Source organism: Crinia signifera, chromosome 3 (assembly GCF_055691185.1).
Source record: "Crinia signifera chromosome 3, ASM5569118v1, whole genome shotgun sequence".
NCBI lineage: Eukaryota > Metazoa > Chordata > Amphibia > Anura > Myobatrachidae > Crinia > Crinia signifera.
In genome coordinates this window covers 97,781,525-97,925,703 of record NC_139219.1, presented here as the reverse complement: position 1 = coordinate 97,925,703, position 144,179 = coordinate 97,781,525, and the positions used below count along the sequence as shown (strand labels likewise).

Below are 144,179 nucleotides of genomic sequence, written 5' to 3'. Positions count from 1 at the left end.
GTGTCATGGCATAATGCAATGACACCAGAGGCTGCTCCCGCTGTATAATAATAATGCAATGACACCACTGGCTGCTCCCTCTGTATAATAATAATGCAATGACACCACAGGCTGCTCCCGCTGTATAATAATAATGCAATGACACCACAGGCTGCTCCCGCTGTATAATAATAATGCAAAGACACCACAGGCTGCTCCCGCTGTATAATATAACAATTGTAATGCCATGACACAAATTATTATACAGGGGGAGCAGCCTGTGGCGTCATTGCATTATTATTATACAGAGGGAGCAGCCTGTGGTGTCATGGCATTACTTTTATATTATACAGGGGGAGCAGCCTGTGGTGTCATGGCATTATTATGCAGAGGGAGCAGCCTGTGGTGTCATGGCATAATGCCATGACACCACAGGCTGCTCCCCCTGTACAATAATAATTATGACACCACAGGTTGCTCCCCCTGTGTAATATAAAAGTAATGACATGACACCACTGGCTGCTCCCTCTGTATAATAATAATGCAATGACACCACATGTTGCTCCCGCTGTATGATAATAATGCAATGACACCACAGGCTGCTCCTGCTGTATAATAATAATGCAATGACACCACAGGCTGCTCCCGCTGTATAATATAATAATAGTAATGCCATGACACAAATTATTATACAGGGGGAGCAGCCTGTGGCGTCATTGCATTATTATTATACAGAGGGAGCAGCCTGTGGTGTCATGGCATTACTTTTATATTATACAGGGGGAGCAGCCTGTGGTGTCATGGCATAATGCCATGACACCACAGGCTGCTCCCCCTGTACAATAATAATGACACCACAGGCTGCTCCCCCTGTATAATATAAAAGTAATGCCATGACACCACAGGCTGCTCCCCCTGTATAATAATTTGTGTCATGGCATTACTATTATTAATAGCAATGCCATGACACAAATTATTATACAGGTGGAGCAGCCTGTGGTGTCATTGCATTATTATTAATATACATGAAACAGCACAGCAGATATGTCATTTTAGATGTTAACTTACTACTGTGTTTTATCCTCGACCAGGCTTCTCCTGTCCTGCTGCGGCTCCACAAATTTCAGTTCCCCTCTCTGCGGCCTCCTGAAGCGTCCCCCACGAGTTGTTCTGCGGGCGGCCCCAGCCTTCCTCCAGTCTCTGAGTGCAGACGTGTGGGTGGGAGGCGTCAACGTCATGACGTCCCCACCGCACCCAGCGTCTGCCGACTGCCACTGCCGCTGGGGATAAGGGAACAGGCTGCCGGCCGGAGCCCTCCTCCACGTAGCCGTGGAGGCCGGCGGCCATGTTCCTGTGGCCGCAGACATCATTTAAAAAAAACACAGGAACATGGGCGCCGGCAGTAAAACAAAAAAAAACAGCAATGCGGCATCGGACACGGCCGCGGCGGCGCGGCCCGCAGCACACCTGCCAGAGCGGCCTGGGGGGCAGATGGCACCCTGCCCCCCGGCCCAGCCCGCCCCTGCCCAGTGGTGTTTTATGAGAGGAGGCCCTTGTGCAGCCTCCTACGTCCGAGTCCCCTCCTCTCTGGGAGTAGCAGAGTATGCATGCTCTAGTGCTCAGATCTCCAGAAAAATGGTGTAGCAACCATTTTTCAGGGGATTTCAACACCAGCAGCAGTGAAGAGTCTGAGCACTAGAGCGTGCAGACTCCACTGAGCATGCGCAAATCGTCGGAACAATGGTACAGCCATTTTTCGGCGATTTGGGCATTGCTGCTGTCTCCATTGCAAGCTTCCAGAGGGTATGTATTTAAAAAAATGGGTGCAGTGACTTCCGGTTCCGGTCCCGATGTGAGCGGCCGCGGCGTGCGAGTCCTCCGCTGCATCCCCGGTTCCAGCCGCCCTCCTGAACCCCCAGGTGGCCCCAGAGACCAGTGACTCGGTCCCCTGACATCCCGGCGCTGGCCCGGAGGCAGCTGCATCACGCGACCGCGGCATCTGAGAGCCGCGCCTCGTTCTATCACCAGACGCCAGGCTTCCCTTCAGCCCTGCCCGCAGGCACCAGACATAGTCACCGGGACCCGACGGCTCAGCTCACAGACCCCTCTAGACAGCTCCGGTGGCGGATGGAGAGATACCTCTCACCGCAGATGCCGAAGGGGTCCCAGAAAAACCGCTCCCACAAGTCACAGACCCGCTCCAAGATGGCCACTGACCCTGAGACCCAGAGAGACACAACATGGCACCCAGGCACTGTTCTCCCAATCCTCTGACAGCATTGAGGGGCCCCCTGTAACATACTCAGAGGTAGTCAAGGCTATACAGGAGACCCCATGGGACCCCATATGAAGGCGCAGGCTGGGCAGCCGAGAGGAATACCGGGCCCCGGTAAAATGTTGGGGGCGTGGCCTAAGTGTGGGTGTGGGCACCTCCCACACTTAGACCACACCCCCAAAATGTTTAGAGGAGGGTGAAAGAAAACTCTAAAAACTGTAATCTCAGCAGCAGCACAAACCTACAGCATGTGCTGTGCTGACAGCATGCTGAGCATGACCTCTCACGCTGTCAGTGAGACACTCATGCTGAGCCTGCTGTCAGCACAGCACATGCTGTAGAAGTGTGTTTTGCTGTCGCTACCCGGGAGGGACGGAGAGGAAATGGAGGGGTCAGACCAGGAAGCCTGGGCCCGGGTAATTAGTACCCCCCCCCCCCCCCTCGGCAGCTAAGTTTAACATAGCTATACAGGACATTACGACACAGCTGAAGCAGGTAGCTCACATGCAACACACTACTGAGTGCAGAGTGGGGGAGCTCTTTCATGATGTTTCTACACTTAATGTTTATTCTACTAGTCTCCAGAATACATGTTATGAGCTGCAATCATGAAGGAACAACCCGAAAATTGTTGGCTTGGGTGAATCCATTAGGGGCCCTGATTTATATAAATTCCTCCAAATTTCTTTGCCTGACATGCTTGAGATCTCAGACCAGTGCAGAGATATGGTGGTGGTGAGGGCTCATCGCCTGGGCCCAGCACGAGCTACACACGGGAACAGACCTCGAGTTGTAATATTTAGATGCCTTAACTTTTTACATAAAGAAGCTATATGGTCAGTCCAGGAGACATCGTGACCTAACTTGGGACATTGCCAAAATATACATTTTTCAGGATTACTCAGCCGAAGTTACCAGAGCCCGTAAGGAGTTTGCTCCTATATGTACGAAGCTGTTTCATTCTAAAACAACATTTGCGTTGCTATACCCTGCTCGACTGAGAGTGTTTGAAGGGACACCACTAAAGATTTCATATCTGCCACTGACAGATATCTTACGGAACAAGCTGGCAGGGTCGGTGCTGACCCGGATCGCTTGGACATACCTGAGGCTGATAACTGATCATTGTGGGTATTTCTACATATTAAAATGGAATGAAGGTGTCTGCAGTTCTTGAAAGACACTGTCTCACTTCTTGACCTTTATTGACCATTGACCATTTGAAGTATGACTTTAATTGATAGTCTACGGACATATGTAGAGTTTGGTTTACTGCAGTTTGGGAGGGAAGATTGATAGCTGACACCCAAGCTTTTTGATTTATATGATGTTCGCGGAGCTAGTGGTTGGCCCCAGCTGTATATTCTTCACAGCCCTATCAGGTTCATGTCTATATTTGACAGAATTTAGAATCAAGGTTTATTTTTGATATTCTTACTATATTTTGGATGTCTATATGGGATCGTTGGGGTTGGTGGGGTCAGGGGATTGCTAGGTGGGCCGTAGGCAAAGTTTATTGTCTGGAAGTTTCTCATTTGGATTTCTCTGGCTACTATGCTGGCTTGCGCCTTGCAGTGGTTGTCTAAATTATATGTTACATGTTTGTCCTTTGTTTCCCCTGGTCTGTCTTTTCTCTCCCCTTTGTGTTTTCCCCATTTACTTTTATGGTGCGAGATGTTGCTAAGCTTGGCCTCATAGAATTCCGGAATGTCGACTCTTAAATTAGGTACACTGAATGTGGGCGGATTCAATACTCCTGCAAAACGCAGAAAAATCTTAACGTATCTTAACAAAATGTCATTGGACATAGCCTTCCTCCAGGAGACCCACCTTGTTCCACGAGAAGTGCTGAAGCTAAATATGTTACGATGATCAGTAATGGCCTCGGCTTCATATAACTCTAAATCTCGGGGGGGGGGGGGGGGGGGGGGTGATCCTTATCAGGAACGCTATTGTTTGCAAAATGATATCAGTGGAGGCTGACGAGAAGGGCAGATATGTTATTGTAAATGCAACTATTCATGGTGTTCCATATGTTTTGTGCAATATCTATGCCCCCAATGCCAACCCTAGGGAGTTTTATACATCTCTGACTGCTAAGCTTGACCCCTTGGGGAATCAAACATTGATCATGGGTGGGGACTTCAATGTAGTGGCATCTAATATATTGTATAGAAATACCCCTACATCTAGATGCAATCGCACCTCAGATGATACTATCATGTACTTAATAACGGGTTCCTCTCCCAACCGTTCTACACACAATGGAGCACTAGACATGCCCACTGGGACAGTGGGCACTAGGTTGCCCACTGTCCCCATTACTTTTTGCTCTAGCCCTGGAGCCTCTGGCCATAGCCCTGAGGGCATCCACAATATATACTGGCATTAAGATTGGTGTAGAGGAGGCCAAATTGGCACTCTTCGCCGACGATATGATGCTCTTGCCAACTGTTGCTATCCCTGAAATAATATCTCTGATAGAGCAATTTGGCTCTTTTTCCGGTTTTAGAGTCAACCATATCAAATTTGAGTTAATGTTTCTCACAGGGTGCAATAGAGCACTCCCCATAGACTCCCCCCTATCTCAGTTTCCTAAAGTGAAACATTCAATGAAATATTTAGGCATTTGCATACCTCCATCTATAGCGGAAATCTATTCGGCAAATTTTCGCCCGGTGATAGCTGAGATTTCCGCCCTCCTCCATAGATGGACCACTCTTCCCCTTTCAACGTTGGGTCGGGCAGCAGTTATTAAAAGCATTGCGTTCCCTAAATAATCATATCTACTGCAAATGATCCCATTATCCCTTTCCAGGCATGACTGCTCCGTAGTCAACACTATCTTCTCAAAATTTCTATGGGCGAAGGTAGCATATGTAAAGTTACAACTCCCTAGATCCGAGGGAGGACTCAGCATCCCTGACGCTTCAATATTTAGCAGAGCAGTTAGCGTTCGGTACATAACAGATTGGTTTTGGAGACACTCTATATTCATGAATTGTGCTATAGAAGAAGCATTGTGTGCTTCCTATTCATTGGCGGCCTTAATACATAGGGAATGATTAAAGCAGACATTATTAATAATATTTTATTCAGAGATACATAAAAGGCCTGATATACACCAATAAAAAATCTCTCGCTTCATCACATTCTATGGTAATCCCTGGTTTGCCTCGTTATTAGATAACCCCCAATTTTTGCTTTGTAAGGAAATGGGCTTGTCGGCGATCAGAGATGTATATGACCCGGGAGGTCACCTCCAATCTTTTGCAGATCTGAAAGAAAAACATAAGTTATTGCACACTCATTATTATATGTTTTTGCAAATCAGACACACTTCCACCGGCTGGTCCGGAGGGCACGGAGACTGACACAATTAATACTATTATGACATTGGCTCATACTGGCATATATAGATTGTGTTACTATTATATGGAGGCAATGGTCACCTCTGTAGAGAAAAAGTGGGGTAAAGTGATGGCGGCCTGGAAGGCTGAGGTGCCCTCACTTCCGGAATGTTCTGTGGTCTTGAAATACTGTCAACAAACACTAAAATATCTCCACTCAGCCTCCCTTGAGGAGGAACACTGGAAGGTGCTGCACAGAGTGTATGTGGCTCCTGTACAGAGGGCTCACATGATCCCTGGGGAATCTGACACGTGTCAAATGCGGCCAGAGGAGAGCCACTTTCTTTCACAATCTTTGGCAGTGTGGCAGGATAGCAACGTACTGGAATAAACTTATCGCCTTTATAAATACCATTTTTAAATTAAAGGTGGCTAAGAACCCCACGGTATGTTTACTAATTGTAAAGGGAGAGTGGGATTGGCAAGGCAGGAAAAATATTTTACAACCAATTGTAACATCATACTCAATACTCTATATATATGGAAAGACAGGCCACGGTGCCTGACGTAGAAATGGGAGTGACGAGATTCTATAAAAAATATATATAGAGACCTTGCCTAGTATAACTCACAAATCCTACACCTATATGAGAATACACATATTTTTTATTTATAGAACTGCCCTCTATGTGAACAGATATACCAGGCAATGGGCTCATATGAGTTTATGTATAGCAGACAGCTGGGACTTGTAGTGCTGTCCAATTTAAATCACATACATGGGAGGAATGCTGGATGTGGACGTACGTTGAAAGAGTTGCACTTATGTTGATTGTAGTTTCCTTCAGTTTCTGTCCAGTTTAAGTCCAGGCTAAGTCTAGGCTGACCGTATTCAGTTGTATCATTCTACTTAGAATCTTCCTACTTTGAATTCGGACTAAATTTCTAAAGCCAATATACAAATCACAGTGAGTCTTAGGTAAAATACCATTACATGCAACAGTCATATTTGAAGTAGAATCACTGTGATTTGTATACTGCATTGTCTTAGGTAAATGTACAAATTTATTTTTAAAATTAGATAGTGATTTAAAATTGACTAGTAGGGACATGGTCTGTAACATCTCATCATTTGCTTATCTGCTTTTATTGCTCACTTTCTCTAGTGGGAGAGGGGCATTAGGGTGGGGTCTTAATTATTGAAGTTAGAAACAGCTTTTTTTTCAGACCTACTTATTAGAGTAAAGGAGGCTGACTAAGCCTTGGCTGGCTATATAAATCTGGCTTTAGAAATTTAGTCAGAATTCAAAGTAAGAAGTTTCGGTACATATGAGTTATCCGGGCGCCCGATTTCTAAATCGGGTCGGATCGGGCACATCGCATCGCATCGCATGCGACCATCGGATGCGATGCGATGCGATGCGATGACCCGATTTTTCCATAGGAATCAATGTTAAAATGGACTGAGACCTTTTTAACACGGAATTCAATGGGAAAAAGGGGTCCTTTTCATACCCCTACTATCCAAGTGGGCATGGAGTTGGATATAAACCTGTGGCGAGCGTAGCGAGCCACCGAGCCCGAAGCGTGGCGAGCGCAGCGAGCCCCGCGAGGGGACATAGAATACCGTCCGCTCGCCACGCTTCGGGCTCGGTGGCTCGCTACGCTCGCCACAGGTTTATATCCAACTCCATGCCCACTTGGATAGTAGGGGTATGAAAAGGACCCCTTTTTCCCATTGAATTCCATGTTAAAATGGACTCAGTCCATTTTAACATTGATTCCTATGGAAAAATCGGGTCATCGCATCCGATGGTCGCATGCGATGCGATGCGATATCGCATCGCATCGCATCTGATTGTATGCCTTAACTTAAGGCATACAATCAAAAAATCGGGCGCCCGGATAACTCATAAGTACCGAAGTTTCTAAGTAAGATGATACAACTGCATACTGTCAGCCTAGACTTAGCCTGGACTTATACTGGACAGAAACTGAAGGAAATTACAATCAACATAAGTGCAACTCTTTCAACGTACGTCCACATCCAGCATTCCTCCCATGTATGTGATTTAAATTGGACAGCACTACAAGTCCCAGCTGTCTGCTCTACATAAACTCATATGAGCCCATTGCCTGGTATATCTGTTCACATAGAGGGCAGTTCTATATATTAAAAATATACGAAGTAGAAATTAGAAAGTGGGAATTACTCATAAAGAACAATTGAACAACATCAAGCAAGGTAAATACAATACTTATTACAAATTATTTCCTTCCAAACTCTGGGCCTTATTCTGGTTTGTTTGCAAAAGCAAACTCCTTCTTTAATGGACAAAACCATGTGCACTGCAGGTGGGGCAGATGTAACATGTGCAGAGAGAGGATGGTAGTTATCTGGTAGAGGCGCAGAGTGTACAGCTGGTTTATCAAGCTGCAGTACAATGTAGGGGGGTGTCACTCCCCAGCAAAGGTACAAAAGAAGAAATGGATGACTGCGCTATACTGTAGATAAACAATTTGTACATGATGCTAGTACCAATTTTGCATAATTTAATAGAATAATCAAATAAAAATAACTGTAAACACACACACACACACACACACATATATATATATATATATATATATATATATATATATATATATATATATATATATATATATATATATATATATATATATATATAGCGTGGAAGATGGTGCTGGCGGCACTCAATGGGGACTTGGTACGAATGAAAATGAGCTGACACCACACACAGCTAAGGTGCTTACTAGTTTCGGATTTAATAATCCTTCGTCAGAGTTCTCTATAAGCACTAGTAAGCACCTTAGCTGTGTGTGGTGTCAGCTCATTTTCATTCGTACCAAGTCCCCATTGAGTGCCGCCAGCACCATCTTCCACGCTGTATCTCCTTCTTCCTTCGGAAGGCACCGGGGCCATTCATTACCCATATCGGAGTGCCGGATCTCTCTGTTTATATATATATATATATATATATATATATATATATATATATATATATATATATATATATATATATATATATATATATATACAAACCCAAAATCTCTTAAGACTACGCTATATGATATTTGGTGGTCGCTAAACAACACTCTATCCCCTACTAGCGGGATCCCCCAATTTGAATACTACCACAATAGTGTTATAGCACCCAAATAAAACAATTGTTCTTATTGTCTTTCACACCTTACATAAGTATCAAAAGAAATTTTGTACCATGTATAAAACATTTATTAAAATTCATAAAAAAAGACTTTCACATTTATTCTTGATTTCTGGAGTTTTCTTAAAACTTGTTACTAGAGATGAGCGGGTCCGGATCTCCGGGATCCGGTAGATCCGAAAATCGTGATCCGAGTCTGGAGCCGAGCCGGCTTGGGAGTTCCCGCCTAAATTCCGGACCGAAAACGAGGCAAAACGTCATCATCACGCTGTCGGATTCTCGCGGGATCTGGATTCTATATAAGACGCACGCGCGCCCCGCCATCTTTACTCCAGCATAGGAGAGGGAAGAGGGTGGTTGTGCCCTGTGCTGTGTGCTGTGCTATAATAATAATATATTATTTTTCTGCTGCTCACTCGATTAGGGTCTGCAGGAGCTGCTGTACACAAGTCCAGTGTACAGGGGCTGCAGTGGCCAGTGTACAAGGGGCTGTGTTCAGTGTGACAGGGCTTGTGTCCAGTGTGACAGGGCCTGTGTACAGTGTGACAGGGTCTGTGTCCAGTGTACAGGGGTTGTGTCCAGTGTACAGGGGATGTGTACAGGGGCTGTGTCCAGTGTACAGGGGTTGTGTCCAGTGTATAGGTGCTGTGTACAGGAGCTGTGTCCAGTGTCCAGGGGCTGTGTCCAGGGGCAGTGTCTAGTGTACAGGGGCTGTGTACAGGGGTTGTGTTCAGTGTGACAGGGGCTGTGTCCAGTGTACAGGGGCTGTGTACCGGGTTTGTGTCCAGTGTACAGGGGCTGTGTACAGGGGTTGTGTCCAGTGTACAGGGGTTGTGTCCAGTGTACAGGAGCTGTGTACAGGAGCTGTGTCCAGTGTACAGGGGCTGTGTCCAGGGGCAGTGTCCAGTGTACAGGAGCTGTGTCCCGGGGTGGTGTCCAGAGGCTGTGTCCATTGTCCAGGGGCTGTGTCCAGGGGCTGTGTCCAGGGTAACGGGCTGTGTCCATTGTCCAGGGGCTGTGTCCAGGGTGACGGGCTGTGTCCGGTGTCCAGGGGCAAGGTCCAGGGGCAGTGTCCAGTGTGACGGCTGTGTCCAGTGTACAGGAGCTGTGTCCAGGGGGGTGTCCAGAGGCTGTGTCCATTGTCCAGAGGCTGTGTCCAGAGGCTGTGTCCAGGGTAACGGGCTGTGTCCATTGTCCAGGGGCTGTGTCCAGGGTAACGGGCTGTGTCCAGTGTCCAGAGGCTGTGTCCAGTGTGACGGCTGTGTCCAGTGTACAGGAGCTGTGTCCAGAGGCTGTGTCCATTGTCCAGGGGCTGTGTCCAGTGTGACGGCTGTGTCCAGTGTACAGGAGCTGTGTCCAGAGGCTGTGTCCATTATCCAGGGGCTGTGTCCAGGGTGACGGGCTGTGTCCAGTGTCCAGGGGCAGTGTCCAGTGTCCAAGGGGCTATGTCCAGTGTGACAGGCTGTGTCCAGTGTAAAGTAAGAAAAATAAATAAACGTAATAAATAAAATAAAAACACATTTTTGGAGGATGATGGAGGAGGAAATAGTGGGAGATCAGCAACCTGATAGAAGTGCTGAAGCTGCTACCACAAGTCATGACAAGGCCGATACCTCTTTGTATTTTTTGCTCTTTGGAGCATTTCTCTTTTTTTGGGATAGTTTATTTAACTGCCACCCTGTCTGCCCCTGCAGTGCCGCTCTGCTTCCAAGATGTGCCAGGTTGGAAGTGTAAGGTCCACATGTATGTGATGCCCACTGCTGTCGCTTAGCTTAGTCACCCAGCTACCTCGGTATACCCTTTTGGCCCAACTACAGTAAATGAAAACCATTTTGTAAGCTGTGAAGTGATCAAAATTGACTAGAAATGAGTGGAAACTAATGTTATTGAGGTCAATAATACTTTAGGGGCAAAAACAGGCCCAAATTCTGTTGTTTTAGCCATTTTTAGCATTTTTTCATAAAAATCCAGATCCAAAACCCACAAGGGTGGTTTTGCCAAAACCAATCCAGATCCAAAACACGAAGGGAGATCCAGATCCAAAACCAAAACCCGAAAAAGTGGCCGCAGCACATCTCTACTTGTTACAGATATAAAACCGACACGTTTCGTCTCAACAAGACTTCATCAGGGGTATAATTTTTAAACAAATCTCATAGGTGTTTTGTTCATTTGAACCAGGGGAGACTTTCATTAAATAATTCTTGAAGGAATATTGATGGCGATAATTCTTTGGCCGGTATTACTACTTTTATTAGATCCTTCCTAAACTCTATCCATGTCCTCTCCGGACAAAAATCAATATAGTCTCTTCATGACAGGAAAAGATAAATATTAGATTGATTTTATAACGTCAGGTGAGACCAACAGGTTACCTATGAAAATGGAATTTCGATCCTTAGAGTATATCGTACAGAGAGCACTTGCAGTCTGGACACTTAGGAGAGCAAACACTGTGGATTAGGAGTATCCACTCTGTACGATATACCGTTGGCCAATCCAAATCAAGTATTTTATCTACTACTCTAAGGATAGGAGTTCCCTTTTAGGTGTGAAAGACAATAAGAACAATTGTTTTATTTGGGCGCTATAACACTATTGTGGTAATATATATATATATATATATATATATATATATATATATATATATATATATATATATATATATATATATATATATATATATAATCCTGTGTACCGGCTCTCCGTCTAAAGTCAGCTGGTGCGCCGGGTGTCAGCACATAACACTCGTCGGAGCGAGTGTAAAGACAAGGTAGCAGGGGAAGTGCTGCACTCACGGCGTCTTGTTCAAATAAATACAAGCAGTCTTGTTGAACTTACAACGTTTCAATGCCTTTATTCTGGCATTTTCGTCAGGTATGAATGCATAATACAAAACGTCTTACCTTATAAAGCACCCAGTGAGCGCGCCATCTCCTTAGAGCGGGAAGCGCTGTTCAGGATCAGGACGCAATAAGATGACCTCACAAGAGAGGAGGTAGTGTGTGAAGCCCATCACCAAGGTTACATGTCAACAATAACACTGCAGGAAACGGAGAACAGAAATGATTAATACAAAGCAAAGCATACTGCATCTACTATATCAGATGTAATTTATCATGCACAGGATGAAAAAATGGAAAACGGGAAGAAAGCATAATACAATAGTAATAACATGAGCGCATAATTACATATGTTACAATTTGTTAAGATTTAGAGGAACGCACCTAAGCCTAGGTGTTCATTCAGTCCTTTAGGGGACAGTGTACCTAAACGATAGATCCATTTAGTTTCTAGTTGGATCAATTTTTTGGATCTGTCACCTCCCCTAATAGAGGCTGGTTGGTGATCAATCATTCGGTACCTTAATGAAGCAAGGGGGTGTGGATGATTGCAAAAATGCCGGGCAACTGGCTGTTCGCTATGTCCTTTGACTATCGCAGTCCTGATAGCCGACCTATGTGCTGTCATACGATCCTTAAATTGGCAATCAGTTTTGCCAATGTATGACATACCGCAGGGACATAAAATTTGGTAGACAACGTATTTAGATGTACATGTGAGTCGATGTTTAATAAACATAGTTTTACCACTCAAAGGGTGTTGGAATGTATCTCCAGGCAGCATAAATTGGCATGTTGTACATGTACATCTTATACATCCCTTACGCGTGTTGGCATAAGGATCATAGGTATTGTCTAGGCTAGAGATATCTGATTTTACCAATATATCTCTAAGGTTGCGTCCTCTAGTATAGCAAGATAATAATCTAGTTTCCTCTAAGCCGAGGTCAAGGTCAGTTTTAATGATGAGCCAGAGGTTTTTGGAGATTTTATTAATACCCTCACTAGCTGGGTTATATTGGCATACCCAGGGGAGTATTTTCATGTTATTTTTGGCTTTACGTGGAGTTTTGATCAGCGTATCCCTATCCAGGGATAAAGCTCTACTTTTAGCTGCCAGCAATAATTCAAGTGGGTACCCTCTCTGTTTGAATTTTGCAATCATAGCATCCATTTCTTTATCAGCCAGTACGGGGTCAGATGTTATACGTCTGATGCGTATCAGCTGGGAGTAGGGTAATCCCTGTTTAAGTGGTTTAGGATGAAAACTATCAAACATTAACAAGTTGTTCCTATCAGTGGGTTTGGTATGCAGAGAAGTATGTACTTTACCCTCCTGAAGTGAGATTTTCACATCCAAATAATGGATGAATTCAGGACTGATAGTATACGTTAATTTGATAGGATGATCCCTACTGTTATGGGACTGTATGATAGCATCAAATTGCTCGGCTGACCCTTTCCAAAACACCAACAGGTCATCGATGTATCGGCAGTAATACAAGATGTCTGCCGATATATCGATATCATTGAAAAAAATCATATCCTCGACCTCAAACATGTATACATTAGAGTATGCTGGTGCCATGGCAGATCCCATGGCACACCCATGGCATTGCAGGAAAAAGCGATTATCATATAAAAAGTAATTTTTAGTTAGTGCAAACTCAAGTAATTTTACATGAAAGTCCAAGCAATCACCACTGAAAGTACCTGAAATTTCCAGCAGTCTTCTAACCGCAGCCAACCCTCCCTCATGGGGGATTGCGGTATAGAGACTCTGGACATCGATACTACACAAAAGCACATCACAATTGAAGGTAGGCAGCTCAGCTAATCGCTTAAGTAGCGTATTAGTGTCCAGAAGAAAGTGGGGATGAATTTGGATCAAGGGCTGTAATATAGAATCCAAATAAAGAGCAATCGGTTGGAATAGTGATTTTACAGCAGCAATTATGGGTCTCCCCGGTGGCTTTATTAAAGATTTATGAATCTTTGGAGTTGTGTAAAGCACCGGAGTCACTGGATAAGCGGGCAAAAGAGCTTTATGTAGTTTCTCTGACAGATGACCATTATCAAAGCCATATTTAAGTAGGAGTGCTACCTCTTTTTGGAAAGTTGGTGTAGGGTCTCCAGGTAAAAGTCTGTATGTAACAGGATCCTCCAGTTGTCTGCTGATCTCCTCTTTATAGTCTTGGAGGTTCTGGATGACCAGGGCACCTCCTTTATCAGCCGGACGAAAAATAAGGCCTTTATTGGATGCCAGATGTTTTAAAGCCATAGCTTCATCCTTAGATAGATTGTTGCGAACCACAGGAGTCTTTTTTGTAATTTCTGTAGTATGTTTATCCAGCATTCTTGTAAAGGTTCGGACTGATGCATTAGATGATAACGGATCAAACGTTGATCTTGGCATAATTTTGATTAATTTAGGCGGAATAGGGTCGGTATGATCCTCAATTACTGGAGTTTTTGCAAAGAATTCTTTGATTTTCAATTGGCGATGTAAACGATATTTCTCTACTTGCCATTGCAAGGGGTCCTGTTTATATGTGGGGATAAATGACAAGCCCTTTGTGAGAACTCTTTGTTCAGTAGAATTGAGTTCATAGTCGGACAGATTTATTACTAGGTCCTGTAATTTTTCGGTGGTCTCCCTAGTCGCCCTCTGCCTTTTACATTGTCCGCCACGGCGGGTAAACCAGCGGTGTCTACTTTTTTTCTGTCCCTGTTTCTGATGGCCACGGATAAAGGGCCCATCTGTGTTGAAGATGGTGCTGGTGCTGGTTCTGAATCGCTTGCCGTGGAGGTATTCTCATTAGATGAATCAAGCTGCCGGGGATTGCGCTGTCGGCGTCTGAAAAATGGCACCCTGGAATTGCCTTTATAAGTCGTATCTGTCCATCTGTATACCGTATAATTGGCATAATCACTTTCCACCTTGGCCTTTTTATCTGCTTTAAATTTTATAAGCTCCCGCTTATAAGTCTGGATTTGATTGTCCAGTTTGGTGTACCAATCTGTAGCAGTATCTTCCTCCAATAGTGGTCTGACTGTCTGTTCGAGTTCGGTGATTTTGGTTTTTATTATATTCATTTCTTTTGTGGATTGCTCAATTATAAGGAGTATAAGATCAAGTGAGCATTTGTTCATGATTCCTATCCATTTTTTACAAAATGCAGGATCATTACGGCCGATGGTAGGCGAGTTTTTTACCCGTAACCCACGGGGTATTTTTTTAGAACGGTAATAGTCACTTAAGGTTATACAATGATAATAGTAATCAATTTCTTTCCGCTTCAAATATAGTAGTTTGCGATAGGCATCCTCATTGGATTTAGCCTCAGCTTGCTCCTCAATAATCTCAGTGTAGAGAATGTCACTGGCTTCAGCTTCTGAATAGCTGTGAAGTATTCCCAGTGACTGGGTATTATGGATATATCCACTGGTTTCTGGCTCAGATGGTAACGCAGTATCCATGTTGAAATCACCCAGTCTGTATGAAGCTCTGTAGTTTAAAGTTCCATGCAACAGATGGTAGCGAGTACAGTGTCACAGCAAGAAGCATCCAGTATAATCTAGATGCGCAGGTCACGGAATAACACACTCACTGATGTTGTTAGAGTGGTAGAGGGAGCCTTGTAGATGTGATGCACAAACGTGGATCCTTTAGTACATAATCCTGTGTACCGGCTCTCCGTCTAAAGTCAGCTGGTGCGCCGGGTGTCAGCACATAACACTCGTCGGAGCGAGTGTAAAGACAAGGTAGCAGGGGAAGTGCTGCACTCACGGCGTCTTGTTCAAATAAATACAAGCAGTCTTGTTGAACTTACAACGTTTCAATGCCTTTATTCTGGCATTTTCGTCAGGTATGAATGCATAATACAAAACGTCTTACCTTATAAAGCACCCAGTGAGCGCGCCATCTCCTTAGAGCGGGAAGCGCTGTTCAGGATCAGGACGCAATAAGATGACCTCACAAGAGAGGAGGTAGTATGTGAAGCCCATCACCAAGGTTACATGTCAACAATAACACTGCAGGAAACGGAGAACAGAAATGATTAATACAAAGCAAAGCATACTGCATCTACTATATCAGATGTAATTTATCATGCACAGGATGAAAAAATGGAAAACGGGAAGAAAGCATAATACAATAGTAATAACATGAGCGCATAATTACATATGTTACAATTTGTTAAGATTTAGAGGAACGCACCTAAGCCTAGGTGTTCATTCAGTCCTTTAGGGGACAGTGTACCTAAACGATAGATCCATTTAGTTTCTAGTTGGATCAATTTTTTGGATCTGTCACCTCCCCTAATAGAGGCTGGTTGGTGATCAATCATTCGGTACCTTAATGAAGCAAGGGGGTGTGGATGATTGCAAAAATGCCGGGCAACCGGCTGTTCGCTATGTCCTTTGACTATCGCAGTCCTGATAGCCGACCTATGTGCTGTCATACCATCCTTAAATTGGCAATCAGTTTTGCCAATATATGACATACCGCAGGGACATAAAATTTGGTAGACAACGTATTTAGATGTACATGTGAGTCGATGTTTAATAAACATAGTTTTACCACTCATATATATATATATATAGAGAGAGAGAGAGAGAGAGAGAGAGAGAGAGAGAAAGCAAAAATAAGTATGACCAATTGGAATGAATATAATAATATTAATAAAAAAGTGGTGACTGATGATTTGAGTCCATATGGTACCGTATTTGTAGGATGGAAAAAAGTCCCAGCTGGGTTTGGTTTGTGGAGTTGTGTCCGTTCCTATTAGGCCTTACTGGTTTGTTGCTGTGGTGCTGATATGGTATTTCCCCAAATTGGAGGCTTGATGGAGGATGCAAACCTCCTGCTGTTCTTTAGGCAAGGTGGAAAAAGCATTTTGATCTTCAGAGGCTGGTTCGGTCACTCATTTGAGAAGATGGTGTGGCAGAGATGGAAAAGATCAGTCACCTACAAGTGGACCACCAACATGTTTCACTCCTCTAGGGAGCTTTTTCAAGGTGATCTACTGGGCAGACGGGGGGGGGGGGGGTTGACACGAGGTCATGCTCCTACAAACGTCACTCCAAAGATGCAAAAATGGGGCATGGCCTTGTGCCAGCTAGGCCACAACTCATTTACAAATAGGGTGTGGCCTTGTGGGAGCTAGGACATGCCCATTTTCTGCATGGTATTGTCTCTTTGTCTTACCATAACATATTTTTTGGCTCATTGCCTCTGATTGGTTGGCCACCCCTGGTGTAAAGGGTAGTTGTGGATCAATACCTATGGCCTTTACCTACAACTCTATATAATAACTCAGCATTGAGCATTCTAAAAGTCTGCTTGTCCCATTACCTATTATTGAAATTATGTTTTAAAGAATAGTAATGGGTTTGGTTGGTCCTCTAATAAAATACACCTGGGCCTATCAATATGTTTTGGTGATAATGGGTTATGCTACCAGATACCTAGAAGCAATAACATTGCTCAATACATCAACAAAAAAACACCTAAGGAAACCCTGACTGACCAAGGTAACTCATTTATGTAAAAAAATCATGAAAGAATTATGCCATGTTTTTTTTAAATTACGCAGAACCTCTTTGTATAACCCCCAAACTGATAGGTCACTGGAGAGGTTTATGATTATTTACTACCTTGTTTATTGCTGGCTATACCAGAGGTTCCCAAATCCTCCTGATGGTTTTAACCTTTTGATTTGTTGTACTGCATACACCCAAGGGGATTACTGGACAATTCCAAAGAGACATGAGAGGGACAATACAGTCTACAAAACTGTGATTGAGCGTGTTTCTCGGATAATGAGAAAGGATTTGTCACAGGTGATGGTTTTGATGGGGTTGTTTGTCTTACAGCAATCACACAAGAACTAGATATCAAGGGGTTAAATCAAACAGGTTTAATTATGGTCTTATTCATAAAGGGAGAAACAATAAGACAAGTCCCAAATAACATCTTTGAAAATTATGAAAATTAATTTTCAGAAGGGAACGCAAATACGTCTTTGCATTTTAGTCTCTGGCAGGCTTGGATAAACGAAGAGTTTGAAGACGAGGAGGCTGGTAAATTTGTACAAGTTTGGATCCAGAATGAAGAACTGGAAGATTCTGTACTCTGATGAGAGCCAAAGAAGAGGTGGGTACTGAAATGAAGTTCAGCAGACGCTGCGGCTAAACAGAGCTGATCGAGAATTGGTGATGAACCTGGAAGGTCAGGAGTCAGATTGAGTTATGCAACTGGATCTTAGTAAAGAGCAACCAAAGGCAGGCTGAGCAGAGTGAAAGCAACAGGCCAGATTACACCACGAGTCGCTAGGAGTATGCAGCTTAAGAGACTATTTATACAGACACTGAGCAGCCTAGGACGATACCTTAAATAGCTAGAAGGCGGCTGCCAATGGCTGTCAGTGTAGGACGATAGGCAGGAGCTCAGACTGGCCAATTACACTTTTGCCCATGACCAAGATGGTGGCACCACTCTCCCAGGACTACTTCACTCACTGCCCCAGGACCTGTCTCAAAATGTGGACACTCTGCCCGATCCCTGCCGCACAGTGCAACACACAGGCCGAATGAAGAGCTGGCATCGGGCACGGACAGGTGAGTAGCAGATCAAATGTGCATGGCCTTATGTGACAGTATTCCTGCAGTGGTGCTGATAGTAAAAGAGCACTTGGTACCGGCCCAACAGGCACAGGAACATGTGTACAATGGCAATGCCCAGTTATGAGTCTTTGATCCTGTGGACAAATCTACCATGTAAATCTTATAAAACTTTGGAAGTATAGAGCAGATATGTCTGCCATTCCAGTCCCTCCAGAAAATTCAGTGCCTTTGGCTCCTAAAGTAACAATTATTAAAACCCTCTTAACCGTTTAACTGCAGGAGACAAAATAATTTCTTGTAAGTTATGTTTTGTTTTCAGACATACTGGATAAGACAGCAGTTATTACACATGAGAAAATTACTGACCCCAGGGTTAAGGTTAAACCTAAGCTCTATAGAATACCAAAGCCAGCAGGGAATCAGTGTCTAAAGAACAGTAAACAAAATGTTGACTTTGAGTAAGATAGTGAGTGGTCAAGTTCCATTGTGTTTGTTCTGATGCCAGATGGAGTTTGCACTTCTGTAATGATTTCCATGAGTTGAATAATGTGTCAAAGTCTGATGCCTACCTAATGCCTTGGGTGGATGAATTTATTGAAAGATTAGGAACAGCACCATATTGGACTATTGTAGACTTAATGAAAGGGTATTGATGAGTGCTTTAACCAAGAAAGCCTAAGGAAAAGCAGCTTTTTCTGCACTAAAAGGGTTGTTCCAATACAAGATGTTGCCATTTGGTTTACACGGGACACCTGCCACCAAGTATGATGGATAGAATTCTAAGGCCCCATAGATAGTATGCTGCTGCTTATCCTGATGATATAATCTTCTATAGTTCTGACTAGCAGTCTCACTTACCCAGAGTACAAGTAATGTTGAACTCTATCCATGTGGCAGGATTGACAGTCAACCCGAAAAATATGTTGTGCTGGGATGGAAGAAATAAAGTATCTTGGGTACACCATTGGCATAGGTTTAATAAAACCCCAACTTAATAAAATTGAGGCAATACATAATTGTCCACATTCCCTAAATAAGAAACAGGTTAGAGTGTTCTTAGGAATCACGTGGTATTACAGAAGGTTTGCACCTAATTTTGCCACCATTGTAGTCCCAGGTCAGGCCTCAGTGTAATTGGCCCCCTTAAAAATATCCAGAGTTCAAAGATCCAGAAATGCATCCAGGGAAAAGTTGCGGGTTGAACACCGGTAATACCCATATTCAGGGGCAGTATAAATAGGTTACCCAGGACCTATTTACATCAATGGGAGAGCCCATTCCTCGAGACCGTAGCTCCCAGCGGTCAGTCCGGAGGTTGGGAGAGGGCAGGGCAGACAACAGTGGTGCCAGGGAGAAGGTGAATGGATGTTTGTGTGTAGCCGGAGGCAGGTATCATCCCAGCAGAAGCTTTCCAGAGTGCTGGGCTTGCTCCCAGTGTGACAAAAACTTATCCCAACAAATAATACCTTAATGCCTCCACTGCCCACTCAATTTACAGCTAAGGTAGTGGATGGGATTCTCCTCTCTATCTACCTCTTGAGAAAGGACTGCTCCTAATCCTGTCCCAGAGGCATCCGTCTGTAACACAAATTGTTTTTTTTTTAAGTCAGGATTTTGCAAGACAGACTATGTACACAAAGCTCATCTCAAATCCTGCGAAGCAGTTTCCACTGGTCTAGACCACGTTATCTTGTCTGGACAGTAGAGCCGATCTAGCAGTGAAATCTCGAATAAACCTTCGATAGTATCCCACCAGACTGAGAAATGTCCCAAATTGCGACTTACATTTAGACCAGGTGAGGACTGCTTGTACCTTATTAGGCTGAGGTTTAACCCGTACAAGAAAAAAAAAAATAGTAGCACTAGACACTATATAAAATTAAAAAGACATATAATTTAATAAAATTGACATTAATAAGCAGTATCACTGCATGCACTGAATAAATCACATACAATATATAAAAAGCACAGGCACCTAATAGCACTTTGCTAATTATAGGTATGGTGATAAGGATCCGTTCCTATTTGTACCACCAGAGGTTGTCTGGATAACCTAAGATATCTGGAGAATAGTCTCTCTAGAGTAGATATATATTTACCACAGTGGGTGTCCATTGGAGGAATTAATCTGAATTGGATTGCATAGCAGCGATATCCTTCAAATGGCAATGGAAGAGATGCTTTTGCTACAGAGTTTAAAAAGCATGATCTCAATTGGTACTTGGCATTCTGGAACCTTTTTAGCTACCAAAGAGGACTGACTGGCACTTTTCTTCCAAGGTTTTAACAGATTTACATGGTATATTTGTACCTCTCTCCTTCTACCCTCCTGTCAGACCTTGTAATTGTCCGTTCCCACTGCCTCTATGATCTCATAAGGGCCCTGCCATTGTGCATATGTCTTGCTTTCTGTGGTGGGTATCAACACTATTTCTCTTGGGTTAATGGACCAGTTGTTCTATTAGGCCCTTTCCATGTGTTCGTTCAGGAGTGGCGCAATCTGCCTTAGACGGACGTATAAATGGGCCACAAACTGAATGGTCCTGGCAAGGTTGTTCTTCCCACCCTTCTTCCAAGAGATCCAGGATCCCTCTGGACTGTCTCCCATAGAGGAGCTCAAAGGGACTAAACCCGGTAGAGGATAGGGGTACTTCTCTGATGGAAAACATCAAGTAAGGTAGAAGCAGATCCCAATCTCATTTTTCTTATGACACTGCCCTCTTTATCTTTTGTTTAAGGGTTTGATTTGAACCTTTCTACCAGGGCATCACTTGTACCAGGGCCTCACTTTATCCTGCTGCAACCAGGCTCCTGCCAGCTGTGCTAGTTTGGTCAGCTGAATCCTAGGAGGCTGAGAGCCCTCCAGCTGCCAGCCATGGATCTCCTGCACCCCTTCACTCCAATCCTTTCCAGTATAAAATGTTTCAGGCCAGGATAGGAGCGTGCCTCAGCCACAGTCATATCCACATACGTTTGCTTTGCCTCCCCTGTTAAATAGGGAGCAAGCCTGTCAGACCATCGTCCGCAGGCCATCCCAACCATGTGCGCTCAAATGTGTAAATAAGTAAGTTTAATTTATATAGCGCACTTTCTCCAACAGGACTCAAGGCACAAAGGAATACCTCTATATCATCCACTGGTTGTGTTGCACGCCGTCCGGGTGTCCCTGCACCCGGACGGGCGGCGAGCACAGTGTCATCTGACGCTGCAGACGCAGCGTCATCTGACGCGGCGGGGGACGCTGCCGAGCAGCGTCCCAAGCCTCGCTCGGAGGCTAAGCGTCGGGGCGTTGCTAGGCAACGTCCCCGAGCTTCCGCCCGGCAGCCAGCAACGCGCGCGCCTGACGTCAGTCAGGCGGCGCGAGATTTGAATAAATAGCCGGCGTCTGCTGGGCACAGACGCCGGTTATAGCTTTATGCACTCTGTGCTAATTGCTGTCTCTTTCCGGTCCCCTGGGTCCTTGGTCCCAGTTTTCCTGGCTGCAGATCTCCATCACAGCCTGCCTGGTCTCCTAGCCTGTCAGCTGTGTTTGCCTGTGGATCCCTTGATTCCAGTACTTCACCAGACTCCTCTGCTGTATTTCATCATCAGCCTGTGAGCCTGCAGCGGACCCACTATCTCCATCTTCCGTGGGTCACGTAAGTGCTCCAGTGGAGCTCTGGTATTTATCGCCTTTGGTTCTCTGGTCGTCCGTGGCTAAGCCCCTCCGTGGGACTGTCCTTGGTTATCTTCTTTTGTATTCTTGTCCCCGTCTTCTTGTATGTGTTCCCTGGCCCCCGTCTGTCATTAGTGTTCTGTTTAGGCAGGAGTGTCACCTTTGTTCCTGATCCCTGCTTTGGGAGTCACGGTCCCTTTGGAGTATTCTTGGGGACTCCCTTCTATCCACTGGTGTCTGCGACTAGGTCGCACTCCCTGTCTTGGCCTGGTGCCGGCAGTTAGGGGCCAGTTTCCAGTTAGGTCCAGTAGTCAGCTTGTCCTCTTGAGTGTTCCCTGTGGCGATCGCTTACCCCTTGTCACCACGTAATACCTGGCTGCATCGGGGTCGGAGCGGGCTTAACTCGCTCCTTCGAACGCGGCGGCCACAGGTGAAGCCTAGCTCCGCAGGGGTTTGCCATCTGCCTCGGGGACTCAACAGAGAGAGTGTAGGACCCGCTGTGGCCGTCCTAACCGGCGGTCCCGGCTGTGGGCTCACGCCTTATCATCTCACCGTCTGGAACCCGTATTGTCCCTGGTGCCCAGGCCAGGGCAACGTAACATTATAACCGGCCAGAATAAAGACAGGTCTCCCCTGTCAAATACTTGGAGGGGTAGTTATTTGTGTCATTTGATATTATGAGTACCCCTTCTCAGACGTTTTCTGATCAGCTTCAAGGGCTTACTCAGATGGTCCGGGAATTGTCCTTGAAGGTAGCGTCCCAAGAACAGAGGTCGCGACCTCCAGACTCAGGGGGTTCAGATCCCAAAATGAACTTGCCTGATCGGTTCTCTGGAGACCGCAAAACCTTCTTTAATTTTCGTGAGAGTTGCAAGTTGTATTTTCGGCTCAAAACACGCTCCTTCTCATCCGAGGCCCAGTGTATTGGACTAGTTATCTCGTTGCTCCAGGGTGACCCCCAGACCTAGGCCTTTGGATTGCCTTCGGACAGCCCAGCCCTGGCTTCCGTAGACAGCTTCTTTAGTTCCCTAGGGTTGTTGTATGATGATCCTGACCGCGAAGCCTCAGCAGAGACCCATCTTAGAGCCCTTAGGCAAGGGAAAGACCCAGCCGAGGTTTATTGTACCGAGTTCCGCCGATGGGCGAATGATTGCGGGTGGAACGACCCTGCATTACGCAGTCAGTTTTGTTGTGGTCTTTCCGATGAGATCAAGGATTGCCTCATCCAATACCCGGCACCTAAAACATTGGACAAGTTAATGGAATTAGCCATTAAAATTGACCGTCGCCTCCGTGAGCGGAGGTCGGAGCGGGGCTCGCTCACTCGGGTGGTGCCCTATGATCCGATGACCCCTGAGGAAAGTGAGGAGCCCATGCAACTTGGGGCAGCTCGCATTTCCCCGGAAGAAAGGGCTCGTCGATTAAGTTCAGGTCTGTGCTTATACTGTGGCTGTAAAGGTCACATCTTGAGAAATTGCCCCAATAGGCCAGTAAAAGGCCGGGCCAAGTGAACGAAGAGAGGGTTCACTTTGGCCTCCAGCTCTTTTCCTCTCTAGATTCATTACTTATCCCGGGGCATATTTCCTTTAAAGGGGGTAATTTTTCGGGGTCAGTATTTATTGACAGCGGAGCGGCTGGTAATTTCTTGGACTCTTCCCTCGCCCAGAGCTTGGGGATTCCGCAACTCCAGCTACCTATCCCCATTACCTTACGGGGCTTAGATGGTGGGGTTCTGTCCAATGGGGCCGTTACTTTTCAGACTCCACCCATACAGTTGACCATTGGTCTATTTCACCAGGAGGAGTTTCTGTTTAGGCAGGAGTGTCACCTTTGTTCCTGATCCCTGCTTTGGGAGTCACGGTCCCTTTGGAGTATTCTTGGGGACTCCCTTCTATCCACTGGTGTCTGCGACTAGGTCGCACTCCCTGTCTTGGCCTGGTACCGGCAGTTAGGGGCCAGTTTCCAGTAGTCAGCTTGTCCTCTTGAGTGTTCCCCGTGGCGATCGCTTACCCCTTGTCACCACATAAGACCTGGCTGCATCGGGGTCGGAGCGGGCTTAACTCGCTCCTTCGAACGCGGCGGCTACAGGTGAAGCCTAGCTCCGCAGGGGTTTGCCATCTGCCTCGGGGACTCAACAGAGAGAGTGTAGGACCCGCTGTGGCCGTCCTAACCGGCGGTCCCGGCTGTGGGCTCACGCCTTATCATCTCACCGTCTGGAACCCGTATTGTCCCTGGTGCCCAGGCCAGGGCAACGTAACAGGTTGTGAGCTTCAGTAGCCTTTCCCACTCTGGCTAACTTTTTTTTTAGCGCTTTAAACTCATCACACATTTGAATTTGGGTCTGCTGTCTTTCAGCCAGTTGCAGCTGACTGACAGCCATATGTTGCTGCCCCTCATACATCATCTGAAGCTGAGCCTGCTGGGTTTGTTGTGCAGCAGCTATATCCTGCTGCCCAGCGGCCAGTTCAGCAAACTATTTGAGTAATTCCTCCATTGTGCCCTGTGTTTCCCCTTTAAGGACCAACCTAGGAGGATTTATATAATGAGCCAGACTTATCAAACAGCCCAAGCCAACACCCACCTGCTTTTCTGGTTATTTAACACACAACAGCAAACTGTTGACAATAATGCCAGCAGCAGCAAGCACCAAAAGATGCCCCGGAGCCTATGCCCTTTCACCTAGTCTCGTCAGCCACTTCCCCCTCACGGTTCACGCTGCCGGAAGAGCAGCCAGCCAGCGGCTACAACTAGGTAGGAACTACAACTCCCAGAGTCAGGAGCCGGCTATCAAAAATCGGTACCGTTAAAAAGCTGTACTGTACCGGCAGAATCAGTACAGTTGGAGGGTATGCATACATTACCAGGGAAGTCCAGAAACAGAGCATGTTCTCCCTGAAGGAGAGGGTCAGGTAGGCAACCCTGGTTTATGGTAGGTATAGTGTCCTTTGCTCGCATTCTCCACCAATTGTGACAAGGATCACAAACACTGGGACACAGATGAAGACTTTGATGTTTATTTTCAACAGCAGGTCACAGCACACCAAGTGAATTCCATATGCAATCATTATTACAGGCAGTAGTATACAGGCAATATCAGCATAACAAACTTCTACAAAGGCTCCAATGGTCCCTACAATAGCCCCCACACCCCGGCATATCGCTTGGGGGGCTAATCCACGATCAAGAGCAAGGTGACTGCCCTGGAAACTTACATCAGGAAACCCCAGGTGCTGCTGATTAGACACCTGGGTTTGTTACTGCTCAAAATCCTGGTCTGGATCCTCCACATTGCTTTCATGTGAGGGAATGCTGACTGTCAGACTATAAACAAAGGTGCTGCAAACCCCAAAAGGTCTACGTGGATGTCTTTATCAGGTGGTTCTCTCAGATTGTCCTTTGAATACACTCCCTGTGTAACAGGTGGCAACTTCTCCTGGGAAGCTGTTGTTGTGTTGTCTCAAAATATAATTACTAGAAAGAAGCAAGAAACCGCACTCTCTAGTGTAGTAATTTGAATATCCAATAAGAGGAGATAGGTAACATGCTTACATAACGAAAGAAAAGAGTTCTCATTAATAAATGACTTTATGGAACATCCCTCTAGGCAGTGATGACATCATAGAACTACCAGGATGTTCCCAGATTCATCAATTAGGGCCTTTCAGTTCGCTTTTAGGTCTTAGTGGTCAATCACTGAGTAAGGTCATGTACACAAAAGAAGGCAATTGATCCCATATATAGTAATATTCTCCCTCCCACTGTTTTCTCTTTCACTCCTCTCGCCTTCATTTTCTCTTCCTTCCATTTCTCCCCATCTCTTCCTTCTCTCTCCACTCTCCAATTCTCTTCCTCCACCTTCTCCTCCTCTCTCCCGACTCTCTCTGATGTCACACACACAAACACACATATCTTTTACTCAGAGCTGCTCCCTAATCCTTCCATTAGCATTGTCTTTCATCAGCTGTCATGTTAAACCCCTTCCCTACTGAAACCTTTCAACCCAATTTACCCCCTTACCACCTTGACTCCCTCCAACGGAGATTTCACATACCCTCTACCTCTAACTGTAGCCACTGCCATTCCACCATCACCCGTTTCTGTCACTTGACTCTCTTACTCTGACAATGTCTCCCTGTCTCCTCTCTCTCCTGTCATCCAATGACTCTCCTAATCATTCGGTCATCCATCAACTCCCCCAACATAATCCACTTCCTCCCCATCACCCATTCACTGGTGTCAGCCACTGTTTCTCACTGTCACGATTTGTCTTTCTCTGTCACCGACTGCGTCTCTATCTCCCCCTATCAATCCCCGTCACTCACTACATCACCATCTATCTCTCCACTGTGTAACTATCTCCGAATCACTCTCAATCCTGCCACTCTCTGCTTCTGCAAAAGATCACTGTCTGTTTCTCCCTATCACCTTTTCACTGGCACCTACCGCCTCTCCTCGTCATTCCCTTTGAGGCCATACCCTTGTTGTGAGGCCACGCCCACTGTTCCAGGACCACACGCAGATAATGGCCACCCCTTTCCCTGTCATAGTACCCCCCCCCCCATCATTTTGTTCTGGAACCCCTGCCCTGGTTTGTTTGGTAAATTCCAATGTTGCTTACACAGGGCTGTAACTAGGGGTATGCGAATTAAGCCCCCATTCAACCAACCAAGAGGATAAGGCTGGAGGCTGGCCATTTCATTATTTTTATTATTCATCATGATCATCATTAATAATAATCATGTATTTTTATGAAATATGTGTGCCAATCCGCCCATGCTCAGCGAGAAGGATTACTAGTTTTGTGTCCCTGCCCCTGTGATGTTTATAATCTGTATCAAGATAATAAATGTACCAGTATGGTTTTGTATTGTGTGAGGGAACAGGAATTCTTATAGGAAACACATAAAAACAGGAGAACATACAAGCTCATAATTCTATGTTTGCATGGGCTTGGCATACTGTCAGTTGGAAGCTTAGTTTTAAGATCTCCCTCCCTAACTCTTCTCTTCATTTAGTTAGGTTGCTTGTACTTTAAATGTGCTCTTCATTTATTTATATATTTGGAGAGTTATTGAGAATATAAGTTTGCAGTACATTGTTGATAGCAGATCAGTAGCAGGGGTTTCTGTTTCGTAGTGTAGTATTTAAAGTGAATGGAGAGGTGGATGTGAGAACACTTCTGAATTCCTAAGAAGTCAAACACTGCTTGTGAGTCGTCATCCGACTGAATAATGCAATGCACCCAGAACCCGGACTTCTTCTTCAGTATTCTACTGATTCTGGTTGGTCTATTGTTTCTTTTAAAACAACTGACTGAGCCTGCTGGTTATGGGAAACATGTACAGAGAAAAGCTACTGTTCTTGTCCCAGCAAAGTATGGTTGGTTTATTCAGGAGTTACCATCATTTCTAGTGCCTTTAATGGTGACACTATACAATCAAGGTTGTGATACTGTGGGATGTCAGATGCTCTTCTTCATGTTTTGTGGACACTATTTTCAAAGGTAAGAAAAAAACTCACTAATTTAACAGACTTGATTTTACGAAATGAACAGTTTTCTCACAAAATTTCATTTTGATTTGCTCCACACACCATCACAATGAGACTCAAATAGAGCTCACGTAAGGTTTGTGAATGAAATGCACTGAACATACAAATATCCACTAGGACAGTGTGCGGTGAAGCTGCGTGACACTTTACACATCACACATTCATTTCTACTAGTCTTATTGTGTAACACTTTACTGTTTTTATTATTTGAGTTATCTATTAACATTTATGTATGTAGTGCCAGCATATTGCTTTGCACTTTACAACTGGGAATAAAACAGTAACAACACAAGATTGGGTAATAACAGATAGATTTGACCAGATTATTTGCATTATATATTTTTTTACTTTATGCTATATATTCAGAAAATTAACGGAACATGAGTTTTCAGAAAATGCAACTGCCCTCCATAATTTGGTTCCCCCTTCTTTGACTAAACAATGTTTCCACAATTGTACTGTACTATAACAGGTTTTCAAGGACAGCAAGTATGAATTAATTCACATTCTTTCCTTAACAATATCTTGGGGGAGGGGTAGAATCAACAGAAGACAGTATTTCATATATATGAATAGGATCATATAAAACAAATGTAACTGTTTATTTTACCCTAGATTTGAATCATTTTTGTTTGCGTTTCTATCTATCTATCTAAATGATTAGAGCAGTGATAGGAGAATTTTGCTTCCAATGCAATAGATCAGCAGTGGCCAAGTTGTGGCTCTTTCTTTCTTCCCCTGTGGCTCCCAACACTGACAGTCTCCACTGAGTATCTGGTGGTGTGAGCAGTGTACCGGATAGGTTTTTGACTGTCCGGTGCCAGCAGCACAACGCAACAGCGCGACCCATCTCTCCTGTCCATTGGGGCAGATGTATTAAGCCTTAACAAGACATAAATGCAGGGGTGATAAGGAGAGATAAACGTCCAGCCAATCAGCTCCTTACTGACTTTTTTCAAACACAGCCTATAACATGGCAGTTAGCAGGTGATTGGCTGGACATTTATCACCCTTGGATTTATCTCTTGTTAAAGCTTAATACATCTGCCCCATTGTGTGATAAAGGTAGCAATCATAAAAGTCAGCAGTACACGGAACGCAGCCATCTCCCATTTATCGCTCTTGGCTGCCTGCCAGTTGGACCAGGTATTAACTTGGTCCCTGTGACTAGTGCCTTTTCAAGAGGTTTCTGTGGTCCTAAGACGTATAGCATTGCAGTTATTCACATTGTCCATTACAATGTTTTATAGTGTACATAGGGATTCTATTATCTTTATTTGCATGTCAAACATTTATGCAGCATGTCAATGACAAACTTGGAACAGCTAGAAAGAGGTTTTGTTTTATGGCTGAATTGTTTGAACCAGAGATTTGTATTACATGCAACAATAAAAAAACAAACAATTGGAATGAATTCTACCCGTGAGCAGATGCTATCACTCAACCTATTCCTGAGCAACCTCTGACTGAAATACATTTTTCGTCATAAAGTAATTTATTATTTTGTGGCTAATATATTTTGAAAGCTTTAGATAAAATGTGAGAAATGAAGCAACTCCCAACTGTCCTTTTTGAGACAGTCCCTCTGTCTCACCTGTGGACAGCAGTGTCATGTGGTGGTGGTGTGTGTGGGGGAGATGGGTGGGAAATTGGGAGACCCCTGTCACTCGCTGCTTGGTGATTAGATGCTATGCACATTCTGTATGCAGGAGTATCGATACTATACTTTTAAAATCTGGGAGGTATAGATAAAGTACAAACCAATCAGCTCCTATTTTTCAAACACAGCGTCACGGATGGGTTTTGTGGACCCACTCCAGGTGGTTGTAGGGATCAATGTAGCAGGGAAGATATATTGTCTTAGCATAGACGAACCACAAGGCACAGAGTTTAACTAGGTTTAACTAAGTAGCAGTTTTCACCAGGGACCCCCGTAAGGAGGTTTGGACTCCACTGCGTCTACTGAGCAAGTCGAGACCCTCCAAAGAGAATACTTCTGTGGTTTTGGTAATATAAAGGAGGATTGCTGACCAATGGTGGAACCGAGGTCCGGAAGGAGTTCCGAAGGAGCAAGGTATGCCTGAAGGTAGCAAACTTAGTGAGGGCACTGAATTCAAACTAAACAACTGAAGAGCTTAAGGAAAACCAAGGATGCCTAACCGGCAACTGAAGATATGCTCTCTGGTGGGAACTACACAACTGAAGCTCTAAAGTATAACCAAAGGAACTGAATATATGCTCTCTAGGGGGAATAAAAAAACTGAAGCTCTGAAGGAGAAACCAAGGAAGGTCTGTCCGGCAACTGAAGATATGCACTCTGGCAGGAACTAAACAACTGAAGCTCTAAAGGAGAAACCAAGGATAGCCTAACCGACAACTTGAGATTACGCACTCTGGCAAAATAACTAGATGACGACTGAAGGCCCGAAGTTTTATGCCAGCAAGATGGGTTAACCGGAGGGTGAACTATATGGAGAATTCAGACTAAACAGCTGGAGGATGGCAGACACCTAAGCAGCCGGAACTGGGAGCAAACTGTAGCAACACTCCACAGATTTCCAGAAAGTTGCACCAGTGCTAGAAAATCCCTGTCAGTGGAATGTAACCCCCCTTGGCTGCTGTCATTGGTCCATTTCACAGCAGAGGTCAGAAAATGACCCCGAAGTCATCCAGACGGCAAGATGGTGGCGGCCATGCCAGGAGCCGGTGCCGAGCGCTTACTGGACCCACCGGAGGACAGCTGCCACTGCCTGACACCTGCTGGAGATCCCTGGCCACACGTAGGAGCAGCAGAGACGGAAGATGCCAAACAGGTCTGCCTTTGGCGGCAGACCGTGGCACACAGCTTGTGAAATATAAATTAGAAGTTGGTTAGTATTTTATCTTTCACAATTTTATCTCTTGCCAAGGAATAAAAATAAATGTTTGTCCTTATTTTAATAGAATGATCTTTATGCACTTGTTTTGATCATAGCACTGGTTACGCTGAAGAATACATAAAGTAACTGTCTGACAGACCACAAACAGATTTAAGTTTTTAGTAATGTAGCTTGGTGCACAGAGCAATTACCTCAAATACAGTACATACAGTATACAGACCATGGGCCAAAGTTGTAACATTTTATGATAAGTTGACAACATACTGTATATTTTCCTCCTTCTTTACAACATCCGTTATAACCATCATTATATGGGATACATCGATCAGATGACAGAAACAAGATGGCAGCACCCATCTCCAGCAGCCGATGGAGAGGACCCTGCCAGAACCACCGAGGGATGGACGCACACTTCCAAACTCCATCCACGGGACACCAGCTAGGGGCCGGTCAAAGGAGCGAACTGGCCTGCTTGGACGGGTAAGAATCAAGGCTTCTGCTGAGCATTCTGCATGGACTTGACAGTCCATCCCCCCCTTTAGGAGTGGTCTCTGGACACTTACATGGGTTTTCTCTATGAAATTTTCAAATGAGAGCAGGAGCATGGACGTCAGCTGCTTTGATCCAAGTTCTCTCTTCAAGACCATATCCCTTCCAATTATAAGATACTGGAGATGACCCCGATGAAAGAGTCCAAAATCTTTTTAATCTCAAGTTTAACTTCACGCTTGGGTTGAATCTCGGGGAGTTTGGAAACTGTCTGGAATCGGTTCAAGATTAATTGCTTAAGAAAGGAGATGTGGAAGGCATTAGGAATCGGTAGTGATGAAGCTAGAGGATTAATTACTTCCATTACCGGAAATGGGTAGTAATAAAACAAGGAGCTATTGTCATAGTACGGAACACGAAGGCAAAGATTCCGGATAGATAGCCACACTCAATCTCCCACCTTTAGTGCAGGAGTAGCTCTCCTTTTCCGATCTGCGAATTTCTTATAGGTGGAATCTTTCTGAAGTGCAGTTTGATAATTTTTGAGACCATGTATACATTACTGCAAACATGTCGCAGCTAATGAAGTGCTACTTAAAAAAATATTTCAGCATAGATCAAAAGGAAAGTTTGAGTCAAACAGGCTACCGGCACAATTATATGTGTCTCAACTATTGGGTGACAACCTTGTTTTGCATTGTTTAAGGGTTATATTTAGATACAGACAGCTTAAATACAGACAATACATTGCAGGTGATGCTGAGCTAAAAGTTAATACATCTGTGGCGCCGTGCATAGAATGCGTATTTACACACTACTTTTACAAGATGTGCTGACACCAGTGATGTGCAGGCAGGGGCGGCTGAGCCACACTTGTCATTCTCCAGTATACTCCAGAGTTTTATCAGAGTATGTTTTAATAGTTTATTAGCCAGCACCTTTGCGGTATCCAAGTCGATAGGTTGTCAGTAAATAAAAGGCAACAAGGTTCACATAGACAAAAAGTTGACACAAGCAAAAGGTCAACATGCGTTTTGGGAAATTATTTAAATTTCTTACTTACCATCCACGTGGACTCTTATAGGGTACTATAAAGTGTGCCAGCCAGAGCCGTAGCAGAGAGAGGCACATTGAAGCATGGGGAGGGCATCAAGCCATGCAAGAGGACACGGCACACTAATTTGAAATACATGTGATGAAATCTACAGATCTACAAAAAACATGAAAAGCTCATGTTGACCTTTTTCAAGTGTCAACCTTTTTCATGTTGACATTTTGTCTGTGTCAACCTTTTGTCTATGTTGACCTTGTGCATGCAAACCATTTGGGGTCAACCTATTAAATGTCGACCTTAAATACCATGGTACTCGTTTCCTAGCACGGCACCCAGATTTGCTATGTACGGCACCGTAGGGAAATCGCATCGCATCACATGGGCCATTATAACGGCATGCGATGCGATGCGATTTTTTCATGTAATTTTTTCATGTAATCTGCTTCAGGCTCGCTGCACTCGCCACACTATATAAAATCAACTCCACGCCGACGTGGATAGTGGGGGTATGAAAAGGTCGGAGGACGCGTACCGCCGCCCCTCGCGGGCTCTCTGCGCTCGCCACGCTTCAGGTTGGCGTTGATAGTGGGGGTGGCAAGGGGGTGTATATAACATTGTAAGCACCCATTAGGGGCTTATACAATTTAAAATCGCATCACATGCGGGCATATGGCATGTGATGCAATGCGATGCGATGTCATACAACTTAATATCGTGGGCGCCATGCTAGGAAACAAGTACCAAGCTTTCTTTATCGATAAATTTGCTTTACCACACGTGATAATACAAACCGTATTTACTGCATCTATGATTTTATGGTTTAAAGATTCTTTAACACAGCCAGATTCCAAACATGTTACCTCACACTGGACGTGGCTTACAAAAAAGGTGGATTGGCTACAGTCACCACCAGTTGGAAAACTTTCTGGCCATTACAGAGAGGTGACACATAAGGGTACTGGTGTGTTCCCCCAAAGAAGCCGCTATAGAAGTGAAGCATCCTTATTTTAAGTTTATTGTATTGTGACAATTGATGTCTGCCATTTGGTCTGAATACCATTTATGATCTCACCATACAAGATGCCTTGAGTAATACATACGAGCCTGTCAGCTTCATTATGCAGGTGCTAGGACCCAGCCAGCGGTGACAGCTGCAGGGGCTCTCTTGCTACAGTGACCTTGTAGCAGCAGAGCCCTACTCAGCACCACTCCACTGCAGCTTCCAGTGATTTAAAAAAAAAATCCCTTTCTTGACTTGTGGGAACACAAAGAAGTCACATGGGGCCAAGTCTGGAATGGTCAGGTCTGTACCAGAATGGCAGGCAGGTAAGGCAGAGCTAATATAGGGGAAATGGGGGAAGGCCTAACAATATTATTGATAAATAGGCCCATATGAGACTATAAACGTGATTAATTTGAAAGCACTTTTGATATAAGCTACTCACGATCTATCTGTTGACAGTTGCAGAATGCAATAAAATACATTTACTTACTATTTCATATACTGTTTTTCTTGCCAACCATCAATTCTCTCTAGGACATTTATCTATTCTTCTCTCACAAGAGGAGGACCTCTGCCCTTGCGCATAGTGCTTTTGGCTGTGGTATTTTGTACCTACAATGGTTTCTTACAAAGCCACTGCATGATTTATGTTGCTGCATACCCCCAACATTGGTACAAGGACATCAGATTTACATCAGGTAAGTAGTTGTAACTTATTTGAAATACATTTCATTTGAACCATTTAGAAACTCCATAATACTGTCAGAAGATCCCCTCAGTGATCATATGTAGCAATATTTTAAAATGTTTTTTACCACCACAAGTGCTGGAGGTGTTTCAAGCATGTAAAAGAGTAGAGAGATTGCCCCTTAGCAATACCTGCTACCTTGAAGCTGATTGGTTACTATGATAACTCTTTCATTGATAGCACTCGCCAGAATGTCCCCGCTGGCGAGCACTGGCAGAGAGGGACTCCATCAGACTGGGATGCGTGTGCGTCTCACATGCAGGTGATTCCCAGTCACTCGGCTGCGTGACCCTGCCAGTCTCCACTTCAGGGGCATGGTTAGGGGGGATGTTCAGGGCAGCGGTGGTCACCGGTGATGGGGTCCAGGGAGGCGGTGGTCAGCTCCGTCAGAATGGGGCATTGTGTGCGTGCGCAGCCTTCCGATGGCTGGAGCTCCATCTGTAAAGGCCGCCATACACTATGCGATTTGGCTCAGATTTCACCCGATGGATCGGGCAGTGAAATCGGACCAAATCGCAGGTTTTGACACCCGGTCCAACCCGATGCGCATCGGGTCAGAGTCGGGACGTCGGAACGGCTGCACATAAGATAAATCTTATGTGCAGCCGTGGGGACTCTGAGGACGCCCCCGGCGAGGGAGGGGGGCGGCAGGGGGAGCCGGAGCGGGGAGCTGTCATGCTCCGTCCGGGTAGGGGGGGGACACACGCCGCTAGTAGTGCGGACGCTGCGGGGGACACAGGCGGCAGTGACATAAAGCCGGGCTGGGGGAGCCGGGAGCTGTCAGCACTGGAAAAAAAAAAGCCCATACAATGAATGGGCAGCCTGTGATTGGCTGAGCGCTCTCTCAGCATGTCAGCAATTGGCTGAGAGAGCGCTCAGCCAATCACAGGCTGCCCATTCATTGTATGGGCTTTTTTTTTTCAGTACTGACAGCTCCCGGCTCCCCCCGCCCGGCTCTATGTCACTGTGTCCCCTGCAGCGTCCGCACTACTAGCAGCGTGCGTCCGTGTCCCCAGCCGCCTTGCAGCATCCCCCGCCCGCCACCTCAATGTCCCCGGCCCCCCTGCTCGCTCCACATTGCAGCTCCCCGGGAGTTGCAAATGATACATCGCATGCGATGTATCATTTGCAAAACTTGGCACATCAAGTGCCAAATCGTGTGTCCCCCTCCCGGGGAGCTGCAGGGGGAAATCAGGTCCGACTTGTCCTTAGGACAAGTCGGACTAATGTATGGGGGCCTTAAGTCTGGTAAAGAGATAAAGCGGAAGGTGTTAACCCACCAGCCAATCAATTGTGTTTGAAAATGATAGTTGGGAGTTAATTGACTGGTATGTTATCTCCTTCCACTTTATCTCTTTACCAGGCTTAATACATCTGCCCTACAGTTTGATAGGCTGGACAGTACATACATGGTAGCCAGCCATACAAAATGTATAAGTAGTGTCACCATGATGCAAATTGCCCTGATTACAGTAAATCTCATATATGCTGCTTCATAAACAATCAGTTTTATATTTAATTTAAGTTGGTAATGGCTGTACCAACAGAATGTGTTTCATGCTGTTATGGGGGAAAAGGACTATTGTTTTCTTAGTATTCTTAAATTGTTAATTCATTTGAGCAAAGCTACCTTTCATGTCATTGTGCATTGTGCATAACGTGTTTATATAATGGCTGTATCCATGTACACTTCTGATTAATATGGTGACACTTTAGAAACATAGGGCAATGCAGGTGGAGTATCCCTTATCCAAATTATTCTGAATTCTGCACTTTTCTTTTTTATTTTTTTGCTGACAACCTACTGGCTCCTGTAAATTACACTACTGAGGAAATAACATGTAACTGGCACTAAATATGTGCAAGGACATGATTGCTTGGAATTCAAATCCAGTGTCTGAGATAGTACACAAACTTTGTTTCATGTTTTAAGACCTTAAGATCATGCACAAATAAAATATATTTGTGTGTATTTCATGTGCTTGGTGTGCTTATACAACATAAGAGACCTCAAGATACATCATTCAAATCGAAATATATTCCAAAATAAGGAATAATCCGTCATCCAAAATTCTTCTGGTCCCGTGCATTTTAGATAAGGGATACTCAACCTGTAATACAATTACTATTTTGCTTATTATGAAAGTTATTGATATAATTTACATAATTATGCCTTTAAAAATAAATTATATGATCTGCAGCCCTGATTTCTTGGACTTCAACTTTAGTTACTTATGTAGAATTGTTATTTAAATTAAAAAAAACCTATACGTGGAAAAACTGAACCTGGATATTCTGAACAAATAGCACAATTTAAAAATGAACACATTGATTATATGTTAATATAAGATTTTTTTTCTCATTATTGTATTATGTTATTTACAGTATTTATAAATAAAGCATACACTCTAGAACAGTGGTTCTCAAACTCAGTCCTGAGCCCCACACAGTTCACATTTTCCAGGTGCACTCATTACTGACTGACACATTTTAAAAGAGCCACAGGTGGAGCTAATTATTTCACTTGATTCTGTAAGGAAACCTGCAAAACATGCACTGTGTGGGGTCATGAGGACTGACTTTGAAAACCTGTGATATAGAAGATAACCAACCAGTGCACTAAAGTGATCTAACTGGCTGTCATTTAATAATTCCCAATTTCAGGGGCTTGTGTTTTCTTCCTTGGAATGGGTATTAATGTACATAGTGACTATATTCTGCGCAAGTTAAGAAAACCAAATGAAGTCACATACAAGATCCCACAAGGTATGATATTGCAATGTATTTGTGGACACATAGCACTTCCTCTTGTCCTCTCTGCCCTTCCTCTGTTACCTCACCTCTACGCAGAACTCACTTTTACTGCCCTTTCAAACTGTCTTTCATTCTACTGTCTTTCTATGTTTCAAAGATACCCCTAAAAATGTACCAGTTCATTAAACTACATCAACTCACCTCATACTTACCTACTCTCCTGAAACATCAGGGAGACTTCCAAATCTTCCCAATAGGTTACCAATAGAGTAGGCAAGTCTCAAGCATTCTGCTTGTGGGTGTCCACTGCCACCCACTTCCTGGGTGAAATGGGCAGTACAGGCGGCTTGATAACATGATTCTCCTTCATTTGTTTTCAAGCCAGGTGGAGCTGTGTGCAAAAGAGAGCACATGTTTGCACACATTTCGGTACTTGTGAGTTATCCGGACGCCCGATTTCTAAATCGGGTCGGATCGGGACATCGCATCGCATCGCATGCGACCATCGGATGCGATGCGATGCGATGACCCGATTTTTCCATAGGAATCAATGTTAAAATGGACTGAGTCCATTTTAACATGGAATTCAATGGGAAAAAGGGGTTCTTTTCATACCCCTACTATCCAAGTGGGCATGGAGTTGGATATAAACCTGTGGCGAGCGTAGCGAGCCACCGAGCCCGAAGCGTGGCGAGCGTAGCGAGCCCCGCGAGGGGACACGGAATACCGTCCCCTCGCGGGGCTCGCTTCGCTCACCACGCTTCGGGCTCGGTGGCTCGCTACGCTCGCCACAGGTTTATATCCAACTCCATGCCCACTTGGATAGTAGGGGTATGAAAAGGACCCCTTTTTCCCATTGAATTCCATGTTAAAATGGACTCAGTCCATTTTAACATTGATTCCTATGGAAAAATCGGGTCATCGCATCCGATGGTTGCATGCGATGCGATGCGATGCGATATCGCATCGCATCTGATTGTATGCCTTAACTTAAGGCATACAATCAAAAAATCGGGCGTCCAGATAACTCACAAGTACCCACATTTCCTCTATACAGTTAACTTAAGATTTCTGTGCAGTCTGGAGGAAACTTACTCTGAATATAATATAAACTGAAACATCTCAGCTCTTTGCGCAGAATCTATTGGTTAGAGCAGCAGTCAACTCAGGAAAAAAAAACTGTAGTGTTTTAAACCACCTTGCGCTGCTAGTACACCATATAAGAGCTAATAATACCACTGGATAGAATGACACTGGACACACTGCTGGAAATATACAAAAATCTTTTTATGTAAGAAAAACAAGATAAAACAATTCATACATGTAAGTAATGCTGCTTTCAGACCGCATAACTGGCTTTGACCCTGTATTTGGAAACGTTTCCAAAAACGGGTCTGCCAGATAAAACCCCTTTCACACCGCAGCACTTAAACGGTATATTACCGTTTAAGTGCCGATTTTTTGACACTGGCAGACCCGTTTTTGGAAACTTTCCAAATACAGGGTCAAAGCCAGTGCAGCCTTCAGCCCTCCCCTCCGTGCAGCTCCCCCCCCCCCTCGCGTGTCGACCGAGAGCATGTCGACGCCCCCCCGCGCATGTCGACGCCCCCCGCGCGTGTCGACGCCCCCCCCCACCCCACCCCGCGTGTCGGCGCCCCCCCCGTGTCGACTTACCCCGTGCCGGTACCTCCGTTGTGGACTGCAGCTCAGTATGCTCGGAAAGCACTTATGAAAAAAGTGTCTTCCAGAAAATGGCTGCCCCATAGGAAACCCTGTTTAAAAAAACTGTCTTCCGTATGGGGGGCAGCCATTTTCTGAAAGACACTTTTTTCATAAGTGCTTTCCGAGCATACTGAGCTGCAGTGCCGGGAACCACAACGGAGATACCGGCACGGGGTAAGTCGACACGGGGGGGGCGCCGACACGCGCGGGGGGGTCGACACGCGGGGGGGGCCGTCGACACGCGCGGGGGGGCGTCGACACGCGCGCGGGGGGTGTCGACACGCGCGGGGGGGGGCTCCAGTGCTGTGAATACTTAATGAGCGCTCATTAAGTATTCACTGTGCTGAATTTAGGACCCAGCTCATTGGCTGGGTCCTAAATACCGTTTCTGAGCCGATTTTTGCGCTAAAATACCGGTTCAGAAACGGGTAGGACCCTGCATTTTAACCGGTTAGAAAAAACGGCATTTTCTAACCGGTTAAGTGGGACTGGACCTTTCAGACCGCACACATTACCGTTTTAAAACGGTAAAAAAACGGCAATTTACCGTTTTAAAAGTGCGGTCTGAAAGGGGCATTAATAACATAAATGCATACAATACAATAAAATACCTAAATGGCCATTAGGTTTACGTTAGCAAACTGTGGAGTACTCCGTGATGGGTTAATAGTAACAGTCACTGGGGGTTGCCAGAATGATGAGGGGATGAAAGGGGGAAAAATGATGCGAATGGGTTTTTCCCCCTTTCATCCCCTCATCATTCTGGCTACCCCCAGTGACTGTTACTATTAACCCATCACGGAGTACTCCACAGTTTGCTAACGTAAACCTAATGGCCATTTAGGTATTTTATTGTATTGTATGCATTTATGTTATTAACTTACATGTATGAATTGTTTTATCTTGTTTTTCTTACATAAAAAGATTTTTGTATATTTCCAGCAGTGTGTCCAGTGTCATTCTATCCAGTGGTATTATTAGCTCTTATATGGTGTACTAGCAGCGCAAGGTGGTTTAAAACACTACAGTTTTTTTTTCCTCCTCTTTGTGAATTGTTGCTTATTCACATAAACCACATGCAGCAGCAGTAACCACTTAATTGATTCTTTATATTTTATATATATTTTTTATTTATTATTTTCACAACAGCGCCAGAGGCACAGTGCAATTTGTGGCGATTCCGTTCCCCACATCTTGCACACACCTCCCTTTTTCAGCAGTCAACTCAGGGTTTACTGCTCAGGTAGATGTTGAATGAGATTTTCCCTGTGCCTTTTAGATTATAGAATTCCAGCCATTTTCTTTGGGGGTTGTCAAAATGTGAACAACTCTTTCAGTGACTATTCTTGTTGGTCTTGTCATTCAATTGCAAAAAACATTACATTGTGATGTGGTTGTATTAGCTGTTTACCTGTAAAATGAATGTAACAGTACAAATGAGAAAAATCATATATATTTTTTATTATAGGAGGAATGTTTAAGTACGTATCTGGGGCAAATTTCCTGGGAGAAATCGTGGAATGGTTTGGTTATGCTGTAGCAACATGGTCTCTACCAGGATTGGCCTTCGCTTTATTTACCTTGTGTTCTATTGGTCCTAGGGCTTATTATCATCACAGGTATGACATAACTGCCTATTTTCTGGTTTCTCCGCTATTACTACTAGTGTGTACAAACTCTTACCAGCAATTAGGTTGGGTTATCTTTCTCTTGTTAATATAACAATCACACTACTGGTAAAGTCTGTCTCTGATAAGTAACTAATCTATTTGCCATCGCTGCACCTGCTTAGTGCTTCAGAGCTAATGAATGAAAGCAGTGGCATCACTAGCCAGGTGTGGGGGTGCAGCCTGTACCAAGTGTTTCATCCTCAAAAGGGGTGATGCCCAAGTGCCAGCTCTTCTGCAGTGACACGAGCTGGCTGTTGCAGTGTGATACTTGCCTGCAGCACTCGGCTCCTGTACCAGATAAAGAATGTCCTGTCTCCGGATGCAGCCAGCATCTCTAGGGATGCCTGACAGAACCCTGGAGTGAGGAAAGTGGGGTGTCTGTGAGTCCACGCACTCTCAATTATGCCACACCCCTTTTTGTGCAGCCACACCTCCAGCAGAGTAGTTAGTTAAGGCAGAGTGCGCACTGGGTGCCACCACACCCAGTGACGCCTCTGTACAAATGTGTAGTTTATAATTAAAACGCATTTAATAATACATTATTCCAACCAAGGGGCTAATTCAGTGATGTACTAAATCAATGGTTCACTTACATGCATCTCTGATCTGTACTGAATTGCACATGCGCAGGACCCATTCAGTTCCTGTGTCATAGGACATAGAAACCCTTATGTCGCAGCTTGATAGCATCAAAAATGAGGACAATGGCTCTAATTCTAATTGACTCGGTAAGATGCAAAGCTCGCAGTTTACCGAGTCCTTGTAATGCCACCCCGGCGATTACGTTTCCCCTCGCAACCATGCCCATGAAACGCTGGGCATTCCCAAGTCAGAGCGCCATGTCGACAGTGCAGGTCGAGGAGATCGCTCGCACAGAACCCCTGCACATCCGCAGAACTAATTATTTACATGCGCAACCAAAGGTTCCCCCATGGGAACACCAGGGGGACCAAATGGACCAGAATCAGGGCCAATGTCAGCATCTGCATCTGGCCACAGCAGTGTGAAAACACCAGCTATCCAGGTGTTCATGCATATTTATGCAATGCTGGTCTTCGAATGGAGCAGCAGGTCACAGAACTATGCACAAATTACCTCCTGTAGCAATAGCACAGCAGCTGCATCCAAAAGAGTTATCAAACTGCATTCAAAATGTGCGTTGTAATAAATATGCCCAGTGATTCAGGATAAAAAATGATCACTTCCTGTGGCAATGTGTATTATACCGTAACTCAGTTCTACCTTTATTCATTTAACATTTGACATGGTTGACCTATCTTGACCCGGACACTGTATTACTGCACATCTCAAGGGTATTTTATTTGCTTTTATCATTACACCTAGGGGTGACCTGACCCCCCTAAATTTGCCCTTGCCTGTATCAAAATCTTATAAAGCTGATGCAATACAAGACATAATACTTTTTAGTTTTAAATATAAATGTATGTACAGAAATTAAGTTTTAGAATTTTATGTCTCACCAGGTTTTATCTTCAAGAGTTTAAAGACTATCCCAAAGAACGGAGAGCTTTGATTCCTTTCATTTTCTAAGTTAGTGTGCACCAAAACAAATCACTTAACTGTACATACTGTTTGTTGTACTTGATTTAATTTTTTTATACCAAATGTGACTTCAAAAATGTTTGATTTTATGACTGAATTCTTTGAATTCTCATGCAAATGTATTTGTCTTTTTTTATTATTTAGCAGATAATTCAAGTAATGTATTGCATTTGTGTTCTAGGCCCTCTGGTGTTCATTCATAAGAAGGCATAAGTGGGAGAAATGTAAACAAAGATAACTTTCTCATAAAGTTCTTTATAATAAAGTTTCTGTATGACTTTTGGAATCATGGTCCACCAGAATAGCTGTCTACTAGCTTCAAATATAAATAGAAGTATTTTATCTTAAACCAGGGTTGCCGACTCTCCCGGAATGTCCGTGAGACTCCCGGAATCATGGGACATCTCACGGACTCCCGGAAGAGGACCCCTTTCTCCCGCAGCTGCTGCTTTGCTTGCCCAATGAGTGCCGCTGACGCCGCTGACATGATGAAGCCGCGCAGTACACATCGCGGCAATAGTACCTGCAGTAGCTAGGAGACCTCCTGACCCCGTTCTCTGCGTACGGCCGGCTACACAGTACAGGAAGTGAAGCTATCATCATCCCTAGCAGCAACAGATGATAGCAGCAGCTTCCGACTTTCCAGCAGCAGCAGCACACAGTGACAGCCGGCTCCAGCTTTCAGACACGGAGACTGGTTTCCACGCTTCATAACTAAGGTAGTTGGATACTCATCTGAGCTAAGTGTGAGTTCCCTGCTCTGGCGTCTGTGTCACACTTCACTAGCCAGGACAGCAGATATCCCCTTAATCACTTGGCTAAAAGTAAACAGTGCCCGGCAAGCAGCAGAGTTGCCGCAATAAAATCCTGTCCTCCTTGAGTCTGTTTTCCTCCCCCCTCCTCCGGAAAGTAGTTGCATGTCTTAAACTTCATACATTCAGGGCACATTGCAAAACCATATAACCCTTTGAGGACTACAGTGCAGGCGATCCACAGAGATATTTTTCTGATTGGTTGCGGACCATATTAGGCCCGCCCCCCTGGTGATGCAAGGCCCGCCCCCTTCACTTTTACATTTCTCCCTGAAATAATTTTTCAAAAGTAGGCAACCCTGTCTTAAACATACAAAACTCACCTACATATAAAATTACTCAACTCTTTTTTGTATTCGAGTTCTTGTCTCAAAGTGTGTCCTTTATTCGATGTAAAATGGCTATAGTACTGTATCGTTTGTTTAAAAACCTTTCCTTGGGTCATATTTCATTGGAAATAATTGCTACCACTTTCGTTCAAGCTGTTTTTACAACACACTGCACTTTCATTCACTTACTTTTGACACAGTAAGGGGGATATTCAATCACCGGCGAGCATCTCCCGTCGGAGAGATGTCCGCCGGGCCCTATTCAATGATGTCTTCCCCGACAGCATTGAGCAGGGTATCTTGGTAGAACGAGCCCGACATCACTAGTAGTAGTAGTAGTAAGTTTATTTAGCTGTCGGGCTCGTTCTGCCCAGAACGGCTGGGAAGTGACAAGCTGCCGGCTGCAGCTCGCCTCTTCCCGGCCGCAACTCACGGCCACGCCCCCTTCTCACTCCCCGGAAGGCCGGACATTGAATCCCGTCTGCATGTTCTTGGTCGAGCTGAACGAGAACGGGACTGGGTCACGGCGGTCGAGCAAGCTCGACTGCCGTGACCCTCACATTGAATACCCCCCTAAATTTCACTTTTATCCTGTAGAGTTGCTAATAGTTCTCAGAAATGTAAAATAAAGTAATGTAGTAACCCTCTCATAATGAAGAACCCCTCTTCACCTCTGTTTTTATAGCATAGTAGTAATTCCATTGCATGGTCCAAACTGTAAAAAACTGTTATTGGGGTTTTATATCTGTGCTATGTTAAGAACTTTAAACTACAGGGATTGTGTTACTGGCCTTAGATTTGATTAACACCTTTTTCTGGACGGGGTGGATTACTGGGTGGGGTAGTATTCAGGATGGACACATGTTTTTGTAACCTTATTTAATCAGTATTGGTCTGGACGCTATTCTTTTAGAATTATTATTTCTTTGTTAACAGGTTCTTATATAGCGGACACATATTCCGCAGCGCTTTACAGAGAATAGTTATGAGCAAAAACACATAACAAATTACAGCACAAGACAGTTTACGAGGTAAATATGTGGTAAATATGGATAGTTGCATCAGGGGACAGGACACTGAAGCAATCATCAGGGTGGCAGAGGTCTATGGGCGAGATGTATTAAAATACATTGCCGCCCTTCGCGCCCCCCGCCGCGATGCCAGCGCATATGTACTAACATATGCGGCTGGCATCGCGGTGCGCTAACGGAGCCCCCCCCCCGCGATACCTGTACTCTGGTCTGCGGGGGGTCTCCGTCACCTCCCAGCCTGCTTCTGCTGCCTACACGCCGGGGACAGCTAAGCAGGCTGTCCCCGGCGCCGCCTCCTCCCCCTGCAGCCAGAAGGACGTCCGGTGGGATTGCGGCGACGCGGCAGGCGGCAAAAAGAAGCCCATAGGCTTCTATAGGGTATCGCCACCCAAAGGTGGCGATACCCTGCCCTGCGATAACGGTGCGGCCGGGTAATAGTACATAGGAAAATGCGGTAAAACGGGGGTTTTACCGCATTTTCCCTTTAGTACATTTCGCCCTATATATTCTAAGAAAGGCACATGAGGAGAGAGGGCCCTGCTCGTGAGTGCTTACATTGTAAAGAGGAGGGTTAGACAGACAGGGGTGACAGAGAAGGGAAAGAAGTGAGCATAAACAGGTTAGGATGGTCAGGTTTTATGCAGAAGGGTGAGAAGAGGCCAAAACTGAGGTCAAAAGAATGCAAGCGGTTTGTTTATGAAGGGTCTAGGTATAAAGGGTCAGCTTAAAATCAATAGCAGCATTATACCGGTGTAAAATCGAAGGATAACAGAAGGCAAACAACAAACCAACATTACTACAGAAGGACTGAATTACTGTACAACCACAAAACTCTAATTATTACGTGGCCTCTCTTTACCTATGCCATCCGAATACCTGGACCAGGCCCAGCACCCCTTCGGTTGAGAACACCAGGACTTTTGTCAGGCCTACCCCTCATGGTGAGTTGGGGCCGTGGGAGGTAAGCACCAGGGCCAGCCTATGTAGCATCACTTTCAGTGTACTTGAATTTGCTCCCTACTTCAGGCATGTCCAAACAATGGCCCTCCAGCTTTTGTGAAACTACAGGTCCCATCATGCCTTGCCATACTTTTGCTATTAGGGAATGCTAAAACTATGGCAAGGCATGCTGGGAGGTGTAGTTTCACAACAGCTGGAGGGCCACAGTTTGGACATGCCTACCCAACTTTCTAACACCCCCCTGTACTGGTCCCATGAGACCAGGACATTCATGACAAAAGAATGATTGCCAAATTATTCCCCTTTCATGGTCCCCTGTAAAGCTGTTTTTATAATGCCCCCCCCCCTCCAACAGTGTACTTCCACCTCACAGTGTGCTTTTCCTGTAATGTATACCTCCACAGGTTGTACACCCTGCCAGCAGTGACCTATGCAGTGCACCCCAGAAGTTTGCCTCGGATAGCTCCTCTGCTGGTGGGATATGCTTCACATGGATGTTTACATACACTGTATATAATACTACTATACATGCATCCGCTTTCCCATATCTGCATTGAGTCCATATATGGCTCACCTCCTACAGTGTAATATTCATAGTGCACCCAACATGGCTGCCTCATCTGGTACACTTGTGGATGGGATGAGAAATACATGGACCTTACAGTCTTTTTGGGACCCAGCTATTCAACCCAGGGTAATCCTATTCAGTGCGCCTAGAATGGCTACCTCACCTGCTACCTTGTTAGGGTGAAATATACAACTCATGGAGATTATCATCCAAAATGCCTACACCAACACTACATAGTACCTACTGTGCTCTTAAGGCTTTCTTTTATGTCTGTGTGACTTATCTATTGCTGTACTACCCAAATCCAAGTGCACTGTTTTGATTACTGTAAAGCGCCTCGAGTCCTGTTGGAGAACTTGCGCTATATAAAGAAAACTTGCTTTACTTGTATCAGTTATACCCCTTTTCCACCAAAATGCTGGGTCCAACTCCAAACTGAGTTTCTCAAGCATGGTTCCACCCCGTCAATTTGTGTATGAAACATAAAACACAAAAAGTAATAGATTATAAAGGATGTCTTCAAATTATTATTATATGTGGGAAAGACAAGGTTAAGTGATGATGAAGGGCGTACCCAACTCACGGTAAGTTAGGAGAGTTTCAAGCACATAGTGGATTCTTTCGTCGGCCAATGGTGCTCTCTCAGTGGATCGAAAATTTCATACAGCGATTGAGTGATGCGCCAAAATATGTGAAAAAAGAATCAATAAAACACCAATGTGTAGCTTTGTTTCAAAATAAAAATAACGCGATGTGTATTTAATTATATTATCCACAATGTACCTCACCCACCAAAGGTGGTATAGTGAGACATATATCGAGGTATAATGTAAAGAAAACTCTGAGTTCAGTTCAGGTTCGACCAGAACCATCTTGAAGCCGCGGCCTCACAGTCCGGTGCTCCCGCCCCGGGCAGCAGCCTCCCCGGTATCCGCCTCCATCCGGAGCCCGGGACCAGCAGTGGCCAGGGGGCAGCATGGCGGGAGCTGGTGGAGGCAATGATATTCAATGGTGTTTTTCTCAGGGGATCTAACCCTCTATGACCTTATATGTTTTTATATATTCATGTTTTAGTTTTATTGTATATGTATATGTGTTTATCCTTTTTACATTTATAAAATAATACAATTTACAAGCGTGTCCAGTATCATTTCTTTCTGGTCGAACCTGAACTGAACTCAGAGTTTTCTTTACATTATACCCAGCAGCGCAATTGTGTTGAAACCCCCCCACCTGTTGTCCACCCTTTATGAGCTGGGCTAGCTCATCCAACATGTGCAGCAGCTGGTTAGATATTCAATTGGTGTAGACCACAGAACACCTTAACCCTATATATATTTTTTTCTCATTATTGGAGCGCCAGGAATGTGAATTGGTCGATGCCATTTTGGTATCAATTCCAATTTACAACCTCTGTTTTTTTGCATATATCGAGGTATCTTTTTAACCAAAGAAAGGTTCAAGCAGTAGGAGTACCCCAACTCACAAAATAGATGTATATTCCTATAATGGTTTCTTTTAGGACCCCTGAATATTTTATGAAATATAGTGGATACCAGTATCTAGACTTCAGAATAACTGAATGATGAGAATACCACAACTCATGTAACGGTTTCTTTATGGTCGATCTGAAATGTCTAATACAGGGGTTCCCAAACTTTTTTGAATCACGGCGCCCTAGAGCAGGCATGTCCAACGTTGGCCCTCCAGATGTTGTGAAACTACACATCCCAGCATGCTTTACAATAGTTTTAGCATTCTCTAATAGCAAAACTGTGGCAAAGCATGCTGGGATTTGTAGTTTCACAACATCTGGAGGGCCAACGTTGGACATGCCTGCCCTAGAGCATCAAAATATTTTCAAGGCACCCCTAGGCCAAATGCTTCTTATCAGAAAAAAAAATATTAAATTAAGTGCATTGTGTTTATATGCCTCAGTTATGTGGTGAGGGACAGGATTTGCTTCTGTTAGTCCACATAGATTATGATTGGCAGCCACAAGCACTGGTTTTGCCTGGTACATTGACCATAAATAATATAAGAATTGATCCTGGTCCATCAACTCAAGGCACCCATGCAAGTGTCCTGAGGCACCCCAGGGTGCCTAGGCACACAGTTTGGGAACCACTGGTCTAATACTTATAGATATCCATCAAAGAGCAGCTCAGCAGCAAGAAGTATAGAACAAAAAAGCAGAGAGGCCTCCAATGTGTTCTAACATATCAAACAAGGATCAATTTATATAGATTAAATGATTTCTGTAACATAAGGGAAAACGCTGTATGTGACTAATTTACTTAAATTGTAAACACTGGGGGTTATTCTGGTTGACACGCAGCACTGCGACCTCTGCCTGCAGTGCAGCCCCCCTGCACGCACGCTGTGATCCCCGCACGCCGACCATCGAATGATGTGGTATGTACACGCAAAACTAAGACACTCAGATGACTTAGCTTTGCGTGTGTTCTTGTGGGGAACATATTGGGCAGCTGACATCCACTGATGTCAGCTGCCTGCCCCCGGTACCCGTGTCACTGGGTGTACCCATGGCCACATCCCATAGCCCGCCTCCCCGTGCCCCCCACTTGGAGTCTTGTGTGCGAGCACCCGGCAAAAAATCTGTTCGCCATGGCCGCTCGCACACAGCGCATGTACATGAGCAGAAATGGTTATGCGCAGTTCAAAAATATCACGCACCCATGTGAATTTGCAGGGGTGCACATAGACCAGAATAAGGGCCACTGTGTATAAAGGTTTCTTTTTGCAAGCCAGATTCACAGTTCAGGAACTAGTTATGTACCTCACTCACCACACATATAGTGGGACAACACTTGTAGCAGTTTCTTTTAGTAACTCCTATATTTCTCCATTCACAGTTGGGGAACTAGTAGTGTACCTCACTCACCACATAAATAGTAGGACAAGACAGGAGCAGTTTCTTTTAGTAACCCCGATATATCTCCATTCAGAAAAGGTGTTACTCAGTAAATAATCACTGCATAATGAGGTTCTCCACATGTACTGTAGCGATTTCTTTAAATATCCCAATGTAGTTGCAAAAAGACCTTTTCACTCCTTGGGGTTATTCTGGTTCATTCCTTCTTAGATGGCCAAAACCACGTGCACTGCAGGGGGGGCAGATGTAAAATGTGCAGAGAGAATTAGATTTGGGTCAGTTATTTTGTTTCTGTGCAGGGGAAATACTGACTGCTTTATTTTTACACTGCAATATAGATCTCATTTTGAGTAAAACCACACCCAAATCTAACTCTCTCTCTGCATATTTTACATCTGCCCCCCTCAGAGGCGGAACTAGGAAGCTGTGGGCCCAGGTGCAAAAATATGCTTCGGGCCCCCCCAATTACACTCACATTACACCACATAATAGTGCCACTTGAACTCTTTGCGCCAGGTAGAGCCCGAGTTATTGCCGGGTCGATGTGCGATGTAAAAGGACCAACTGTGTATAATGGGCGACATGGGTTTAGTGTGAAAGGGTTGGACCCAGGATCAAAATACGGGTCTGACCGGGGATAGCAATCTGAAATATCCCCTTAGACACACTGCGCCAGGATTAAGTACACCCTAATGCCCATTACACATTGTCATACACTGTAAATGCCAATTACACATTGTCACACTGTAGTGCCCATTACACATAATGCCGCACACCATAATCACCATAATGCCTATTACATATTGTTTCACATTATAATGGGCATTACCGCACACTGTAATGGCCATTACACATTGCCACACACCGCAGTGCCCCTTATACATTACCGGACACCGTATTGCCCATTACACATTGCCGCACACCATATTGCCCATTACAAATTAAGATACACACACCATAATGCCCATTACACATTATGCCACACACATAAAGTCCATTACATTTTATGCCCGCCAGTATGTTACACAGAGGGGTAGATTTATGAAGCAGTGATAAGGGAGGAGAAGTGATAATGTGCATGGTACTTTATCACTGGTCAATCAGCTTCTGACTGTTAAGTTACAGGCTGAGTTTAAATAGGAGCTGATTGGCCGGTGATACATTACCAGGCACTGTATCACTTCTCCTCCCTTATCACTGCTTCATAAATCTACCCCATAATTCCCTCAGTAGTGCCCCTTAAAAACTTCCCATATTAGTGCCATATAAGAGGGGAGGAGAGACCTCATCACCACGTCCCTGTGTGGTGTGCGCTCAGCTCCTATGCTGCTGAGTGGCTCATACAATCACTGACAGACATTTTAAATATGGCGCAGGATAGTGAGCCAATTAGAGCTTGCGGTCCGTCAGCCAATCGATAACTCTGGCTGCCAGTCCGTGAGGTCTGATAGACAGGAACCATATTTCAAATGTCCATCAGTGCTGGTTTAAGCCACTAAGCAGCCAAGGAGCTTAACGCACACCACAGAGAGCCATGGCGGTGGGCAGTGAGTGGCCATCAGTCCATAACCATCACCCATGCATCTTTCTCCCTCCACCTGTCCACCCCCATCACCCCTGAATCTCTGACTCCCTCCACCTCTCCTCCCCTGAATCTCTCACTCCTTCCACCTCTCCATCCCCATTACCTCTCTGTCACCATTGAACCTCTCCGTCCCACTGCACCTCTACGCCCATTACCCCTGCACTTCCCTGCCCCCTTTGTCACTGCTGCACAGCCCACATACACCCCCTAAAAGCTATCACCATTCCCCTATACCCTTACACTACTCCCCCTGTCCACCCACACACTACTACTACTACCCATGTCTTCCCACATGCACCCCATACCCCCAACATACCACATTCCCCCATCTCCTACAAACACTCTATATACCGCTACCCCCAACACATCCTGCACTTCAGTTCCTGTCCCCAAAAATACACCCCATAATAACCCTCTATCCTGGCCACAGACACCCTAGAATCCTTTACTCTCAAAACACACTAGTTCCCCTGTTCGTCCCACATACTGTATGCTCCACAATCCTCTACTTTCATTACACACTACTTCCACTGACTGTCCCCATACACATGTCACAACAACCCCACTATGACCATCTGGTAGCCACTGACAGTCCCTGACATTCCTGCACACATCCCATAACACCATCCTTGCCCCCTTTTTTCATATACCACATTACCTCCTTTATATTTGCTGGTCTTGGACCTTAGTTCTCACATCGTGGGAGCCAGGCACGAGGAGGTTAGCTGCGGTGAGCGGTTGGCTGGTTTCTGGCTCTGTTCTCCGTCCTGAAGCCTGCGCAGTCCTGGCACAGGCTGCACAATCACAGAGAGTTCAGAAGTCAGCCGTCACAGCCCACACTGCCGCGGATCTACAACAGAGATCTGATCAGCGCGCAGCATCCCCAAAGTCTGTGGCAGGTGGGCTTGGGGCTTAGGGGGCACTGAATTTTAGTTAAAAAATCGGACGGTGCAGACGGCAGCGCTGCAGCAGGCCCCATAAACTGGCTTGGGCCCCGGTGCACTGCACCATCTGCACCGCCAGTAGTTCCGCCCCTGGCCCCCCTGCAGTGCATATGGTTTTGTCTATCTAAAAAGGAATTTGCCAGAAGGAGTGAATCAGAATAACCCACCTTGTGTACAAAAAACTTTTTCAAGCTTCCAGATAAGATCCACATTTATTACAATAAAAAATCATCCAAATGTCCTTTACAATGTTGAAATATGTGGCAGATATTCTAAGCAGGTAAATAAAGCCAAGATAAAAACTGACAATCAATATCAAAGCATACAGTATATAAGGGGATTTTGGTCCTACCTGTAAAATCCTTTTTTCTGAATCCATGGTGGACACTGGGACAGTGGGTGTGGGTGGAGCTTCAGCTACAGGCACCAAGAAGATTGACAATCTTTTCGTGCAGCCCAGGCTCCTCCTCCTCCACGCCCCCTACAGGCTTCAGTTTGTTCAACAGCTTATCCGCAAGGAACAGGAAGAGGAAGAGAAAAGGAAACCTAGCTGCCAGATGGAAGTGGAAGGTTCCAGAGAGTGAAGTATATACCCACTCATTGCAGGTTAGTGCGTAAGGGTGGGCGCCCAGTGTCCACCATGGATTCAGAAAAAAGGATTTTACAGGTAGGACCAAAATCCCCTTTTTTCTATCATACCAATGGTGGTCACTGGGACAGTGGGACGTCCCAAAGCTGTCCCTTTACGGGAGGGGACGCACCTGAGCTGCACTGAGGACACGGCGCCCAAAGGCAGAATCTGCCGAGGCGAACGTGTCAAATTGGTAAAATTTGATAAAAGTATGCGGTGAAGACCAAGTGGCCGCGCGACACAACTGTTCTGCAGAGGCTCCCTGGTGAGCTGCCCAACTAGCCCCAACCGAACGGGTGGAGTGGGCCCTGATGGAAGAAGGGACTGGCTTATTTGAAGATAAATAAGCCTGCTTAATTGTTAACCGCAGCCAGCGAGCCAACGTCTGCTTTGTTGCAGGCCAACCTCGCTTGTTAGCATCATATAAGACAAACAACGTCTCAGTCTTACGAATGCTTTGTGTTCTGGAAACATAAACTTTCAGAGATCTCACAACATCTAGAGAAATTGGCTCCAAAGCGTCTTCCAACGTGGAAAACGCAGGTACAACAATGTCCTGATTAATATGGAACTTGGACACAACTTTTGGTAGGAACTCCTTACGAGTTCGCAAAACTGCCCTGTCCGGATGGAACACTAAATATGGTGAAGCGTGGGACAAGGCTGACAGGTCTGAAACTCGCCTAGCCGAGGCTATTGCTAACAAAAAGACAACCTTCCATGTCAACCATCTGAGATCTATTGATTCAAGAGGTTCAAACGGAGGGTGTTGGAGAGCCGATAAAACCACGGTTAGGTCCCAAGGTTGGATTGGAGGTGTAAAGGGGGGCTGAATGTGGAGGACCCCCTGCAGGAATGTACGGACCGCCATCCGTGTGGCCAGTTTCCTCTGGAACAGAAATCGAAAGGGCCGACACCTGAACCTTTAGAGAAGATAGCTTGAGGCCTAAATCGAGGCCTGTTTGCAAAAAGCCCAGGATTCTGGCTAAGCTAAATTCCCGCGGAGGGAGCTTTCTTTCTGCACACCAGCCGAAAAAAGCACTCCAAACCCTCTGGAGGAGGCTGGCTTTCTTGCAGCGATCATAGTTTTAATGACCGGTAAGGAAAACCCTTTTGCTCTTAGAATCTCCGTCTCAAGAGCCACGCCGTCAAGGAGAGGCTGTGCAGGTTGGGGTGAAGGCATGGTCCCTGTGACAGCAAGTCTGGACGAGCTGGTAGAAGCCAAGGAGGTTGAATGGACATCTCCTGAAGGTCTGTGTACCAAGCCCTTTGAGGCCAATTCGGAGCCAGAAGGATTGCTGTGGCTTGTTCCTGCTTGAGGCGCCTGATGACTCTCGGAAGAAGGGCTACTGGAGGGAATATGTAGACTAGGGAGAATGGCCATGGGGCTGAGAGCGCATCCACTAGGTAAGCTTGTGGATCTCTGGTGCGAGTCCCGTAACACTGGAGCTTTTTGTTTGATCTTGAGGCCATGAGATCTATTTGTGGGAGCCCCCACCTGGCGACCAGTTCCTGGAAGACTTCTTCGTGGAGAGCCCATTCTCCTGACTGGATGTCCTGCCGACTTAAAAAGTCGGCCTCCCAGTTCTGGACCCCGGGAATGTGGACCGCTGATAAGGCCATCAGGTGGCGCTCTGCCCAACTGAGAATCGAGGATACCTCCCTCATTGCGGCTGAACTCCTGGTCCCTCCCTGGTGGTTGACATATGCCACCACTGTGGCATTGTCTGATTGAATCTTCACTGGTCTGGAGTGAACCAGTGGTCCTGCACTCTGTAGAGCCCTGAGGATCGCCCTTAGTTCTAGGATGTTTATAGGGAGTTTTGCTTCTTCCCCTGACCATCGTCCCTGGAAGGAGTGCTCTGCCAATACCGCCCCCCAACCTCTGAGGCTGGCGTCCGTTGTCAAGATCATCCACTGGGGGATGACAAACTGGCGCCCTTTTTGCAGGTTGTGAGGAATAATCCACCAACTCAGAGATAGGCGGGTCTGCCTGGACAGAACAAAGGTCTGTGCTTTCAGGTTTGTTCTGGAGCGGTTCCAGTGGCCTAGCATTTCCCTCTGGAGCTGACGGGAGTGGAACTGGGCAAATTCTGCCATGTCGAAACATGACACCAGTTTTCCTAGGACCTTCATGCATTGATGCACTGAAACCCTGCGCTGCTTCAGAAAGAGCTGTAGAAGATCTCTTAGAGCCACTCTTTTGTCCTCCGGTAGGAAGACCTTTTGGGCCCTGGTGTCTATCAAGGCTCCCAGGTGCACCATCCTTTGAGATGGGGTGGTGGTGGACTTCCTCCAGTTTATGAGCCACCCGTGCCTCTGAAGGAGGGACACTGTGAGCTTGAGATGCCTCTGGAGTGTTTCTTGCGACTGGGCTAAGATCAGGAGGTCGTCCAGATATGGCAACAGACGTACTCCCTGGGTCCTGAGTGCTGCTGCCATTACAGCCATGATCTTTGTAAAGATCCTCGGAGCTGTTGATAATCCGAAAGGCAGTGCTACGAACTGGTAGTGGCAGTTCTTGATTGCGAAACGGAGGAAGCATTGGCTGTCTGCCCTTATCGGCACATGCAGGTAAGCATCCTGGATGTCCAGGGATGCTAGGAAGTCCCCTGGCTCCAGGGCCTGAAGGATGGACCTGAGAGACTCCATCCTGAACCTGGGTACTTTGAGATGTTCGTTTAGCCCCTTTAGATTGAGGATGGGTCTGTAAGATCCGTCCGGCTTCCCTACCAGGAACAGGCTTGAGTAGAAACCTGTCCCTCGCTGAGAAGGCGGGACCTGGATGATCACCCCTGCTGTTAGCAGGGAGCTTACAGAGCCGGATAATGCCCTTGCTTTCTCCGGTTCTAGAGGGGTGCCTGTTGTGAAGAACCGAGTTGGAGGGCGACCCTGAAAGGAGAGGGAGTATCCCTGAGCTATTATGGTGTTCACCCACCTCAGTATCCCTGAGCTATTATGGTGTTCACCCACCTGGTTGTGGCCTGCCAAATCTCGGCAAATGACAACAGGCGACCGCCCACCGGTATGACCTGGTGAGCCGCCCCCCCCCCTCATGCTGCTGGCTTGTCTGCCTGCTTAGGGGCCTGACGGCGTCCTGCCCATGACTGTTTTGGTTTGGAGGCCGATGAGCGCTTTGCGGAGGGCTGAGTTCTTGATGAGGGCTGTCCCCTAGGCCTCCCCTGAGGTCGGAAGGACCGAAAGGACTGGGATCTAGGCTTTGTTGGTGCAGAAGGCAAAAAAGCCGTTTTGGAAGTGGCTATTGTGGTTACAATTTTGTCCAGCTCGGGGCCAAAAAGGACCTCGCCTGTGAATGGCAATGCCTCTAGGGCCCTTTTTGACTCGGAATCTGCATTCCATGTACGCAGCCAGAGAGCTCGCCGAGCTGCTACTGATGAGGCTGAAATCTTAGATGATAACGCCGCTGCATCCACTGCTGCCTCTTCTAAATATGTGGCGCTCTCTCTGATTAGGTCCACTGTGGACAAAAGTTCAGAGCGACGGGTACCTGAGGTAATTTGATCCTGCAGGCTGTCTGCCCATGCGCCTATTGCCTTTGCAACCCATGCCGAGGCCATGGCCGGTCTGGCTGAGACTCCTGCATTGGTGAATACTGCCTTGAGGCAGTGTTCAATCTTCCTATCAGTGGGATCTTTAAGAGAAGCCACTGTAGGTATGGGAAGAGTGGTTGCCTTTACCAGGCGAGCCACATGGGCATCTACCTGTGGGGGAGTCTCCCACTTCTGACGGTCTGCCTGCGCAAATGGGAAGAAAGAAATTAGACGTTTGGACACCAGAAACTTTTTGTTTGGGTGTTGCCATGCCTCTGACAAAACTTCCTCTAAATCTGAATTTGAAGGGAAGATGGCTAATTCCTTCTTCTTCTTTTTGAAGTGAAGGGCGTCAGGAGCTGAGGCGTGTGAGTCCTCTATGTTAAGGGACAATCTAACAGCTTTGACTAAAGAATCCACCCTGGTCTGGGTCATTCTTTCCTCTTTATCAGGTTCCTCTATGTCGACATCATCATCTGTGTCGACCATGTCCTGGTCACCTGTGTCGTCCCCAGAGTCTGAGTGATGGGCTACCACTGGAGCCTGAGCTCTGCGCTTAGGTGGGGCCCTCAAACCTGACTGTAAGGATGCCGACACCTGAACCAAATCCTGAATGGTGGAGGAGAAACCCTGCACCCAGGCAGGTTCAGGAATAACAGCGGGTTGTGCCTGTGGGGGTTGCTGAGCGGACTCCCTGGATGCAGCTAACTGTGAAGCTAACTCCTTCTTAGCAGATGAAAGAGTGGAAGCCCAACTGGGCTCCACTGCCTGTGGACCTGAAGGGCCCCCAGGAGAGTCTTGTGCAGAGCAGCGCTCACACAAACCAGCCTGGTCCTGCACAGAGGAATAATTTTCCTTACATTTTGTACATGTGTACGCATGCAGCTTAGGAGCTTCCCTGACAGGCTTAGCTTTGGGAGGTTTCTGTGACATACCTCACAGAATCTTTAAACACACTAATGCAATGAAAACACAGTGTATACTATCACCCTCTGCCACAGAAAGAAGTATTCAGATGGGAGAGAGAACAAGACACAATACTCTCTGACCAGCGCTAATATAGTGTGGTACAGAGGGCTGCTGAAAAACTGGTCCTGTAGCGTGTAGAGGAGCAGGAAAACCTGGTGCGCTTCTCCCACAGTGAAGTCCCGTAATGGCGCTTACTGTACGCTGCGTGGGCGTGGAGAAGCTGAGCTCAGGCGGGAAACAGTGACTGTGCCCGCTCTGAGAGTGGAGGCGGGGAGCTGTGGATCAGGCCCGCCTCCCCTGAAACCAACAGTGTCCTGCGCCAAAATGGCGCTCCACAGCGCGGCACCCTGGTGGTCTAGTGGCCACGCAGAAACGACTGGGTACCACTGCCAGGGTCACCGGGCTGCACCACGCCCTGGTGACATATGCTGCTAGCGGTGTGCACCGCGAACGGCTAGCCGTCCTCAGGGGGACCCGCTTACCTGTGGATGGGCGCAGCTTCCTCCGTGTCATGAGGAAAAACACACTTATGAGGTTATTCTGGTTGATTCGCTGGGAAGCGAATTTGCATCCTTGTGATGGTTGGCTGCCGCAACTCATTCACAAGCGTGACTCACTCGCATGACATGCGAGTGGATGTTACACAGTAACATCCATTCGCAGGCCAGGGGGAACAGCCACATCTTTCGATGGTCGCCGACCATCGAATAATGTGGAATGTGCATGCATATGTAAGGTCGCTCTGAGGCACCCTTACATATGCGTTCACGTTCTGAAGGAAGTGGGCGGACAGCTGACATCCGGTGATGTCAGCTGCCTGTTCCCTGTACCCGCGTCATGGCCTCATTAGCATGAGGGCACCCAGCGTTCATATGGAAGTGCCCATAAAACGCTGGGCGTTCCCATATGTTAATGGAGCCGCCAGCCACCGCACGCCCCTCGCCTCCCCACGTACTGTCCTGGGTGTGTGCACCCAGCTATACAACTATTCACAGTGGGTGCACTCACCCTGCGTATGCACAATGAATAAAATAAACAACAAAGTTAAAAAAAAGTACATGCCATAACACAACACAGCCGACAGAAGTAGTCAAAATAATAAAAATGTAAAATTTTAGAACCACCGTTTTCATTGCAACAAGCCCAACTTCTGGTCCGGAGGTGTATGTATAGATAGAAATTTTCATCACAGGGATCCCCTGGTGATATCTGTTTCCAAAAGGAAACACACAATCAGCACTGGCAGACACGCATAAATTAAGTAGTGAAACAGCGGAAGTAACCTACCTCCATTGGTCTTGTGTGGAAAGCGGAGCTTCCGGATGTGATGATCACTGTGATTGGAAGTCCGGAGTCCCCGGAACGTAATTGGAGGATGCAAATTTAATCTGTTGGTTCCGCGTGGAACGCTGAAGTTTCGGGTGCATTCCAAATTAGTAATAGGCATGCTACGCATTTGTAAATGTACAATTGGTCCCATAACTTAGTGTCAAGGCATCGGAGATGTTAGTATATCGTAACACACATAAATGCAGTAATGTAAAAATAACACAAGTTATCCTTATCAGCCCCTGCCCCGTGATTGCTAAAATGCAGACCCGGAACCCAGTTTTACAAAACTTTGCAGGTCCCCAGGGATGCAATATGCTGCATCTAGTTATGAGGAACTGTCAGAGAAGTTCACCCCCATGCAGCTCGCCGCATAGGAAACATCTCATTTTCTGGTTCTGGCTTTCACCCCCATGCACCTCGCAGTGGCCAGAACATCACATTCGTAGGTTCCAGCTTTAACCCCACAAGCACCTCAGCGCGGCCAGAACATCTCATGCGCCAGTGAAAGTGGTATATTGAGGCCTATGTATTATCACTTAATTTCTTCAAAAGTAGCTGAAAATTATTATTTTTTACCTACTTTTGTAGAAAATAAGCATTGTTGCCATTCAATAAAAAAGCAATGCATGAGATATCACTGATATCAACTGCACAGATATCAGTCCTGATTTGGCTCGTTGTCCACATAAAATAATGAGAACCTAAATTCATCAAGATATAAACATAACATAAGGAAGAGGGTCTATAGCAAACATACATATTTCATATATATGCATGTATGCCAGGAAAATATTATTGCGCCTCCTTACCTGTTGTGGGTAGCTGCTCCTGCCATCCACCTTTCGTATATGCTGTAGCAAAGATGATCTTACAGTAGTGCAGAGATGTAGCTGGCTAAGATGTTGACATCACAATTAATTTGTGGAGAAGGCCTACCTGAAAAAAAGAGGCACGATAATACAGATGGAGACGGCCTCATTCTTGCAGGGGCTGGCGATAGTATAGCCAGCCCCCGCCAGTGGCTGACTCCTGCCAGAAGCTTGCATGCCCCGTGACTACGGAGCTCCCACCGGATCCCCGCCACCTCCCCCGGTGCCCCTCTATCCATGCCCATCTCCCTGAAGCAGAGATGGGCCAGGACCCGCAGCGCCCACCAGCCTGAAACTGGGACGCACGTATGTGTGAGACACACGCGTGTCCCAGTCAATTGGAGCACCTCTGTGCTGGCGATCGCCAGCGAGGACATTCTGGTGATCCCCGGCCAACGAAGAGAGGCGCTCCATCTGTATGTTCATGACATACATGCATTTTTCTTTTTAGTATGTCTTACATTGTAACACATAAATGCAGTAATGGAAAGACAACATTATCAGAAGTTATCCTGCAGAAACGGTACTCAGATTTAAAAACTTTTCAGGTACCCAGGTACGTGCTCTGCTGCATCCAGTTGTGTGGAGCCATCAGGGAATATCTCACCGCGGCCAGAATATCTCATGCGCCACTTCCGGCTATCACCCCCCCAAACATCTCGTCCTGATTTTCAATACGGCCGCTAATTGGCGTAAAACAGCCAAATACGGCAGGAAAATACACTTTATTTTCCTGTCGTATTTGGCTTTAGCCTGCACGGATCAATCAGATCCGTGCAGGCTTCAGTGTGTAAAAAATAGATAAATAAATAATAATTAAAAAAAACGGCGTGGGGTCCCTCCCACAGCCGTAACCAGCACCAGGCTAAAAGAGCCGGGGCTGGTAATAAAAAATCAGGAAACCCGTCAAATAAGGGTTCCCCGATTTTTACAACCAGCCCCAGGCTCCAGGTCCGGTTCCCAAAATACGGGGGAGAAAGTGACTAGGGGTCCCCCGTATTTTAGGAACCAGCCTCAGGCCAAACCAGCCAGCAGGGTAATGTCACAGCCGGAGGACACATATTATATAAGTTCCCGTGGCCAAAACATCACCCTACTGACCAGTCAGCCTGGTCAGGGGCCCTGATTCAGTGTAAAAAAAAGAATAAACTATTGTTTAATAATGTGGAACTATGAGTCCCAGCAAGCCTCCCCCGCAAGCTGGGACTTGGAGAACCACAAGTCCCAGCATGCAGGGCACTTGTAGTTCCACAGTATTAAAAATAGTAAAATAAACACACACTGACACATGAAAAAATAAAACTTTAATAAATTCTATGTTTCTATGTAATACATCCAAAGCCCACACATACTGATACTTACCTATCTTGATCCCGTCGGTAGGTCCCTGGGTCCAGAGCTCCTGGGTCCAGGCCTCCATGGTCCAGGGCTGCAGAGTCCAGGGCCTTGGTTCCTGGGTCTCCAGGGCTGCAGAGTCTGGGGTCCAGGATCCGAAGAAATCCATAGGGGTACCTGTGGAAGGAAATCCAACTTACCAAGGTCCTCCGGTGAATATCACGTCCTCTTCTGTCCGATGTAGTTCTGGTCTTCAGAAAATAACAAAAACCGGACTGTTCTTGCCGGTACCCCGGGATGGACTGAGGAGAGACGCAGATGTTTCATCTTCTGCGCCTCTCCTCCGAATGATTCTATTGGCCGCCTAGCGGCCAATCAGGAGCCGACTTTCTCGGCTCCTGATTGGCCGCTAGGCGGCCAATAGAATCATTCGCACATTTTGAAGTGGCGATTTTTAGTCATACTTCAATTCGCATCCAGATGTTTTCCCATTGGAAAGCATCTAACTCGCACATGTAATAGGGTGCAATTTTTGGTAAAGGTTACCAAAAATCGCAACAACAAAAAATTAGACCAGGTTCTGGCTGGCGAATTTGAAGGGTTAAAAAAGGAAAAAAAACAGTGTGGGGTCCCCCCTCCTGAACATAACCAGCCCTGGGCTGAAAGAGCCGGTCCTGGTTTCATAAAATCACAGGGACAAACAAGTTGGGGTTCCCTGGATTTTATAAAATCAGCACCAGGCTCAAGGGCCGGTCCTGGTTCCCAAAATATGGTGGACAAAATGACAAGGATTCCCCCGTATTTCAAGAACCAGCACTGGGCCCAACCAGCCAGCAGGGGGGAGACTTTTTATACAAGTCCCCGCACAGCAGGGGGGAGACTTTTTATACAAGTCCCCCCGGCCAAAGCATTCACCCCTTGACCGGTCAGCATGGGCAGGGGTCCTGGGGGAGTGTGGACCCCCCAAAGAAGGGGTTCGCCATTTTTAACCAAAAATCGCACATTGTGTTGCACCATTTAAATAACAATTATAAACGCCGGAAATTGAGGACACCTAAACAGTAGGTGTCATAATAGACTTGTATTTTTCTATATCTTAGTAATATACAGAAATAACCCAAAAAAGAAATACAACTTATTATGGGACAACCAGTGAATCCATGGATTCTTGTCATATCACCTAGTAACTATACATCAATTAACAATGAGATATGTGTAATTTCAGCCATTAGGAGATTGCGTTTGGTTTTCAGCAGAGGAAAATGACAGAGCAGGGTGAGACTTGGCCTCTTGAGGAGTGTTAAAGATCACCTGTTTTCCATTCAAGAAAACTTTCAATTTTGCTGGATATAAGAGGGCAAATGTAAGTCTCTTGTCATATAAAAGTTTACAGATTGGGCTAAATTCCTTACATTTGAGAGATACCGCCATGGAAAAATCTTGAAAAATTAGTATAGTAAAGTCTCTAATTTTCAGAGTGCTAGTTTTGCCGTAAGCTCTTCGTATGTTTTCTTGGTGTTGCAGAACCCGAACTGCGCTATGGACCAATTCTATGGAAGCGTTCAATCTGGACTGTGCCTGAAGTTGTGGGAACTTGAAGAGCGTTAATGAGGTCTACACTTAAGAGATCCACAAGATCTGTCTCTTTAATAGATTCGGGTATGCCCACAAATCTTAAATTGTTTCTTCTCTTTCTGTTTTCAAGCTCATCAATTTTAGTTGCCATTTCTTCCACTGCTTTTGCAATGGAGTCAGTAGAGTTTTGTAGAGTTACAATGGCATCTTCAGCATCACTTGTGCGCAGCTCGAGCTTATTGACACGTTTAGCATTCCCCTCTACTTTAGCCAAGATGGTGTTAATAGAAGATTTAATTAATTCAATTTTTTTGTCTATAGATAGTTGTATAGAATCTGTAGAGAGGATGCGGATACTGGGGAATCTGGACCTATTGACCCCTGAGGAGAGTGAGCCGTGTCAGAAGTGGATATATTTTGTGCAAGTGGATTTTTCAATTGTTGTGATTTTTGAGTATTTTTATTGTGTTTTGTCATTCTTTGAGGTAATGGGGTTGTTTTGTTTAAGAATTTTTAGTACTGCTTTCCTAGCACGGCGCCCATCTCACTGATTGTATGTCTTACTTAAGGCATACAATCAATACAATTGAAACGATTTTTTAATCGTATGGATCTCATCTTATGCATCTCATGGATCTTATGCATCCATAAGATGCATGAGATCCATGAGATCAAAAATCATGATCCCCCAATAACCATTGTTAACGCCACCAGCACTATCAACGCCGACCTGAAGCGTGGCGAGCGCAGCAAGCCCGCGAGTGGCGGCGGTACGCGTCCTCCGACCTTTTCATACCCCCACTATCCACGTCGGCGTGGAGTTGATTCTATATAGTGTGGCGAGTGCAGCGAGCCACCGAGCCCGAAGCGCGGCGAGCGCAGCGAGCCCCACGAGGGGACGTGGACTACTTCACATGTATTACGCGTCCCCTCGTGGGGCTCGCTGTGCACGCCACGTTTCGGGCTTGGTGGCTCGCTGCGCTTGCCACACTATATCCCAGCTCCAAGCGCTTTCGACCTCCACTGAGGTCTTTTTCAAGAAGAGTGAAAAAGACCTCAGTGGAGGTCGAAAGCACTTGGAGCTGGGATTCCTTTCTTTATGTGGATAGTATGTTTGGACCTATTGGACTCTGTGCCTGCTGTTGTGGACGTCTGACGGTGATTATCCCGGGTTCACCGTTATCCTCTTTTGCCATCTTTGAGGACTGGATTGCCATCCATGTTCTCCACATCAATGGGTAACAGGCCATTCTCCCATTCACCTATCTGATTGTTATATGTTATTTGTTTCACTTCTGTATTTTATTAAATGGTATCACACTATTTTTGCCATTTCTTTGCATTCCTTTTTGGGGGAGTCCATATCACTCTTTGACCACCCACCGATTAAGGGGTACCCAAATTGGCGATACAGAAGTATACTATTTCAGAGGCGGAGAAGAGGGACGTTGCTGTATTCAAAGGGATGTATGGTATTTATATATATACGGTAGCTGTCGTATAATTTTGGGAGAAGAGGATCGTACCTCAATTTCAAGGGAGGTACCATCCTATCAGAGCGCCAGCGGAGGGAACAATCTACCTCTTGTTGCACAAACACATAAGATGCATGAGATGCTTGAGATATCAGCCCCACACATACAATCTAGATCGTGGGCGCCGTGCTAGGAAAGCAGTACCGAATTTTTTCATGCCCTGTAAAGGGTCTATGAGTGGACAAGAAATTTGTGACAAATGTCAGCACTTCTTAATATACCAATAAATGCAAGTTAAAAATGACTGTAGGTAGGTCTGAAGTCCTCACATCTCTGGCTAAAAGCTATCCTAGTACACTGGTAACTCTTTGGGCAGTATTCAATGAGAATTTTGACGATGTGCAGCGAATCCTGTTTAGGATTCGCTGCACATTCACCACTGCCCGCCGCGTTCCGGAGCCTCGCCGGCTCCAGTATTCAACGAGTCAGGGGCTCACTGCCCCTGACCAGCGAATTTTAACTCCTGCGGCGATGCCGCAGGGAGCCTGAGGACGGCGACAGGCAGGGAGATGGAAGCCCCAGAACGTTTGTGGGGGGGAGGTGGGCTCCCCGGGAGCCAGGCAGCCCCCCGGGATAGCCAACAGGGGACCGGGTATTCACTACACCCGATCGTGCATATGTAATGATCAGGTGCAGTGAATATATGAATATCTAATGAGCGGCTCAGCTCCCGGCCCCCTGCTGGCTGCTGTGTAAAATAAATAAATAAATTTATATATATATATATATATATATATATATTTATTTTTATTTTTTTATTTTTATTAAATATATATTCATGTGCTTACAGCACTTTAATAAAAATAGCATGCCCCTCCTCAGAATAAAATTCCTGATTTTTTGACACCAAATGTAAAAAACAAAACACTTTATTTTAAAAGTTCACATTCCACTTCACCATAAAAAGATAGCGATTGCTACTCGGTGAATCATGGCGATAAAAACCTTGAAATGTACTCGCCATCTGGTCATTGAATAGGGTGATTCACCGTTTTAGTCAAAAAAATCGCTGTACAGCACGAAAATAGCACAAAATCACCATAAAACATGGCGAATCAGCCTCATTGAATACTGCCCTTTGTGAATATACATCATGAAAAGGGTCATACTGTATGTATTCCAGGATAATTATCTGGATGTAAATTAACAGTTTGTCCTCTAGATGGCAGTGGAGTATCAATTATATCTAGTTATATCTTCCAAGGGTTTGAGCATACAATGGTAAAATAAATCTTTACAATGACAGTGTAATATGTATTGAAGGGTGCCGGACGGCTCCCCGACAGTCAGGATTCCAACAGTCATTACTCCGACGTCGGAATCCCGACTGCTAGGTGCGAGAGCAGAGAGCCCGCAAGGGGCTTCATTGCACTCCCCACGCTGTGCAGTCGGGATTCTGACGTCTGACTAATGACTGTCGGAATCCAGACTGTCGGGTAATTATACCACACCCGTATTGAAAGGGAATAGGGAAAAATAAGGATTACAGGCAATAGAAACACTAAGGTTCGATATACCAATTACACTATTAATAGCAGGGATAATTTGTTTTATCTTACAAAGGCCATCAACTGGATCTGTCGCAGATTATGCCTGTTACTGTCACAGTTCTGTTGGTCAGATTAGGCAAGCAGACTCGGGTATTCGCCGAACTTGTCTAGTATTCACCAGCAATAAATTGGGTCTCAAAATGGGGCGGGTCTGTCTAAGTTAGCAGAGCTTTCTATATATTGAGGGTTGTAGTGGGCAAGTTAAATGGTGAGGGGCAATAGGTAACTGCTACAGGGCAAATTTGAAACCAAGGATTTACCAGGCAGGCTTCTGAGATAATCAGAGTCTCCCTTGGCTTCCTGTAGGGCAATAGTGTTTCAGCAGAAGCCCTCCTTCACACAGCCTCCAGGGATAGTGGGTGCAGGGGGTCACACTAGTATGCCGTTATCGCAGCTTTTTCAGCCAGCCGCCAAGGATCAACCTCCAGTCACTCGTGGCCGAGTAGCCCCGTCTTCAGTCTCAGCAGTGTCACAGCCCGCGCGTCCTAGCAGGGTCACCCGAGCGCACGGGAAGCCGCCGAACCCCGACTCACCACCTCTCCGTTCTTACAGGGAAGGCTGGGTGCACAGAGATATCTCCGCGATGGCGCCTCCGGCGTTTCACGTGGGGTGGCCTTGCACGTTGCAGGCAGGATTCCGGGGTAATTGCTGCTCCTATCTCTCCAATAAGCAGCCGTTAAGGTAATATGGAGTTTCCCCCAGAACAGCACATTAGAAACATTAGGAACACCAGGAGGGTATTCAGCACTGTGTATCAGACCAATTTTGAGTGAAGCATGGCTGCAAATTGACAGGCCTCAAATTCATGGCTATAGAAAAAATAAACTGGCAGGTTGGGGATCAAATACAAAATCCATAAAGCAGAAAGCCAATTGATGTATAATAATGCATACAATGGACCCTATCAACCTCAACATAGTACCATGGGCCCCTCATGGTGACTTGGTGAACCACAAGTCCCAGCATGAGAGGCATTAATGGGCCCCCTTGGACTTGTAGTTCACCTGTAAAACAATGTTCAAATAATAACCCACACACAGAGAAAAGTATATCTTTAATACATATACTAATTTTACCAGCATACATTACCATTCTAGGCTCCAGCGGTGACTCTCCAGCAGGGGAGAGCCAGCTGGCTGCAAAATACAAGGGACCCCCAGTTATTTCGTCTCCCATATTTTTGGAACTAGGACCGGTCCAAGTGTCTGGTGCTGGTTTCAGAAATATGGGGGACCCTCTATGCTTTTTGTCCCCCGTATTTTTGAAATCAGGTCTGGCTCAATGAGCCCGTGGGCTGGTTATGCTCAGGAGGAGGACCCCACGGCATTTTTTTTTTTCATTTCTGCACTTTTCAAAAAAATCTAAAAAAGTGCACATTATCATTACTAAAAATTGTGCATGTCTAAAAATCACACATTTTCGTTATTAAAAACCACACTTTTTCCTCCTTAAAATTGCAACATGTGTCTCACACCATTGTTACCATCCTACCCTACCTGGTAGCTCAACAAAGCTCACCTCATGGTGATTTGACCTTTCTGGATTCCACAATGGGTTCTCCTCACCACAGATGCCAGTCTGAGATGGTGGGGGGCCGTAGTAGAATCCTTGCAAGGAAGATGGACCCCAGCAAAAACCTGCCTGTCCATAAACATTCTGGAGCTGAGAGTGGTCTTCAACACACTACAGTTGTTGCAGAATCTGCTACAAGGCAGACCAGTCCAAGTCCAATCGGACAAAACAACCACAGGGGTGTACATAAATCGCCAGGGCGGTACCAGAAGTGTAGGAGCCATGAAGGAGGTAACAAAGATCCTTCAGTGGGCTGAGTGCCATGTACCAGCCATCTCAGCGGTATTCCTTCCCTAAATTGGGAGGCAGACTTTCTAAGTCGCAAAGAAGAAGTATTCCAATTGATTGTCAAAAGATGGGGCGAGCCAGACATGGGTCTCATGACGACTCGTCACAACCACAAAGTTCCCCTGTTCGGGTCCAGGGATCCTTAAGCAATGTTCACAGATGCTCTTTCCATTCTATGGAGATTTCGTCTTCCATATACCTTTCCTCCAGTGTCATTGCTTCCTCGAGTTCTCAGCAAACTGATACAACTACCTCTATGGCAGGATCTTCCCAGTCAGGGCCCTTGTGTACACATGGGTCTGGATCGGTTGGCATTGAGGGCATGGCTCTTGAGACAGCCATCCTAAGAAAAATGGTTTTTCAGAGAAAGTGGCAAACACTTTGATTCGGGCTAGAAATCCAGCATCAGCACGGATATACTATAGGGTATGGCACACTTATTTCTCTTGGTGTGGCTCCCATCCCCCACACTGTGCATACCACCCCAATCCCCAACACCGTACAACCTAACTCCCATCACCCACACTGTACATACCACACCCATCCCAGACACTGTACATACAGTACTACCCCCATCCCAGACACTGTGCATACCACCCCCATCCCCCACACTGTACAACCTAACTCCCATCCCCCACACTGTACATACCACACCCATCCCAGACACTGTACATACAGTACATACAGTACCACCCCCATCCAGTACCGCACGCTCTGCCTCCTGAACTCTGATCCCCTAGTCCCCAATACCATTTGGTAGGTGGGATTCTCTAGTTTTTAATTCCATTATAATCTAAGAAATCTATTTCCGGAAACTGGAGATATCTGCAGTCAAGCAAGCTGTCCTCCCACCAGAAAATTATGAATAATGAGCCCACTCCACTATACACTCCTCCTCTGCATATTAAACATCCTCTACCACCCTGGAAGTTATGTATCAGGGCCCCTTCATTCAGCCCATGCCCCCTTCTCCCACTCCATTTCCCATCATCTGTGCAGTAAGGGGGTAATTAGTGGAAATTACTGATCCAGGCCCTACATGCTGAGCGGTTGATATAATACCCCCTACCAACCGGGGACATCAAAGCTTCCCCCACCCCTACTTCTGGAGGATCGGTAGGTGCCCCAATACATTGCTATGCCCAGGGGTCTACACTGCTGTTGACACCCCTGTATGTATGTATATGTATGTATATATATATATATATATATATTTTTTGTATTATTATTATTATTATTTATAAACATTTGGTCTATCTATAATACTTTAACTGACCCGGCATATACTGGGTCACCTAAGTGTCCATCTTTGTGCTTTGCTCCACCCCTCTGGAAACCCCCTTCTGAAAATCCTGCGTTTGCTACTGATCCCAGACACTGTACATACCACCCCAATACTTGTACATACCATGCCTATCCCCCACACTGTACATACCACCCCCATCCCCAACACTGTACATACCACCCCCATCCCCCACACTGTGCATCCTAACTCCCATCCCCCAAACTGTACATATCACCCCATCCCCCACACTGTGCATAGAACCGCCATCCCACACACTGTACATCCTTACTCCCATTCCCCACACTGTACATACCACCCTGATCCCCCACACTGTGCATACCACCCACACTATACATCATGACTCCCATCCCCCACACGGTATATACCAACCCCATCCCAGACACTGTGCATAATTACCACCCCCACACTGTACACCCTAACTCCCATCCCCCACACTGTGTATACCACTCCCGATCCTTCACACTGTACACCCTAACTCCCATCCCCCACGCCGTGCATACGCACCAATCCCCCACACTGTACTACCCCACACACTATATTTTATCCTATTCTCAATCCCACTCTGTGCTCCCTTTCACCCCCTAGCTATGCTGCACTCACCTACAATGTAACCGGAAAGACTCTTCTGTCTGTGTCACCAGACCATGCTGCAGGGACTGTGCTGAGCCTGCTGTCATTAAGTTCTGCCTGATGCCGCTGGGGTCTGGAGAGTGCTGGGGTGGGGGCGGGGCTGACTGATATCTCATCAAGTGTTGAAAGGATGATAGATCCAAGAATCATCAGCATGCAGTGCTCACTGCTCAGCCACCATTCAAGTTTAACAGCAAGCGCTGCACAGTACCTGCAGCATGTGACTATGACTAGAGTGGTGGTGGATTAGTGGTGGCCATGGCTGGCGCGCCACAATATACTGTAGAAGGATGACTCTCTCTCTTTCAAACACATCCTTCATGTTTTACTATAACAGATGTACAGTAGCAGTGCCCTCCAGTGGCTGGCGCGATAGGCAGCTGCCTAATGGTGGCACCGGCCCTGAACGAATGGTATCTATTATTTTGTTGTCCGACATTTGTAAAAATCCAATCAAGCTAGTTTTCCATGAATTGCCCCTCCATTAACACATTGGAGTATAAATCACCACCATAAATCCAGTCCCTGAGGAACCTTACTATGGAGGCATGATTTTAGTGTAATAAGTTCAGAAAATGAATACCCCCATTGTAATGAGGGTGCTGCAATTTAATAAAGCTAATACTCGGATGCTTGGATCTCCAGATGAATTGAAATGTGCATTTAATAAACGTAAATCTTTTTGTGCCAGAAGAAGGGGAAGTGGCTGTAATAAATATAACAGCCTTGGAAAGGTCACCAGCTTCATCAGATTATCCCTACCCATATAAGAGACCTTTAAATGCTTCCAACCCTCTAATTCCTTAGACCTGTCATCTATTGCTTTAGAAAATTTAATCTATACATCTCTGATAATTTTGGGGGGAGTTAGATGCCCAAATATTAAATTGCAGATGTAGCCCATTGAACTGTGTGGTGTTGACGCCAGTGAGGAGTAGTGACTTGAGGGTGTAAATATAAACCCATATATTTAGATACAATGTGTGTACTGTGTATCCTGAGATTTCACCATATTCCTTAAAATTATCTAGAAGTTTCCCAAGAGCCATTTCTGGATGGTCAATATAAAGCCGAACACCATCTGCAAATGCTGAAAACTTTTTACTAAGTCCTACCTATCATAATGCCACTGAAATCTGTCCAAGACTGCAGAATATGAAACAAATGATTGGTACATCAATTAAATAAAAGGGGAGAGGGGGCACCCTTGCCGGGTTCCTCTATGCATAATGACGTAGATTGTAGAAATAGCGACCACCACCCCTCCCCACAGGTGTGTAATGCGCTACGGCCGTTCGTTGTCAGGGTTAGCACATGTGCAAACCCCGATCATGGGGGCATAGCAATGCTGGATAAATCTAGTTAATCACCGGTGTTGGGGACAGTGTTCTTAGCGAAGAACACAGCGCTGGCACATCGCAGCGTGCTGAGCATTCTAGCATCACTCAGAACTCAACAGTGTTGCTGTGTGTGTGGGTCCCTAAAGGCTTTGGTAATGTACCGGCTAAATAGGTACAGTTGGAGGCTAGGATATTCTAAAAAAAACAGAATTCTGACCCTAACTCTCTAACTATCGTCCTATATCTCAGCTCCCATGCCTCTCCAAGCTACTGGAGAGACTTGTCTACTCTCGCGTCACAAACTTTCTTAACTCTAACACCCTATTAGACCCACTTCAGTCAGGCTTTCGCTCTCAACACTCCACTGAGACAGCACTGACTAAAGTGGTGAATGATCTGGTAATGGCTAGTCTAAAGGCCATTACTCACTACTTATTCTTCTTGATCTTTCTGCTGCATTTGACACCGTTGATCACTCTCTTCTCTTACAAACACTACACTCCCTAGGTCTTAATGATACAAGCCCTTTCCTGGTTCACATCTTACCTATCTGATCGCTCTTTCAGTGTTCGCTTCTCTAACTCTACTTCCTCTTCATTACCTCTGTCAGTCGAAGTTCCGCAAGGTTCAGTCTTAGGTCCTCTGCTTTTCTCAATCTATACCTCCTCTCTTGGCAAACTAATCAGCTTTTTTTGGATTTCAGTATCACTTATATGCGGATGATACTCAAATCTATCTATCAACCCCAGAGTTGTCACCAGTGGTTTTGGGTCGAGTCTCTGATTGTTTCTCTGCCATCTCATCTTGGATGACTTGTTGCCAACTCAATATTTCCAAAACGGAATTACTTATATTTCCGCCAACTAAGAACAGTTACCATCCTGACATCTCCATCGCTGTTGACAACTCGATAATCCACCCTACCTCACAAGCTCGTTGCCTAGGGGTCATCCTTGACTCTGAACTGTCCTTTCTTCCCCACATTCAATCTGTCTCCAAATCATGTTACATGCATCTAAAAAACATATCCAAAATACGACCCTCTCTCATGCAAGACACTACCAAATCTCTTATCCATGCACTCATTATATCCCGCATTGATTATTGCAATAGTCTCCTAACTGGTCTTCCCAAGAACAGACTCTCACCACTGCAATAAATTTTAAATGCTGCTGCTAGGCTGATCTTCCTTGCAAGACGCTCATCGTCTGCTGATCCGCTCTGCCAGTCCCTCCATTGGTTGCCTGTATATTACCGTATTCAATATAAAACACTTCTACTTGCACATAAAGCTATTAACCATACTGCACCAGCATATATCTCTGCACTTATCACCAAATATCTCCCATATCGACCACTACGTTCTACACAAGATCTGCGTCTCTCTTCTGCACGGATCACTAGCTCCCATTCACTATTACAGGACTTTCATCGGGCTGATCCCATCCTATGGAATGCCCTTCCACGCAAATTAAGACTCTCCACCAGTCTCCAAACTTTCAAGTGTTCCCTGAAAACTCACCTCTTCATGCAAGCCTATCATATTTAAGTTCTACATGCATAACCCTCAGAGGCACTTATGTATTATATAGATTCCCTTCTGGACTTGTAACTGCTATGCTATTACTGGTGCCTATCCTTGTGTTTCCCCTATATCCCTATAGATTGTAAGCTTGCAGCAGGGCCCTCCTACCTCCAAGTCTGTCTGTTGTTGCCCAGTTTGTCTTATCACTGTCTACTATTGTTAAGCGCAACGGAATCTGCTGCGCTATATAAGAAACTGTAAATAAATAAATAAATTGTGCGAGGTAGATACTCTGCCAACTGGATTGCATAGAATACATAATTTTGCATACGATGTATCAAATTCAATGCCATTGACTGGCCTAGGATCATCTGACAAATCTTTGGGCAGCCATGGTGATCTCTGACTTCGATCAGATGAGGTAAAAACCCATACGATGCAACACTTATCAAGCAATTTCTCTGTCCTATCTGAATTAACAGGGAAGAGGCCCAAATCACAGTCGTGTATTGCATACCTCCCAACATTGCCCTCTCCAGGAGGGACACATTGCTATGCTCCTGCACTTCCCTCCTAATGTATGATTGCCATCACCTGTGTTGAAGCACCTTTCTTCTCAATTAACCTGTTCAACACAGATGATGGTAATCCTACATTAAGAAAGTGCAGGAGCAGAGCATTGTGTCCCTCCTGGAGAGGGTCATGTTGGGAGGTATGGTATTGCCACCTAAAGTTTCTCAATAGTGAAGGTGCCCATTGTAACTAACCAGCTTTTACCGTGCATTTTTCAGTACATTCTATAGAACAATAAGATGCTGATTGGTAACTATGGAAACCTCCCGTTATTAGATCGAAGATGATTCATTAGAAGAATGATGAGGAGTAGGCCCCGGTCTCCGGCTGACGTCAAGGGAGGACAATCATGAATTACGGGGAGTGTACGTGACACCGGGCCGGGGCCGGCCAGCCTGAATGAGCGGCATGTGCGGGGTTTCCCGCCGTTACTCTGATTTGAACGGCGCAAAGGGTAGTACCCGCGTGCTGCCTCTAGTTCCATAACTCATCCCGCCTCTAGGCACAAACCAGCCAATCAGTAACACGTTAAGGACGTACCCCCTCTAGTGTCCGCAATTTGATGATGTCACGTCTCATAACGTAGGAACTGGAAGAGGCGGTGCTACGGGTCAGAGATGGTGGCTGTGATGTTTCCGTGTATGGGACAGGCCTGAGAGGAGAGAGTGTCGCTGACGATTACGTGTGCGCCTTCAGCAGCTACAGCCGAGCACACCGACCCGACTTCAGCACCCACTGCGCTGTCTCACCGGGTGTAGTTCTGCAGCAGCTGACCACATTTCCCTACGTGTACCCTGCGCCGTGTGGGCATGCCCCGCTCTAAGTGAGAGCTGTCCTGCTGCTGCTGGGAAGTGCCCGGGGTGGGCATCTCAGGTAATGGCATGGCGCGACCCCGAATGTGTACTGTCATTGCATCCTGCGTCACGCAGCTCCCCATGTGTGCCGGCCCGCCGCGGCTCTGCTCATGTAGAACCTGAGCTAGATAACTAGGCAACAAGAAGTTATTTTATGAGTTGCTCTCACCATGCCTTTGATGCCAATCAGGGGCACTGTTCAAGAAATATTAGGGCAGAATAAGCAAGTTGTCGCTGCAGCGCTGTGTAAATGCTGTCAGGGGCACCAGGTCTTGCGCACTTTGCACCCTTTCTAGTGCTAGACTCATGTTTTTAATTGCAGTCCTACGGGGCTGCAAACTTAAAAAATTGGTGCTAGTGTAAGTGCATCATACAGCTGCTCATAAACTCTATCAAGAACTGCTGGAGGCTGTCTGATCTGACAGGTCCTACTTGCAGCACTTGAGATCTAGGGGCTCTAGTGCACGCGGGACTGTGCATCAGATTGTAACTAAAACACATGCAATTTGCCTGATTTCACTCGAGTTCTAGACCAGATCTGTCAGAATCGGGCCAAATAGTACTTGTGTATGCCCACCTCTTAAAGACAATGTACCTGGTGAACGGTGCCAAACCTAGATCAGCATGCAGTGTAAATGGGGTTATTTCCCAGGTCTGACCCGGATTGGAACTGTATTGGTATAAAATGGGTGTTGACATGTACCGTAGGAGTCATTCGAACTTATTGGGCCACATACAATGCCCATTAGGGGAGCAGTAGAAAGAGGGAGAGATAGTTAGACGTTTTTTATGAAAACAGAGGGAGTGAATGAGCTGGAGTAAGTGTGTCATGGGGAGAGAGAGATGGATTTTAAATTGAATGCTATCTGAGTGGGAACTAACTTCCCAGGATAGCATTGCATTGCAATATGTGATTGCAATATGTGATTGTATCGGCTGGATGGGTTATCCACAACTGCAAGGACAAGTGCTCTGAAAGTCATAAACAACATAGGCAAAATTTGACTGCATGTACAGACGAAGGAGCGGGTCGATAATGACTCAAAGGAGCTTGCATTATTAATTTTCATTCACACAATGATAATAAAGTTAATCTGCAGACTCTGTAACCTTTTCTTGAGGCACCGATAAAAAAAGTGACCATTTTCCTGGCATCTCACATGTGAAGTAGGAAATTGTCCGCCGTGTCATTTTGCTGCAGTCCTGCGCATGCGTACTAGATGCTGGGACTAGTTCTAGGGTCCCCTATTGACCCTTCTGCTCATAACACAACCCCCTATTCTCAATACACCAATGGTAGACATAGTAAAGTGTTTGGAGACTTTTATTTAGTTTTGATGGCTTCATAGTGATCTGATCAGTTAAAGAAATGAAATCTGTGTGCCATCTGCACAAATTGATATTTTGTTTTTTTGTTTGTTTAGGCTCAAATATGCAGAACTTAGCAGCTGAAGTCACCAGTAGCTTGCTGCGGTTTCCTGACGCAACAGTAAAAGCACTTCAGGAGGATGAAATAAGCTTAGATTCTGTTTTACGTGCTAAGTTTGCTACTGGTAAGTCCACTGTCACCAGGTAAAGGAAACAAACTTGTATAGGACAGCAGTATTTCTCAGAACTCTGGTCAGAGCACCTCGCAATCTTATTGTAAAGGCCCCCATAACACTATGCATTTCACCATGCTCTTTTCCTTCGATTGCAGTGATCAATCACAGGAAAGGAGCCCAAATTGCAGGTGACTGACTGGAGGTCCAATGCGATGCACGGTCTGGAGAAGCAGAATAGCTATTGAGCCAGGCAGGCTTGTCTGGGATCGCATATTGCATGCGATCCTGCCGCATGGGAAGCTTCTGGGTGGCTCAAAGGGGCATTGTGTGCAACTTTTCTGAGTGAGACACCAAAGCCATTACTAGTAACCCGACAATGGGGGTTTTAATATTCTCCCCAAAGCCGATTTGACAGATAAAAACGACTGAATATTGGTTGATCATTACCGCAATACTAATTAGCGGCCCAGAATGTTCCAGTGATCAGGTTTAAACACATGGCATCAGGAGAAGTCCTCAGTCCCATGTGTTATCACTGTCCCAATGGCTGGTTTTTGGGGATTGAGGCAGGCAAAGCATAATCCCTGATAATTGTGGTTAAAGGGGGGGGGGGGGGTGTTATTTCTAAGCAGCAAATATTTGTTGCTTAAGAGTGGTGGGCTACCCTTTTGCTCAAATTGTCTATGGCAATGTGTCTTAAGCCCCATACACACGGGGGGATATATATCGCTCGCGATGAGCGATATATCGCTCAGTGTCCCATTTGCATCAGTGACCAGAGATGCACTCTGGTCACTGATGCAAATGGGACATGTTCCTGTGACCAGCAATCACTACGGGGGAGAAAACGGGAGCGCGCACCCGGTGATATATATCGCCGGTGCACACTCCCATCACGGGCAATATAGTCGCTCAGCGATCATGTTGCCCGCGATATTACACAAAATCGCCCACCTGTGTACACAGCCTAAAGCCCCGTACACACGGGGGAGATATATTGCACAGTTTCTCCTTTTCTTCAGCAACCAGAGATGGTTGCTGATGAAAGGGTGCCACAGAGGTAATCAGCTGGTTTACCAGCGATTAGAACGGGGCTGGGCTGAAAACGGGAGCACACACCCTGCAATTTATCGCTGGGGCACACTCCCATCACTGGCAATATGGTCGCCAGGGACCATATTTACAGCTATTTCAGCCCCTATTGCCCCCGTGTGTACACAGCTTTACACTCCAGCCTCATGTAAAACAAAAGCTACCCATACATAAGACCAACTTTCCCCCAAACTTCCACTTTGCCTGTCCAATTAAAACTGCTCCACACACCAAACCATCTTTTTCAACAGGCTTGCCAACTTCCCTCCATCTAGTTATGTGATGGAAGTCACGGAATGTCTGACAACTTCTATATAGGTTATATAATAAGAATAATACATACATTTTGTCAACTTCATTTGTTTTTATTATACTGAACTACACTAGCTAGCACTTGGAGAACCGCAAGGTAAGCCTGCTCTGGTACCTGTAGTTCAGTACTGCTTGTGGATGGTGGCACCAGGTGCTGGAAGTCTGTAATAATGAAAAGATTAAAGTAAACGTTTATGGGTTTCAGTTTTATTTTTTCCCCTTCATTTATTTGGAAAATAATGATTGTAAATATGGTGTGTTATCAGAGCAAGCTTTTATTTTAGGTTTTAATAGGATATCTGCAAATATTAAACATCCCTGGTATGTACCATGGAAGGAAACCATGGCAGAACTGCCGTGGCTCCTCACAATACTGACTGCAAAGCACTCCTATTTCTCTTTTTAAAGAGATATTCATAGCACCAGACAAGAAATATGGAGCAGATCAGGAGTGAAGCAGACACCCCTAGAGAGACTCTCATTTATGTGCAAGCAACAGCTGGGCTAAATCGGTGCCAGCTGCATTGAGTCTTCGCCAGGGATCCTAGGCTGAACGTTGTAGCTCTGACAGTGATGGATGTGAGAACAGTGAACAAGCAGACCAACAATGGCAGCCAGTGTCCCCTGTGCATTGTTCATTTGGGGAAAAGTTAGAAATTTTCCCCATGCACTAAAACGATTATAGGGCAGTTATCGGGAATCAAACTTTATAGATTTTATATTTCCAACTTGTTGGGTGGATTTTTTTTGTTTACCATTTTGTTTTGGCTTGTGGGACTACCTGTGTTAATTGTTCACCACACCAATGGTCCAGCTAAATGATCTGAAAATATGTGCTGTTAAGGGACATACACATGGGGTGATTTTCACCCCATTTCTAAGCGATCTGACAAGAACACTTCGAAATTAAGCGCTGATCACTCTGTGTTTAGTCCAGGCATTCCCAACCACGGTCCTCAAGGCACACCAACAGTGCAGGTTTTGTAGATATCCAGGCTTGAGCACAGGTGACTTACAGTAATTAGTATCTGAGTGATTCTGATTAAACCATCTGTGCTGAAGCCTGGTTATCACTAAAACCTGCACTGTTGGTGTGCCTTGAGGACCGTAGTTGGGAATACCTGGTTTAGTCCCATGCGTCACCATCTCACACAGGGAAATACAGTACTCACACTCTTTCCAGCTAGATAAACAATAGGAAAAGCCCCACTCTGCACAGTTCGCTCAGCACACATCGTGGTATGCTGAGTGATAGTGCTTTAGCCAGTCACTCAGCAGTGGCTCCCCCATCGCCTCCTGTGTATGAGGCTTTAGGGTTCCTGAGTATAGGGTTTGGGAAATACTGCTCTTATGGTGTTTGTTATGAATGTTCTTATGTTTGAAAAGTGCTGTAAAATGCTTAAATACCTGCTGTTCATTTTTATTTGATTTTTCTTATATATTAAGGGAAATCTGGACTTGCCTGGTTGGCTTGTGGACCCCAGTTGGAAGTAACCAACTCTGTAACAGGGGAAAGGCTATCTGCTTATCAGTTTAGCGGTGTGACCGAAAGACCTCCCACTGTTGTAGCTGTTCGAGAGTTTTCCTGGCAGAAGAAGACTGGATTACTAGTGGGTCTTGTGGAAGCAGAAGATAGTGTTCTCTGCCTGTATGATGTGGGGATATCAAAAGTTGTTAAAGCAGTTATGCTTCCCGGTTCGGTATGTTAAATTCAATAAATACTTTTATACTGAGAAATGTGTTGCATTTTGTAAAGGGACAATTCGTTATTTCTGCCATTGTGTTTTTTAGTTTGTAAAAGGCTTCTTTCCTCTTTCAGTTTGGGTGACATTTCAAACTGGTTTTAGAGGGTAGGCTGAGAAATAATTCTAAACACTTAAAGGGGTATTCAATATGCTCTTTCCTAGTCTTGTGGGGTCAATCATTTTTTGGATGCAGGAGTGATGTCATTGCTGGTGTCTGACAGCGGACACTAGGATTTCTGAGGCCATATGTCTACATGTTGGGAACCCCCCTTTACTAGCTATATTGCAGTGCAGCAGCCATGGCTTCAATACTGCTCAGCATACCGGAGCCTGCTACTCTGTAATTTTTCACTTTCCAGCTGGTACAGTCTTCCACATCAAAGTTATGTCCACTTGACTCTGAAAATCTTTACTACCTTTTCATCCTCCTGATACTGATAGTCTCATGGTCCTTTAAAACATTCCCTGGCGGGCTGGACATGCCTCAAAGTAGTCTGTGGCTTGCTGGGGTCAAACCCAAATAAGCATGCCAGCAATCATTACTTTACAGGTTCTCTTGATGCACTTCAGGTTAGCAGGCTTTGAGTATTTTTTTTTTTTTTACTTACCAACACAAAGGCACAGGGCCTGCTGGGGTTTTTTCGTACAGTCCACTGAAGTGGTATAACAATTTTCTTAGTAGCTGTGATTTACTGACTCGTACAAGTTGCCTTACTTCTTGATGAGACTACCTTCTTTTTCCCGCTATCTTTTTAATTGTACCATACTATACCATACAACATGTAAGCTTGTTTAGGAACCAGAAAGGGGCATTATTGGCACAGCCTGAAATGATTCAAAAAGAAAATTCACTGTACACAAATTGTTTTTTTTTCCCCCCTCATGTTCTTAATGGCATGTCATTTTTTTTTTTCCGTTACATTTTTTTCAGGTAACTGCTGTTGAGCCTATAGTAAATCATGGTGGTGCCAGTGCCAGTACTCAACACCTGCATCAGAGCTTGAGGTGGTTTTTTGGTGTTGCAGCAGTGGTTACGGATGTAGGCCATGTTCTTCTTATTGATTTGTGTTTAGATGATGTATCAAGCAATCAGGATGAACTGGATGCATCAGGTATTTATTTTTTCACCTTCTGTAAAGAAAATGTTAACAGCTTAATACAAATTGTCATTTAAAGAATTAAAATGGTTAAAAAAATAGAAGTTTCTTATACAAGGATATTAACCATAAGAAATGGTAATTGCTAACATACAACCCAGGATTTTTCCTGCCCGGGCCCAGATTTGAACAATCCTTTCCTATGCTGCCTGCCTTTGCTCAAGACCCCTGTAATAGTGATCCTTCCAGATCACAGCATTGCAGGGGGAAAGCTGGCACTTTAAATGCGAAGGCCAGGGCCCACTGATGTCACAAATGTGGGCCTGCCTGTCTACTCCTCTCCTTGGGTCTGTGCCCAGCACCGACCGAGTAATTTAGCTTGCAATTCGTTTGTGATTGAATGGTACGCAAAATGCATTAGATTTGACTATATGGTACAGCTCTGTACTAGAAAGTTTGCCTGACCAGACTAGTTTTCTATTTGATTTACAGTACACGGGAGTGCGCATTGGGATCAAATCTGCATCGAATGTAGAAAAACCGGTACTTGTTTCCTAGCACGGCCACAATCGTGGGCATCGGGTGTAATTTTTAGTGGTCTGCGACGCGATGCCCCCGATTTTTCCCATTGAAAAAAGTCAAAATCGCGTCGTATGCGGCTAAAAAAGGCTTAAATGGTCCAGACACGATGCCCCCGATTTCCCATAGGAAACAATGTTAAATGCCTCAATTTCACCAAATCATCATAGGGAACAATGGCAAATGGGCCAGAAACCCCCCAAAACACCCCTGAACAGTGAAATGTCCCCACAAAAGTAGTTTACGCCACCCCACGATCAACGCGAACCCGAAGCGTGGCGAGCGGCGGCAGTACGCGTCCTCCGACCTTTTCATACCCCCACTATCCACGTCGGAGTTGAGAATAGAATAGTGTGGCGAACCACCGAGCCCGAAGCGTGGCGAGCGGACGCGGATACCTTCACAGGTAAACGCGTCCCTTCGCGGGCTTCACAGGTATCCGCGTCCCCTCGTGGGGCTCGCTGCGCTCGCCACGCTTCGGGCTCGGTGGCTCGCTGCGCTCGCCACACTATTCTATTCTCAACTCCACGCCGACGTGGATAGTGGGGGTATGAAAAGGTCGGAGGACGCGTACCGCCGCCCCTCGCGGGCTTGCTGCGCTCGCCATGCTTCGGGTTCGCGTTGATCGTGGGGTGGCATAAACTACTTTTGGGGGGACATTTCACTGTTCAGGGGTGTTTTTGGGGGTTTCTGGCCCATTTACCATTCTTCCCTATGATGATTTGGGTAAATTGAGCCATTTAACATTGTTTCCTATGGGAAATCGGGGGCATCGCGGGTAAATTGAGGCATTTAACATTGTTCCCTATGGGAAATCGCAGGCATACCTTCGCACCTGATTTTTTTAGTGCATGCGATGGCCGCGATGCCCCCGATTTTTACTCACGATGCCCACGATCATGATCGTTGTGGCCGTGCTAGGAAACAAGTACCGAAAAACCATTTAATGCCCATTCAAAAAAAAAAAAATTCTATTCGATTTTGCTTTTATAAGCAAAATCGAATAGAAAAATTGTGCATATCTCACCGTGTGTAACTTCTATTAGGATGATGTATAAATTTAGTTTTATATAAATGTTCTTGTTTTTTGCACTGTTGGTAGCTCTTGAGGACTAGGGTTGGCTACCCCAGCTCTAGGGCACCATGATTCAAAAAAGTTTGGGAACCACTGGCTTAGAGTGAACACTATTGTGACACTACACCTGAGACCTGGGAAGTTCTTGGATTGACCCATCAGACATACGCCTGTTGTGGACTCCCAGGCTGCTCTCATGACGCACTATAGTATGTAGTTCCAGAATTAAATCCAGTACATGCATGAATTTCTAAATAAAATAAAAAACCTCAAAAAGCAACATTTCTGGATTGGGCTAGATCAGGGCTGGGCAACACCGGCCCTCCAAATGTTAGTGAACTACACATCCCAGGATGCTTTGCATTAGTTTTGCTATGTGGCCATGCTGAAACTGATGCAAGGCATGCTGGGATGTGTAGTTCATCAACATCTGGAGGGCCGGTGTTGCCCAGCCCTGGGCTAGATCCTGTCCCCAGGCTGCTGTATAAAAATATTAAACCCTAGGAGAGAGACAAAACTTATATAATTGGAGAGGTGTCTGCATAAAAGCTATAACGTACTAATATTTACTACATGAAATATGTCCTTTAATTATTCAACAAGACCTTTTAAAATATTGCATCACATGGATGTTAGAGAAAATCTCCATATCGCATACATAGATATCATACACCAGACATCACCACAGTGGGCTGTTCCTGCTGCTTCTGCTACACACTGCAACATGCACTGCAGTAGGACACCGCACCAAAAGCCAATCCTGCTTCTAGGTGTCAACCAGGAGTGATTTTTCTGGTTGCACTCATCAGACTTGATCAAAAGTTGTTTATCTGGGTAAAAACCTTGATCGAAAGCAGGGAATCGGCAATTTCTAAAAGGTGTATAAATCCAAGGTAACAAGATTATAACTATACCGTTATGCCATTCAGCACAAGATGCCTGTCTCCTTCGCTGTCCCGACTAGGACAGTTAAGGAGACTGCTGATTGATTTGATATGACCTGTGCATATTGTGTGTGTCTGATTCTGTATACGGGACAGATCTTGAGGTACAGATTCAGAGACTCTGGCATACATGCAAGTGTCCTATATCCAGTGATTCCCATTCTCCTCGTGCATCCTAGCTGTATTGCAGCGGATGCTAGATTTTCACGTGAAATGACATGACTCCAGCAAAGATGTATAAGAACACATCGGTGTAACATACTTTTATAACCTGTTACTTTATTTCTAGATCTTGAAGTGATGAGTGGTATACCAGCTGATATCCCCAAACTGAGGGATGCTGCAAATAGAGAGAGGCGACACTTGTGTCTTCAGTTATTGGCCCCATCTGGAACCCCAGTATCTACACTCAGCTATATAACCAAAACGAACCAGCTGGCAGTTGGCTTTTCTGATGGATATCTCTCCTTATGGAACATGAAAACTTTAAGGCGAGAGTGAGTAATCTTTTTTTTTTTATATGGAACTGTGAGGAGTAATTTTACAAAGATGGGATTTCTATTGAAGTTGGGATGTTGCCCATAAGCAACCAATCAGATTCTACTTATTTATTTAGCCGCATCTGTAGCAGGTAATAGAATCGACTTGAGATTTGCAACATCCAATCTTAAATACGAAATGTTCTCTAGGTTAGGCTTTTGTGATAACCGTAAGATAATTACTGTTAAGCAGAAATCAATTATGGGGTACCCACATATATTGTACATGAATTTTTTTTTTTTTTTTTAGTCGACTTTATTTTCAGTGAAAGTTTGTATGAATGTGTGTATAATATATGAAGTAGTGGCAATCCCTCGCATTTGCCCTGATGGTAATAAAGACAAACACAATCTTGTGCTAGACTAACGTTTCAGGATGCAACTCCCTTTATCAAAGTCCAAACGTGCAATAACAGAGGAGGGTAAAAACATTCTTAACGAAATAGTGAAGTGCCAGGGGAGGTCCGCCCTTGCTGGGAGACGATGCGTGCTAGCGGCATCCTGCAGCTGCGCCATCCTCACCCGAAAGTTTGGCACACTGACATCACATAAGTTCCACCCGTCTGTGTACAAGCCGGCTGATGCAGTGGGCGCTCACTGCATCAGTTGCCGTGTGCACAGAGGGGCAGGACTGGCGCGGCTGCAGGATGCTGCTAGCACGCATCGTCTCCCAGCAAGGGCGGACCTCCTCCGGCACTTCACTATTTCGGTAAGAATGTTTTTACCCTCCTCTGTTATTGCACGTAGGGCGTTGCATCCCGAAACGTTAGTCTTGCACAAGATTGTGTTTCTGTCTTCATTACTGTCTGGGCAAGTCCGAGGGAGTGCCACTACTTCGTCTATCTACATATCCTTCCAAGTGTGCACCCTGGCAGTTGTCTCGTTGGATACTGGGAATGCCGGTCCCATACTATAGATAGATATACTCTATATCTATCCACACCCCAAATAAGTTTTCTATTGACATTTCAAGAGGTAACTAAAGCTGCGTACACACGTACAGATTTTTCTGTCCAATCTACCTGGTGGGAACAAAAACCTGGAAATTAATGGGAACAAATGACAATCAAAAAATTGTTCCCATACACTAGAAAACAGACAGTGATCAGTCAGTCAAATTGTTTAAATCATTCTGAAATAACAAATTTATCAAAGCATATATTTTTTTTCTGGTTTTTTTTCCTACATTTGAGTGGAAATTTTTGATTGTCATATGCTCCCATACATTTCCAGGTTTTTGTTCCCACCAGATTGGACAGACAAATCTGTACGTGTGTACACACCCTAAGAGCAAACATTACACATCTTGCAAACTACACAAAATATAAAATGTGTATTTTTAGCTTCCTACTCTCAGCATCCCAGTTTAGTTATACACATTTTGGCAATGTTTGTTTTTCTTGTTGCTAGATACCATGTTCAGTGTGAAGGAGGTAGAGTTCCCGTGTTTGCTGTTACTTTTCAAGAACCTGAAAATGACCCACGGAATTGCTGTTACCTTTGGGCAGCTCAGACTAGTCAAAGGTATTTCTTGTTCAGTGTGTCTGAAATGATATAATGTAGTGTATTGCTAAAGCAGAATGTTGTGATTACTGATCCTGCCTTTCTTTCTAAATGCTCCATGGCAGCCATTGCATGGGTAACCTTTCCCTTTTGTTAAGAAAGTTGTCACCATTGTTATCTATCTGACATTCGTCAGAGCATTAAGCACTAGATCAAGGGGGGCCAACCTGTGGCTCTAGAGCTGTTTGGCTGTTTTATTTTGATATTTTTGTCTTGGTTGTAGATTTTAATTTCTACATTGTGGCATTCCCTAAAGTTTTTGGTAGAAGTCCAGAGTGCTCATGTTCTCCATTTATTTTCTTGTAGTGGACAAGATATAAGCCTGCATTTGCTGCAATTGGCTTTTGGCGATAAAAAATGCTCCCCATCAGGACAAATCTATGAGGTAAGGTGTATGTACATCACCTGAATCTGCAACATTTCCCTCTAGTGCATTACTTGTGGGCACTTTATTTAGTAGTCTTTTCTTTTTTCTTTTTTCTTTTTTTAATGTATTCATTTACCACCAGTAGATGTTTCAGAACCGGTTTTCACATTCAAATCATTTCTTTGATTGTAGCTCAAGAAAATACTGTGTTTTGTGATGGTTTTTTTATTTATTTCTATATATTTGTCATTGTTTTACAGAATTTGGAGTATTGTGAGGAAAGGTACAGCTTGGATCTTTCAGCTAATATCCTGACTTTGAGAGGGCAAGCAACCAGTACCAAACTGCTTAGCTGGCAGACAGTAGAGAAGTGTCATGCTCATAATGAGAGAGACGATGGGCTACTTGAAGGTTCGTTCCTTTTTGGCACTACAGTATGCTTGTGGTCCAGTTATAATCTGTGAATTAATATTAAACCAACATTAGGAACAGTTGAAGATTAGCTTGGGTTACATCTTTGCAATGTCCTATGTACTTGTTTTGTGCCCATATATGGACCGATGTTCTCCGTACTAGATTGCATCGCATCTGGTACAAAAAGCATACGATGTGCTAAAGCAGTGTCCTTTTTGTACTAAGTGCGATGTAATCTAGTACAAAAAGTATGGTCTGCACATACTTTTGTGTTGTGCGATATACCCTCACTTCTACTCCAACACCAAGAGCTGTATGTTGCAGCACTGTGAGCAAATCAGTGACTTCTGCCAAATGCCGCACAAGGAAGCCTGCACACTCCACTTCTGGGACATCTGTAGCCAGAAACAAGTGAGTAAATGGTGTCTCCCTGCTAGCAGTGGGTTTCATTCTTGCAGTTTATCACTACTGGTATGGACACAATCGGTGATACTTGTAGCAGTCACTTTGAGCACAGATACCATGCTGGGCTCCTGTCTCCTCAATACCTTGCTCTTGGCATCCTGGTTAATTTTATACAGACCTGCTTTCTGCTTTTATTGTAGATTTGCCCACAGTTTCTGTGCATGAGGTGTCCTTTGTGTGGGTGGGTCTATGTTGATCACGCTAAATGCACCACACGAATCTTGTTTAGTATTCTATATTATCTTATATAGAACATCTATAGCTGATCCATATTTATCTGGCTGTGCTTGTCACTCTTTGCACCTCCCTTGTAGTAAACTCTGCTGATATCTGCTTTGTGTGTAGGGTTACATTTGTACATTCAGTGCAGGGTTTGGCCAAGCTGCTAGACAGAGAGGCCTGCCCAACGGGATTCCTCCTTATATGCAGACTTGTCATTGGATGCTGGCTCATACCAGGAAGCTGTTGGGTCCGTCACATTCTAACTTTCATGTTTCCTTTAAAATGTCATTGAGGGGTTAAAGTCCATTCTCCTCTTAATTGATTCAGACCAGACTATCGAGTACAAATCCCTTGTCTTCAAGTGAAAACAGCTTAATTTGCGGCTTTTGAGCAGCTACAGGATTTCCTTGAGGTGGAGTGGCCTCAGCCTACTTTGCGTTTTCAGCTATCCATGTGCATAGCTTTTTATATGCCACCGACTAAGGAACAGGCCAAGTGGTAGTATTTCCTCCGGTTGATGCCCATATCGTCCACCTAGTGACAAGTACGAAATCCCCTTTTTTACACTTGCAAACACCACACAGCCTGTGTGACTACATCAGAGGTGGCCAAACCTGTCCAAGATCTACCACCAGTTCATGTATTTCAGGCAACCTGTGCACCAGCTAGGTGAATTAGAAAACATGGACCGTTGGTAGATCTCAAGGACTGGTTTGGCCACCCCTGCTCTACATGATTCTAGCTGCATCACACCAGCTAGAAACCCGTACATTCTGCCAGCTGGACCCAGTTTAGTGTTAGGCCTTCCCACTGCCGACGCTTGGGGATGACGTGATCTCCAAGCACCGGTGAAGCTGCTCTTCATATTCTTGTAATGGGACCGGGTCACCCATATTTACTGCACAGTTACAGGGATCCTTCCCAGTTTTAATTGTGCCCACTACCTGGACCAGTGGAACCATTTTATTTTTTGGGAACCCATTTACACGGAGCTGCGTCCTAGCCATAGCCTATTGCAGAGGTGTAAAAGGCGATACTAGCAATTTGCAGGACTACTTTTAAAGAGCAGAATCCAGCTGTAAATGGAGTTGGAGGAACTAATGAAGCAGGAGTCCAAATTAATAAAATGGGGTTTACCAGTAGCCCAGACGGTGCTTACCAAACTGCAGATTAGGACATTAACTGAACCTTTGTGTGACTAAGTAATTACATCTGATTTGTTAATGAATGTTTGATTCTTTTCAGTTGCATGTTTATTTAAATTATCACTTTTTTTTCTTTTTAGTTACATCACCAGATACTAGTGTGTCAATTTTTAGCTGGCAAGTCAATACTTATGGCGAAGCTAAACCTTCTATTTATATGGGAGTGTTCGATATAAACCGTTGGTATCAAGCCCAGATGCCAGATTCTTTAAGGTAAAAATACAAAGGGTCTGTCTTAGAGGGCTTGTGGGTGTTCAGTACCCCCATCCCACTCATTAAATCTTAATTATTCCAGGCCTGGTCAGTTTCTTCGAAATTGCTCTTATTTTGCATTCTGGACGCTTGATGCTTTGGTGGATGTGACTGAGGACAGTATTTTTGACATCCTTGTACATGAACGTAGTCTCAGCAGAGGAGTTCCACCTTCGTATCCACCGCCTGAGCAGTTCTACTACCCAAGCACCTACAATTTTGGTATTTATTCAGTTTATCTACGCATATTTTGGCATGCTTTTCTAAATGACTGTCTTTACAGTCAAAACATAATCCAAATGCTGTATGATGATGTAAGGAAAACTCTGTATATACTGCATAAGTAAAAGCAATCACTGTAATGACAGTGTTAAATTCATGTGAAGTACTGTTTCTTAAATTTATTTTATTAAGTTTCTTAATATAGTGCATACATATTCCACAGCGCTTTACACAGTGTAGTTGAACATTCACATCAGTCCCTGCCCCAGTGGAGCTTACAATCTATATTCCCTTACACATATTCACCCACACAGACATTCTAGGGTTAATTTTGTTGGGAGCCAGTTAGCCTACCAGTGTATTTTTGGATTGTGGGTGGAAACCGGAGTACCCGGAGGAAATCCACGGAAGTACGGGGAGAATATACAAACTATGCACAGTTAAAACCATGGTGGGAATCGAACCCATGACCTCGGCACTGTGAGGCAGTAATGCTAACCATTACATCATCCGTATGTTTTGTGAGGTTGCCATATTTTTCCTGCACATGGTTGGTTAGCATTCACATCATGGGGGAGGATGTAGCATTATAAAGTACAGAATTCTTCAAAAACCTACATGTAGATTCCTACCAGTTGCAAATTTTGAACTGTTGATTTTATTTGTTGTGCATACGTATGCCACAATAAACAGGTTGCATGCTACAATGCAAGCTGCCATGAACACATCTGTTTCATAAACCTAAAGCAGACACTGCAATTTTTTTATTTACAGTATATATATTTTTTTCTACCTGCTTTCTGGTTTCTCCTTGTTTACACAATATAGAGCCGTCCCCAAACGCCAGTAAAATACATAAAACACCAAATAAGTGTGACACAATGGTGATACCACAAATTAATCACACCACATTTTGTTTGCAATGAAGAAATATTTTTATCTTCCTGTTTAAATGCAACCACGGTGCAGACTTGTCTGTAACCAAATAGCCTTAATTGAATTGCACTCACATTACCATTTTTTTTCAAAATGGCATAACAAGAATATTATGCACAGGTAAATAATACTGCTTTCAGACCACAAACCCGAGTCCAACCCTGTATTTTGAACACTGGTCCATCCCTGCTATGACCTGGGTCAGACACCTTTTTGACACCTTTCAAACTGAACTTCAATCCGGTTATTCCCAGGTTGGCCGCTTTCACATTGGACCCGGGTCAGCACAGCAAAGCCTATGGGTGTCATTAAAAGTGGACTTATTTTCAGGCTTACAAACATGTCACAAAGGAAACAAGTGAGGGGCTGAGAGGAATACTGAGTGACTCCTATATTTGCGCAGGGGGAGAGCCTCTTTTATCTATGTTTTTGTAAACCACAGCATATTTTACGGTTTGTCATTTGTGTATAGATTTCTTCCTCTCCCCTTATATTCAGCAATTCCCTCACCCCCTCATCTGACCAAATTGAGGGCATGCCTGTGCTACTGCTGGAATGCTGCCTCAGACGTGTGCTCTGCAGTGTGCTGCTTGTTTTTCCAGGCTCTGGCCGCTGACTTCATCAAAGGAGACAGAAATCTCCCAATAGCTGTGTTTGATGAAAGCAGTGTTGAATAACCTGGGTAGGGAGCTTTCAGACTGCACACTAACCTGGGTTAGAGCCATGTTCAACCCTGGTCAAGACCAGGGTTGAAATGCAGTGTTACTCAACCTGGGAATTTTCACAATGGTGCTTTCACACTGCACTCCCGAGTTGGAGACACATGGACACTGCAATAACCCGGGTCCAGAGTGCGGTCTGAAAGTGGTATAACCGGGTTCCTCTATGGTAAAACTCAAAAAGACCAATCTGGCAATATAGTCTAAAATTAAGAACAGTATTTATTACACTATTGCACTGACATGCCAAATGACCAAATACGCTTTAATGCTGGGTACACGCCTTTTTGCACACATTTCTGTCCAATCTAGCAATGTATGGGATCATAGGAGACTCAACCATGTGCGCTTAAATGCTGGAAAAAACTATAGTTATTCAGATAAATTGTTTAGTCATTTGATTTGTCATATGAAACCTTTAGATCCATACACACTGGGCGTTTTTGCCCTGTGTATGGATAAAGATGGGGGAAAATCGCTGGCCTGAAAAAGCATACAAGCTGAGCATTTTTCGCCTTGCTTAGCGGGGGTTTTTTTTCCGCAAAGGGTGGTTGACTTTTTCCAGATTAGTGGCTGGGCCAACGTGATGGAGTGCGCATCAGCACTCATTGCTGCCCAGTACACACTTGGTAGCTTTCAAGCCGAAAGCAGCTCAGATGAGTAAACTTAGTGGTTCCCGCTCAATGTTGCCCAGTGTGTATGGGCCTTAGCAATCATTTTTATACATTTTCCAGTTTTTGAGAGCAATTGACTGTCATTTTCTCCAACACCTTTCCAGATTTCTGTCTGCACAAGACAGATTGGACAGAAATCTAAAGATGCATACACATGGTGAGATTTCACTTTCTACTAGACCACTATTAGATCTGGGTTAATAGAGGGTACACACTGAGATATGCACTTTTTCTATTCCATCTTGCTTATAGAAGCAAAATTGAATAGAAATCGAATGGGCATCAAATGGTTTTTCTACATTCGATGCAGATTCTATCCCAATGCGAGCTCCCATGTCAAATATAGTCAAATCAAATGTGAACACTAACTATAACCCAGATCAAATAGTGGTCTAATAGAAAGTCAAATCTCCCCGTGTGTGTGTGTGTGTGTACCTAGCTGTAGTCATCCAAATCTAGGGGTGTCCTCACTGGATAATCACACTCGAATTTTAGCAAGTCTGCATCCACAAATTTGTCCTTAATTTCCGGGCATACCGAATGTTAAATTTTATTTCTCTATCCTCCACTAGGTGACACTGGAGAGTTACAGTGGGGAATAGAAGGCGACCACAGGGAGCTTGGGCACTTTAGAATAAATTAACAGTGACTAACTCCTCCCCTTCTACTTCCTCTCCTAGGCAGTCTTAGCATGTGCCCTGCGGGAGCTGGGTGCGTTCAAGGCTCACTCCTGAGCTTTATATATTTTTTAATGTAAATTGATGCTACAATCAGCAAGAGGACAGGCAGGTAGCTCCCTGTCCCTACCTGCCTGCGACGCGGGCGCTGTCGGCAGGTCCGGTCGCAGCTGCATGCAGCTTGCCTCCGGTACCTGGCTACAGGATCCACAGATCCTGAGGTCCCGTCGCCGCTGCTTGCAGCGCGCCTCGAGGACCTGTTAGCATGCTGCACCCGACAGCTAAGGCAGGGGTAAGTATAGCGCTGATCCCCCCCCCCGCAGGTGGGGGATTCAGTGTAAAATGCCGCGGCAGCGCACTTTTAAATACAGCGCCATTACTGAGGAGCGAGAGCGCGGCATGCTGGGGACTTCCGCTTCCTCCTTCTTTGTAGGAGCGGCAGCCATTGAAGCAGCAGCGTGATCCGCGGCTCCCTCGAGGTGTCTGGAAGTGCCGGTGACCCTGGTTCAGTGAGTCACAGCGGGACATAGGAGGTCAGGGCGGCTTGGACTGTGTCCAAAAAGGTCCCTTAGCCGGCGCAAGTTATATTTATATACAGTGCGCGTATCGGGCTTGTGGCAGACTCTGCCTTTTTTTTTTTTCTATACCTCCTCTCCTGTCCAGTTTTTCCATCTTTCTCTCCTTTCTGTTAAGATTGCTGAGTGTATGATGGCTGGTAAAAAGATTGCTTGCAAGAAGTGCAGCAATAAATTCGCGCCACACGCGGAGGGCGCCATTTTATGTCCCTCATGTGCTGCATCCCCAGCCCCCACCCCTTCAACATCGGGGCAGGATGTACCTGTATGGGCTTCCCAGTTGTCTACAGTGATTTCTCAGCTAGCTTCTGAGTTATCTTCGGCCAGACAAGATAGGGATGCAGCCAGGGATCAGCAGGCAGAGTTAACTTCTGCTGTGGAGAGTCTGTCTAGAGCATTGCATGCAGACTCCTCTACACCCCCTCCCCCTAGACTGGCTTCTGCTAATAGGATGTTTCCTCAGGTCCCTCTGTTAGATGATACAGATGATGACATGCCAGCTCTAGAGGAGGGTGAATTTCATGACCCTGATGCTCAGCCTGATGCTGAGCCTGATGCTCCGCTTATACAGGACACTGATGTCCCCTCTCAGGGTTTAGAGGACTTAATACAAGCAGTCAGGTTAATCCTCAATGTCACAGAGGAGGTGAGACCTGCTGCGCGTCCCTCAGTGTTTGCTAAAAAGCAGAAACAGTCTGCATACTTCCCAGCCTCAGAGGAGCTGGATGAACACTTGCAAAAAGCTTGGTTACACCCAGACAAAAAGTTTCAGGTGTCTCAGAGATTTTTCACTGCCTACCCTTTTCCTAAAGATGCTAGGAAGTCATGTAACGCCACCTGCTGTTGATTCTTCGGTATCACGCTTGTCCAAAAAGACAGTGTTGCCCATTCCAGGAGCCTCTACCCTTAAGGATGTGTCTGATAGGCGGTTAGAGAGTGCTCTGAAGAATATTTATTCAGCCGCTGGTCTTTTACAACGTCCAGCACAAGTGGGCTGTTGGGTCAATAGGGCCATGGAGGTATGGGCATCCCAGGTGGCCTCCTCTTTAGACCCAGGGGCAAGTGATATGTTGCTCTTAGTGGAACACATACGTGAGGCTGCAGGTTACTTGGTAGAAGCCTCTTCAGATGTTTGTATGCTTGCGGCTCGTATCTCTGCCCTCTCAGTTTCTGCTCGCCGTACTCTTTGGTTGAGACAGTGGAATGCAGACGCCGACTCCAAGAAGGCGGTGGAAGCATTACCCTTTGCTGGTGAGGCGCTCTTTGGTCCAGAGCTGGACAAAATGATCTCACAGGCTACAGGGGGTAAGTCTCAGTTCCTGCCTACTGCAGCCCCTCCCCCACGTAGGTCATTTCCTACTACTGGAGGGCAGTCATTTCGGCCCACCCCCAGATTCAGGGGTAGGTCTAGGGGAGCGGCTACTAGCTCCAGAGGCTTCCGAGGAAGAGGCAGAGGTTCAGCCAGCCCTCCAATCCTGGATGCAAAGGTTACCTCCAAGCCCTCGGCATGACTCTCCCAGCTCCTGTCCAGAACACAGGGTGGGGGGCCGGCTGCTGTTTTACCATCAGGTTTGGGCCGGTTCATGCCAGGACGCATGGGTAAAGGACCTGGTAGCAGTAGGCTACAAGATAGATTTCTTGTTGCCTCCTCCTCAACTGTTTTTTCCCACAGGTTTGCCAGCTTCACAGGAGAAAGGCAGGGCCTTGCAGGCCGCCATTCAGAAGCTCAGGGATTTAGGGGTGGTTATCCCGGAACCGGAAAAGGCAAAGGGATTTTATTCCAGCCTTTTTCTGGTTCCCAAACCGGACGGCTCAGTAAGACCCATCTTGAACTTAAAGCAGCTCAATCCCTTCCTGCGGTTCACTCGCTTCAAGATGGAGTCACTGCAGTCTGTCATTGCAGGCCTGGAACCAGGGGAGTTTCTTGTATCCATCGATATCAAAGATGCATACCTGCATATCCCCATCTGGCCCCCTCACCAGGCATACCTGCGGTTTGCTGTCCAGAACTGTCACCTGCAGTTCCGAGCCCTCCCATTCGGCCTCTCCTCTGCGCCCCGGGTGTTTACCAAAGTGATGGCTGTCATGATGGAGATACTCAGGGCTCAGGGAGTTACAATTGTCCCTTACTTACTAGGGAGGTCCTTCTGCACAACATCCACCTGACACGTCAGACTCTGGAGTCCCATGGCTGGATGCTCAACATCCAGAAGTCACAGCTGACCCCATCGCAGAGGATTCTGTTCCTAGGGCTGACTCTGGACACGGTCCAGAGAAGGGTATTCCTTCCCATGGACAAGATCTTGTCCCTGCAGGAAGCGGTTCGACTGGTGCTGCAGCATCGAACGGTCACAGTTCTCCTTTGCACAAGGCTGCTGGGAAGGATGGTGGCCACGTTCGAGGCGGTGCAGTATGGGCGGTTTCGATCTCGCCCCTTCCATCTGTGTCTGCTCCGCCAGTGGACAGGTCCAGTGGACAGGTTCACACCTGTTTCTACAGCAGCGAATCTCTCTCTCCCATCAGGCTCGAGCATCACTGGCGTGGTGGCTCAACTCCAGCAACCTGCAGGAGGGGCGGAGGTTCGCCATACACAATTGGACACTCCTCACCACGGACGCCAGCCTCAGGGGTTGGGGAGCGGTCACGCTGGGCCTCCACTTCCAGGGACTGTGGACCCCGGAGGAAGCACAGATGCCCATCAATGTGCTGGAACTGCGAGCAGTGTATTATGCCCTGCTCCAGGCGGAAGTGGTCCTCCGGAACAAGGACATCAGGGTGCAGTCGGACAATGCCACGGCTGTGGCTTACATAAACAAGCAGGGAGGCACCCGCAGCCGTGCAGCAATGAGAGAGGTGAAGAGGATTCTTTGCTGGGTGCAGGAGCACGCAGGGGCCGTGTCTGCCATTTTCATACCAGGCGTGGAAAACTGGGAGGCAGACTACCTCAGCCGCCGAGACATCCACCACGGAGAGTGGTGTCTGAACCCTCAGGTCTTCCAGACCTTGACTCGTCGGTGGGGTTGTCCGCAGATAGACATGATGGCCTCCAGACACAACCACCAGTTGCCCCGATACTGCGCTCGGACAAGAGATCCACAGGCAGTGGCAGTGGACGCTCTCACGGCACCCTGGACGGATAAGTTCCTTTACATCTTCCCTCCAGTGCCTCTCATCCCTCGGGTTCTCGGTGACAGTGCTGTTCATCGCTCCAGACTGGCCTCGCCGGTCGTGGTACACGGTTCTAACAGGCCTGTTAGTAGACGAACCATGGCCCCTGCCTCTCTGCGACGACCTGCTAACACAGGGTCCGTTCACCTGTCCCAACTTACAGCATCTACATTTGACGGCATGGCTGTTGAGAGGTCCATCCTGAGGAAAGCAGGGATCCCGCAGGCGGTGATTCCAACCATGATATGAGCTAGAAAGCAGGTTACCTCGGTGCATTACCACCGCATCTGGAGGGCCTATGTGGCCTGGTGCGAATCCAGGAGGGTCTCTCCTGTGAACTTCAAATTGGCCAGATTGCTGCTGTTCTTGCAGAAGGGCTTGTCCTCAGGACTCCGGCTGGGGTCCTTGAAGGTTCAAGTATCCGCACTCTCCATTTTTTTCCAGAGGAGGCTGGCTCTTCTTCCTCAGGTACAGACTTTCTTCCAGGGGGTGTTGCGGCTGCTCCATGGGACCTGGATGTGGTACTGGCGTTTCTCCAGTCCTCTGTATTTGAGCCTATGGAGGAGGTGGAACTAAAATACGTCACTTGGAAGACTGTCCTACTGTTGGCCTTGGCTTCGGCTAGAAGGGTGTCTGAGCTGAGTGCTCTCTCTTGTAAGCCACCCTTCTTGCGTTTCCACGAGGATAGAGCGGAGCTGCGCACCTCTAGTGTGTTTCTCCCAAAGGTGGTCTCGGCATTCCACATTAACCAACCTATTGTGGTGCCGGCCTTTCGGGAGGACTCACAGGAGTCTAGAGCGCTGGACGTGGTCCGGGCCTTGCGCATTTACGTGGCCAGAACAGAGTCTGTACGTAAGTCTGATGCTTTATTTGTCCTCTATGACTCCTTGCGTCCTGGTTGGCCCGCTTTCAAGCAGGCCCTGGCCAGGTGGATCAGATGGACAATTCGTCAAGCTTATGTGGCTTCCTCTAGGGTGCCACCTTCTTCGATTTCCGCCCATTCTACAAGGTCGGTGGGTACCTCCTGGGCGGCTGCCCGTGGAGTTTCTATACAGGATCTATGTAGAGCGGCTACGTGGTCTGGTCAGAGGACCTTTGTCCGCTTTTACAAGTTTGACACTTTTGCGGCAGCTGCTTCGCGGTTTGGCCGTTCTGTGTTAAGGGGCTCTCAGCGTCATCCCACCCGTGTTGGGAGCTCTGGGACGTCCCCACTGTAACTCTCCAGTGTCACCTAGTGGAGGAAAGAGAAAAGGGGATTTTGTACTTACCGTTAAATCCTTTTCTCAGACTCCATAGGTGACACTGGACGCCCACCCGACGCTGTCTCTCCTTTTACTGTTTTGTTTCAGGTTGTTTCAATTACCTGACGTTATGAGACTGTTATACTTAGTCTGAATTCTAAGTTTTTGCCAAGTTTTTTTTTATGGATGGGTTCATTCTGTTATGAATGCTATTCTTAAAACTATATGTTCACTCTATGTGAGTGTGTGTGTGTGTGACTTCGTATGTTATGTTTGACCTCCTCTCGGAAGTGTGTTTTTCCTTTCTTCCAGCTCCCTCCGGGCACATACCTAGACTGCCTAGGAGAGGAAGTAGAAGGGGAGGAGTTAGTCACTGTTAATTTATTCTAAAGTGCCCAAGCTCCCTGTGGTCGCCTTCTATTCCCCACTGTAACTCTCCAGTGTCACCTATGGAGTCTGAGAAAAGGATTTAACGGTAAGTACAAAATCCCCCTTTTTTTTTTTTTGTCTTAATGCTTTTATTTTCTGTTTGAATATTGTCATGTATTTTTGTAAAGAATTAGTGGTCCTTTTTTCATAATGGTTTTTCTTTCCATCTTAATTTCAAGATGCTGTTTGTTTGCTAAGTTCTGGAGTGATTCATATCTCCTGTACTGGCTTTCAAAAAGAGGTAAGTTCTGTGTAATACATATTTATCATGCTTAGCAGTCCAAGTCTAGTAAGGTCCATACACACTGGGCAATTATGCTCAGCGCACATGGATAACTGATGGGGAAAATCTCTGGGCTGAAAAACCCTCAGTGTATAGACACTTTTTGGTACTTGTATAATAGCATGGCGCCCGTTATGTAGTTAGCGTAGTGTTCGTGCGGCCAGCGTAGTTAGCGTAGTCACTCAGAAGTAGCGTAGTGTTCCCGCGGCTGCTTAGCATAGTCCACATCCCTGTCAGATACAGCGTAGTGTTCCCGCGGTCAGCGTTACGCAGTTACTGTAGTCAGAGGTGAAAGGTGAAGTGACTGCTGCTGTATTATTCTGACGCTCGATAAGCTATTTGTTAATTTGGAATGGCTGCAGAACCTCTCTACGATGTTTAACGTGCCGCAGACAGAGGAGTTGTCGGTGACATTTTTTCTACGATGTTTAACCTGCCGCAGACAGAGGAGTTGTCGGTGGCATTTTTTCAACCGCACCATTTGCTGCCACTGACCTGTCTTAACCCCTTGGGTGGTATGCCCGAAAATTTTCCGAGCTCAGCTGCGCTGCTACAGTGGGCTTTCTCGGAAAATTTCTGGGCATACCACTTTGTATTTGGTGCGCGCCAGTGGTGCCTCCAGAGGAGCACCACTGGCGCACTACCTTTGGGCCCCCTCACCTGTTATACCCACTCAACCGGTCTGGCGAACGTACGCCGGAGCTCACCTGCCGCCAGCCTCATAAGTGAATTAGGTGGCAGGCTTAGGGGGACTTGGGAGAATTCAGGCGCCTGAGTCCTCCTGAGCCGCCACAAAACATCTCCAAGAATGCCACTGTGATGACTGACAGGTGGCAGGGGATCTCCGGCATACTAACGCCGGAGGGGGGGGGATGGGGACAGCGGCTTCCTAGGATCTGTGTCTGTGGTGGGTTTTGCTGGGGCAGGACAAACCTGCCCTGGTAGATTTGTCCTGCCCCAACAAAACCCACCACTCAAGGGGTTAATGGCCACCCAATTAAAATATGCCGAAAGAAGGTCAGTCTCTGTGCGGCACATTGGTTTCAGGGCTGTCCTATCCCATTTCTTACTCTCGTTCATTTTATATTTTCATGGACAGAGGAGCTCACAGAATATCTTTTTGTGAGCGACAACTAAAGTTGTTGAACAAAACCACCGTGCTGTATAGTAACCTTATGCGAAAGGCCTGCACCATGGATTTAATTTCGCAGCCCCAATGCTGGATTGTTGAGGTGGACAAGAGTCTTTGTCCAGAGAAAAAGTTATGTTGGACACGTGCTGCCTCAACAGTGGTTGTTTGGAGGCATATCCCGAAACACCGGCAAGTGTTTTGTGACACCAGCACTCTGATTTTTATTTTCTGGGATGGACGGCTTCCCATAGCAGGACAATATGGAAAGCCATCCACTTACTCGCTCATCCGCTGGTAATACCAGCGGTTTAGTGGCAGCTGCCAGCGGTGATGCAGGAGCACGTTGCAGCACTGACCGTTGCCCTGTACACACTGGGTGGCTTTCAAGCAATGATGGTAGTCAAATCGATATTATTGATGAGAAAGCTGGTGTTTAAATATCATTAGTGCACAGAGTGAGTTTGGAACTGTGAATTTTTATGCCTGTAGTTTAATTTATTTAATATTAATTTAAACTGCTTATTAATGTTGGTACCTTTTTTTTCATGAGCTGGATCTTGCACTTGGCACTATCTTCAGATTTTGGGTTGTAGGCTCCTCCTCCCTTCCCGCCAAAGGAATAATTCTCCCCATGCCTATTAAAAATGTATTGTATGAATAAATCCAATCACAAAGAGACATGATGAGCTTTAATATGAGTAACCATGTAACCTGCTTCAATAATGTTTGTAAAACCTGTTTTTGTTTTTTCTTATAAAGACCCTGTACTTTTTAAAGAATTCTGGATCTTCCATAAATGAAACTGTTCACGATGGCTATAACAGATGCTTAGTAGCAGGCCTGCTCTCCCCAAGACTTGCTGATATTCAGCCATCCAGTTTGAGTCAAGTAAGAGTTACCCTCCCCAGCACTCTCCAAACTTAAAATTAAATCGCTTCATGACCTTTTTTGCTTAAATTGAAAAACCTATTTTAATGTCTAGGAAGAACAATTAAAAGCTGTGTTGTCAGCTGCTGTGGAAACCAGTTCCATTAGTCTTTTAACCCGTTGTATAAAGCAGTGGACTGCTGAAGGTACGTGCTCTATTTTGTTTTTTTTCTTCCCTCCCTATTGTAAATAGTGTGTGTACACACAGTGGCTTCTTTTGTTAGGCACACCTTTCTAGTAATTTCTGTCTGAGAACCCCCTTCGCCCGCAGCTCAACTTGAATTTTGTAGCATGGATACATTAAGGTTCTTGAAACACTGTTTGGAGAATCTGGTCTTTGGCAAAATGATGCATCAAACAGTATTTGCAGGTTTTGTGCCTGCATAATCATGCTGCAAAACCACCACATCCCACAAAGGTGTTATTGGATTGAGAGCTGATGCGTGATCACTGGAAGGGTGTGGTATGGGGCTCCGACAGTTGGGATCCCGACTGCCGGTGCTCCGACGGGGGCGAGAGCAAAGAAGCCCCTTGCTGGCTCGCCACACTGCAGGCCTGGTGTAGCCTTTAGAAGAGGTGTATAGATTGGGGGCATAAAGCAATGCAAGTAGTTAGCAACAATGCTAGTTTATTCTGTGGCATTTAAAAGATGCTAAATAAGTATTAAGGGGATCATTGTGTGCTAATGTATCCGGATGGCTGATAGGCAATGTCTAGGTTGACAGTCAATAGGCAGACACAAGTTGATCTCTATGGTCAATAGGTCTACATGCCTATGCCTGAAACATGTGCCTTTTTTTCCCACCTGAACTTTTTCATATTTTACCAACCATGTGGACTCTGATTAGAACCCTTTTTTTTTTTTTAAACTGTTGAAATTTAGTGAGCTGGTTCCCAATGTAGACTTCTGGTGTGTACACAGTGTATTGTTTTAAAAGATGTGTATGCTATATCATTAACTGTGTGCTCCCGTGATTAGTTAGCAATGTTGTCTGTAAATGCAGCTCAATCTAAGGATATGGTCAGTGACCATGTACTGTACTACTGAAATGTGGCTACTAACTATATAGTTTGTAAAATCGTTTAGTGTGTATACACTATGGGTTTTGGCAGGTTGTTCCAGGGAAATAATTTACGACATTGCATTGTGTGCAGTGTCATCTAATGTGTACACAGCTTTAGCTTTATGGTTTGCTGAAGGCAATGGAAACTGGAATGGTCTGTTAAGGTGCCCACACACTAGAAAGATCTGCGATCGTAAGATGTGCGCTTAAATTAGCCTTGAAATATCTTTTCCGTCCTGGACAAAAGATTTCAGGCAAGCGCACATCTTTACCAAAGATTTTTTTTAAGATCCCGTGTGCGTTCCTATGGATCTTTTGTTAAATCTTCTGATCTTTTGTGCAGCACGTAAGATCAGAAGATTCAGCTAAAGATCCACGGGAGCGCGCATCGGACAAAAATCTGCGTTTTTTTTTTTTTTCCCGACCGATTATTGGTATATATCGGCTGATTTATCAGAAATCAGAAATCGTCCAATCGGCCCAAAAATCGTTCTAGTGTGTGGGCACCTTAACTGCTTTAAGGTTCAGAGTTGGTCTTATGCAGATTGTCCTATGCTCTTGTTAAAATGGCAGTTCTTTGGATCTTTTGTGTTGCACATGAATCCCTGTAAGAACATGAATGAAAATCACAGGAGATTTAGCTGTTTCTGAACTCCTAAAACCATCTTCTCTGGAGCAATCTTTATTTGGTCACTTTGATCACCTTTATTTGCATTGTTTGGTCTGCAGAACAACCAAACCTTTTTGACCATGTAAGGAAGCTTTTGCTGCCGCATATCAATGCAAATGCCTCCTTAACTAGATACGCAGGTGTAACTAATAAAGTAACCAATGTGTGCATATTTCATGCCTATATAAAGTTTTTTTTATTTATTTTTTATTAAAGAGCAACCAAGATCTGCTTCAAACCTTCGCTTTGTTCTTGAATGGACATGGAATAAAGTGGTTCGTACAAAACAAGATTTTGACAAACTGTGTAAGTATTAATTAGTTTGATGTATTTAGGATTGTTTGTATTTTATACAGCTGCACCGTTTAAAAAAAAAAAAAAAAAAATTATTTACCAACTCTTCTATATTCTGCAGGTGTTCCTCTGTTTGATGGATCTTGTAACTTTATTGACCCTCAAACACTGCAGTCTCTACAGCACCGTGAGCTGTGTCTCACTAACCTGAACACTGTTTTCAACTGTTTTTTAACAGAGGCTCAAGAACTTACTGAACAAGGTACAAAAGCTAGTCTCTGTATCTGATCTTTTCCTTATGCCAATCTAAGACACCGCATCATTGGGATAACTTGCATCAGGAGAGGACAGTTTCAAATAAATACATTTTTATACTACTTAGGCAATTTCACTGAATTTCCATTGCCTAAACGATGCATGAACTGTATAAATTGGCTTTAACTACTTAAAAGCTTGCTATCTTTTTCCCAGTAATGTTGACTCAAATCCTGTAACTTAAAGCTGAACCTGTTTAATATAAATGAAATTAAATATACACTAGTCCCTCAAATGTCAATATTGTACTTTCACTGCCTTTTGTATTAAATGATTTGATTTTCAGCAGTTTCCTCTTGACCATAAAGTTATTTGTCTGTTTTTTTAATTTTTTTGTTTTCTGAAAGTCTAGAATTTAGATTTTTTTTTTTCATTCTTATTATTTGTCTGCAGGTTTAACAGATCTAACCAACAAAACATCTGTGACCAAGCTTTTGGCTCAGTACACTTCCGTTGTCCTCTGGTTTTGTCGTTGTGGTCTTCTACCAGAACATTTGGGTAAGGCCTTCTAAAAAAAACTACTGGCTACTTTTGTATGTATTCTCTAATGCTAGACCAGTTGTGCTAATATGGACCATACATCTGCTTGTTAATAAGTTTTTGCTTAAAAGCAAAATTTTTACTAATCTAAAAATGTCCAAATAAATACAATTGAACGTTTTCCCTGCACACTGTTTTGTTAGATGAAGCTCTTCAATTGACCAGACCATACTACAATTACCAACTAATGCAGCACTACTACACAGAAAGGCGGAAAAAGATGGAACATTTATCTAGGTAGATATAAATGTTGCTATTTGTTTTTCTAGAGCTGCTATGTTTGCTTTAGTAATCTCCTATTTTATTGCTGAATATTAGTTGCTTTCCAATAACTTGGAGATGTTAATCACAGCTGGGAATCAAAGGTTTGGCTATTATAAAGCACAGTACACATGTATGCACTTGCTTATAAAGAAATGATAGCTATTTATGTTTGTTATATATGCCAAATCCACCAATACCCCTTTCACACTGAGCTTAAAGCTCTGGATACTGCTTGGGGAACTCGGATATTGTTAGTGTGAATGGGTCTTCCTGGGTAAAAATTACCAGGCTTACTACCTGTGTTATTCCTGAATGTGACCTGGGTTGTGCTGGAACACAGTGTTTGGCTGAGCAGTGAAGCCAGGGGGGTGAGGTCGTCAGAAAGCTGCACATTGAGACAGCATGGCACATTGGCCAGACAAGAAGATGCGTGATCTGGCAATTTGAGGGGAGGATGGAATAAATGGGCATATCACTAGGACTGTAGAACATACCAGTCTATTCTAACATGGCTAAAAACCTGACCTCTAGACTCTCCTCCTGCAGAAAAATTAGCCTCAAGTTAGCCCCCTCCTCCAGAAATTGTGACCTTCTGAAACTTTTTGTAAGATAGCAACGTGTTAAGCAGTTGCATCCGGCTCCGCCGCTATTACCGACTGGTGAAATAGCGGCAGATGCCTATTCAATGTGGTCATTACCGACTGCATTGAAAAGGCATCACGGCAGAATGAGACGATTGTCTCAACAATTCACGTCCGTTTACGCAGATATGCCCTACGCCCTTTTTCACCAATCGGCAGGCAGGACATTGAATCCTGCCGATTTGCTGTCGGGCAAACTGTGAACGGGCCACGATCACGGCTGTCGGGAAGGAACAATGGATTGCATAACCCCCTTTGTCTTTAAAGTTCCTATTTTAGATTTGCTTCCTTTATTTAAAAAAGTGTCTAGATAACTGATTTAGCACCACCTCATCCAGTTATAATACAGCAGGTATTTTAACAGCTTTGGAATATAGGCAGCAGTGTAAAAGTGCTCTATTTCTCCCATTCTGATTCTTGTGCTCTGTGGCATGTAATCCTATAAAACTTAATCTCCAATTATGCAGTGGAGTAATGATGACACGTGAATAATAATGTACAGGAATGGGGAACATTTTCTTCATCTCTGGCTTCTATAAATCCTGGGTCACGCTTTGAAGAAAAACTAGTCTAGAATCAATTTCACAATTGCCATATACCCAGTTATTTAATTGTTCATAATCATAATAGCATGAGAGACTGTGGGGGCATGAAATCTTCGAGCAGATTCTCTGCATGCCTGTAGTGGATAGCCTCTGATTTTTTTTTTTTTTATCCCCTTATTAGAGTTTAGCTGCTCTTTGAAGATCATAATTGCATTATATATTTATTGCATTCGTTGTTCCTTTCTATAATATGAATCATTCTTGAAAGAACTAATTGTTTTGTGTGATTAATGCAGTGGAAAATGGAGCAGTTCATTAATGATTGATAGTATGGTTTGCCAATTTGGAGAAAGAATTGAGCATTTATGGAGTAGAGATGGAGGCACTGGCAAATATCCACCACCTAACTTACATGTAAGTGGTTTCCCTTTTTTATTTTTTGTTTTCTTTCCTCTTTATTTACTTGGGATAAAACTTCTATTTTTTATGTTGCAGGCACTTCTTGATTTGTACCTACTGGAAAATGTAGAGGAACCAAGCAAACATGCAATTGTATCCTTTTCAGTTTAACAATGGCAATAGCCTTTATTTCGGTGTTCAGTCCTCCGGAGGACACCAAAAAAAGGGACAAACTAAAAAAATGTGGATGTTCGCGCTTTGCACGTTTATGTGGACAGGGTGAATGAACTCCGTAAAAATGATTGGCCATTGGTCTTGTATGATATTCACAAAAGGGGCTGGCCAGCTTCAAAGCAGACCATTGCTCGGTGGTTACAGTCGGTAATTGCCTTTGCTTGTACCAGAGTTGGCAGACCAGTGCCTTCCAGAATCAATGCTCATACCACCAGGTCGGTTGCTGCTTCTTGGCGGTGCATCACAGGGCTACAACAGAACAAGTATGCAAGGCTGCCATTGGTCATCTGTTCACACTTTGAACAAATTTTATAGGTTCCATGAGTTTGCGTCGGAGGACGCATAATTCGGGCGAGCAGTGTGAGAATTGCAGACCTGAGCGTACTCTCACAAAGGACCAACTCTTGAACGTCCCATGGTTGAGCTGTGTCTCAAGGATAGATGAAAGCGAAAAGGGGATTTTTGTAAGAACTTACCATTCGAATCCTTTTCTCTGATTCCATCATGGTGACACAGCGATCCCTCCCTTACGCTCAATAAGTAATAGTTTCATGTGTTGTCATGTTATAATGGTTATGTAAATTGATTGTGCATATTAATATGTTCAGGCGTTGTACTGAGTTAAGGTATCCTAGTATGCTCTGGAAGTTGAACTGAGGAGTCTGGTATGCAGAAGGGAGGATGCTTTAGCATAGGTGCCTGGCTCCTTCGGACCCTCCTACACCCCCCCCCCCCCAGGAACTTCTACCTGGGGTCTATAAGGTAGATCCCTACTCTAGCTATAGACTGTAATAGACACAGGGGAAAGGGAGGATGTTTGTTTTAATCCACATTTTGTTCAGGTAATTTGTTACCTGAGCGTGTTTCTTTTTTTTTATTTTTTTTGTAAATGATGGATTGGCAGAATCTAGATAAGACATGGAAACTTTCCGCCATTGACCTCATGTACCCTACAAGTTCTTTGTGTTTTTAAAATGTTGGATTATCCTGTGGCTGAAGTAGTGTCTAAAGCTGGGGTAGCCAACCCTAGTCCTCGAGAGCTACCAACAGTGCATGTTTTGCAGGTCTCCTCACAGAATCACAAGTGAGCTAATTAGCTCCATCTGTGTGTCTTTTTTAAAATGTGTCAGTGATTAATTAGTGCAGCTGTGCAGCAGCTAGGTTGTCTGGAAAATGTGAACTGTTGGTAGCTCTCGAGGGCTAGGGTTGGCTACCACTGGTCTAAAGCAACCATTTTATTAGAGGATGAAGCTTATTTCAGAAATACTGTGGATAATAAAATGGAGACTTCATTTAAAATGTGCCTGTAGCTGTCTTATTCAAATATGATGTGGATTTGGCCTCTATGGCTCTAAGAATTTGTAGAGCAACTTTGCATACCTATCTTGGATTTCAAAGCCGTATTTATTATGACGTTTGGAAATTATGCAATAGGCTGTAGAATGTCTGTGCAAAGCCTTTTTGGATGTGAAAATATTTGCTGCAAGATCTATGGCGGCTGCCGTTGTATTAACGGCTTTTTGGCATTGTTCCTGGTGAGCTGATGGTACTCTAAAAACATACTGACAACACAAACCTATGAAGGATCATTGCTCTTTGGAAGTAAATTGGAATCGGATACTGTACATAGAATTATAGAAGGAAAGTCTACTAAAGATAGTCTACTCAAGATGTGAACAAAATATCAGGTACCAAATATTAAAAAGCAGTTGAGAGGCACAAAGTTATAGACGCAGGAAATGGTACAATAGAAAATACTACAAACATTGCATTGTTCAGCTTTTGTGATGTGTTCAAATTAACCTTAACTACTTGCTTCACAGACCATTTATTTTTTGCTGGACATTATGTATTCCTTTCCAGACAAGCTTGAATCTTCATTAGAATCGTTCCCTACAGTTTTTTCTGTCCCCTGTGGACTGATCAAGCTTATGCAGGGGTTTTGGCTTCTGGATCACAATGATAACAATGATAACCAGGTACGTTTGCTTTGCTAGGTAACAATGGGGACATGCCTGTTCATCTTTCTGTATAGGATCATTTTGCCATGCATACTGTAAATCATGTTAATCTATACTTCTACATGTAATCAGGCTTATTGGTTTGTAGCGATTAGCTCAGTTCAGCACCTACCTCAGGGTTGCATTTCTCCTTCAGGGGTAGATTTATTAATTTTCCCTTAATGATCCTTATGGGCGCAGGTTCACTTCACCACTTTATCGTGGGGAAGAGAACCTGATTTTCGCCCAAATCTATTATTGTTTGGCCGCACATAATGGGAGTGCGTTCAGTTGCAGAGTATCAAGGCAATACAAATTATTTTATATAAATAAAAAAAAGTGAATATTATCAGATACAACTTGATGTTTTCATTATAAACAAACCATAAAGCGTTTATTTTTTGTGTGTATATATTTTATTTTCTTAGAATTCAGTCGACTGTATTCTTCATCCATCGGCAAGTCCAGTGATGATCTGGCAGCATAGCCAAATTATTGAAATTTTGATGTGCCAAGGGGATCACAGACAGGCCTTACGCTATATCCAAGTGATGACGCCTCCTGTTGTTACCAATACAGAAGTCAAACGCCACATGACCGTGTTCCTGGCCAACAAGTAAGAAACCTTACCTCCTAACATAACATCCTTGTCTGTCAGCTTCATTTGTACTACAGTATAATTATTTTGATCGTACTGTGGCATCAGTCACTTAAATTTTGTTTATAAGGCATTACCTGAAAACAGGAAAAATGATGCTAAAAGCCCATTTTATTTTTTGCCATGTGATAAATGACCACTTTCAAAAGGATACCCATGGGTTAATGGGTTCTATCACTGAACTTTGTATCTCCTTTACTACTATTGATGCACTTGGCTATGTTTTTTTTTCAGCTGCTAGAACTAAATATTATTTTATTAAATGGCCTGTGTGTGCCCCTTTTTATAGGGCACGGGACAGCAACAATTGTCCAAAATAGCAACCCACTTTGGGAAGTGCACCTGTAACAGCCAGCAAGCTCACGTTTCCAGTGTTTTCCCCACTAGCTGGTGGGGTTATACTTGATAAGGGGGATGGAGATGGCAAGGGAGTAGAGCCTATAAGCCTGTTTCTTAAGGACCTGTATTTGTCCCTAGTGAGTTTTATTTTTCCGGTTTGCAAGGCTTTGTTCTGCTTGTTTCTACCGCATGTATTGGAATGTGTGGGGACTATGATGGACAAGATGAAGACTGTAAGGGCACTACTATAGTAGGGTTTTTCGCTCGTGCCTAGTATAATGATAAACTAGCATGTAGATAGTTGGACTCTAGGGTGTTGTGTGCAGACTGGGCTTGGGGGACGCACAGGCATCGGTAGGTGCCACGTCTGCCATGGGCTCAGGCTTTAGGGCGGACTCTGAACTGCTGCAAATTCAGAGATCACTTTGCCCATCTTAAGGAAAGGATACTTTTATTTGTAGTGGGTTTTCTTTTTGTGTTTTTTTTATTTTTTTAATCCATTTGTTTTATATTTAAACTTAGTATTATTTTTTTAGATACATTTTTGAAGCTTGGAATCTGCAAAGACTTCACTGTAGCAGACTGAATGTAGAAGAACTATTAATGCACATGTATGGAACCTGTCAAGAACTGGGGCTTATGGAAGACTTGCTTAAATTCACTTTCACAGAGTCTGAACAAGTAAGCGTTGACACAAGTTTATATGTAGCCATAATACCAACAATGTTGCTATAGTCTTAATGCCTTTATTTTATTTGCAGCACTATTTGCATATGTTTTTACATGCAAGTGGAGGCTTGAAAAATCAGGAGCTGCTTTTATTACATCATTTGCAAAGAGCAAATTATGTCTTAGCCCTGCAACTGAACCAGTCATTGAAAAATTATAATCTGGTAAGTAAATAAAATATCTAATTGCATCCACTCTCTTGTCTTACATGTATGTATTGCTCCATCTTTTGGATGTCTGGGTTTTGCAAATATTTTGGTACTTGTTTACTAGCACAGCGTGCACTACATATAATCGCATCGCATGCCATACACCCGATGCGATTTAAAATTGTATAAGCCCCCTATACGATGTTTAATTGTATAAGCACCCTAATGGGGGCTTACAATGTTAAATGCACCCCATAAGCGTAGCGAGCCCGCGAGGGGCGGCTGTACGCGTCCTACGACCTTTTTATACACCCACTATCCACGTCGGCGAGGGGACGCGTATTACTTTACATGAATTCCGCGTCCCCTCGCTGTGCTCGCCACACTATATAAAATCAACTCCACGCCGACGTGGATAATGGAGGTATGAAAAGGTCGTAGGACGCGTACTGCCGCCCCTCGCGGGCTCACTGCGCTCGCCACGCTTCGGGTTCACGTTCATAGTGGGGGTGCATTTAACATTGTAAGCACCCATTAGGGTGCTTATACAATTTTAAATCACATACCATTGTATATGCGATACAATGGCATACAGTGCCATACAATTCGATGGTATACAATTTAAAATTGTATAACATCGGCTGCCATCGCATCGCATGCCTTATGGTCTGCGATGCCATGGGTGCCGTGCTAGTACACAAGTACCAATATTTTCTGTGGCTTATGCTGTGATACTGTTTTCTTCTTTCAAATTTGCTAAGGACTATGGCCTAAACATTTTCCGCACCCAAATGAGCTCTTAGCATGCAGCTATTTATTAAATCCTATACTAGGAACCTCCACTTATACAATGTCCCCCTTACTAATATTCTAAGGGGTGTATTCAATCCCGGTTCACGACTGTTGGTACGTCCCGACAGCCGTGACCCGTTTTCGTTTTGCTCTACCACAAATTGGCAGGTGGATTTCAGTGTCCTGCCTGCCGATACGCAAAAAGGGTGCGTGTCTGCATAAACGGCCGTGGATTGTCAAGATCCGGCCATGTTTGCAGCAATTCATGGCCGTTCTCGGCAAACCAGTTCTGTCGATCTGCCTCTTCAGTGCTGTCAGGGAAGATGGCATTGATTAGGTGCCCGCTGCGATTTCCCCTGTCGGAAATAGCTGCTGGGATTGAATAAACCCCCCTAAATATGGTTATTTGAAAAGAGTTTGGGAGTGACCCCGTGAAGTTGCCCATGACAAGCAATCTGCTTTGAAGTGAAATTTATCAAGAACATTCTATAAGTGTATACGTACTGTAGCCGCTGTCTCCATTCTTTAATGCTTCATGAATAGGCCCCTTATTTTGTTTATGAACATTTATATTGGGCCTCTTAATATTTTGCATCACTTTATAAATGGGTACGAACTGATCGTTATTTGAATTTACATTCTGTAAGTATGAGGCAGTGTAGTAGAATTTGATAGCAGAGAGTTTGAAGTTGTGGAGAAGAGATTGAGGTGAGGCGGGACAGTCTGCAGAAAAAAAACAGATGAAGGTGATTGTTGTGTAGTTTGTGCATTGAGTGATGCTTTGTTCGGAGCTATCCAATTATCCCCGATGCTAAGCTGGTGTGTGATGCCCTTATCTGGGATTTTTTTTCACTTGTGCATCACTATCGCCCCTTGAACACAGAGCAATGTAGGGGCATTTTCCAAGTGATCTAGGGAGATCGCTTAGAAAATTCTCTAAAATTGCCCAGTGTGTATGCCCCTTAAGGCATAATTAACTACAGAAATGAGAGGAGATAATCCAACCAAGTTAGTTTTCAGGCCAGTAGTGCAGTGCCTGGCTATCTTCATATTCTCACCATCAACTCCTTTTTCTACCTGTCATGGGGGTATTTTTTTATTTTTTTACTTTAGAAACTTCTCACTAATATATTTATTTCTCCTTATCAATTTTTACCAGATGTGAAGAAAAAGTAACAGCTTTCCCTACAGGATTCAGATTTTTTTTTTCTGCAGTTTTTAAAAATTACATTCTTTTATATAATGTTTAAGCACACCCTAATGTATAATGATGTATGTCTTAGCATTTTTGCCTAAATCTTTTTTCTCTTTCCCTTTCCTGTGTGCAGAATGACTCTGACCGTCGTCTACGAGACAGAGCTATGACTAGAAATTCTATGCTAGATCAGTATAGTAAAATAATGCCAAGGGTGCAGCGAACCCTAGTGAATGAGAGGACCAAGCCTTACCCATCGTCAGCAACTGTTTGGAATAAAGGTAGAAATTGTGTGTGTTTCTACAGTAGAGAATAGTATATCCTTTTAAAGACCAACTGCCAGAGTGGTTTACAAATGTCTTAATTTGAGAAAGCTGAAGCAGGATAAGCTGGAAGTGGTTAGTATTGTATACAATTCATCCCATTATACAATCAAAATCATTGCTCCGGGACGGCCAATGACACCCCTGCTCAAATAGCCACAGGTAGTTGTACTGTGTGTTTTATTATTTATATATAATCACTACAATAAATGTCAGAATGCATAGGGAGCGGTGGTAGCAGTAGAAAGAAAGAAGTAATAATGCCACTGTATAGGTCATTGGTACGACCTCATCTAGAGTTGTACTGTGTTCAGTTCTGGAGGCCATATCTCCAGAATGATATAAATACATTAGACTATACAAAGAAGGGCAATTAAAATGGTGCATGGCCTACATCACAAAATGTATCAGGAAAGACTAAAAGATCTTAATATGTATACTTTAGAGCAGAGAAGGGAAAGGGGCGACATGATAGAAATTTTCAAATATATCAAGTGTTTTAACAAGGTACAGGTGGGAGACATTCTTCACAGGAAGAGGAGCTGCAGAACACGGGGACATGCACTGACACTAGAGAGGAAGAGTCAGGGGAAATTTGAGGAAGAATTACTTCACAGAAAGAGTAGCAGATAAGTGGAATAGCCTCCCATCAGAGGTGGTAGAGGCAAATACAGTAGTACAGTTTAAACATGATTGGGATAGGCATATTGATATCCTTACAAAAAAATTAGGATCAAATATAGTTTGAGGTAACGTGTTGAAAAAAGGGGCAGACTAGATGGGCCAAGTGGTTCTTATCTGCCGTTAAATTCTATATTTCTGTTAAAGCTCTTTTTTTTTTTTTTTTTTTTTTAAATACATACACAGTACACCGTTACAGGTGCTGCCTACCTGTCGCTATCTGAGCAGAGGTGTGCTTCACCTGGCCAGCTCTCGAAGCCCCATGGAAATTGCTTGGGGGGAGCAAAAAAAAAAAAATCGGGAGGTGTGACAATAGATCGGCAGGACAGATGGAGGCTTCTAGGCACTAAGAAAGCCCCTCTATATGTGCTTTACTCTGCAATTTTGCTGCCCTCCCACCATTTTTGAATCGTTGGCACTTTATTCATACTCGGACAGATAACGACATGCCCGCGACCAGTCCCTAGAGCACCAAAAGTCCTGAGCATGGAAAAGGAGCACTGCTGATGGTGCTCTGCTCAGTCTGCATGTCTGTATAACCGCAAATACAGATCAACCCATGGAGCGTGCCTGATTCAATTGTCTCCTGGTGTTCCGCTTCTGGATGAAGGTGTTGCATAACTAAACTTTTTCTTTTCTTATGACAAGTTTTCTTTCTTTATTTTAGTGCCAAAACCGAAGCCTTTATCTACCATTGTCAAACAGGCTCCTAGGGGAAGTGTAATAAGTAGAGCGAGTTTTATCAGCAATGTGTTGTTGAAAGTAAAGGAAGTGTCTGTTGCAAGTGTAGAAAGAGCCCTCACTCCTCATAAAAGGTAAGAATAAGTGAAATCCAAATGCAGGTCAATGTTTAACAGTATTGGCTATTACAATGATATATATATATATATATATATATATATATAAAGAGGGTTTAAAGAGATAAATACAATTCCCAACCCAGCATAGAGAAATGTAAAAAAAGTTTTAATTTTTCAAAATATCAATAACTCAATCAAGCTGTGTAATACCAGAAAACAAAGATGAATAGTCAGCTGGACATCTAATAAAGGCTAAGTAAAAGAAATAGGGGGGAAAAGAACTGGCATTACAATTATTTTTTATTTTTTTCCATAACCAAAATTGGGGAGAACATACAATATCCCTCCATTACATATACACAGAATAATCTGTTAAATCAAATTACGGTATTTGTTTTTATTTTGCAAAGCTTCAGATTTAACCAACTGATATTCCCCATATTTCACTTTGGGATAAATGTATTTGTTAATGTAATAACTTCTCCTCAAACTTCTTCTTGCACCATGAGGAAGTACACGCACTAACAAATTTTTCATGTATGTTGTAGCTTCAGCAATGAAGAACAACATTGTTCTCCACTGCTGCATTCAGATGTTCCGGACGCTTTTGTTGGTGTGCCAATGTCAAATTCCAAGAGACTGTCCAGGTTAGTGATAGTATGATTCATAGCAACAGCTTCTAAAAATGAATTGAACTGCAACAACACCCTAAGATAGTCACATTTTCTGTCTGATCATAAAACATGTTTTTAATGTTTCCTCACAAACTGTATTCTGACCGGATTTTTAAGATTAAAACAGTACATTAAACTTTTCAACTGTAGAATGTTCATATTGTTTTATTAACTAAGAAGTTTGTCTGTGATTGGCAGATTTCTGGATTCTGTTGTCCATCCAGTCTTGGCAGAGCCTTCACCTCTAACCGCAGGTTTTCAAAGTGTCCATCAAAAACCACCTCATAGGTCTTCTATGCCTCTGACCTCTAGCCCTTTTCGGTCAAGTCTACTCAAAACTGCGCAGTTAAAAAACCTTGCCAGAGCTTCTGAATTTAACCTGTTGGAAACTCCTCCTGTAGTCAGGGTAAGTAAATATATGTATTAGTAGAAATGATTTTATGTTTGTCATTGGGTAAAATTTAAGGTGTTTTGTAGTCTCAAAGGGGTGATCTGACAGAGCCTGCAATGACTATTCTGTATTTGATTAAGGTTGTTGAGCTCCTACAGCTTTCTCTAATGTCCCATAGGCTTTCTCCTTTCTGCCCTATGTCGACATTCAGGACAAAAAAGTGAAAACTCATGTCGACATTTTCACTCTAAATTCCCATTGTCAACCTAATGTTTTGTCGATCTTTGCCATGACCACCTATTTCAGGTGTCGGCCCAAGCCCTTGTGACCTTCAGTGGTCGACTCATGACCCATACCCTTCAGTACTAGGCTATGTCTGACTCAGATTTAAGATGAGGCCTAAAATGTTTTGTGTTTTGGCAAGGAGCCCATTAAGTTGTATGGTTTGGTGTTTGCTACACAGTCCACTCACCCAGTAGTCCTCAAACTCTGCTCTAAATGTCCTTTAACAGTTCATGTCTTTTGCATGGGAGACATTCTAATTGCAGGGGTCAAAAGTGGCTATAAGGGATGATATGAGGAAAAGAGCAGAGTTAAGAGGCAGCACAAGTATAATCGGCTCCATTTTGTTGATCATGGCACAATTTTGGTGATCTAACCCTAACAGTTTGATATCGTTTTATTTTTCCTCCAGGTCTGTGGATTTTTAAAATTTGAGGTGGTGATCGTTTACCTCATGGGTCTTCAACCTGTGGCCCTCCAGATGTTGTGAAACTACATGTTCCAGCATGCATTGCAACATTTTTTCCTATAAGAACATGCCAAAACTGTCAGGGCATGCTGGGAAATGTAGTTCCACAACATCTGGAGGGCCACAGGTTGAAGACCTGTGGTTTACCTGCTGGTTGACATGGCAAACGTGAACTGTTGGTGGTCCTTAAGGGCAATGTTTAGGATCCACTGATCTAAACAGTAAACGCCCATCTGGACATTTTTGGGAGCAAATGACAATTGACCGTTTGCCTCTTGAATAGTGGGGGGGGGGGGGGTGGGAGAGGGAGAGAGGGAATCATTCAGACAAATTAATGAAATCCATTTATGCAGATGACTGCTTTTGGGAGCAAATGGTTGCTTGTAAACATTGGGATTGTTTACACTAGATATGTTTAAGAGGAGAAATGCTTAACATTTAAAATATATCAGGGGTCCGTATAAGGAACTGTCAGGTGCCCTTTTTTCAGTAAGGAATGTATCTGGGACACGTAGGCATGAGTTTAGATTAGAGGAAAGAAGATTTTGTTCCTTTTTTTACGGTCAGGGTAGTAAAATTGTGGAACACTCTTCCTGGAGAGGCGGTGTCAGCAGACAATGAATACGTTTAAAATCACAACAATCATCTGTCTATTATATGTAGTGTATTCTGATTTAAAGGATGAAGCTAATAGATCATACACGCTAACCAAGGTTGAACTCGATGGAGGAAAGTCTTTAATCAGCCTGAACTACTATGTCATTTGTATCAAATTTCCAGATTTTTATTCCAACCAGCCAGTTTGGAAAGATAATCTTATAGTGTGTATGGGCCTTAACACTACTCTGGTTTAAAAGACAAATATGTATTAATCCTGGTGAAGAGATAAAGTAGATAGTGATAATGCACCAGCCAATTAACTCCTGTCATATTTCAAACCAAGCTGGTTGGGAGGTGCGTTATCATCTTTTACGTTATCTCCACTTTATCTCTTCACCAGGCTTAATACATCTGCCCCCTCCGTTCCTTATTTTGAAGTTTGCCTAATGACCATGGCCTCTGCCTCTGTGATTTTTCAGAGTTGAGGGCTTTGTCTTGCAGGCTGCATTTTCTCCTAACCTATGACAGAGCTGTTCTCTGTACAAAAGTTGTTTTGGTTTTACACCTAAACCATGAAACTCTTTCCTCCGTTCGTGACTTCCTGAGACCAGGATGATCTGTCTTTTTTTTTAGAAGTAGCCTGAGCTTTGCAGATTTAAATGGATAGCGCACATTCTCTGCTTGTTCTTTTCAACACACAGAAATGTGGCTGGCTGACACCAAAGCATTCTTTGTCGAATTTGCATCTCCTGTGCAGGGTAATTGGGCACCATAGTGGGTGTCAGCACATTCAACTAGTATGGTGGCTATCTCCTCTACACAAGGCTTTGGTGCAGGTCTGCCTTGCAACATACTAGTCCTCTATCTGCATGTTTGCTTATTTTTGTCACTTTTGCCCACTTTGGGAGGACAGTTCTGCAGTCAGGCAGCCTGGGTGTTTCCTACCCTGAGTGTGACTGTTGAAGGTCCCATGATCCAGTGTCTCACAGACAGGATAAAAGAAGAGTAGGTTTTGCTCACTTACCATTAAATATTTTTATCTGAATTAGGCTTGGGGGCACTGCGTTGCCTCACTCTCGCCAAGTGGTGTTTAGTCTTTAATGTCTTCTTTTTTTCTATTGGTTTGTTTTATTCTAACTGTTTAAGAGTCCAGTATGGGGATATAGCAAGTATTAGCATAGTTACATGTTTGGGCCTGAGAGGGAGAGCGTTCAGGATTCAAAAAGTGCCAGCTCCTACAATCCCATGGTCTAGTGTCCTCCAGCCTGATTTCAGGGAAGGATTCGATTATAAGTGACCAAAAATACTCCATAGACATTAAAGATGGGTTCTTAAATGTTGTTTTTTGAACAGCGTTACGTGTTCGCTTTTCTTACTGAATTTAAAGGTTACCTTGACGGTGTATTTTTTACATTTTTCTCTGCAGAAGGCAAAGTCCATGGTTACAAGCACCGCTTTTATTTCACATACTCCTCAGTCTATACTAAGGTCCACTCCTCTAGCCTCTCCTTCTGTGTCTCCTGGGAGATCGGTTACACCTTCTTTGCAATCCAAGGAAACCAAAATCTCTTTTATGGATCAGATTAATATCAAATATACTAAAGGGGTAAGTCTGTTTTAATGTACTACATTAATGGCTAACTTGCAAAATGAAAATGACTGACATAATTGTGCATGAGACTCACAGGGAAGTCTTTTACTAAATAGAAGCATTTTTGTTCTGGGTTTTTTACCACAACAGATTTTATCACCTGATAGAGATCTGCCAACCTCGTCCCCTAAATGGAAATATTCTCAAGATAATACCTGGGCAGAGAGCTCGGTAACCTTTATGCACCACACTTCCACCAAAGACAGCGAGGAAATGGAAGAGTCTTCATCTGTTATCCAGGATGACAGCCCAAGCAAAACAGAAGTCAGTAAAGATGCAAGCAATGTGTCTGCAAAGTCTGATCAGACAACCTTGGAGTATCATGATGCTGCCACACCTGAGGACTTGGAATTCATGGAACCAGAAGAGAGAGGTTTGTGGTGGGGGGGGATTGTCAAAATATTATGGTATAGCATAGATATCAAATGGAGATCTAACATGGTTTTTTAGCTTTCCATCCCGATTTAATGTTGATGCGCACTTCCATTCAACTGAATTCGAAAAGCCAAAATAGACAGTGCAGCAATGACTAGTGCAGATTGAATGTAGATGGTATGCATTGAATGTAAATCGCACAGGGGTAAGCAAAAATTTCATAGAAATCATATCTAATGCTGTGTACGCACGGTGAGATTTGAGATTAGGTTTTGACTATATAGTCAAAATCGTTTTCGGATAGCACCGTTTTTTTACCTTGCTATCCCGATGCGCTCGCTGCGCTCGTGATGCCTCGGGCACGGTGCCTCGCTATGCTCGGCACATTATTTTATTCTCCCACCACGCCCTAGTGGATGGTAGGGCATGAAATACCGCCTGTCGGCACATGTTGGCTCACAAAACAGTGAAACACCCCATGTCAACCTTTTGACTGTCGAACTAATGACCTGTCAAATTGATGACCATTTGACCTAGAACCATGTTGACCTTTTCCCATGTCGACCTAATGACTGTCGACAATCATGCTGTAGACCAGGCATGTCCACCCTGCGGCCCTCCACCTGTTGTGAAACTACGCATCCCAGCATGCCTTGCCATAGTTTTAGCATTCCCTAATAGCAAAACTGTGGCAAGGCATGATGGGAATTGTAGTTTCACAACAGCTGGAGGGCCGCAGGTTGGACATGCCTGCTGTAGACCAAATGACCGCACCCCGCATTATGTATGACAAAATAATGTGCACATTTACTTTGCATTCTTTGTTATGGGTCAGTTATATGAAATAAATGTAATTTGGGTTTCCTCTAACCCGGATAAGTATTCAACTGATAACCTGCTGTAGTAATAGCAACACTGTTCTCTACGTTTAACATGTGGTTTACAATCGACAGATTCATTTTAGAAACCCTGGTGAGGTGTGTTTATTTATTTATTTATTTATTTATTTATTTTTTGCACTCTCCACAATATCCGAAATCTGTCACACCTTTATAAAAGGAACTTCTCCTAAAGTTGGTTTAGGATCTGAACACAATCTGTGGCAAGAGACTGTCTTTCCACCCTTACGTTTTTTTTGTAGGTTGGTTGTGGACACTTTGTAAGTTACACTAGGTGGGTCACCCTTAAGGGGCCTACACATGTAGAGATTTTCTGGTTGATTCTAGATCACTCGGCACACAGCGATATTTCAGCGCTGTGTGCTGAGCGATTTATCAGGGCCAGTGTGAGAACACTGGCCCTGACTGATTAATATCCAGCATGCTTTAATATCCATTTGTTTTTGGTTTTTTTTATAAATGTGTGAATACATATTTTTGAATATTGTCTCAAGATGTTTTTCACTTTTCTTCTACTCCACTCACTCAGACCTTGAACGAGGGAACATTGAATGTCTTTCCTTACTTGAAAATGGTTCCACTGTACTGCATCAGCAAGAACTTGACTTGCCAGTTGATAGGTAACGATGGATAATTTTACGCTTGCTTTCAGTGATAGCCAAAATTATTTATAGATCTTCAGGTTATAGAGCTTGATGATTTTTTTTTTTTGGTAAATTGTACATATCAAATAAGAGTAGAAAGAAAGGAAATTGAAGAAAAGGGAAGAAACCGAAAGAACGGACAGAGAAAAGGGAAAAAAAAGACAGCAAAAAGTCAGACTCCCCACTAGCCTGGAGTCAATAAAACTATGCACGAACAATAATATAAAATGCAAAGAGAAAAGAACCCTATACTTTTTAATCAGAGAATTGTGATGGTCTGTTTCTTTGTAAGCCATCCAGGGATACCATGTGATGGTGAAAGCATTCTTTTGCGTGGTCAGTGCAGAGGTCAGATCCGCCACAGCCGCATAATGGTCTAAGCGTGCACACCACTCTCGCATACTGGGGGCCACCATCAACTTCCAGTGTACAGAAATAACTGCCTTCAAAGTTAGGCACAACAATATGTCAAAGGTTTAAAAGCCAGAAACTAGGTGTTAATGGCATGGTCTCACCTAGGGTATTAGCAGTTTATACCACTTTCTGCCAGAATGGTTGGAGCAATGTTGGGCAATCCCACCAGATATGCGGGAGTGTTCCTACTGCTGTTCCACACCTCGAACAGGTATTAGGGACTCCCGGATATGTATTAGCCAGTATGCTAGGGCGGCGATACCATCAAGTTAAGACATAGTGGGTTTCCTGGATCAAAACATTGGTCGATGAGGAAAAGACTACGTGAAAGATCTTTTCCCAGTCACCCTCATCAATCTGGTCACCAAACTCTAATACCCAATCCACAACAAATTTAGTTGGAGAGGAGAATCTACAGTATGTTCAACAATGAGTTTGTAAATTGTAGACAGATGACGCAGGTAAGGTTGGGAGAGGCATAAACTTTCAAGTACAGTAGCTGACTGGCTGCCATTTGCAGGAGAGTGCAAGTTCCCAAGAAAATGCTTAACTTGGAGATATCTCCAAATGTCTTTATTGGGTAAGTCCCACTTGGATTGAATATCAGGAAAGCGCAATATACCTGACAAATCAAACTATTGATTTAGAATGTTTGTTCTCATCAAGACCTAAAGGAGTATTACCTAGTGGAAACAAGGGATTACCAAATAGCAGCAGTGGGAAAATTAGAGATTAAATAAGGGGTTGTGACTATGCCAACATGCAAAGGTAGGAAGTGCAAGTGGATGTAGTACAGATGGAATGTTAAGAAGCCCGGGTGAGTTAGAATTTAATAGAGGGAGTGAGGCCATTACAACATCTACCCACTGTTTTCTATCGAATTCACGGCTATGGTCAACAATCTCATAAGGTGCTTTCTGCTGTAGAGAATGTCATGTTTGAACCTAAGTTTACATCCCACCCAAATAAAACCTTTAACCATCTTTTTCAGGTCCATAAACCAGGTGGGAGGGATGGCAATTGGTAGAGTCTGAAGGAGATACAGGACTCTGGGTGAAATATTCATCTTAATGACTCCTATTCTACCCAACCATGAAATAGTCTTCCCATCCTGATTACAAAGGTCTGAGCTTAGTTGAGCAAGTAAAGGGGGGAAATTAGAGTGGTATATCTGGCTAAGACCTCTATTCAAAAATAACCCCCAAGTATTTTAATTGGGTGGGATGCCGCCTGCAATGTAACTTCAGAGCTTATAGACTTATCCAGGTTAACCTTAAAATTAGAGAGAGAGCGAGAGTCCCAAAACACTGAAATTCCCCTAGATGTTTTGGTACAGAATTCAATGGATTAGAGATCACTGCAAGAAAAAAAATCAGCAAATAGGGCCAACTTGTTTTCTTACCACCCACACAATCCCTGTATATTCACTTTCTGACAAATGCTGCTCGCCAGAGCCTCCATGCAGAGAACAAATATCAGTGGCGTAAGATGACAGCCCTGGCGAGTGCCATTGGCAATCTGAAATGAATCTGATAACTAGGAGGGGAAGCCCAAAGGGCTAGATAGAAGCGCTGGTTTGTATGTGTTTGAAGGATCGCACTTATGCACACTGTTGCTGCCCCCTGTCAGAGTTTGTGTAACTAAGGCAGAGCAAGAAAAGGATAAGGACATGTAGTTTGCACTAACATGTACTATCAGGAGGCGCAGTAGTGTGCATCACAATAATAAACAATATTTTTTATCAATGTAAAAAAATTATTTAAAACAATAAAAAATGCAATAATAACAATACATATATGTGCACTTTTAGAAATTTTTCAATTGCAACTGTATAACAGACATAAATACAAGACAAACAACATTTAACACACAGAGGCTTTTTTGAGCATTGTTAGCTGGTATGAGGCTGGATAGTAGAAAGTCATTCAAGGCAGTGATTACTTTTGTTTAAGCAAGGCTTTTTATAGTTACCAGTCCCGCACAGTTACAAGAGATGGATCTCAGGAGGTGGTGTGTCCGGCTTGATTTAGTGTCCATAGGTTTGGATGCACGGTTTCCTCTGCATAATTAGAGGTGCTCTCCTGCTGAGTATGGAGAAGTGATGAACAGCTCTGCAACACCAACCAATATAACAGCTACTCAGGCTGATACGAGTAGCAATGAACTGCGGTAGCTGGGTCAGGTACTCGATGGTCAGCTCCTGAGATCCATCTCTTGTAACTGTGCTGGACTGGTAACTATAAAAAGCCTTGCTTAAACAAAAGTAATCACTGCCTTGAATGACTTTCTACTATCCAGCCTCATACCAGCTGAATATGCTCAAAAAAGCCTCTATGTGTTAAATGTTGTTTGTCCTGTATGTATGTCTGTTATACAATTGCAATTGAAAAATTTCTAAAAGTGCACATATATGTATTGTTGTTGCATTTTTTATTGTTTTAAATAAATTTTTTACATTGATAAAAAATATTGTTTATTATTGTGATGCACACTACTGCGCCTCCTGATAGTACATGTTAGTGCAAACTACATGTCCTTATCCTTTTCTTGAATCTGATAACTCCATTAACCCACACACAAACCCGCCAGGCTACAATATAAAGCTTGGATTCTTTGAAAACCCACTGTACCCAGGCCCATGTGCTCCAACACACCAAGTAAAAAATCCTAATCCATCCTGTCGAATGCCTTTTCCGCATCTGTAGACAATAGAATAGGAGATCTACATTGAGATGCTTGGTGAATCCGGTCAAGGATATTAGTACTGTTGTCCCTAGCATCGCGGCCAGGTACAAAGCGTCTTTAATAGATTCGCTATCAACTTTGCAAATAGTTTTCGACATTCAACAGGGAGATTGGTCTGGAGCTCAGGGCCGGGTCCTACCCCTCTTTAGGTATAATGGATATGTGTGCAAGAAGAGATTTGGAGGGGGGGGAACAGTGTTTGGTCAAAAACCTGATATAAAGGCGTTAAGCATCAAGGGGGACAAAAGATCATAGAACATACTAAAACAATTGAGGCCTGGAGTTGTACAGTTTGGCGTAGACTTAATCGCAGTGGCAAGTTCAACAGAGGTAAAGGGAGCTTCCAAAGCAACAGCTTCCTCCTCCGATAGAGACAGCTGAAGTATTCTAAGAGGCACGGTGCTTTTTGCTTTAAGTATAGCATATGGTTAGGTTGCCAGCTACATCGGTATGTCCAGAAAACTATTTTGTCAGCTAAAAGTTACGTATTTTCGTTTTGCGCACCATAATTGCTTTTGGGTAATGCAAGCAAATCCATTTTTATTTTGTTGCAGAGTTTCAGAAGAAATAGAATGCAATGCACAGCCAGTTGTATTTGAACCAGAATCTGTTTCGTCTGCCAAGGACTCTGCATGTAAGTAAATAAGGAGCATATTGGCTGGTACCAGCCACTTTATCACTTCACCAGGCTTAATAAATTCTAACTGTCAAGTTACAGACTGGGTTTGAAAAATGAGTTGGGAGCTGACTGGCCAGTGATAAAGTACCAGCTACTTTATCACGTCACCAGGCTTAATACATCTGCCCATGAATGTTCTAAATGGAGTGCCAATTTTGAGTCTCTGATTTAATACAATATATGGTGCTTTGTTTAGTGCTTTATGGTGTGTACACACGTGAGATGTGCCATGCGATGCGATCCCCGATGCGATCGCATTGCACGGCAAGCATGCAATTTTGACTATATACAGCAGATTTGCACTATATAGTCAAGGCAGCCAAGACTTTCTGCCGTGCGATACGGGAGCACGCATTGGGATCGCAAGGGTTAAAACCCTTGCAATCTGCATGCGATACCGATGCAATTCTGACTATTTAGTCTGAATCGCAGGGTGATTGTACACATGTGTACACACCATCACACCTTTAAAAGGTCATACACACCTTGATGTTACATAGTAGTTTAGGTTGAAAAAACTTGCGTCCATCAAGTTTTTGATTACGTTATATCCATGGATGTTTTTATCTAATTAATAAATGATTGTCTAGCCTTAATTTAAAGGACGTCATTGTATCTGCCGACACCACCTCGCAGGGAAGAGGTCCACAATATTACTGCCCTTCTAAAGGTGCATACACGGGGCAATATGATCGCTGGCAATATATTGCTCAGCAATCATAATATTGCTCAGTGTCCCATTTCATCAGCAACCAGAGATGGTCGCTGATGTAAATTACACACTGCCGGGAGAAGAGGCAGGGGAAGTCGCTGGTCGGTGGAGCATGCTCCTTCGACAAGCGACCATTAGGGGGCTGAAAACGGGAGCGCGCACCGGGCGATTTATCGCTGGTGCACACTCCAATCGCTGGCAATATGGTCGCCTTATTTTTTTGGGGGGGGGGGGGGGGGGGGGGCGTGAACATTTGGCTAGTCTTTACACATAGCCTAAGGTCTCCATCCCTTTTATCAGTTTGGTTGCTCTTCTCTGGACTCCAAATTCTAGATAAGGTCTAACACAGGGGTGGCCAAACCTGTCCTCAAGATCTACCAACGGTGCATGTTTTCCAGGCAAACTGTGGATCTATAGTAGGAATGAATGCAGCAGGTTTTAAAATGTGACAGTTAGTAATGACTACAGCTGTGCACCAGCTAGGTGATCTGGAAAACGTGGACCGTTGGTAGATCTCGAGGATTAATTTGGCCACCCCTGGTCTAACAAGTGCCCTGCACAATGGTAATATTACATTGATGTCTAACTTCCATGCTCCTTTTTATACAGGCTAGTATCTTATTTGCTGCTACCTGACACGGAGTCCAAATTGACTATAAACTGTGGTGAAGCACCATGTGCTAGGTTTAACGCCATAATTAAGGCATAGGGACTATGGGATACTGTAAATACATTTTGTAATCCGTTGTTCTCTGCTCAAGTACTAGCACCTTATGTACACCAAGGTGCTGCAGTGTTCCAAATGGTTTCCTGGGAATAATTCACAGTAAATTCACAGCAAAAATCCTATATCCGGAATAGCAATTTTATTAATTTATTCAAGTGAACACATTAATGTTTGCACAATATAATTATCTCAAATTCAGATGTTTTTGTTTTTTCGAAAGTCTATTGTACCTAATTCATTGAGACTTTAGCCGATGTTCTCCATCTTTTATTTGCAGCAGTTATCAGTATTCATGATAGTGACGAAATTGAGAGTGTACATTCTGAACACCTTAAAGAAATGGCAGTAACTGAAGAAGTACATTCTGGACATCTTAAAGAAATGGAAGTGACTGAAGAAGCAGTACATTCTGAACACCTTAGAGAAATTGAAGTGACTGTAGAAGCAGTACATTCTGAACACCTTAAAGAAATGGAAGTGACTGAAGAAGCAGTACATTCTGAACACCTTCAACAAATCGAAGTGACTGAAGAAGCATTACATTCTGAACACCTTAAAGAAATTGAAATAACTGAAGCAGTACATTTTGAATACCTTAAAGAAATTGAAGTGATTGATGAAGCAGTAAATTCTGAACACCTTAAAGAAATGGAAGTAACTGAAGCAGTTAAATTTCAGTTTGTGGAAGAAAATGTTTTATTGGATGAAGACCTTCCAGTTGCCACTTCTTCATTGACTCACTGTGTGGAGGTTCAGGTAATTCTATTGAATGGCTGACACGTTCACTGTAATAACCAGTTTAAATGAATTGGATACCTTAGTCTTATCTATAGTAATCTTTTGGTTTTACAGATATGTCAACATTTGGTTATAGACATGGCAATGCCAGTGCTGAACAAATCAGTTGCAATGGTGACCAATACAGCACCTGCCTTTTCAGGCCAGTATAATGTTTAAGGGAAAATTGAGGTACTTTAGTATTACTTACTCCATTGTGGGGACACTAACACAATGAGCTATAGAGGTGCAAAAACAAGGGTACATAAAGAAAAAATTGAGCTCTTGTTCATCTGTTTTTCTGATCTTTCTCCAGAGCATAAGGGATGGCCTCCAGTGTCCCCTGATGGACTATTAGAATTTTTTAATGCGTTTACAACAGTATTAATCAAATTTGTGTGTTTTGAGATGGCTGAAGGATCTGCCTATTAACATTGGCTATGAATAAGCTCCTCCCCTCTGCAACCTCTAGAAGTGCATCAAGTTGTTGAGCTAGCCCCCCTGGTGTCATTTTTTTTTTATTCAATTTATTTAATTCCTTGTAAGTTTGTGCTCATCTAATACTTAGTGGCTGGACTTGGAGTGTGCAACTTTAAAGTCCTATGCCCAGCATTGTGGCATAGTTGGCAGGGAGATCCTCCCCTGCTTCTTGTTTCCCATGTAGGATGTTGCTAAGAGCAGATCTGCCAGTGATTGTTGCTATCACCCTAGCCCTTTGGAGATGGCAGATGCCATATTGCAGGTCTGTCTCTGGAGCTGCTCACCTTCCCCTAGGATAGGAGTTGTGCATGCTCCACAGGCTGCCTGGAGCAAGATTAAGTGATTTCCTCTTAGAGGAACGTTTAGGTCTGTACGGCAGAAGGTGAACTTCATGGGTGGAACTTAATCTTGACTCTGCCTTGTGATTTATATGTGTGGATCTGTTCCTTGAGAGAACAGGGTTAGACTTTCTGCTGTCTTCCAGGGTTTTCTCTTCTGCTTGGCCTTAAGTTTTTAACAAATTGCATTTAAATCAAATCATATTTTAATTTTTTTTTAATCATACCATATAACAAAGAAAATACTTGCAAACTAGAGTAAGGAACTTGCAATAAATAGCAGAATAAATCACAGCATCTCCCATAGCATAACAAAATCTAACCCATTAAAATGAGTTTGAAGAGCTGTAGAAAGGACAACAAATACAGGGATATCTGTTCACACATGGGCATACCAAAAAAAGGGAAAATGTACGTATATACAGAGTATGGAATGTAGTAGAGGTAGTTATTGACCTATATAGTCAAGGAAGCTGCATAACCAGAGACCACTCCCCTTGCATATATAGGTTGTGGCCACATATCCCAGGTATGCTCATATTTACCTTAAGCGTTATTTGGAAAAAAAAAAACTTATGGACCAAAGTAATGTTAACTAGGGAAACCCTAGTAGGAAATACTGAACCCTGATTAAACATCCATACACACCTTGGCTCACATAAATTGCATTTTAAAGCATTCTGTTTTATTTATGTATTTAATTAATGGTTGTACTGCCAGTAGCTGTCTGAATTTCCTATGATTGTAAATTTTAAACCCACTTTATCTAATGGGGGTGTTTTCACAATTTAAATGTGGTGGTTGTTGTTCATATATGTGTTTGAGATGTGTGCTAAACTGTTTTTGTGCTGAGCAATTTGGGGTGGGCGATTTTCCCGGCGTCTAGATCGCCCATACAAATGCAGCAATCTGTGCTAAGTGACTTTGCTGAACAATTTTAAGCTAAGCAATACAAGGGAGTGGCTCATGGGGAGAGGCATCGGGATTGGCTCTAAAGGTCTAGATTAGTGGTTCTCAGCCTCGGTTCTCATGTACCCCCAACAGTGCATGTTTTCCATGTCTCCACACAGAATCACAGGTGAAATAATTATCTCCACCTGCATTATGCACGATGTCTTGGCTCTCTGGTAACTGCAACCTTTCTTCAACAATGACCTCTGAGAGTAAAGGAAGTGCATCTTGTCTAGATGGTCTGACTGCAGCATTTTTGTTTGTTGTTGAAGCTTCTAATGGCTGTAGACACTTGATCTTGATTTGTTACAAGATGTTCTTCGGAAACAACTGTGGTTTCCCCAATATCAGCTTTGTTGGCGGTAAATTTTCTCACCCTTTTCCGAGGTTTATCCATCATTTCCTCTTGCGACTTCATATTTTCCATTCTCTCAGAACTTTTTTGATCAGTCTGATTTTGGGATTTAATCCGTGACCATCTCAGCCTCTTAGGAGAAACAGGTGGGCTGGAGTCAGGCTTGTTTGTGGCTTGGAAGGCATTAAGTTCAAAATGCTTTACCAACTAATTTACAGCATTTTTCCCCCTTCGGCTTCTAGATGGTGTAGTAAATGGCTGCTCAACTTCAACATTCTTAACAAAAGCTTCTTTTTCACTTTGAGGTACCGTCTTCGATGATCTTGTTGTTCTGGTAGGCGTCACAGGTATGGAAACGTTTAGCTCGACAGGATCATTGTTTATTTGATCAACTGTTGCTTTCCCTCTACGTGTTCTTGATGGAGAGGATGGCATCTTTGGTGTAATTTCTTCGTCTAGTGGTCGTTGCTCTGCCACGATCTCGGTTTTCTCAGATACAGAACTCTATGTCCTTCTAGAAATCCTTATTGTACTAACCGTTAGCTGTTCCTCAGGCACAATTGGTAACGTTGCTAGACTTTCTGTAGTTTCTTTGGTTTTTCTTCCACCTTTCCTGGGAGTGGTTGGGAATTGAACTTCTGAATCATTAGTACTCGGAGTCAGCTTTGTTGATTTCCTTAAACTTCTGCGTGGGTTTGGAGGTGAAGATTTTTCTTTACTTGGTGAAGTCTGTAGTTTGTTGGATTCCGTAATTGATTTTTCATCTTTGTTTTTAGGTGGTGTTAGTGGAACAGATAGATCATCAGAGTGTGTTTGCTGCATTTCTTTTCCATGTGATATAGAAGATGTATGAGAATTTTTCTTTGCAGACTCATTTTCATAAACCGTCTCACTGCTAATTTCTGCCGTTATATCCTTACTTATAGTAGCTTTCAAACCAAATAAGGCTTCTGATATGGGCTTTTTAATTGGCTCAGGCACACAAGGCAATATTTCCATATTCTTTGCATCTTGTTCACTGCAAATACTGAGTTTGACTAACTGGTTTGGAGGTGTGGTCTTCCATAAGTGTACCTCATGACCACTACATTAATTTGCAGAGTTCCCAAGTTTTTGATGCAACCTATTGTCCTGCCTTGACTGCGGGTGCCATGACTATCCCAGGGATGTGTTAGTCTGGAGTAAACCCACCCTTGCCAGTGTGAACCCAAGGTAGGCCTGTCACCCCGGTGGCTCTGGATTGACCTTTGCTGTGCCAGTATGCAGCTGTCTTAAATTATGCTAGATCATTGTGAGCTTCTGCCTCTGTGCCCACATATTTCAACAAGGTACCTATCTAGCCCAGGACCTTCCTTGGATGACTCTTATTTGATGGTTGTTGAAGCCAGTCTTCTTGAGGGCTTGGGTTTTCTTCCTTAAGCATAGTGCCGGCCATAAAGCTGGTCTCTGCTCAGAACTACCATCTGGTGTGGAACATCTATATGCTGTGTTTTTAGAAAAACCTGTACCATACTTATGCCCCCCCCCCTTTTTTAATCTGTCTGCAGAAGGTTTGAAACAAATTATTTGAACACTTTGTAATATTCATGACAGCAGATAGAGTTAAATAGTTTAAACCCTTCCACCCATTTTGAGCAAATGGTTTGATTTTAAAATTCCTGAGATGATGTCCAAACTGTGGCCCTCCAGATGTTTGTTTATTATTATTTATTTATTAGCAGTTTCTTATATAGCGCACACAGATTCCGCAGCGCTTTACAGAGAATATTTTTGAACATTCATATCAGTCCCTGCCCCAGTGGAGCTTACAATCTATATTCCCTACCACATGTACACACACAGACATTCTAGGGTTAATTTTTGTTGGGAGCCAATTAGCCTACCAGTGTATATATATATATATATATATATATATATATATATATATATATATATATATATATATATATATATATATATATATATACTGTGGGATTGTGGGAGGAAACCGGAGTACCCGGAGGAAACCCACGCAAGTACGGGGAGAATATACCAACTCCGCACAGTTAGAGCCATGGTGGGAATCGAACCAATGACCTTAGCACTGTGAGGCAGTAATGCTAACCATTACACCATCCGTACTGCCCAGATGTTGTGAAACTACACATCCCAGCATGCTTTGCCATAGTTTTAGTACTCCCTAATAGCAAAACTGTGGCAAGGAATGATGGGACCTGTAGTTTCACAACAGCTGGAGGGCCATAGTTTGGACATGCCTGCCTTAGACTGTATACACATCCCCTTACTCAACAATGATACCTGCACTCAGGCTAGCTAAACACTCAGTGGTCGTGTGACTGCTAGTTGTTTACTTCTATCTCCTCTCCCTGTAGGGAGCAAAGGGGACATATGACTGTTGAAGGTCTGGAGCATGGTTTCTGCTGTGGGATGCAGTTAAAATCCCGGCGGTCGGGGTCCCGGCGTTCAGAATCCCGACCGCCGAAATCCCGACACATTCTCCCTCCGTGGGTGTCCACGACACCCCTGGAGGGAGAATAAATTAGTGTGCCGAGCATAGCGAGGCACTGGGCCCGCTGCGTGGCGAGCGCAGCGAGCCCGCAAGGGGGGGTGATCCACGTCGTCCCCCCCACCACCCCTTGTCGGCGTTTCGGCTGTCGGGATTCCGGCGTCGGGATTCTGAATCCTCTGCTGTAAGGCTGCAATCTCTTCTGCCCCTGCTTAGGTCCGCATTCACTATCTGCAGCGTTAGGGACTGGTCCCCTCCAGGCTTAGCAATGGTTGAGTATTGTAACTTTTAGAGATGCCTCACAACACATCAGCCCTAATTAACATAACCATAGCAAATTATTACATAAGAGAGAATGCATGTGTAAAGATTTCCTATTTGCAAAGCTGCCATCAGCGCTCCCTAAAGAAATCATATGCCCAGGGGAGATATTGAAGTGGGTGGAAGTCTTTATTGACATAAACAATCTTTTTGTATAATCACTCCCACAAATGAGGATGTCATGCTTAAGTTTTATGGTTCAACATTTCTCCTTGCTTATTTACCAGCTACTAAATTTTGATAGGTCTTGGACTTCGTTCTATGTTACATAAATGCATTTACGTTTTTAATGCTGTGAATGAAATAAAGGATAGGTAAAAAGAAAAAAATGCAATTGTATTCTATATTGTTTAGTTTTCAAAGTAAATTTTTAGGCTGTGAATTGCCTCCCAACTTTATCCTCATCTTCTGTCTTGAGTATATAAGAATGTATGTGATTTTTAATTTCAACTAAATGTTTTGGTTTTTTTTTGTTTGTTTGTTTTGTAGACTGTTGAAATACCAGAACCAATAGTGACCTATCAGGAGGTGTATCCAGTGAACATCAATGCTGAAATTCTTGTACATAGCAACCAATTTGAACTTTGTGATGGCCAAGAATCTGAAGATGGTGAAAAAGAGGATGATGAAGAGGAGCACTTTGCCGCTGCCAATAATTTTACTTTGATACTTGAAGGTGATCAAGTAGATGAAGCTGTAGACCTAGAACCACTTGAACAAGCTATTCCTCATGATGAAGCACTGGAAGCACCTTCTATGGTTTCTTGCACTTTAATTGACGAAAATATACATCTACAGAATCCTATTAATGATGAATCCTCTGGAAATACCATCAGTGTTTGCAGTGAACAAGATGCAAAGAATATGGAAATATTGCCTTGTGTGCCTGAGCCAATTAAAAAGCCCATATCAGAAGCCTTATTTGGTTTGAAAGCTACTATAAGTAAGGATATAACGGCAGAAATTAGCAGTGAGACTGTTTATGAAAATGAGTCTGCAAAGAAAAATTCTCATACATCTTCTATATCACATGGAAAAGAAATGCAGCAAACACACTCTGACGATCTATCTGTGCCACTAATAACACCACCTAAAAACAAAGATGAAAAATCAATTACAGAATCCAACAAACTACAGACTTCACCAAGTAAAGATAATTCTTCACCTCTAAAACCTCCAACCCCACGCAGAAGTATAAGGAACTCCACAAAGTTGACTCCGAGTAATAATGATTCAGAAGTTCAATTCTCGACCACTCCCAGGAAAGGTGGTAGAAAAGCCAAAGAGACTACAGAAAGTCTAGCAACGTTACCAATTGTGCCTGAGGAACAGCTAACGGTTAGTACAATAAGGGTTTCTAGAAGGACAAAGAGTTCTGTATCTGAGAAAACCGAGACTCTGGCAGAGCAACGACAACTAGTTGAAGAAATTACACCAAAGATGCCATCCTCTCCATCAAGAACACGTAGAGGGAAAGCAACAGTTGATCAAATAAATAATGATCCTGTCGAGCTAAACGTTTCCATACCTGTGACGCCTACCAGAATAACAAGATCATCGAAGACGGTACCTCAAAGTGAAAAAGAAGCTTTTGTTAAGAATGTTGAAGTTGAGCAGCCATTTACTACACCATCTAGAAGCCGAAGGGGGAAAAATGCTGTAAATGAGTTGGTAAAGCATTTTGAACTTAATGCATCCCAAGCCACAAACAAGCCTGACTCCAGCCCACCTGTTTCTCCTAAGAGGCTGAGATGGTCAAGGATTAAATCCCAAAATCAGACTGATCAAAAAAGTTCTGAGGGAATGGAAAATATGAAGTCGCAAGAGGAAATGATGGATACACCTCGGAAAAGGGTGAGAAAATTTACCGCCAACAAAGCGGATATTGGGGAAACCACAGTTGTGCCCGAAGAACGTCTTTTAACAAATCAAGATCAAGTGTCTACAGCCATTAGAAGCTTCAACAACAAAAAAAATGCTGCAGTCAGACCATCTAGGCAAGATGCACTTCCTTTACTCTCAGAGGTCATTGTTGAAGAAAGGTTGCAGTTACCAGAGAGCCAAGACATCGTGCATAATGCTGGTATGGAGGAACAGAAGAGAAGCGCACGTTTTACAAGGACTAGATCTAGTAATGCATCTTCATTTCTGGGTAGTGCTGCTGTTCCATTTGAGTTCTCTTCTCCTACGCCAAAACGAAGAAAAAATACAAAAGGTTGGTTTTTGTTTTTTTTAGTATTTTTTTTATTTTTTATTATTGGTTTTGCATATGAAAGCAAACAAAAACATTACAATATATTGTAGATCGTTTTGTTACAGAAAAGGTGCACATAACATAGGACATATTTGTATATACATAAAGTCAAATGTTGACTCTCCATAGCACAGACACACAAATACCCGGAGGCGCCATCCAGGGCTTCGCGTCCAGCAGTATGTAAGAAAATGTAATATAACAACATGCCTTACAAGCGGTCACTAAGACCATCAAATTACAGTATAAAAGCAGACATCAGTTGAAAAACACCACTGAGCAGAATAAAATGGCTCGCTATCTAGACCCACTAACACTTAAAAATGAAAAACGCCCAAAAACCCCAAAGCCAAAAGGTTGGTTTTTAACCAGCATCTACTTAACTGTTGAGAAATTGTATGGCTGCATTTGTTAAAATTTTTATAAAGAGAATAGTTTTAGGTTAGGACAGGGCTAGCCAAACTGGTCCTAGAAGATCTACAAAAAGTTCATGTTTTCCGGACCACCTAGCTAGTGCACTGGTGTAAAGATTACTAAATGTCAAAAGTGTGGTACATTTATTTCTAAGACACATTTTACAGATTCACTGGTGTTTAAAAAACACAAACTCTTAATAGGTCTCATGTAATGGTTTGGCCACTCCTGGTTTAGAAGACTACAAAAACCATAAGCAAACATACAAATTGATCAGGGTATGAATTATTTTTGTAGTAATTTCACGGTTTCCTGTCATATGTAAATATTTAATGCACTTTGGCAGAAATTAAAGTATTATACTTGGATTTCACATACAGACCAGTGGAATTTTCTTTATAGTTGAAAGCAAAGAAGTCTTGTGACAGTCAACAATGTAGACATACCATGGGGTTGACTTATCAAGTTGTGTAAAGGTTGGAGAAATTGCCCCTAACAACCAATCCACTTCTACCTATTAATAAAGGGTACCTCAAAGTGAATTAGTTGTTATGGCCAACTTTTGCACTTCCAAACTGCGTGCTAAAACATCCTCTAAATATCTTCAGTTCTGATAGGCTTCAGCAATATTCAGATACTGTGTGTGTATGTGTGTGTGTGTGTGTGTAGATAGATATATAGATAGATAGATAGATATCTCCTGCTAGTAGCTCTTTGCATTTTTATATTTCAAGACCTATTGCAGACCGAGTAAGTTAATATCTTAAGCTGTGTACACACGGTGCAATGAAGTCGCTGAGCGATTTTGGCTTAAAATCGCTCAGCAATATATAGCTCCGTGTACTGGCTTAATATATCTCGGCAATATATTGCTCAGTGTCTCCTGTTCATCAGCGTATACAAAACAAATGGGTTTGAGATTCTGTTGCGCAATTAAAAGTGCTGCTGGCCTCCTCGACCACTGATGGTCGCTGATGAACAGGAGACATGTCTAAATGAGATACCTCAGACTTAAGTTGTGTGTGTATATATATTAAATGTAAATGTTCTTTTTATTTCACTTTAGCAGAACAAACTCCTTCTGCAATCTCTTCATTGGAATTACAGCAACATGTAGCCTCTCATTTTGTCTTCTCTCCACCCGCATTGAGGACAAGGACATCTAGAACACCTGCTAAAGTAACACTTGAGGACCAGGTTAGTCTTAACATTTGTTTTTATTCTGGTGGTGAATTTGTTACTCTTCATTTGCATTTGAGTATTTATCATGGGTAAGGATTATAATAGATGTGTTAACGAAGTTTTGACAAGATATATCCCTGAATATATGCTGGAAATTACAATTTGTTGCTTTTCTAATGGGCTCTTGTGCCACAGTGTTTTTTTTTTGTTTTTTTTTACTGAAAACTATAGGATGCATATGATTGAATTCTTTATTATTATTTTATTTTTTTTTTTTTATGTAGGATGCAGAAGCCCTGAAATCCCAAGAGACAGACGCTGAAGCCCCTGTACCAAAACGAAGGGGCAGACCTCCTAAAAACAAAGTAAAGAAACAGGACAAGTACGTAAGCTTACAATAATACAATTCACCTTCTCGCTCTACAATTTCACAAGTAGGGTCATTGACAGTCTTTTATTCCTAATTTAATTAAAATGATTGCTTATAATTGTTTAATTGGAAAGGGTGGTGATAGGTGTTGTATCTACAGAGAGGGGGAAGGTAAGGGTTATAGAAGGGGGGGGGGGTAGGCAAGGCAGTGGGGTATAGGTGTTAGGCACTTTCCTGGAGAGAGTTAGGATCAGCTGTGACTGGAGTTAAGGGTGCTGGAAGATAGGGTTAGGGGTCAGGGAGGGATAAAGTATACTTACCTGACTTTTGTCTGGATATCCTCCTCAAGGCTGGTGTCTGTATTGTGACCGCTGGCATCCCAAGCGTTGGTCATCCATTTCAATTCCAGCAAAGCATAAGGTAGCACACAGCAGCGGAACTCCCACCCAGTACACAGCATGCTAGAACATGGCATGCCAATAGTCCCCTCCCTCCAGCACACTGCATTGGTGTCCTGCACTTCTCTTTTTTTTCCTCCAGTCCACATAGATCGACGTCCCAGAGCATCAGCGGTCAGCACCTACTCACCTGCAGAATAAAGAATGTAGGAGGGATTCTACCCTCCGCAGCAGCAGCCAGCACAGCTCCCACTGCTGCACACATAAGGTGGTCTTACAACATAAAAGGCCCCCATACATTAGGCCGACTTGTCCTAAGGACAAGTCTGACCCAATTCTTCTCCGAGCCACCCGGCAGCTCCACGGGAGGCTCACATACAATTGAGGACTTGATGTGCCATTTTTTACATGTGATAAATATCAACCGGGGCAGTGCGGGCGGCGGCAGCTCTCAAATGAGTGGCCGGCGGGGGTGACGGTGAAGAATCCGTGCCGGTGGTAAAACAGTGGGGCAGGCTGTCAGTGTGCAGCGGTGATCAGTGTCCACAGCACCACAGCGGGCGGCGGTGATCAGTGTCCAGCACCACAGCGGCAATTACAAACTTAAAAAAAAAAAAGTGAAATGAATCTCCGGCTCTTGATTGGCTGAGAGAGAGCACTCTCAGCCAATCAGTGGCCGCGGAAGGAGGCCGCTGATTGGCTGAGAGTGCTCTAACTCAGCCAATCAATAGCTGAGCAGTCATTTGACACTTTATTTTAATTGCCGCTGCTGCCCGCCCGCTGTGGTGCTGGGCACACTGATCACCGCCGCCCGCCCGCTGCACACAGTGACAGCACGCTGATGATCCCCACCGCGGCTGCACTGCTTCCTCACGGGTACTTGGGGTACCCCCTTCACTCATTGAAGAGCTGCCTGCCCGCCCGCTGAAGGAGGTCGGACGTGATCGTACATGCTGTACGTCCGACCTCCTGATCCGGTCCGATGTGCACGGGACCGCGGATCGGATCAAATGTCAAACACATGCGATTTTGGTTTGATTTCACGCGATTTATCGGCCCAAGTGCCGAAATCACGTGGAATCGGTCCAAAATTGCATAGTGTATGGGGGCCTAAAGACCTGTCTGTTCAACTCCCCGGCAGTCCTTGGTTCTTTTTGGACACACAATGTACACCCAATCCGTCCTACAATATGTTGTACAGTCCAGCTGCTGCATACGACCAGTCATCTCACAATCGATTGTATGCACCTAAACTGCCACTCAAATGATGTAGATTGTATGACCAGTCAAACGACCGATTTACATGTGCTTAAAAGCACATGCAATCAGCTCCCAACTGATGCAGCACATCTGATCAGAGGACCAGTCCACCAACCAGCTGGACCTCGCATTGCACAATTGTGTGCACATGATGTGCACACAAGCTGCATATAATCCATCATACAACCAGTTGAGATTGTAGGATTGGGTACAATATCTTTCTGGTGTATGGGAGCCTATAGACAGCAGCCCCTCTGTGCCTGTGCAAGGCAGGCAAATGCGGCTTGTTAAGGAGTTTGTATATGGAGAAACAAATCTCACCCAACTTGCCACTCTGTCAGTGCTCCAAGCTGGCTTCTGCCTACCCCATGAGACATCAGAAGTGGCACAGAGCCCGGGAGTACCGTCACCATGCTCCTCTAGCCAAACCAAATGACACAACCAATCAATAAGCCAGGCACTATTTGTCCGCAGCCGCCAACCATGGTTTTATGACTGTAAAAGTTTTTTAAAGGCTCCTCAGGGGGTGGCTTGCGCCTTGCTGTGCCAGTGTTGCCCTCAGCCGCTGGGCCCTATATCCATGGCATCTCCTGCACCCTCCATGGTTACGCCACTGCTTCCTGCTCTAAAAGTGCCTAGCTCTGCAGTCATTCTATCTAGCTTATAGGTTTTCCCAACTTCTGATTGCTCACCATGTTACTGGTTGCTAATCTAATATTTAGTCTGGTGCTCACAGCATGTTTCCTTTGTTTAGTTAAAGTCTTTGTGCCTTTTGGAATGTTTAGAAATCTGTTTGGGTAGGATTACCATATCCGCCTTTTAGTACAGATATAGGACCGGTGTTAGATAGGTTGAACTCGATGGACTAACGTATTTTTTCAGCCTTAATTACTATGTTACTATGATTTACACAAGTTTTGTGGTTGGCTAAAGCCTGTTTTTAATCAGCCACAGAACCTGTGGCAATCCAATCCTTTTAGCCCCTTAACAAATATGATTAACTAAGAGGTGTAAATAAACCCACAGAGCAGTTCTTTAACTCTTCACGTTCACCCAAACATGGGAATGGGAAATCACTGCAGTAGCACGGAAAGTGATTAAGGACCTGAAGTGTTCCAGTCAAAATGTATGTAACTAGAATGGTATTTGTAAACCATAAAAGCACGGAATTCCTCATATAGAAAAGGAATAGAAATGGTAAACTAAAGACCATACAAAGAAGATAGATAGAACACTCCAAACCATACTTTCTATAACACCTCAGAATAGTCATGCAACAAGTTGCAAATGTAGTCACTATAGATATCACTCAGACATTTCTGCATGACAATTGCTCTGGTTTTAAACCTAGTTGAAGGAAGGCCTTGATCCAGAAAATGCATAGCATAGGACCTTGCAATAGCAGATGTTAGACAATGGTATCCCTAGTTACAAGTACAGTAATGGTGTGTACACACGGTGAAATTCCCTTGCTATTCGACTTAAGATTTGAGTGCTATGCAATCTTTGCTATCTCTGTACTTTTAACATACAATTCATACAATCTGCATTAAATTTGCACTATATAGTCATTACTGCCCTGTATATCTGGGTTTCGATTTGTGCTGTCACGGGAGTGTGCATCGGGATCGAAAGGTAAAAAACCTGTGAGATCTGCTTACGATCTGCATGCGATTTTGACTATATATTCAAAATCGAATGTCAAATCTCACCATGTGTACACAGCATAAAAGAGAAATTCTGGCCACAAATTGTGTACAATAAAGACAGATCCAATACACTTTTCCTTTTCAAAGCCTCCATTACCGGAGTAGTTCAGTTTTTAAATGCAAATCTCGGGTCTAGAAATAAACTCAATGTTCTTTTTTGATGGAAAATCTTTGAATCAACACATGTGTAGCAGAAAAAAATCCATTATTTGTGAAAATCCCCACCTATCCTCCAAAAACTAACCAGTAATTGGTGCTCCTTCACTTTCTGCTATATACTTTCATGGTGTAATATAGTTAAGTACATTTCCCTGGCTTTTTAAGATTTAATTGACATTATTACTATTTGTGTTACTATTGTTTTTTTTTTTCATATGGCATAGTGTTTCTTAACACCAGGAAGTGGGGGAAATAATGTCTTGCGTACAAGAAGAACATACAATGTAAACCAAACTCTGTACTCAGGAACCCCTAATGGTTCAAAGCTGTCACATTTTAAAAATCCACCAGTGACCTTGCAAACAAACTTCTAGGGGTACTTGAGTGTTTTTTATTAGGGATGCAGTCACTTAACCAACTGATTTTTGACCGGTCGTTATACACCCATTGACCATCAGTCATTATACCGACATGTTCAGTTGACTGACATTTAACAAGCTGATGGGTGCACATGAGTTTTCAAGTAACTTTTGCCTGATTTTTTTTGTACTTCACTATCCAAGGGGACATGGAGGGAGAATAGAATAGTGCACAGAGCATAGCGTGCCATGTGAGGTTCACTTGACATTGACACCAAAAACCATAGAAACATGTCAGGATGTTAACCTGTTGTGTTAAATGTCTGTATTTTGACTGTCCTATAATGACTGCCGTTAAATCATACTGAACCCTTTTTATTAAGCCCGGTGAAGTGAAAATGCACCAACCAGTCTGCTCCAAACATCCTGTAACTTTATCACTTCACCAGTCTTAAAAAATCAGCCCCTGAGTTTGAGGGTCACTGATGTAGGCAAAGTGTGGCTGTGAAACCAAATACTAGGTAGAGTACATGAGAGCTTACTCTAGCAAGAATTAGGGCAGTACTAAGTTAAGGAGTAGTTTAACTTTAGGAATTTGAGTTGTATTTAAATATATGAACCTATTTTTACTTCCATTGTTGCCTGTTTTATCCACTGCTTTTTTATTTTATTTTTTATATTTTTTTGCATATTGAATTTGAGTTGTTTTGTCTGCAGGCGTTCAGATAAGGTGGGTTGGTCACCACCCCCTGTAGAAATTCAGCTGCTTTCACCTCCAGAAAGCCCAACTGTCAAATCAGACGATGTACAGTCCTCATCAACGGAATCCACAGCTGCTCAAAAAAATCCATTAAAGAAATCAAGGAGAATAGTAACCACAAAACGTGTAACACGCCGGAAGATCAGATGATTTTTCCTTCCCACTCCCCCTTTTTTTTAACAAAATCTTAATGAGTCAAGTATTTGTACATAAAACAAACTGTAGTTAATATTGAAACATGCTGGTCGGGAGAATAATTTATATATATAATGTAAATGTTCTTAAATACAAAATTTAAAATTACATGGAGTGGAATTTCTTTCCAGATAAGGACGTTTTATTCTATTTTGTATCAATCTTCATACGTTTATAAATATCTATCTATGCCTTCATGGAATGTTGAATAAAATAATTAACAATATTTTACTTTGAATTTCAAAGACCATATTTTTTTCATATCTTTAGGTGTTACCTAGGACAAAAAAATGTTGACCTGACCCAAAGTAGTATAAGGCTTGTACTGTACATTGGTCATGGTTGCTTACTTTTTGTGTAAGTGGCCTTAAAAATGGTATGGAAAGAAGGTAGGGATTGGCTACGGAGGAGAATTCAGACAAATACTGATCTCGAAAGGCACAAAAGTGTGTGTATTCCATTGTGCAGAGCATTATTGTCTTGTCTCCATTGATTTCAAATGTGGCTATGCTTAATTATTGAAAATCAGCGTGGGGCAGTGGTTCCCAAACTTTTTTGAATCATGGTACCCCTGATTAACAGAATATTTTTCACGGCACCCCTAGGACAAGTTTCTCATTAATACAATCAGAAAATATTAAATTAAGCAAATTGTGTTTAGATATTATACCTACTGTCAGTTATGTGGTAATGATTCACTTCTGTTTGTCTACAATTTGCAAATGACATTGGTCATTAATTTGAATTGGTCCTGGACTACCAATCAAGGGCACCCCTGCAAGTCCTTCAAGGCACCCCAGAGTGCCACGGCACACAGTTTGGGAACCACTGGCGTGGGGGCTTCTTTTACACTTATGCTACAGCACGGGTGTCAAACACAAGGCCCGCGGGCCAAATCCGGCCCGCCAGACCTAGTCATGTGGCCTGCGCAGCCGCCGCCACCCACCCCCTCCTGGCGCCGATTACATTACTGCGGGAAGCCATCACAGTGTGAGTGTCACATCACATTCAGTGACACTCACATGACGACTCGAGACTGAGAGACATACCTAACAACGTGAGGAAGCCGGGTGACACCGTCACTCTGCCGCGGCGCTCGCTGGGAGGAGGAGGGAGGCAGGACAGTGGACACAGACTTGTTAGTGTCACTGTGTGACGTGCCCGGCTCCTCCTGTGGGCAGCTGCTACGGCGCTGCCATGTGTGACATACGCCCGCCTGACAGCAGTGCCAGTGACACCGTGACGTGCATGCTGCTGCGGCTGCCTGTCGGACTTGGACGCCGGCTCGGCGGTGAGCTGCCTCCTGCCTGTGGTGCCGCGCTGCGCAGCAGTGGCATCAGTTGGTTCAGTATATTTACTGTAAGTTCGGCAGTGGGGTGGGCACAGTTGTGTTGTCTCGTTGTCCAGTCTGTCCAGTCCAGAGTCCGTGGCCGGGCAGGCAGAGAGCCAGGCCAGCAGCACACAGCCGCAGCCTGAGCCCACAAATCTGCAGTGCGGCTGCCTGTGTCCAGGGTCATTATCATTATCTGTCCCACTGTCACCACCAGTCCAGAACTCTAGCGAGAGTCCTGCGAACCCAGAGGCCCAGGTCACCTGCTAGGCGATCTGACGTCACGTCACTGTGCCCTGTCCCAGGCCCCCAGCCAATCTCCCTGCTAGTTATTACTTACATTATTACAAAAAACAGTAATAATTGAATGCAGTGACAATAATTTATGATAATAAAGAGTGGACACATAGTCCTACAGATACAACCGGCCCTTTGAGGGTGACCAAACTGCTGATGCGGCCCCCGATGAATTTGAGTTTGACACCCCTGTGCTACAGAATCAGTTCAATTATGGGTAGTCACACTATACAGAGACCATGGGAACACTATTTTGTGTACTCTCCTTTGCAAAAGAAGATTCCGAGTAAATAAGATACAAGACCTCCCCATTCAAAATGCATTTTTTCCTGGAACTGCCTACCCTGCTGACCACAATTTCCTACCAGTGAGTCATACATATTGTTTGGGAGAATGTGACGCTTGTTTGAAAAAATTAACCAGCTGCAGCGTTCTAAGTCCCAGATGTTATCCACAGCAAAGCTGTAGTAAACATTGCCCTACAGTAATTCCATATCCCTGACACAGCACTGAAATGGTTTCACAATAACACCAAATAAAGGGTAATTGGTGCTGTGTACTGCAGGACTTCAAATGGAAGGAATTGGTGCTGTGTACTGCAGGACTTCAAATGGAAGGAATTGGTGCTGTGTACTGCAGGACTTTAAATGGAAGGAATTGGTGCTGTGTACTGCAGGACTTCAAATGGAAGGAATTGGTGCTGTGTACTGCAGTACTTCAAATGGAAAGAATTGGTGCTGTGTACTGCAGGACTTCAAATGGAAGGAATTGGTGCTGTGTACTGCAGGACTTCAAATGGAAGGAATTGGTGCTGTGTACTGCAGGACTTCAAATGGTGCGAAAAACTTGCCCAAGAATATATCCCTTTGCTAGTAAATACTGCTGGATAGGGATGGTGCTAGATTACCTCATTTAATAATTAGAACACATGGCCCCTAAGAAGAGATTCTATGACAGTCCTAGTTTTAATATACTCAAGGGCAAACTCATTAAAAAGAGGGGAGTTTTTCATTCAATTTAATCTATTGTCTGATCCTGTGACAATCACTTTTACAACACTAGTATCCATTAGTGCTTGGCTGTATTTGTATATATACTAAAAGAACAGTGTCTGTGAGCGATACTGGCATTTTTAGTAGATATTTTGGGGATCTCGCAGCGGCAGTCACATAATAGTCATGCCTCATGTTTTAATCAAAAACAGCTTGCAAGTAACATGCATTTTTTGGGGAAAAGATGCAGCTGGCATATCCACATTGGAGCTGCTGGCTTTCATGCATAGTCTGTGCAGTCACTCATTGCATACCAGAGACTAGTTGAGGAAGGACCCATCTGTATTTTGAAAACCTACGTGTAGAATCCACTTTTTATTTTTATGGAAATGTTTATTAATGTCAAACTATTACAAAATGTTTTGATGCAGGGCTGCGCATCTCTGTTGCAGGGGCCATACACATTTGGCAATCAGTGCTTCATTTCTAAGCTATCTGGACTAGGCATTCCCAACCACGGTCCTCAAGGCACGCAAACAGTGCAGGTTTTAGTGATATCCAGGCTTCAGCACAAATGGATTAATCAGAATAACTCAGGTACTAATTAAGTCACCTGTGCTCAAGCCTGGATATCACTAAAACCTGTACTGTTGGTGTGCCTTGAGGACCGTGATTGGGAATGTCTGATCTAGACAGATAGCTTAGAAATGAGGCTGTAATGGCCCTGTGTGTAAGAGGTTTTATTTAATGATAGAGAGTGGAAGGTTAGCAACCATGCTGGATCTAGTCATAATGCTGAAGGCTGGTCTGGAACCTGTTACGCTGAATACTGGGCTGGGTCTGTCCTAAGCCGAGCTAAAACTGAAATTGACACTAACTGGGCTGGAACCAGTTTGGGAAACGTTGAAGTGTAAGCAGGATTGCCAGAATCAGTGGTTAATGCAGCTATGACATGTCCTGTGGTAACTAAACACATTATAGTATTGCTGGACACAGTAGTAGAATCTCCGACAACTTGAGGACTTTGTATGTAGTGCTTCACTGTAGTAGACCGCTACAGCCCTCTTCTCTCACTTCAATTTCAGCTTTCACCTACTCGGTCTACCCACATATCCTCTCACACATAGCCGTTTATCTCTTCCAGTAGCTGGTGTGGCCATGGGAGACCAGTTCTACCATATGTTGGGTTTTAGATTTGCTTATCTAAACCTTTCTGTGGTTACTAATTAGATTAAAATGGCACCTTTTAAAAATAATATTCAAGAGCCTTTTGGTGACCTGGCAACCAGGCTTTGGTGTATGGAAGTCGAGTTACACACACGCCATTTTAGGATAGTATGGCCGCCATTTTGGTTCGCAGAGTTGCGCAAATAAAGTTTCCATACCCGAGTATGCGTGGCAAAGTGGACCAGAAGAGTAGCCATACTATCACACATAAATTCATAAATACATACTGACCCTAAGTAAAATATAGTTAAAGGTTTAGAACGCCACACATAGCTTAGTTAGCCCTGCATACATCTATCTGTATCGTGTTTAGTACCGTTCCGTTCAGCTCATTATGCGAAGTATTCCGGTCATTGCGAATATATCGCAATGTACATTGCCCGAGAGATATGGACATAATCCATATTCCAGAGACAGTTTCTGTTGTAAGTAGTTAACAAAGGAAACTAGCTCAAACCGGTTCTTATCCTTGCTGACGCCGAAACCACCAAACAAAGGACTCTTAAAGTTCACTCCCCTGCACCTGGTCAGACCAGGTACAGCGTCTAACCTCCAATCACAGTGGACCGGACATATGATCTCTGACCAATGAGAATGGCCTTTGACCTCCCCCTTCTGACCCTATAAGATAGGCGACCCAGAGCAGCCAAACTCTCTTCGGCACATCTACTTTCCCTGGACCTTCCTACCGGACTATAGTTCATTCCTGAACGATAGTGAGCTCTGACCGGACTGCGCTTCGCATATTTGATGAGACGGGTAAACGGTTGCATTAACGGTATTTATCCTTATTGTATTGATTGGCTGATTGTGTCTTGTATCTGTTTTCTCTCCCCTTAGCAGAGTCTGTTTAGTATTCATTGTTAGTATATTGTATCACCTGTTATACCTGTTTATTCTTATTTCTGTAACCCCCTTTTTGTCCATTAGGGACTTAAATACAAACCTTTTACGGAGTTCTAATCTCCTTAATCCTATTCAGTGGTCGTGTCTGTTTATTCGCATAATAGCGATAAGGTATATTGCGGACACAGTCCGATAAGGTATATTCGCAGATTAGAGACAAAGTACTGCGAAGGAATCTCTGAATAAGGTATTGGTTCTTGGTATACACAATACAATAAAAGGTACGCTACGCTGCGCTACGCTTTGTTCGCACGTAGTTAGGTATAAAGGGTACGTTGGTTGCGGACTTATTACGTAACCAACGCTTTTCACTTATCGTCACTCTGGTTATATTTTAATCACCATTAACAATTGGGGGCATCGTCCGTCCGCTCCACATTCCAGAACTCAGTACCAGGCGTGCGACCCGACCTATACCAGCAAAAGGGTGGAAGTATTTATTTTGTTTCCATTGCTGGATAGGCCGAGTCCGCGGCGGTGCGGGGTTCGGGAAGTGCTAGCGCTGAACCCGGAGTACAATAAGTGAAAGCCACGTGTTTTTAAAAGCATATCATACCTAAGTGTTTAGTAAACTGTACTTCTGCCTGCCACAAGTAGTTTAACGGGGTATAGTGTCTTGGGCTGCTTGTTTATTATAGTATATGTACCACGTGCGATAAGGTTCGCACACGTGGAGTCTGTGTTTATTATAGTACATAGAGGATCCCCTCTGTGCAAAGCTATAACTTTTTGTTAGTTACTGCAAAACCAGGGACTCAGCCACGTGGCGACAAGTCCTGGGCCTTTTTGCAGTAACGTAAAGCGTCTATTGTGTATTACGCAAGGTGCGCGCACACGTGCCCATATCGGGAAATTTTCGCATCTTTGTACGTGATTTACGGATTAAGTGCGGGATTTATTTCGCATCTTGATACGTAACTTTCGGACGGAGTTAAGGGATTTATTCCACATTTAAGCGCAATTACTGCGTATAGCGAAACCCGAGTGCAACCTTGCAAATACACTATAGAACACGTGGGTGGCCGATTCATCGGCGGCCTGTGAACAGTGCATGTACACACGTGGCTGTTCATTGGTACTGCACATGCAGCACACATAGGAACTCAAAGGTGAACAGTATTTAACCACTAGCTTTATTTAAACAGTATAACAATATACTGCGAATGAGGCGGTGATTAATAAAAGAAAATAAGTTTTTTTCTTTTTGTTCATTTTTTTTAAAACAAGCAACTCAAGCATTATTTTAATAGATTCCTATAGAGTGTTATAAGGGATTTATACCTGCATAAGTATCCAGTGAAAAGCTACCAACTTGGGAAGATTTTCTGTACAGAAATATTTCAAATATATGCATAAGACCAAGGTGTAACCAGCGCCCAGTGTGAAACATAACTGAGGCGAACGGGTGTGTGACGACACGACTCAAGCGCAGTGTAGTCCAGAGTAGGACAGTCCAGGTAGGACAAGGTTAGGGTTCACGTGACGACGTGCCCATAGGAACTGCCCCTTCAGTGGAATTGATTCCGCTAGGAGGGTACAAGAAGATACATCGGAACGCACTTGTTTCCGATTAGCTACTTTAGAAATCCGATTTTTGGGGGTATAGGAAAACAAGTTTGTTATACCCTGGAAAAATTGTGCCGCATCAAGCAAGTTGGCTAGAAGTTCGCTGCTAGTTGAAAGACTTGGTGATTGAGTATCATACCTCGTATCCTTCGCACCTGCTTGACTGTGGGATGTTCTAGGAAGCTGTAGAAGTGAGTGTTTGGGGAGCTCTCAGATAAGTAATAACCCACCGATATCTATTAAGCTGTGAACGTTTATTCCTGTAACTATGGGTAATAACGGGTCACGCTGTGATAACGTGCATGTTAGGGAGGAAGCAAGCCGGCCAAAAGGATCGGCTGCTTTTATTATGTGCAAGAAGCACGGTGAACTCGCAGTTGTTTACCAAAATAAATGGAGAAAAATGACACAAGGCAGCAAGTTAGAATTTCCCAGTGTTGGTAGCTTCGATCCGGAAATCTTATCGGCAGTAAAAGATGAAATATGCCTACTCTCCAGTCGTAAGGAGAGAGTGAAGCATATAAATATTCTTAAATTGTGGCAGAAGGAAGGACAGGAACAATGGGGAAACAGAGGTTTGGCAATACCTGACGCAATCAGCCACAATATAAATGCAACCGCCGCCACAATAGGAACAGCTCCCCCACCCCCATATGTGCCGAAGGGGATAATGACGCATAAGAAAGGAATAAGTAATAATGTATCCGTTGCTAACCTGTACCCTGTCTTATCCCCTTACAAGGAAACCCGAGAGGAAAACGAGCAGCTGTTGGCACTGGCCGTCTCTCATGCAATTAATATGATTGAGGGAAAAGCTCAACCCGCTGTTGAGGCCCCAGCACAGGAGGAGGAGACGGCTGATGCCAACAGCATAGTATCGGACTCAGGTAATGATGCACCACACAGCACAGACACAATTGACTCCCAAGCAGGTCCCAGTAATGCGAATGTGGTACAAACATACCCTGTACGCACACTGGAGGTTCCCTATGGTAAGGCAGACAGAGAGGGTGTGATACCTACCAGAAAGATGACCATGCTAAACCCATGGACACGGTTAGAGCTGCGGTCCATCATTACAGATTTCCCTGACCCAAGGAAAGATCTGGCAGTGTGCCAGAAATTTGTAAGGGATCTAGGAAACTCTGATGAGCCCACCAACAAGGATTGGAGAATCATGTTGAGGGCCTGTCTCCCCACTCACATTGACATCCCGAAATTCATTCAGGATAGTGGATTGAAAGTGGACAAGGAGATAAATGATGAGATCAACCAGGAGAATATACGCCTGATTAACTTACAGTTGGGAGTATATTTTCCTGCGGCAGTAGAATATAGCAAGATTTTCACCATCAAACAGAAAGATGGCGAAACTGCTGCTGATTATTTTACAAAGGCCTTACTGGAGGTATCAAAGTACACTGGTGTCTCCGAGCCTAAGGACGACCCCCACCTGAGGGAGATGATTGTCTCTGTGCTGGTGGAAGGACTTAGGGAAAACCTGAGAGCCAGAGTCCAAACTTCTTTTCCAAATTGGCGTGGAATGACAGTGGATGCCCTACGGGAATCTGCTGTGGACCACGACCGCAACATCAAGAAGCACAGGGAACTGCAAACTGACAAACTGATGATGGTTAGCATCCAAGCCCTTACTAATGCCCCAAACAAAGCTGCATACCAACAACCACGAAACACCAGGGACACAGGTAGAAAACCAATTATCTGTTACAACTGCAATAGGGAAGGTCATTACTCAGCTCATTGTAGGGCAGGAAACCCCAGGAGTTACCAAACACATAAGCGAGAATGGGAATCTCACAGAGGTGAGACACGGAGATACCCAGCCCCTAGACAATGGGAGGAGACAGACAGGTCACGCAACATGCCTCCTCCCCATCTGATGGCTGACACTGTGCTAAGGGCAACGCAGGTCAGACAATAGGAAACAGGTCATACCTGTATCCTACAGCCAGTTAGATTAACTCAACACCTTGGAGAAGAACCTCAGGTGAAGGTTGATATAGCTGGAGTAAGGCAAACCTTTTTGGTTGATACAGGGGCGGCCAGATCTGTTCTCAACACTCCTCTTCACTTGGGTTTCACTAACCAATCAGTAGCGGCAATTGGGGTAACAGGAAAAATACAACATTACCCACTGACGAAACCAGCAGAGGTTACAATCGGGCCTTTGCATACCAAACACTCTTTTCTGTTGGCTGCAGCGGCCCCGACTAACCTTCTGGGTAGAGATTTACTATGCAAAATGGGATGTGTCATCTATTGCACCCCCGATGGGGTATTCCTGGACACTCCTAAAAATCTTACACAAGAAGTGCAAGATATGCTGGACAGTCCTCAGAGGCTAATGTTGTGTTCTACTGTTGTAGAATCAAATCCATCTAGGGTAGCTGAAATTACAGCACAAATACCGGGTTCCCTTTGGACTAAAGATGGACAGGACGCTGGGCTAATGGCAAATGTAGCTCCAGTAGAAATCCGCTTAAAAGAAGGCAGGATAGCCCCAAAAATACCGCAATACCCTTTAAAACCTGAAGTTGAGCTAGGAATATTTCCAGTGATCCAACGATTGCTCCAACAGGAAATCCTAGTTAGAACTTCCAGCACGGCCAATAGTCCCATCTTTCCTGTGAAAAAGAGCGGGGGGAGGGGCTACAGACTAGTGCAGGATTTAAGAGGGGTAAACAAGGTAGTTGAGAGCCAATTCCCCGTAGTGCCAAACCCAGCTGTCATCCTAATGCAAATCCCACCTCATTGTACTCATTTCACAGTCATTGATTTGTGTTCAGCATTCTTCTCCGTCCCTTTGCATCCTGACAGCCAGTATCTGTTCGCCTTTACTTACAGAGGAGTA

At 44.2% G+C, this 144,179-nt stretch overlaps 2 protein-coding genes and 1 long non-coding RNA gene across 4 annotated transcripts; 2 read left to right on the top strand and 1 right to left on the bottom strand.

Moving 5' to 3' along the window:
• Window positions 1-5,413: 5,413 nt before the first annotated feature.
• LOC146062546 (uncharacterized) lies at window positions 5,414-45,694 on the bottom strand. The gene is made up of 4 exons (XR_014471382.1): window positions 45,633-45,694; window positions 15,534-15,670; window positions 11,699-11,835; window positions 5,414-5,532 (listed from the first exon to the last, which is right to left on the bottom strand). It is a non-coding gene; the product is annotated as an uncharacterized LOC146062546 (long non-coding RNA).
• SRD5A2 (steroid 5 alpha-reductase 2) lies at window positions 26,852-42,509 on the top strand. Its single transcript, XM_083176258.1, has 5 exons — window positions 26,852-27,420; window positions 33,427-33,590; window positions 36,305-36,406; window positions 39,585-39,735; window positions 41,271-42,509. The coding sequence occupies exons 1-5, from the start codon at window positions 27,149-27,151 to the stop codon at window positions 41,335-41,337; spliced, it is 756 nt and encodes a 251-aa protein (XP_083032384.1). The 5' UTR covers window positions 26,852-27,148; the 3' UTR covers window positions 41,338-42,509.
• Window positions 45,695-71,584: 25,890 nt separating the features above from the next.
• Window positions 71,585-135,220, top strand: AHCTF1 (AT-hook containing transcription factor 1). Of its 2 annotated transcripts, none has more exons than XM_083176257.1 (36): window positions 71,585-71,928; window positions 73,334-73,462; window positions 76,304-76,557; window positions 77,534-77,714; window positions 80,587-80,794; window positions 82,247-82,360; window positions 82,706-82,784; window positions 83,027-83,177; window positions 85,153-85,285; window positions 85,368-85,546; window positions 94,145-94,206; window positions 96,140-96,268; window positions 96,363-96,453; window positions 98,258-98,347; window positions 98,457-98,597; window positions 99,044-99,148; window positions 99,334-99,427; window positions 100,937-101,054; window positions 101,136-101,192; window positions 103,097-103,252; window positions 103,702-103,889; window positions 104,807-104,951; window positions 105,032-105,163; window positions 107,269-107,416; window positions 108,807-108,954; window positions 109,488-109,586; window positions 109,812-110,019; window positions 112,782-112,961; window positions 113,097-113,379; window positions 114,810-114,900; window positions 118,638-118,717; window positions 120,479-120,957; window positions 126,419-128,144; window positions 129,667-129,794; window positions 130,064-130,161; window positions 134,752-135,220. In XM_083176257.1, exons 2-36 carry the CDS (start codon window positions 73,342-73,344, stop codon window positions 134,942-134,944), a joined length of 6,789 nt encoding a protein of 2,262 aa, XP_083032383.1. In that variant the 5' UTR covers window positions 71,585-71,928; window positions 73,334-73,341; the 3' UTR covers window positions 134,945-135,220. The 2 variants fall into 2 exon arrangements, with proteins under 2 accessions (XP_083032383.1, XP_083032382.1); XM_083176256.1 differs by having other exon boundaries at window positions 71,586-71,928; window positions 129,664-129,794.
• Window positions 135,221-144,179: the final 8,959 nt, after the last annotated feature.

Coding starts and splice junctions, on each gene's coding strand:
- SRD5A2 (XM_083176258.1), top strand. CDS start 27,149: ATGCAATGCACCCAGAACCCGGACTTCTTCTTCAGTATTCTACTGATT. Junction 27,421..33,426: donor TGTGGACACTATTTTCAAAG/GTAAGAAAAAAA, acceptor AATTCTCTCTAG/GACATTTATCTATTCTTCTC. Junction 39,736..41,270: donor AGGGCTTATTATCATCACAG/GTATGACATAAC, acceptor ATGTCTCACCAG/GTTTTATCTTCAAGAGTTTA.
- AHCTF1 (XM_083176256.1), top strand. CDS start 73,342: ATGCAGAACTTAGCAGCTGAAGTCACCAGTAGCTTGCTGCGGTTTCCT. Junction 80,795..82,246: donor ATGAAAACTTTAAGGCGAGA/GTGAGTAATCTT, acceptor TCTTGTTGCTAG/ATACCATGTTCAGTGTGAAG. Junction 101,055..101,135: donor ATCCACCACCTAACTTACAT/GTAAGTGGTTTC, acceptor TTTATGTTGCAG/GCACTTCTTGATTTGTACCT.